We start from the raw sequence: 137,226 nt of genomic DNA, 5'->3' as shown, positions 1-137,226 counted from the left end.
TAGAGGGGGCTTAGTCTGGGAAGGAAAGCAACGGTGGGAAGGCCCCTTTTATGGCCCCCCCGCTGCGGGAAAGCATGGACCGTTATCCGGGGGGGAGAGGCCTCTCCTGGGTTTCATTCATTCATTCAATCGTATTTATTGAGCGCTTACTGTGTGCAGAGCACTGTACTAAGCGATTGGGAAGTACAAGCTGGCAACACCTAGAGACGATCCCTACACAACAGAGGGCTCACAATCTAGAAGGAGGTGACAGACAACAAAACAAAACATGTAAACCAAATAAATAGAATAAATATGTACTAGCAAAATAAATAATTTGAGTAATAAAGACGTACAAACATATATACAGGTGCTCTGGGGAGGGGAAGGAGGTAAGGCAGGGGGGATGGATGGGGGAAAATAGGAGGGGGCTTAGACTGGGAAGGAAAGCAATGGTGGGTGGGTCCCTTTTCTGGTCTCCCCCCGCGGGAAAGCATAGACCGTTGAACGGGGGGGGGGGGGGGGGGAGAGGCCTCTCCTGGGTTTCATTCATTCATTCAATCGTATTTATTGAGCGCTTACTGTGTGCAGAGCACTGTACTAAGCGCTTGGGAAGTACAAGTTGGCAACATACAAAGACGGTCCCTCCCCAACAGAGGGCTCACAATCTAGAAGGAGGTGACAGACAACAAAACAAAACATATAAACCAAATAAAATAAATAGAATAAATATGTACTAGTAAAATAAATAAATAAATAGAGTAATAAATACGTACAAACATATATACAGGTGCTCTGGGGAGGGGAAGGAGGTAAGGCAAGGGGGATGGATGGGGGAAATAGGAGGGGGCTTAGTCTGGGAAGGAAAGCAACGGTGGGTGGGTCCCTTTTCTGGTCTCCCCCCGCGGGAAAGCATAGACCGTTGAACGGGGGGGGGGGAGAGGCCTCTCCTGGGTTTCATTCATTCATTCAATCGTATTTATTGAGCGCTTACTGTGTGCAGAGCACTGTACTAAGCGCTTGGGAAGTACAAGTTGGCAACATACAAAGACGGTCCCTCCCCAACAGAGGGCTCACAATCTATTAGGAGGTGACAGACAACAAAACAAAACATATAAACCAAATAAAATAAATAGTATAAATATGTACTAGTAAAATAAATATGTACAAACATATGCAGGTGCTCTGGGGAGGGGAAAGAGGTAAGGCAGGGGGGATGGATGGGGGGAAAATAGGAGGGGGCTCAGTCTGGGAAGGAAAGCAACGGTGGGAGGGCCCCTTTTCTGGGTTCCCCCCCGCGGGAAAGCATGGACCGTTGTCCTTGGGGGAGAGGCCTCTCCTGGGTTTCATTTATTCATTCAATCGTATTTATTGAGCGCTTACTGTGTGCAGAGCACTGTACTAAGCGCTTGGGAAGTACAAGCTGGCAACATCTAGAGACGGTCCCTCCCCAACAGCGGGCTCCCAGTCTAGAAGGCCCGGCGCTTAGGCCAGTGCTTGGCACACAGTGAGCGCTTAACACGTTATTCAGTACGGCTATTATTCTGTCTTTCGGGGGGCAGGAGGGCAGCCGGGGTGGGGAGGCGGCTCGGGGGTCCGGGAAGCCCCTACCTCTGCCACTCGTCAGCCGTGTGGCTTTGGGCGGGTCACTTCACTTCTCTGTGTCTCAGTTCCCTCATCCGGAAAATGGGGATGGAGACTGTGAGCCCCCGTGGGCCAACCTGATCACCTTGCAACCTCCCCGGCGGTTAGAACAGTGCTTGGCACAGAGTAAGCGCTTGATAAATGCCATCATCATCATCATCATCATTATTATTATTATTATTATTATTATAATTACCTCCAACAGGAGCAGCAGCAGGAGCAGGGGCAGCGTTGGCAGGGGCGACGAGGAGGAGGAGGAGGAGGAAGAGGAGGGCATCAGCAGCATCAGCAGCATCAGCATCAGCAGGGGGATGAAGGGAGATGCAGGCCGCGGCGGGAGCATCATCTGGGGGCTGGGCAGCCGAGGAGGAGCCCCCTGCCACCCTCCTCCTCCTCCTCCTCCTCTCCTCCTCCTCTTCCTCCTCCTCTTCCTCCTCCTCCTCTCCTCCTCCTCTTCCTCCTCCTCCTCCCCGCCCCGCCCCCGCAACCGCGCGCGCACACAACCACACGCAGACACACAACCCCAGACACACACCCACCAGCGCGGCTCCGGGGCAATCAACCAATCAATCGTATTTATTGAGCGCTTACTATGTGCAGAGCACTGGACTAAGCGCTTGGGAGGTACAAGTCGGCAACACAGACCCCGGGCTTTGGGGTCAGAGGGCAGGGGGGCGAATCCTGCCTCTGACAGTGAGCCCACTGTTGGGTAGGGACTGGCTCTCTATGTTGCCGACTTGTACTTCCCAAGCGCTTAGTACAGTGCTCTGCACACAGTAAGCGCTCAATAAATGCGATTGATTGATTGACAGTGGTCAGCTGCGTGACTTGGGGCAAGTCACTTCACTTCTCTGGGCCTCCGTTCCCTCATCTGGAAAATGGGGATAACAATCAGAAGAAGAAGAATGATGGCATTTAACAAGCGCTTGCTATGTGCAAAACACTGTTCCAAGCGCTGGGGAGGTTACAAGGTGATCAGGTTGTCCCCCGTGGGGCTCACAGTTTTCACCCCTATTTTAATAATAATAATAGTAATGAAGGCATCTATTAAGCACTTGCTATGTGCAAAGCACTGTTCTAAGCACTGGGGAGGTTACAAGGTGATCAGGTTGTCCCCCGTGGGGCTCACAGTCTTCACCCCTATAATAATAATAATAATAATAATAATGGCATTTATTAAGCGCTAACTATGTGCAAAGCACTGTTCTAAGCACTGGGGAGGTTACAAGGTGATCAGGTTGTCCCCCGTAGGGCTCACAGTCTTCACCCCCATTTTAATAATAATAACAATAATGATGATGGCATTTAATAAGCGCTTACTACGTGCAAAGCACTGTTCTAAGCACTGGGGAGGTTACAAGGTGATCAGGTTGTCCCCAGTGGGGCTCACAGTCTTAATCCCCATTTTACAGATGAGGTAACTGGGGCACAGAGAAGTTAAGTGACTTGCCCAAAGTCACACAGCTGACAATTGGCAGAGCTGGGATTTGAACCCATGACTTCTGACTCCAAAGCCCGGGCTCCTTCCACTGAGCCACGCTGCTTCTCTATGAAAACTGTGAGCCCCCCATGGGACAACCTGATCACCTTGTAACCTCCCCGGTGCTTAGAACAGTGCTTTGCACATAGTAAGCGCTTAACAAATACCATTATTATTATTATTATTCTCTGGGCCACAGTTTTACCTCATCTGTAAAATGGGGATGAAGACTGTGAGCCCCCATGTAACCTTCCCGGCACTTAGACCAGTGCTTTGCACATAATAAGCGCTTAATAAATGCCATCATTATTCTTATTAGGGAAGCAGCATGGCTCAATGGAAACAGTACGGGCTTTGAAGTCAGAGGTCATGGGTTCACATCCCAACTCCACCACATGTCTGCTGTGCGACCTTGGGCAAGTCACTTAACTTCTCTGAGCCTCAGTTACCTCATCTGTAAAATGGGGATGAAAAAGACTGTGAGCCCCACATGGGACAACTTGATCACCTTGTATCTCCCCCCGTGGGCTTTCCCGCCTTCACACCTTTGGGCCTTCAGGCCTGGGCCACTCCTCACTCATCCACAAATCCTCCCGCTCCTCCACAGTTACCTCCCCTAATGGACAAATGCCTCCTGAAAAACTCTTCCTGCTGCTGGACAAGATGAGGGAAAATTCCCAGTGCCAACCCTGTGCCCTCCCTGGGCCCTGCCAACCATCACACCCTCATTCGTCTCGTCCCGCCCCCCCCTACATTTGTAGGACTTTCTCAAGGAGGCTCAAATTTATTTTAATGACCTGGGTTCCCACTGTGAGCAGGGATTGTCTCTCTTTACTGTTGTAATGTACTTCCCAAGCGCTTAGTACACTGCTCTGCACACAGAAAGTGCTCAATAAATATGATTGAGTGAATGAAGAAATCCCATTCCGCCACTTGTCTGCTGTGCCACCTTGGGCAAGTCACTTCTCTGGGCCCCGGGTACCTTGTCTGTAAAATAGGGATTGAGACTATGAGCCTCACGTGGGACAGGGACGGTGTCCAATACAATTTGCTTATATCCACTCCAGTGCTTAGTACAGTGCTTGGCACCTAGTAAGTTCTTAGTACAGTGCCTGACACAAAGTAAGCCCTTAGTATAGTGCCTGCCACATAGTAAGTGCTTAGTATAGTATCTGGCACATAGCAAGTGCTTAGTCCAGTGTCTGGCACATAGCAAGTGCTTAGTACAGTGCCTGCCACATAGTAAGCACTTAGTACAGTGCCTGCCATATAGTAAGTGCTGAACAAATACCACAGTTATCATGACTTGCATTTGTTGGCACTTCCTTGGGTTCTTGATTTAGATGTTCTGGCCTTCTTTTACTAATTCATTTGGCTGTGAAGTATCCTCATGCGGAAGTTAAAACGAGTTATATATTGGGCCCATTTTCCCCGCTGCTCCATTTCATCCTCTTCCAGGGGAGTTAGCTACCTCATATCACATGGCAGTTTAAAGCGCTGCAACCAAAATATTCTTCTTCAGCCATCAACTTGAGCTAGTTTATTCCCCTTACCAAATCCCTCCCCTATCTCCCTAGCCTGCCTCCAAAGATTTTGTCTTCCCTTCTTATTAGTCCCGATGTTTGAGACCACTTCACTCTCCTGGGTTTCCCATTGGGAATTGAGGAAATGTAGCATTTTGCCTGTGATCTGTGCAGCTTTTGGTCTGGGGGTGACCAAAGTCATTGGAAGATGGGACTTGTACCTTTCCCAGGTGGCTCAGATTATCCCAGCATAGCGTCCCTTGGAGGTTTTGACAGAGGACTCCTTAAGAATAAAGAAGTTGGGGGGAGATAGGGGTGGAGGAATACCATGAGCCGCAAATCTTCTAAACTGTTTCCCTCCCCACCTTCAAAATCCTTACTAAATGATAGTTTTTAAAAAGTCACTTGTTCAGTGCATACTCGGTGTTTGACACTGTGCAGGCCCTGGAGTGGATAATCAATCATATTTAGTACTGTTGTCTAAGTACACTATTCTGAGCTCTTGGGAGAGTCCAAAAGAACAGAGTTGGTAGACACGTTTCCTGCTCACAACGAGCTTTGGACTAGACGTAGTCCCTGTCCCGCATGGGTCTCAGAGTTTGGGTGGGAGGGAGGGAGATTTAGTCCCTATTTTGCAGATGGAGTGACTGAGGCCCAGAGAAGTTCGGGGCTTGCCCAGGGGTGTGCAGCGGATGGGTGGCAGGGCCGGAATTGGCGTCTGAATCCACTGACACCTGGGCCTGTGCTCTTTCCATTAGGCCATACTGCTTCCTCCAAGAGGTGTTCTTTAATTTACCTCCCCCTTTCTAAGCATTTAGGAGCCTACCTGATTACTATGTGTGTACTTTTCCGTTTAGCATGTGTAGCTCTACTCCTTTTTTTAAGCTCTCCTTTTTCCCACACTCCATGACTTTTATTATCATCAATGGTATTTACTGAGCACTTCCTATGTGCAGAACACTGTTCTAAGTACTTGAGAGAGTACAATACAAGAGAGTTGGTAGGTGTGTTCCCTGCCCACAACAAATTTACAGTCTAGAGAAAGAGGTAGTAGAGGGAGAACAGAACTGCAGCTTGTACTCTCAGTATCCCTAGGGATTTTTTTGTTTGTTTGTTTTGTTTTGGGGGGGTTGTTTTTGGTGAAAGCCCATGTGGTGATCAGAAGACAAGCAGCTCTTCATGTTTCATGAAGCATTGTAGACACAGCTGTCTGTGAGATTGGTTGGGGAAAAATCCAAAGTGGCTAAGCAGATTTGTGTCATTCATGATAACTAAAGCCATGACAGTAAATTACCTAGACATTGAACAGGTTTAAAAGGAGAAAGGCGAAAGAACACCAAGGGCAAAGCCCATCAGAAGGAGGCAGAGGAGAAGGCTGGAAAGGATTTTCCAGACAGGTTTTGGAAAATTAGAATGCAAACCCAGCAAGAAGGGTGCTTCGGAAGGTCAGGCATGCTGTAGAGCAGAAGACACTGATCCACATTGCCGGAAACTGAAAACAGGCCGGCGCTTTGGCTGTGAAGAAATTAACTGGCTGCTGGGCAAGAAGTGTGTGTGTGTGTGTGTGTGTGTGTTTGCTTTTTGTTTTTTCCTGGAGGAAAGGGAATGGAAGGTAGATATGAAAGCACCTGCTAGAGAGTTGGTAGTGACCCTGTCTTGACTTGGGCAAGCTGTTCAGTCATCTTCGACCCATAGCGGAGCCATGGACACATCCCTCCCACAACGCCCTGCCTCCATCTGCAATCATTCTAGTAGCATATCCATAGAGTTTTCTTGGTAAAAATATGGAAGTGGTTGACCGTTGCCTCCTTCTGTGAAGTAAACTTGAGTCTCCGCCCTCGACTCTCTCCCATACCGCTGCTGCCCAGCACAGGTGGTTGGTTAATTGTAATAAAGTAGAATTTCAAATCCAACTGAAATTACATGGATCAGGGATGGGAGGGGGTTGCGAAGAGGAGAAAGGCATCTTGTGAAGCCTGACTCTTGACAAACATGCTTAGTAAAGGATTAAGCCTGACCTTGTCATTATCACTTCTAAAGGAACCAGTTAGATCGAGATCTAAGTTTTTAGTTTTACACGGTCATCAGCAAACTTGGTTTTGCAATGTCTCAGTAGAGTCAGCTTTTTGAATTCTTTGTAAGCAGTATAAAACCCCTTTAAAGGATCAAAAAGAGGAATAAGTGAATATTGCTTTATCCTGAGGCTTAAATGGTTTATGGACAGTAGCTCATTAATACTCATAGTTCTCACCGAGACACATATCCAGAAGTTACCACCAAGTTTTTATTATAGCGCTATAAATACATCTCTCCATTTAAGGGGCAAAGCCCATGGTGAATATAGTTCTTCTTGATAGAGTATCCATAAATTGTTCTGTTTTTCCAACACATGCATTTTTCAAGTTTAAAACTCTGACTTTTTAAAATGAGCACAAGATAAAGGGATTGTACCTGTTGTATGGCATCAATTTTGCAAATAAACACTTGTTTTTCCAGCGACAGGTCATTTTGCAATGCCTAGGAACAGACTGGCTCGCACATTACTGTGGATCATATTACCTGCTCGGCTATATAAACCTAATCTTGCTAATCCAAGCTCCCTCAAGGCCTTTTGAAAATCAATCTGGATGATCACAGTGTTTTTCATAACTGCTGCCTAGCTGCATTTTCCATAATTACTTTGATTTTAATCTGAAATTGTCATCATCAACCAGTCACTCCTCTGTATTTATGACTCATCAAACCCTACCCATTCTTTCGGGGGCTTGGTAAAGAACCAGATCCTCAAAATGACACCAATTTTCCCCTCCATCCCTCCTCCTGAAGGGAGCCAGCATGACATAGTGGAAAGCTCAAGGAACTGGATCGAGAAACTGGATTCTAGTCCCAGCTCTGCCACTGGCCTGCTGTGTAACCTTAAGTAAGTTGCAACCTCTCTGAGCCTCAGTTTCTTCACCTATAAAATGAGGGTTACATTTGAGCCCCACGTGGGATAAATTCCAGCTCTAATCTGATTATCTTGTATCTTTGCCAGTCCTTGTTGCATAATAAGCACTTAATAATAATAACCATCATTATTAACTATGAGGGAGTGGGTTGATGGCTCTGTTGTCCCTTATAATAACAATAATAATAATTGTGGTATTTGTTAAGCACTTACTATGTGCCAAGCACTGTTCTAAACACTGGGGAAATTACAAGGTAATCTGGTTGTCCCACATGGGGCTCACAGTCTTAATCTCCATTTAACAAATGAGGTAACCACAGCGCAGAGAAGTTAAGTGGCTTGCCCAAGGTCACATAGTAGGCAAGTGGGGGAGTCAGGATTAGAACCCATGTCCTCTGACTCCCAAGCCCGAGCTCTTTCCACTAAGCCACGCTATTAACTTGGCTTTGTGAACCTTGATAAAGGTTGATCCCCTTTATGAAATCATTTGATACCACCAGTAGATCTGGGCTCTGGGAATTACTTTGCAAATCTGGTTGCCCTTTGAAAAGTTCAGTAATGTTCTAAAACTACTTCACGTTGGATCACTGTTTGATCCATTCCCCATTGCCAGCGGAGTTGGCCCAGACCTGTTGGATTCAGGGAGAGTAAACCAAAAAATATGACAGTGGTATCACAAAGATAAGTACTGTCACATAATTGTTACCTAGGCAGCACACTGACCAACGACAGACAAGGAAGGAGAAAACCAAATCAAGAAGGCCAGCAGAGCGTAGTGGCAGACACTATTGCTAGTGAACTTACAGCACATGACAGGTCCTCGTGATGTCAGATTTGCCACTCTGCTCTTCAGTCTTACGAGGACAAACACATGGTCATAGCGAAGGAGAACAGAACTAAGCGAGAAACCGTTTTAAGTGCCGCAACAGAACAACGAGTACTGATTTATGTGTCCATCTGCATCCTGCTTTGGCCTTTTCGCTCACCTCACATCACACCAGGAGTGATGAACTGAGGCAAGTCCATCATCTTCAGTGAAGGACTCTATCTTCGTTTTGCCCTTTGGTTAAAGGCAAACTCATTCTGAGCGAACCGTTTCATCATTCTGAGAGTCGACTGGTCCAACCTGCTATACGGTCCGTTGTAAAAACTGTAGAACACTTTGTGAATATAAAATACACTACAAGTGCCTGGTAATGCCACATTACAGATTTTCCACTGCAATAAAGAGAACCTGCTAAGGTCTATTACAGAAGTACTTTGTTCATGTTTTAAGGACCGGCACAATGTCAGTTCCCTTACAGTACATCTTCCAGTGCTTTGCCCCATCTAGATTTCATTTATTCAAATACAGCTTCCCTTGAACAATACCCCAGCACAATTGACTTTACTGGGAGGAACTGATGCTGAAGTTTGGCCAGCAGTGATGAATATCTTCAAACTAGCATTTAAGAAAACAATCGACTGAAAAGCTCTCTGTTTTAAGTGTTACTAGAGGATATATAATCAACTCAAACAGATGGAGCTTGGTTGGTCACTCTGGAGAGAAAATGTGGCACAGAAGATTATGTCTCTGTGATTTGAACTGCCACAAAATCATTATTCGTTTGCATTCTTCAACCCAGTTTTGTGTTAGCAGTTGTTCTTCAGTCTCTTGTGTGGCAATGTATAGCACTTCAGATACTGTTCTGAAATGTCCTAATGAGGATTTCCTCATTCTTTATTAGGCACAGGGTTTCTTGGTAAACATTTTCTATAAGATTAGGCCACGGGGCATTAGCCATTATCTAAGCCACACAAGTATAGGTCACCACCCTATATTCTATTACCTACGGCATTCAAAAATGTAGAATATGGACTCTATATAATAACGATGGTATTAGTTAAGCATTCACTAGGTGCCAGACACTGTTCTAAGTGCTGGGAGAGTTACAAGCTGGACACAGTCCCTATCCCACATGGGGCTCACAGTCTTAATCCCCATTTTACAGATGAGGTAACTGAGGCCCAGAGAAGTGAAGTGACTTACCCAAGGTCAAACAGCAGCCAAGTGGCAGAGCCAGGATTAGAACCCAGGTCTTTCTGACTCCCAGGGCCATGCTCTATCCCCTGGGCCACACTGCTTCCCCAGAAAGTAATACGCAGGATTGCCTTGGCCTGTCCACATACATCTTGCCATCATTTTGCTCAAAGGACGAATGGAGGCAGCCAGCTGCAGGGAAAGTGGATTGCACGTATGCTTGTCAACATCTGACTGGTGAAAATAACAAGCAACAGGAAAAAAGCCCCCAAATGAGATAATTTTAGAGGGAGTGTGTTGGCAAAAAAAACTTTACTAAAATAATAATAATAATAATGGTATTTGTTAAGCACTTACTATGTGCAAAGCACTGTTCTAGGCGCTGGGGAGGTTACAAGGTGATCAGGTTGTCCCATGGGGGGCTCACAGTTTTAATCTCCATTTTACAGATGAGGTAACTGAGGCCCAGAGAAGTGAAGTGACACAAAGTCACACAGCTGACAGTTGGCGGAGCCGGGTTTTGAACCCATAAGCTCTGCAAGACGTCTTCGCCAACTAAGAGTCTCCATCCTGCCTCACCTGTGCACTTGGATCTGTACCCGAGAAGCATTTGATATTCAGCCCATCCACATGCACTTAGATCTGGCCTAGTGGATACAGCACAGGCCTGGAGTCAGAATCAATCAACCAATCAGTCAATCAATTGTATTTATTGAGTGCTTATTGTGTGCAGAGCACTGTACTAAGCGCTTGGGAAGTACAAGTTGGCAACATATAGAGACAGTCCCTACCTAACAGTGGGCTCACAGTCTAGAAGGGGGAGACAGAGAACAAAACCAAACATACTAACAAAATAAAATAAATAGAAGGACCTGTGTTCTAATCATGGCTCTGTCACTTGCCTGCAGTGTGATCTTGGGCAAGTCACTTCTCTGGGCCTCAGTTCCCTCATCTGTGAAATGGGGATTAAGACTGTGAACCCCATGTGGGACATGGAATGCATCCAGCCTGACTATTTTGTATCTAGCCCAGTGCTTAGTACAGTGCCTAGCACACAGTGCGTGCTTAACCAATACCATTATTATTATTAAGCACTTGATATTCACTACACCCACCGCATCTGTCTCCCCCTCTAGATTGCAAACTCCTTGAGGGTAGGGAATGTGTCTACCAATTCCACAGTAAGCACCCAGTAAATACCATTGACTGATCGACTGAAAAGAGGTGTGGCTGCTGGGATAATGGTAAGACATAGTCAGAAAGTTTCCTCTACAACCACATCTACCTTGGACACATCCTGCAATCTTGGCAGAGTGACGGACTTTGCTGAGGTGAAACAAGAATTAACGGGGTGCAACGTCGACTCCAAAGACACGGAAACAATGCTGTAGGAATTGCCATACTAGCAATGCAGTGAAAATGTTTCCTTACTGAAAGCCCAGAATTTCAGGAGCTGCCTTATCTCGTTTCCTTAGAGAAGCAGCGTGGCTTAGTGGAAAAAGCACGGGCTTGGGAGTCGGAAGTGATGGTTTCTAATCCCAACTCTGCCACATGTCTGCTGTGTGACCTTGGGCAAGTCACTTAACTTCTCTGAGCCTCAGTTACTTAGAACAGCACTTAGAACAGTGCTTTGCACATAGTAAGTGCTTAACAAATGCCACTATTACTATTATTATTATTACTGTACTTTCCAGGACACAGGTCAAACTGGCTACATTTCTCTATTTTTTCACCTGCTTATACAAAGAAATCAATCCGGTGAGTCAAAGGAGTCTAGACACCAGTACTTTCCTTTCAAGCTTCATTTCATGTTAACTAAAATAAATGGAAACTATAATTGGCTTTAATAAGTATAATCTACTTTAATCCAGTAAAAGTTAAATCGAATTCATTTTAGCAATGAATTTCATTATTGATGTGCAATAAGATACTAGTTTGCTAATTGATTTTAGCCTGATAAAAACTAAGAACAATTCATTCTCATAATATGTGCTTTATCATTTGCATGTTTAAAAAATAATAGTTGGATTCTCCACATCAAAGCACCGAATTACTCATCATAAGGGCCCCAGTGGAGGACAGCCATGAATTTGATAGAAAGACCAGGTGTAGTCGTCTCCTTGACCTCCACCATCTCTACTTCATTCCTGCTGAGTCCACTGGTAATCCCAGGCTTAATAATGATCATGTCTCTGATCACAATATCCCAAGCATCCTTAATCCACAGGAAACACATCACCAACTCTCTCAAATTGGTGAAACATCCATGTTTCCCTTCACTTCCCAGCTCTGACCTGAAAAAGCAACAGACAGAAAAGGCTAAAGTTTACAATCATTTTTCCTTGTCTCCAGGTGTGATGCATAGAAAGTCTTCCTTTCCTCCTCTTATTTTGATCTTGTCACTATGTACATTAATAGAATCCATAATTGGCGGGACTTCCCTTGAAAAGTCAATATTAGTAGCAGTTATCAGTCCATTTAATCATCGCCTCTCCAGCCATCTTTTTGCATTTTCCTCTCTCAAAACACAGCTCACAAACTTCATCTTTCACATCTTTCTTTTGAATATCATAAAGGGATAACTTCTTATCATCCCAGCAAACACCAACACCACTATAAGGCTTGACTTCTCTTGATTTGACTTCTGCTGTTTCAGGATCACTGCCATTTTCCCTATTCTATGTTCTGTGCATCAGTTGCGGCATTTGCCAAGCACTGTGCTAGATACTGGGTTAGGCACACTACGATCGGACACAGTCTCTTTCTCAATTGGGGCTCACAGTCTTAGTGGGAGGGAAAGCAGATATTTCATCCCCATTTTACAGATGAGAAAACGGAGGCACAGAGAAGTTAAGCAACTTGCCCAAGGCCATCTAGTAAGCAAGTGGCAGACCTGGGATGAGAATCCCACCCTGTGTTCTTTCCACTAGGTCACGATGCTTCTCGACAGTCCAGTTTGAATGATATCTAATCCGAGTTGCTTTGGCAGGCTGACTCTAGATTCTCCTCTTTGTTTTCACAAAACCGTGCAGTCATTTTCAAATATTCATCCAATGTTTTTTCGAATATTTTCAGGCAGTTTCTAATCAGGGCACTGTGCTGTTTGGTGCGGAGTTTTCCTTTGCATGAATCAGCAACAGTCTATGGACCACTTCTAAAATTCTCCATTCCTAACTTAGCAGCAATCTGTTCATCCATTATTCTCGGCTCTACAGCATCAAATTCACCATCATGCAGCTAGTTGTGCTACCACACATGCCCTCGGATGGCTCTTCCATCTATGACCATCTAGCTTTGCCTTTTGGATTTTCTTTGTCAAGCACAGAGCACCCTTCACTTGGCATCAGTCCCAGACACATTGGGCCCTGACCTCCTGCCTCCATTAAGCAGCCACATTCCCTCCATTAGCCTTGGCAACTTTCATGACTTCAAAGCTTAAACGCTGATGTGTATGGTTTACATGACTTGTGGGGTGGCATTTGATACACTGGAGTTGAAGGGCATGGGGTTTCAACACCTGTTATCCCTCCTCCTGAGGCTGTGAGCCCCATATGGGGCAGGGACAGCGTCCATCCTGATGAACTTGCATCTACCGCAGCTCTTAGAACAGTGCTTGACACACAGAAACTGCCTAACAAATGCATAATAGGATAGCAATAATGGCATTGACTGTATGTATGAATATATTACCAGAACGATTGCAGATGGAAGTGGGGCATTCTGGGAGAGATGTGTTTATGGTGTCGCTTTATAATAATAATGACATTTATTAAGCGCTTACTAGGTGCAAAGCACATATGTGCTTTGCAGTCAGTCAGCTATGTGCTAAGCGCTGGGGAGGTTACAAAGTGATCAAGTTGTCCCATGGGGGCTCACAGTCTTAATCCCCATTTGACAGATGAGGGAACTGAGGCCCAGAGAAGTGAAGTGACCTGCCCAAAGTCACACAGCTGACAAGTGGTGAAGCTGGGATTAGAACCCACGCTTTGGGTTGGACATGACTCGTCAGCATTAAGACAACAACAACAAGTAGCAGGAATAGTAGGAGTAATAGAAGTAGGTATTCAGAACTGATGGATGACTAGTCCATGCTATAGGCTCAGTCTCTTTTTTACACTTCTACCCCAGTGCATCAATAATAGAGTTTAAAAAATTCAAAAAAGAGATAGTCGAGCTCCCTAAGAGTTTCATTTTTTTCTTCCATTCGTGTTATATCCATCTTGGTGGGACTTTGCTAAAACCTCTGTACTCTCACTGGCTGAAAACGCTTGCATCCCAAAACGTCAGCTTATCTCTCTGGAGAATGCTGGCTCAAATCTAAAGAAAGTATTTTCTTTCCTTCTCATCTATCTTGAAACCCAAAACTGCCATCAAGCTGTTCAGGTAATGGTGACAAATCCCCTCTACTATTAACCTTTTGTAAATAAGACACAGCAGGGGCAGAGATTTTACAATGCATTTTGACTTCTTGTCAGAGTGTCATCATGAGCTTTTCCTCATCTAGCTTTGCTGTCGCCAAAATCACGTGAAAGCACCATACTGTGCTTTTGAAATCTAGAAATGACTGGTAGTTCTGGGCAAGATCAAAATAGCCTCCCTTTAAATGTGTTTTTTTTTTTTAAATTTCATCTTGCTTGGGCGCAGCTCAATTCTCCCCGGTTTTGAAGGGTAAGCACTTTCAGATCTATAGCCTTTCATATTGCACAAAGTCAAATTTTTGTAAACATAACAGTACACTTAGTATAGATGCCTCGCACAATTCCATGTACCCAAACTTGCCCATCCTTCCAAACCGGCCAGATCTAATAGGCTGAATGTGGAGCGTAGAATATTTTGGATAGCAGTAGAGAGCAAACTCTGGTTTTAATTTGATTAAAATGAGAAAAAAAAACAATTACATCTTAGTTTTAGATCATCTGATGGCATTTTACAGCATCACCAATTAATCCTCTCAAAATGACAGCAACAACATAAAGTGCCACGGGTGGCATTCCCCTTAGGCAGTTGGGGAAAGCGAGGAAGTGAGAAAGGCTGAATTTCCCCAAGGGAAAAAAAAGCCAGGAAGAGAAGAACCAAGGGTGGGCCCTTCTGCCCAACCATCTGATTTGTTGCAGCGTCTGATGTCTCTCCTTCCACTTACCTTCCAGATCACCCCAGCAACCAGGCCCTGATGCCAAGCCATCCATGCCCCTGGTGAAAGCATTTCTCTCTCTGCCCAATTAAATTGAGTGTAGAAACACCAGCTCTGGGGACCGATCTATCAGCCAGTGAATCATGTTTATTGAGCACTTACTGTGTGCAGAGCACTGCACTAAGTGCATGGGAGAGTACAATATAACAGAGAGGAAGTGTAGCCTAGCGGGTACAGCACCGGCTTGGGAGTCGGAAGGACCCGGGTTCTAATCCCAAACTCTTGGCTGCTGTGTGTGACCTTGGGCAAATCATTTCACTTCTCTGTGCCTCAGTTACCTCATCTATAACAGAGGGATTAAGGCTGTGAGCCCCCATGTGGGGCGTGGACTTTGTCTAACCAGATCAGTTTGTACCTATCCCAGTGTTTGGTGCAGTGCCGGGCACATAGTAAGTGCTTAACGAACGCCATAAAAAAAGAGTTGGTAGACACATTCCCGGCCCACAAGGAGCTTACAGTCTAGAGGAGAGGGGCAAAAAAGATCATAAGGAACAGAATCACTATAGGAACACCTTGTATTAAACTAGTCAGCCTAAAAAATTGCAAAAGCAGCAGCAGAGGCAACTACAACCTGCACATAATCTGATTTTCACCAGGTGACTCTCTAGCTCTCTGATCTCTCCCCCTCCTCCCCCTCTCCATCCCCCCCACCTTACCTCCTTCCCTTCCCCACAGCAACTGTATATATGTATATATGTTTATACGTATTTATTACTCTATTTATTTATTTTACTTGTAATAATAATAATAATGATGGCATTTATTAAGTGCTTACTATGTGCAAAGCACTGTTCTAAGCACTTGTACATATTCTATTTATGTTATTCTGTTAATATGTTTTGTTTTGTTCTCTGTCTCCCCCTTCTAGACTGTGAGCCCACTGTTGGGTAGGCTCAACAGTGTTGCCAACTTGTACTTCCCAAGCACATAATACAGTGCTCTGCACACAGTAAGTGCTCAATAAATACGATTGAATGAATGAATGAATAACTCAGACATTGGCTAGATCTGCATAGAGCAAAACAATCAATCAATCAATCGTATTTATTGAGCGCTTACTGTGTGCAAAGCACTGTACTAAGCGCTTGGGAAGTACAAGTTGGCAACATCTAGAGACAGTCCCTACCCAACAGTGGGCTCACAGTCTAAAAGGAGGAGACAGAGAACAAAACCAAACATACTAACAAAATAAAATAAATAGAATAGATACGAACAAGTAAAATAAATAAATAAGTAGAGTAATAAATATGTATAAACATATATACATGTATACAGGTGCTGTGGGGAAGAGAAGGAGGTAAGATGGGGGGATGAAGAACTTCAGACTCCACATGCTTTGGAAAGGTGGAAATATTGGCAGCTTCTTTCCAACACAGAATGAATTCACGATTTGTTTAATGGTTTCTGTCATGGTTCTTACGGCTCAGCTGGTATACATCTTGTTGGAATTGTGCAGACAGGACTTTGTTCTCTGGAAATCTGCATCCTCCGCAAGGTCATCTGACTGTCTGGGAATTGGCTTGATGGGCAGCTGCTTTCCAGAAATGTCAGGAGCTCAGTGCTGCTTCCTCCCTCGCAGACAGTGTTCTATGACGCTAAGGCCTGCTCTCAGGCTTCCTACACGGCAATTGGAGTAGGAATTTGGCCGTAGGAGGAAAATCCTAAGTAATAATAATAATTAAGCACTTGCTAGGTGCCAAACAATCAATTGTATTTATTGAGCACTTACTATCTGCCAGTCTACTGATAATCATGTACTGTACTAAATGCTGGGTAGAGACAAAATAACCGGGTCCTACATGGCACTCACAGTCTATGAAGAAGGAAGGACAGGTATTGAATCACCATTTTGCAAGTGAGGGAACTAAGGCACAGAGAAGTTAAATGAGTTGCCCATAGTCACACAGCAGATGCATGGGGGAGCTGGGATTTAAACCCAGGACCTCTGACTCTCAAGCCCATGCGCTTTTCACCAGGCCACGCTGCTTCCTTGCTTCACCTTAATAATAATGATAGCATTTCTTAAGTGCTTACTATATGCCAAACACTGTTCTAAGCGCTGGGCGGATACAGTGTAATCAGGTTGCCCCACATGGGGCTCACAGTCTTAATCCCCATTTGACAGATGAGGTAACTGAGGCACAGAGAAGTGACTTGCCCAAAGTCACACAGCTGACAAGTGGCAGAACCGGGATTAGAACCCATGACCTCTGACTCCCAAGCCCAGCTCTTTCCACTGAACCACACCGCTTCTCAATACTAACCACTTGGGAAAGTACATTGTTTTGGGCAGGGAAAGTGTCTACCAGCTCTATTTTGTTGTACTCTCCCAAATGCTTAGCCCAGTGCTCTGCACACAGAAAGCACTTAATAAATACTATTTTGATTGATTGACATGTTTCCTGCCCATGAGGAACTTACAGCATTGTATAAGCACTGGAGTAGATACACTACAAGCAGATCAAACACAGTCCCAATCCCACATGGGGCTCTTCATCTAAGAGGGAGTGAGAGCAAATATTTTACCTCCATTTTTACAGAGGCAGATACCGAGGCACAGAGAAGTTAAGTGACTTTCTCAAGGTCTCACAGCAGGCAAGGGGCTAACTGCCAGTCATGCAGGTAGGCTGACCTCACAGTTCCCAGGAAGGGCTCTATCGCTTGATTAATGAAACACGATTCCCCTTACATTACCCTTTCCTGTGCATTGTTCTCCTTGAAAAAGTTGGCTTGGAATGAGTTTTTGATTTATCTCAAGCAGGTTTCCGGTAGAAATGGAAATGTACACTGGGGAAAAAAAACCCTCTAAAAATGCTCTAACCCCAAGCAGATTTGATGTTAGAAACACAGAGACGTAAGGGATTTTGAGGGACATCATATCCATTCATTCATTCAGTTGTATTTATTGAGCACTTACTGTGTGCTGAGCACTATACTAAGTGCTTATCCAGGCTTCTGCCTTCAGGCAGGTGAATTCTGGGGTGAATTAACTGGCAGTTGGTATTGGTGGAAGGGCAGCCAGGGCATGAGTGACCTTTCAGTGAGAGCAAATCCACCCCCCTCCTCTAGTGATGGTCAGGAAGCAGAGGGAAGACACAGGGAGACACTTGGAGTGTCAAAAGAAAGGCATAACTTGGTTCATTTCAGCACTGGCTATAGTCCATCTGCCTTATTTTAATCAACAGCAAAGGGATGAGAACAAGTGCCATTTTGACTGTCAGATGTTGGATGTACGTTGTGTGCCTTCTCAAGCACACCCCTTCTTTGGCAGGCTAGAATGATTTACTGTATTCCTGGACTCTGAGTGACTCTCCTGCCTTTTCTTTTTTTTCATATGGTCAATTCTCAATCCTTCTTATTAGATACCTCTTTCCTTCTTTTCTCCCATTCTTTTCTCTCAAGCTCTTTCTTCAATGCAAGGTCATCCGTAATTCAGTCCTCCCCGCCCCACCCCCAACCTAATTCAGATATTCATTGCAAGACTAGAGATAACACCACCAGAATTCTCATTTCATTCCTTGGGAGGTTAACCCCATTCCTCACCTACAGTTTTTGACAGCTACTGTTCTTAGTGAATTACACATACCAGGAAACATTCTTAATCACCCTGTCTGGAAGAAAGAGCCTGAGAGGGAAGAACGGGAGTAAAGAAGGAAAGAGGTTTCTAATAAGAAGGATTGAGAATTGATCATATAAAAAAAAAAGAAAGGCAAGACAGTCACTCAGAGAGTCCAGGCATACAATAAATCATTCTAGTCTGCCAAAGAAAGGGTGTGCTTGAGAAGGCACACAATGTACATCCGACATCTGACAGCCAAGATGAAATGCTGCCATGTCAGTGAACGGCTATCCCCAAGAGATCCAATAAGTCAAAATCACACGCCACAGCAGCCGATTTTCACAAGATCGCAACACTTTGTCATTCTGTTTCCCTTGGAAATTCATGCTGAACATACATTAGAGATCGTTATCATTAGAATGGAATTATGTGTTTAAGAAAAAAACCACGCAATGAGACAGTGTGGTGTAAATCAATTTGCCAACTCCTGTAATTTAAAGGTAGAGACAAATCTCATCAGTTTGAATTGAAGGAGCTGGGGTGGGGGGGAGGCAGGGGAATCCATTTTGAATGAACCAGGTTTTGCTCATCTGACATTTATAGGAAAAAAAAGAATAGGACATTCAGTCTGCTAGAGAATAGCAACTGTTCAAATTACACAATGTTCTGAATAAACCAATATCCTATTAATGAGGTTTTACCACATTTACTTCCTGGTATTTTCACTCTCACCATCTGTTTCTTTTTACCTGTCTATTGCATAATTCATAGGGAGTTACAAGTACACAAGCAGGGCAGGCGAATTTACAGTGCTGGAATCAGGGCTAGTGTCTATCTTTGAATGCTCCCAATAGACTCCATTTTCTCTGCTTTTCTTGAGCTAGGCTGGGAGGTCACCTCATCTTTCCCCTTCTTCCACCCAGAGGAATAACTAAACCACTGGGGTTAAATGAGTATCTATTAATTTCTTAAAGACCTTTGCTTCCAGTTTTCCTTTTTTTTTAACTCGTTTTCAACTGGCTTTGGAAAAAGATTACGAAAGACTCATTTGAAATAATATAAGCACTGGGAGTGGTCTGAAAATTAAGGGGGAAAAGAAAATTCAGTATCCACACAGAGGGCTGAAAACGGAGGGCAAGTTACAGGACTGATAATGTAAAAACTGTGCAAAATGGTTTTTGTGAAGAGCAAAGGGATTTCAGAGTTTCAAAAGCTGTGGGGTGCTCTTGGCAATTATAAATGCTTTATTAAAGTCTTTCAGACATTTTAGAGAAACAGCCATTTTGAGGTCTTTTTTCAAATGGGCATTTAGTTTCATAATAAGCCATGAGGGCTCATTGCACAACCTCAGAGATAATTTGTGGCCTTTTTCCAAAATGGGTAGTCTGTTTCCAGTCTAGTGTGCAAATTCCACATGAGAGGAGGGAGCCAGCCAGTCCTTCCCTACCTACAAACAAGTCCAGATTACTTCCATGACACATACATTCTTCCTCCGCTCCTGATGAAAGTGAAGTGTACAGTAGGCTGCTTCACAGCAGTAGCTCCCTCGGGTTAGAATATATTTATTTCATAATCCTGGAAACAATTTCCATGCTGTCCAGGTAGCCTCCCTGGATGCAGAATTCCATTTCTGGAATTTTATAAACATGAACCATTGTTTAGCATGAGTAAAACCACAAGATTTTTTTCACTGCTGTGCCTGCATTCCTAGTCTGTGTAATTGAAACCCATATGAAATTTATATTCCAAAATATGAGAACTATGGGGTTTTTTTTCAGCCCTAACTGTAAAGTAGGATGTACCACAGTATTACCAGAGACTCATTTATTAAATCAGCCTAAACTGAACTGTTCTAAGTATCAGCTCACGCAACCTTCCTCCTGCAAAGGGGGACTCAAAAGTATCCTTTGGCCTCAAGTATTTGGCTATTTCAGACAGGTCAGGGCTTGGGACTAAAAAATCTGTATCATTTATGCAGAAGTATTTTTTTAAGCCTCAGCTTTTTCTGCTAACGTGTGTGTGTGTGTGGAGGTGTGTGGACCCATGTGTAATCATTGTCACAATGAATTACAGTTCACCAGAACAGTCTAACTAATTTCAGAACCCAATCTTTCATTTTTACAGGGTCAGTTCACGTTTATGAAACCCTAGCCAAGTCTACCCTGACCAATAAAGCCAGCTGATGGATTGCAAAAGCGCAAACCAAATATTGCAAATGCATGGAATCTCTCTGGTGAAGCCTGGAAGGCTGATTCAGGAGAACGACATTACTACAGGAAGAGAACTAAATCATTTGATAAGACCTTTATCTACTTGTTTCTCGATGTCCTTGGTCAGTTTTCATTTAACCGATTTTGTTATATTGTACTTTCCCAAGCACGTAGTATATAGTGCTCTGCACATAGTAAGCGCTCAATAAATATGATTGATTGATTTGAGTTTTAGGGAGGGAAAGCAAGGATACAGCTAACACTGTGCATGTGGAAAATAGGACAGAGTACTTTGGGTCTGCTTTCCATCTCACATATTCAGTGTTGTCAGAGGAAGAACTGACTGTGGAAAACATTCCTTGTCATTTTTCACCAGTGCTTCAAATCTATCTGGGAAGTTTTTACCCTTTAATGTATCCTTTCTCCTGCCTGGAGATCCCTCCTTCTTCATATCCAACAGGCTACCACTCTCATCTTCAAATCCCTACTAAAATTGTACCTCCTCCAGGAAGTCTTCCCAAACTAATCTGTTCTCTCCTCACCTACTCCTAAGCACTCAGCATAACTCTACCCCTAAAACATTTGTGTAGGTAACCTACATGTAGTTCCTTTTTCTAACTGTGATCTGCGTTAATGTCTGTCACTCCCAATGGACTGTAAACTCCTCAAGGGCAGGGGTTGCACCATCCAACTCTACTGGAGTCTCCCAAATGCAAAGTACAGTGCTCTGAGCAGGATAAGCGCACAATAAATATTGATCAGAGAAACATCATGACTTAGTGGAAAGAGCATGGGCCCGGAAATCAAAAGACCTGGGTTCCAATCCCCACTCTTCCTTTTAGCCTGCTGGGTGTCTTGGGTACTTCTCTGGGCCTCAGTTCCATCACCTGTAAAATGGGGATAAAGACTGTGAGCCCACGTGGAACAGGGACTGTTTCCAACCTGATTAACTTGTCGCTACCTTAGGGCTTAGTGCAGTGCATTTAGTGCATTTAGTAAGTGCTTAACAAATGCCATAAAAAAAGAAAAGACTAGTGATTGTGCATAACTAGAGGGTTTATTTTTTTTTTTTTTTACTTCAGATGAAACTCTGTCCCCCGGGAATATCTTCCTTGTTCTGTTTTAGAAATAGCAGGAAGAAGCTGCTTTACCACTGGCCATGAAGGCTGCTAATACTGGTATGAAGAGAGGATTCAGGAAATGTCAGGGAGGGAAACTGAGAGTTTCTCGCTTCATTCAGACATACTGCTAATTCTTCTCTGGATGCCAGGGGGAGAATCAGGACTGATTAAAGAAAAATGCTAAATGTATTGTATAAACTTTCTGCATTTTCCTTTATGTCTGTGTTTAAGGATTTTTGAGTCCTATTCTTTAGTTGGGATTGGGCTCAAATAATATAAAATCTACACCATCAGGCAGGTGGCATTTTGTGTGCAGTCTCATAAAATATTATCCTTCAGACAGTCAGGACAGTCGCATCAGTAAACGGCTTTCTCTTTTGGAATCCGATGGATTCATTCCACTAATTGGAGAGCCAGCTGGAGAAAGAACTGGAAATTCTGCATCTTTCAAGAGGATAGGATTTCAGCCTGTTTCAAAGTGTTCAGAAACGTCACCCAAGACATTCCTAGGACCAAAAGCCTTTTTCAGTGTTGAAATTCTGAACAAAGAGCCAAACTCAAGGGCAAAATACCACTCATCACCTGCTTCAGCCAGTGAAAATGGAAAGGCATCAGTTCAGGAGACTTTGCCTGACACTCCTGATAAACCCACATGGTGTATCTCGGGGGCCAGAAATGAATAAGCATTTTTGAGGGGTTTTATCAGGATATCTAGCCAGAAATGACACTCAGCCAGAAATGATGGATAACACCCACAATGTGGCAGTGATGACTGCAATTAGGCCCAAAGGTTTTTAATGTCGGAGGTATTTCACAAAATATGGACCAAGAGGGATTAATTATAATCATTTGATCAATCCATCAATGGTTTTTATTGGGTGCTTGTGTGCAGAGCACTAAACTAAGTGATGATGATAGTATTTGTTAAGTGCTTACTATGTGCCAAGCTCTGTTCTAAGCACTGGATAATGCAGGTATTTGTTAAGTGCTAACTATGTGTCAAGCACTGTTCTAAGCGCTGAGGGAGATACAAGGTAACCAGGTTGACCCATGTAGGGCTCACAGTCTTTAATCCTCATTTTACAGATGAGGTAACTGAGGCACAAAGAAGTTAAGTGACTTGCCCAAAGTCACACAGCTGACAAGCTGCGGAGCTGGGATTAGAACCCATGACCTCTGACTCTTAAGCCCGTGCTTTTTCCACTGAGCCATGCTGCTTCTGGGTGGAACCTCACTGTGGGCAGAGAACTGTCTGCTAACTCTGTTGTACTGTCCCAGTCCTAGGCTGTTTGACCTTGGGTAAGTCACTTAAGTTTTCTGTGTCTCAGTTCCCTCATCTATAAAATGGAGATGAAAAATGTGATCCTCATGTGGGATAAGGACTGTGTCCAACTTGATTGGCTTGTATCTACCCCAGCACTTAGAACAGTGCCTGGTGCATAGTAAGCACTTAACAAATACCATTAAAAAAAATGAAAAAGGTCCCACTGACTGATTTTTGATCACTAGAATTGCTATTATTATTATTAATAATAGCAATAATAATAATAACACTTAAGCACTTACTATGTGCCAACCACTGTTCTAAGTACTAGAAGACGAGACAAGTTAATCGGGTTGGATACAGCCCCTCTTCTGCATGGGGCTCACAAAGTAGGATGGAGTTGGATTCAATCTCCATTTTATGGATGAGATAACTGAGGCACAGAGAAGTTAAGTGACTTGCCCAAGGTCACACATTAGGCATGCAGCAGAGATGGGTTTAAAACCCAGGTCATATGACTCCCAGAACTCTGCTCTTCCCACTTGGCCACGCTGATTCTCAATATGCAATATAGTGGGGTGGGTAGATATGATCCCTGATCACAAGGAGCTTACAGTCTATGGCGGGAGGAAGGCATTAAAATCAATTAAAGATAGAAGAAATAGTAGAGTATAAGGATATGTACAGAAGCCCTGGGGGGCTGGGGTGTATATCACAGGGCCAAGTGCAGAAGTGACACAGAGCTCACTGTGGGCAGGTAATGTGTCTATTTTCTTGTTATATTCTACTCTCCCAAATGCTTAGTATAGTGCTCTGCACACAGTAAGCACTCAATAAATATGATTGACTGATTTACTGACAGAGGATATTTGCTGTGGGGCCCACAGAGAGATAGAGAAAACTGTCAGAAATCCTCTGGGAGTTGGGCCAGGTGTGGTTGGAAATCAGACAACCTGAAATTTGTCTGGTCTGTGAGCCCATAGAAATACTTTGATGGCAGGAAGAAGGCTTGGAGGCATCACTGTCACCCTCCCTCCCACCCACATTTAAATTAACCGGATGTGACACTTGTCGGGCACCTGGCCAATTGCTGTCACGTGATCATCTCCCACCTGTTCTCTCCCATGTCCCCCTCGGAGCACCTGCTCCTTTTCGCTTACGATCTGTCAGGAAAAAGTTTTGAAAGTCGGTGGTTTTTGTCCAGACTATCTGTAAAAAGTTTTCTCAGCATCTGGCAACCTGACTCCAGGGCTGGGAAGAAGAGCAGGAAGAGGAGGAGGAGGAGGAAGAAGAGGAAAAGTGCAGAATTAGTAAGCCAGTCTCTGGAGCATCGTGGCCTAGTGGAAAGAGCATGGGCCTGGGAGTAAGACGACTTGGATTCTAATCCTGACTCTACCCTCTGCCTGTTGGGTGACTCCCTGTAGACTGTGAGCCTCATAAGGGACAGGAACTGTGTCCTATATGATTCTGTTGTATCTAACCTAGGGCTTGGTACAGCGTTTGATTCATAGTAAGCATTTAAAAATGCTATTTTTTAATTGTTATTATTATTACTACTGCTATTATTACCTGACTGTTCAGCTCCTATCTTCTCCCTGAGTGGATTGCTGGCCTTGTACTCTTCCACACGTCACAGAGGAGAGCACCAGGCTGAAAATCTCATGATCCATGTGTATAAAAGAAAAATTGAGGAGGGGTCTCTGAGGGAGTTGCTCTTGCTCCAGGTTGGAGGTGTCACTGTTGCTGGGGTTGCTCTTCAGGGCTTCCAGAGGGACTTCCCCACGTCCAGGATCACCCCCGGGAAGTGGTGATGGTAGTAGTCTCTTCTGGCTCTGAGCAGGAGGTGGCTTGTGGACCCCGTGATTGACTTAGAGGATGCACAATCCGCCTCTTCAACCAGGCTTCTACGCCACAGTTTTGCACTGACACAGCCCAGTGGGCATCTGAATTTCACCAGACCGGTGTTCATCCCAGCTCTTCCCATCCCTGCCCTCAAAGAACTTATAGTCCATTTGGTTCTGCCTCTTCTGGGTCATGGAGAAGGACTCTCAGCACTGAGATATGGCTGGTTTAATAGTCCCACACAAATGCCACCCTCCTTCTCTAGCGCAACAGGGTGGGTAGAAAATCAAAATTAGCAACAAGCTAATTCTCACAAATATCTAGATCTGGCAAATAGCCAAGAATCATGATTAGGAAGTTTTTAAAGTCCATAGACTGTAAGCTCCTCAAGAGCAGAGATTGTATCTAAGAACTCTATTGTAATCAATCAATCAATCGTATTTATTGAGCGCTTACTGTGTGCAGAGCACTGTACTAAGCGCTTGGGAAGTACAAGTTGGCAGCATATAGAGACGGTCCTTACCCAACAGTGGGCTCACAGTCTAGTGGGCTCACCTGTACTGCTGCAGGTGCATAGTACACTGCTCTACACATAGTAAATGATCAATAAATATCACTGATTGATTGAAAACAATATTCACTTACTACTTGCGAGTGCCTCATTTAGACCAGTAAACAGTGAGCCAGAATTGTGGCTAATCATTATGAATCTAAACTCCACATTAAAAGCACTATCTGTTTACGTCTGCTTCAATATTTATTATTATTAATAATAGTGATAATAATATTTGTAAACTGCTTACTATATGCCAAGCACTATATTAAGCACTGGTGTAAATAAAAGGTAATCAGGTTGGACACAGTCCCAGACCCACCTAGGGCTCATAGTCTAAGTAGGAGGGAGAATAGGTATTGAATCCCCATTTTACAGGTGAGGAAATTGAGGCACAGAGACGTTAAGTGATTTGCCCAAGATCACACAACAGACAAGTGGTGGAGTTGAAATTAGAACCCAGGTTTTCGGACTTTCAAGTCCCTGTTCTCTTCACTAGGCCACTCTCATGGTTATGTGCACTCTAGGGGCTTCATTTGGGCAAGTAACAGTTGCTTGGTTGTCTTTGTGACGGTTTCTTCTTTTGACAGTTTGCAAACTGTCAGCCAGGGAGGAAGCCATTAAAAAAAATAAAATGAAAATACTATTAAAAGAATAAACAAGATTATCAGATTTTCTTGGGAAACCCCTCTTCAATGAGGCAAGGAAAATAGTATATGGCATTTATGAGCATTTATTGAGCACTTACCGTGTGCAGAGCGCTGTTCTAAATGCTTTGGAGAATACAATATCATCATCATCATCATCAATCGTATTTATTGAGCGTTTACTATGTGCAGAGCACTGTACTAAGCGCTTGGGAAGTACAAATTGGCAACATATAGAGACAGTCCCTACCCAACAGTGGGCTCACAGTCTAAAAGGGGGAGACAGAGAACAAAACCAAACATACTAACAAAATAAAATACAATAGATATGTACAAATAAATTAGAGTAAAAAAAATGTACAAACATATATACATATATACAATATAACAATATAACAGACACATTCCCTGTACACAACAAGCCTGTAGTCAGCTGGGGAAGGGGACAGTAGCTTTGGGGACCCTTGGTCTGATCATGTGGAGCTCATCCTTGGTATCTTTCAGGGTAAAGAGTTTTGAGCCTTCTCTAGCCCGGATACGAGTGACCCTGTCAGAACACTGTGTCCTAAACAAGCACTGTAGACCATTCAAAGCAAGTACCTCCAAATGATCATTCATCAGCGTTGCCACAGTCGACGCACTTAGGCTTCTTGGTTCATTATTGTTAGGTAATTATGTAATCAGGGCATAGCTTCTTTGCAACCTGGGGAAACAACTCCACTGACTTGAGACGCTGAAGCCTTGGAGACACAGAACATTCCGGCCCCGCGGTGTTGTTCGGAGCTGCGAATCGGAGAATGAGCCGGGAAATGACATGACAAAAATGCGTGCTGCTCTTGGGGATCCTGGGAAAAAAGCCAATAAATAAAACTGCAGCTGATCCCTTACCTTAGAGCTTAGTTCGCGAGAGCAAAAGGCACAGAGAGGTTCTCTTCAACACCACCAAATCTCATCATCATCATCATGAAAATATTTGTGAAGTGCTTACTATAATAATAATAATAATAATGGCTTTTGTTAAGCGCTTACTATGTGCAAAACACTGTTCTAAGCGCTGGGCAGGATACAATGTGATCATGTTGTCCCACGTGGGGCTCACAGTCTTAATCCCCATTTTTACAGATGAGGGAACTGAGGCTCAGAGAAGTTAAGTGACTTGCCCAAGGTCACACAGCAGACTTGTGGTGGAGCCGGAATTCGAACCCCTGACCTCTGACTCCAAAGCCCGTGCTCTTTCCACTGAGCCACGCTGCTTCTATGTGAGAAGTGAGATGCTTCTATGCTTCTATGTGAGATTACTATGTGAGAAGTGAGAAGCAGCGTGGCTCTGTGGAAAGAGCACGGACTTTGGAGTCAGAGGTCATGGGTTCAAATCCCGGCTCCGGCAATTGTCAGCTGTGTGACTTTGGGCAAGTCACTTAACTTCTCTGTGCCTCAGTTACCTCATCTGTAAAATGGGGATTAAGACTGTGAGCCCCCCGTGGGACAACCTGATCACCTTGTAACCTCCCCAGTGCTTAGAACAGTGCTTTGCACATAGTAAGCGCTTAATAAATGCCATTATTATTATTATTATTATTATTATGTGTCCAGCACTGCACTCAGCTTGGCATATAATCAGCTCAGACACAGTCTCTGTCCCATGTGGGACTCACAGTCAAAGGGGGAGGGAGAACAAGTATTTAATCCCCATTTTACAGATGAGGAAATTGAGGCAAAGAGAAATTGAGGTCAAACAAAGGTGGACCTGAGATTCTCCTGTCTCCTATTTCCCTTCTGTTACTCCTTGAGAGGAGCGTGTAAAAGAGTTTTTGACAGCCAGTCAGCATTCTTGGTATATTAATAAACTAATGGGCTCTACTGTACAATGACAGGGATCTTTTCCCCCCCCCTACTTTTTTTTAATGCATTTTTTAAGCACTTACTTTATACCAGGCACTGTACTAAGCACTGGGGTAGATACAAGCTAATCAGGTTGGACGCAGTCCTTGTTTCATGTAAGCTTCACTGTTTTAATCCCTATTTTACAGATGAGATAATTGAGGCACAGAGAAGTTAGTGACTTGCCTAAGGTCAGAAGACCTGGGTTCTAATACTGGCTCCGCCGCTGGTCTTCTGGGCGAACTCGGGCAATTCACTTAGTTTCTCTATGCCTCAGTTTCATCATCTGTAAAATGGGTATTAAATCTTACTCCCTCCTACTTGGACTCTGAGCCTCATATGGGGCAGGAACTGTGCCCAACCTGATTATCTTGTAAGGAGCCCAGTGCTTAGAACAGTGCTTGACACACAGTAAGTACTTAACAACTATCATTATTATTATTATGGGGGGCACCCCCCTGGGAGGAAACAGTAGGAAACTTCAATTGTGAGCCCTATGTGGTGCAGGGATTGTGTCCAACCTGATTGTTTTGTATCCACCCCAGTGCTTACAACAGTGGTTGGCACATAATAAATGCTACGGAACCATCAATCAATCAATCGTATTTATTGAGCACTTACTGTGTGCAGAGCACTGTACTAAGCACTTGGGAAGTACAAGTTGGCAACATATAGAGACAGTCCCTACCCAACAGTGGGCTCACAGTCTAGCTTAATTAATGAATCATTAATTCATTTCTCTATTTCTAATTATTTTATGTCTACCTCCCCCTTTAGAGTAAAAGCTCCTTGTGGGGAGGGGACAAGATACATCTTCTTGTACTTTCCAAGACCTAGTTCAGTGGGTGCTCAATAAACTCTATTATAACTACTACTGGTATTATTGCGACTACTACTGCTGCTACTACTACTGCGACTACTATTACTACAACTTCTACTATTGCTATTTTTAGATAGAGAGCTTCCCGAGGGGCCAGAACTGTGTCTAATTCCCATCTGTTCATTCTTTCCCAGTGCTTAGCTTAGTGTTCTGCACATAGAAAATGCATAGTAAAGATTATTACTACTATTGCTACTACAACCCAAAGCAGGCCATATACTTCGGCAAATTCTTCGACTCTGGAAGGGATTGATTTTTTTTTTCTGGGACAATTCCTAAATCTTCACTTTACTTGGCTCTCTTTTACCTGTTTTTTACCCCATTACAGGGTGAAGATTGTTGGTTTGGGGGAGTTTGCTTTCCCTTAATGCTGCATCTTTTAAAATGTAAATGAGAGACACATTTAAAATCATCCATCATCATCCATTTTTGAATAGATTACGCTTGTTAATGAAAGGGGGGAAAAGTCTTTGTCAGTTGCTTTTTTGAAAAATCACAAACTGAAGCCTTAGAAGTGGACTATTTGAAATTTACATCAAAATGCACAGCTCATCCCTTAATCCTTCAAATGTGATGTTTCTTTCATCCAGATTTTCTTTTGTCCTGATTTTCTGGCTACTTCGTATTTAATTCTGCATTCCTAACACCAATAATTATAGAATGTATAATATTGTATCGCAGCTGCTGATGATCTTTAGTTTCCATTTGCAAAAAATGTCTCTTTCTGCACTGAAACTGAATACTGTGAACCTCAAAATCCCAAATATGCACCCCTGTGATAAGTATAGAAGAAAAACATAGGTGAATAATTTTGTCCTTCATTGTTATCTTATTAGTTCAACTCTGAAACTGGGAAACTGTAGTTAGGACTAATAGCTGTGTATTGTACAATACCTTTCATCCGAGGAGTTCAAAATACTTCAGAGACAGTGATCTTGTTAATTCTCCCCACAAGCCTAGGAGCTGCATTAGAAGAGGGAAATGTAGACTAGAATGGGGTAGCTCAGGAAAGCAGGCCACACAAGGATCCACATCAGGGAAACCGAGGCTGAGAGAAGGCAGTGACTTGTCCAAATCACATAGTCACCAGTCCATGTCCCACATGGGACTCACAGTCTTAATCCCCGTTTTACAGAGGAGGGAACTGAGGCCCAGAGAAGTGAAGTGACTTGCCCAAAGTCACGCAGCAGATAGGTGGCAAGACTGGGATTAGAACCCAGGTCAGTCAATCAATTAATCAGTGGTATTTCTTGAGGAATTTGATCTAGTCCTTGCACAAGTAATAATTATAATTATATAATTATAATAACTGTGGTATTTGTTAAGGATTTACCACATGCCACTGGGGTAGCTACTATGGAATCAGATACAATACCCGTCCCATATGGGGCTCTCAGACTACAAGAGAGAAGAGCTATTTAATCCCCATTTTACAAGCAAGGAAACAGAGGCAGTAAATGGCTTGCCCAAGGTCACACAGCAGGCGGGTGGCAGAGACGGGATTAGAACTCAGATCCTCCGACTCCCACGCCTGGGCTCTTGCCAAAGCACCACGCTGCTGCTCGTGTAATCTGTTTGGTTCCCAAAAGAATAGCTTTCTTGTTTACAGACCTTGACAGAGATTAGAGCTCCAACCAAAGCATGACTAAGAGAATTGTCATTTCTAGACAATTCCCACAAGTGCAAACAACCGGGCTCCCTCTGAGGGCTGAGAACTCTTTTTTTCCCATTCCTTCCTCCCTCACCCATTCCCACTATCCTCTGTATTTCTCCGTAAACACACAGGAAAGAGTGTTGAGGGAGACTTCACTTCTCTGTGCCCCAGTTGCCCCATCTGTAAAATGGGGATTAAGACCATGAACCCCTAAGTGGGACAGGAACTAGGTCCAAGCTGATTCCCCCTCGTCCCCTTCTCCATCCCCCCCCATCTTACCTCCTTCCCTTCCCCACAGCACCTGTATATATGTATATATTTTTGTACATATTTATTACTCTATTTATTTATTTTACTTGTACATATCTATTCTATTTATTTTATTTTGTTAGTATGTTAGTATGTATATATTTTTGTACATATTTATTACTCTACTTATTTATTTATTTATTTTACTTGTACATATCTATTCTATTTATTTTACTTTGTTAGTATGTTTGGTTTTGTTCTCTGTCTCCCCTTTTTAGACTGTGAGCCCACTGTTGGGCAGGGACTGTCTCTATATGTTGCCAATTTGTACTTCCCAAGCGCTTAGTACAGTGCTCTGCACACAGTAAGCGCTCAATAAATACGATTGATGATGATGATGATTACCTTGTATCTGCCCAGTGTTTAGTGCAGTGCCTGGCCCATAGTAAGCACTTAACAAATACCATAATAAAAATACTGCTTTGAAGGTGGGGAGAGTGATGGTCTGGTGTATTTGGAAGAGGATTTTCCATATCCTCGGGGAAGCCTCCCCTGACTAGGCCCCCTCATCCCCCCACCCACCATTCTCCCTCCTTTCTGCTTCACCTATGCCCTTGGGGCCATACCCTTCAAGCACTTTGATACTCACCCCCCTTCACCCCACAGATTTATGTACCCATCTTTATGCTCGGTTGCTTCCCCTTCCTGTAATTTTTTGACAATTTGCCATAAGCCCCCAAAACGTAACCAAAGGTACATTAAATCCTCCTAATGTTCAGATGGGATAGTTCCAATAATGAAGAAGCCTGGGGATCCAGGAAAAAAAAAAATTCAACTGTTACTATGGGCAAGAGCAGCTGTTGTGTATTGAAGGAAAAGACTTTTGCATAAGGATGTCTTGGGTTTGCAAAGCCTGTTCAACCTCCTCAGCCCATTCTGTTAACAGAATACCCTCGATTCAAACCTGGTGGAAAAAGCAAAACATTTGTGGCGTTCCCAAGGAGACATTTTAATGATAATGATTAAAGAGGCCATATTCCAGAAAGTCATTCTGTGGCAGCAGAGAACAGCAATCCTTGATTCATGACATCTCCCCTTCCCCCGTTTCCCCAGCCTTGTACTCCTATTTCTTGGGCTGTGAGCATTGCTTTTGGATTTCAGCTGCAATCTCCAGGCAGTGCAGAATGCGCCTCTTCTCCGCAGCCAGATCATCTTCGGACACCTGGCCCAAAACTTTCTGGGCAAATAGGTTTTGATCTTTCATGAAAATGCCCACGTTGCCTCCTGGGGCAGCTGGCAGATTCTCCAGGCAACCAGATGTGAAACTGAATTTGATGCGTTTCTCACGCTTCAGGTCGGGCCCTTTCTCTTCGATCCAAGTCAGTGGCCTGTTCAAAGGAGAGGATCTTGAGGTATTAGTAATTGTTGAGCACCCATTATGTGCTGAGCACTGTCCAAATAATAATAACTATTACAATTGTGGCATTTGTTAAGTGCTTACAATGTGCTAGGCACTGGGGAAGAAACAAGCAAATAAGGTTGGACAGAGTCTCTGTCCCACATAATAATAATGATGGCATTTATTAAGCACTTACTATGTACAAAGCATTCATTCATTCATTCAATCGTATTTATTGAGCGCTTACTGTGTGCAGAGCACTGTACTAAGCACTTGGGAAGTACAAGTTGGCAACATATAGAGACAGTCCCTACCCAACAGCAGGCTCACAGTCTAGAAGCACTGTTCTAAGCGCTGGGGAGGTTACAAGGTGATCAGGTTGTCCCACGGGGGGCTCACAGTCTTAATCCCTATTTTACAGATGAGGTACTGAGGCACAGAGAAGTGAAGTGACTTGCCCAAAGTCACACAGCTGACAATTGGCAGAGCTGGGGTTTGAACCCATGACCTCTGACTCCAAAGCCCGGGGCTCACAGTCTTAAATCCCATTTTTCAGATGAGCTAACTAAGGCACAGAGAAGTGATGTGACTTGCCCACATCACAGAGCGGACAAGTGACGGAACTGGGATTAGAACCCAGGTCCTTCTGACTTTTAGGCCTGTACTTTATCCACTAGACCATGCTGCTTCTATGCACAACAATCAGATCCGACAAAGTTCTTGTCCAACATGGGGCTCACAGTGTAAACTAGAGGGAGAACGGGTACTTAAACCCCATTTTACAGGCAGCTGAGGCCCAGAGAAGTTAGGAGACTTACCCAAGGTCACACAGCAGGCAAGTGACAGAGTTGTAATTAGAACCCAGGTCCTCTGAGGCCCAAGCCTGTGCTCTTTCCCCTAGGCCACGCTGTCTCTCTGTGTGTCTCGTGGTCCTGGTATATCTCACATGTTAAGTAGCAAAATCTCATTCATTCATTCAATCGTATTTCAGTTAGCTAACATACATCCAGTTGTTTCAAATGGGAATCAAAAGCCCAAGGTTGAGTTTATTGAGACAGCATATTTTGTCCACGAGTCTGAGTTATCATCATCATCATCAATGCCATCTATTGAGTGCTTACGGGGTGCAGAGCACTATACTAAGTGCTTGGGAGAGTACATACATTCCCTGTCTACAACGAGCTTGGTTTGGCATTACTTCTGACTGATTCTGACTCTTCCCATTCCCCAACACCTGCTGTTTTAAGATTCTTGGTGGGGACATCATGAGCTTAAGATGTTCATCTCACACCTTCATTGATGACTCTTTTGAGAGGCCCTTCATGGCTTTGACTGCCTCCTCAGTTGAAAGTTACAAAGACATCAATCAATTGTGGAAAGACCCATCCCCCCAAAAATCCTAGTGGGATCTGAATAAGAGGGGCCAGCCCTCAGAAGAAGTTCCACAAGAGCATGCGTGGCCTAGTGGAAAGAGCCCAGTCCTGGGACCCAGAGGACTTGGGTTCTAATCCTGGCTCTGCCACTTGCTTGCTGTGTGATCTTGGCTAAGTCACTTAACCTCTACGTGCTTCAGTTTCCTCATCTATAAAATGGGGGTTAAATCCTGCTCCCTCTATTTAGACCATGAGCCCCATGAGGAACAGATACTCTATCCAATCAGATAATCTTGTATCTACCCAGTGCTTAAAATTGTGCTGGGCACATAGAAAGTGCTTAATAAACAACATAACTATTAATAAAAGGATCATTAACCATTAATTATTATATTAATAATATCCATAGTTAGTGATGATTCTTGATAAAATTATTGCTATTAATAACAACAATGGCAAATAGGTTGCAGTGTAAGATTAGTGGTGAGTTTAGGGTTCTGGGCATTTTCATCTCCCCTTCACCTCCTCTCAACTCCACCTCCACCACTGGCCCAAGTTTTGATAAGCACTGATAAGAATGACCTTCCTATACATAACAACCAATGTGCCATATTTAAAGAGTGAATAAACTCAGCAGAGATCCTAGGGTCTGAAGAATGAACTGGAGTTTTCTATTTGCGATAAATCGCTTCTTTGTGGCCGTCTATTTGCATGGGTGATCTTCCAGAATCTCTAGAGGGTCACAGAACTGAGAGCTCAGGAAACAGCACCCATTGAGGACACATTCACCAAGTTCCAAAAGTTCCTCTCATTAGCACAATTAACAATCTTGGTGATTTATTCTGTTTTAGTATTCTGTTCTTTTAATAGAGTGAGAAATAAGCAATGAAGGCAGTTCTCTGATAGTCATCACTTGCTATTGTGCACACGATTCAATGTCATGAAAATATAAATTGGTTCCAAACTGCAGTTAGTTTTCACAGTTTCAGCTCCATTGGTATGCATAAGAAAAATAAGTTGAATTCTACTCATCCATCTTTATCAGCTCAGGGGATATCTGCTCAACTTTGGCAATATTTGAGTAACCGGGTCAGGTTTCAGGTTTAACAACCTTTTCATGATCCAGCTCACAGCTTTCTTCAGACATTAGTTGAAAATACACTTGAGGAAGCCCATGTGATTGGAAAAACGTACATGGAGAAATCCCACAGGATTGAAGCAAAAGGTAAGAGATATCCTGGTCTTCTTCTAAAGGTCCTAAATGACAGGATGAAAATGGTAGGATTTGGGGTGTCAGGGCAGGGAAGAGTTTATTAAATATAGGCATCAGCATGGCCTAGTGGAAAGAGCACAGGACTGGGAATCAGAGGACCTGGATTCTAATCCTGTCTCTGCCACTTGCCTGCTGAGTGCCCTGAGCAAGTCACTTAACTTCTCTGTGCCTCAGATTCCTTATTGGTAAAATGGGGATTCAATACCTGTACTCCCTCTTACTTAGTTCATCAGCCCTCTGTGGGACAGAGACTGTTTCTGACCTGATTATCTTAGATTTACCCCAGTGCTTAGTACAGTCCTTGACAAATTGTAGTGTTTAAAAAATAACACAATTACTATTACTCATATTAGTCAAAAATAAAAGGGATAAGATAGAATGATCTGAAGATTTCAAAATAAGAAACAAAAAACGCCTTTACAGCCGAACAAAGAAACAAATCCTTGATCTATATACTCCATTGCTCACAAACCCAGCCCAGCTGGTGAAAGCCTGCACTCAGAGAAGCAGCGTGGTCTAGTGGGTAGAGCACGGGCCTGGAGTCAGAAGGAGCCGGGTTCTAATCCTGACTCTGCTACTTGGCTGCTGTGTGACTATGGGCAAGCCGCTTTACTTTTCTGTGCCTCAGTTATCTCATCTGTAAAATGAGGATTAAGACTGTAAGCCCCAGGTGGGACAGGGACTGTATCCAACCTGCTTGGCTTATATCTATGAGAAGCAGCGTGGCTCAGTGGAAAGAGCACGGGCTTTGGAGTCAGAAGTCATGGGTTCAAATTCCGACTCTGCCAATTGTCAGCTATGTGACTTTGGGCAAGGCACTTAACTTCTCTGTGCCTCAGTTCCCTCATCTGTAAAATGGGGATGAAGACTGTGAGCCTCCCGTGGGACAACCTGAACACCTTGTAACCTCCCCAGTGCTTCGAACAGTGCTTTGCACATAGCAAGTGCTTAATAAATGCCATTATTATTATTATCTATCCCAGCGCTTAGTACAGTGCCTGGCACAAAGTAAGTGATTAACAAATACCACAATTATTATAATTCCTCATGCCTAGGAATGGGTGCTTATGCTCTTTTAGGAAAAAGCAGACTGTGGGTGTTTAATGCCTGAAAAATACTCACGTCATTCACACTGATGACAAATGCTCTTAAGGGGCTTTGGGTTCCTCTTGGAATAGCTGAGCGCAATATATCAGTGCGTGAAGGGACTGGTTTACCAATCATTTAAAAATGTGTATTCTGTTTTTGTTCAGACTACTCATCTTACCTGTTTGGGGCAAAGTTCTTAGAAGCTTAAGATTTTCCATCCCCCAAATTTATATCCGCTAGCACATCCCACTTTGCACCCACACACACTTAGATTCTTGGGTGAACAGTTAGGTACCCACAGAATTGGTTTGAATGTAATGTAAAGCATGTAATGTATGTAATTGGGATGAATAGACTATGTGAATTCTAATCCCATCTCTTCCACTTGCCTGCTACGTGACTTTGGGCAAGTCACTTAAATTATCTGTGGCTCAGTCTCCTCCGCTGTGATCTGGGAATTAAATACCTATTCTCCTTCCCCCTCAGACTGTGATTCCCATGTTGGACAGTGAGTGTGACCCATTTAATGATCTTGTTGTATCTATGTCAGCACTCAGCACATAGTAAGCACTTAATAAATATCACAATTATTATGGGTAGCTGGCTATAAGAAAAGATCCACAGCTTTGTCTTGCACAATTTGGAACTTTTGAAGTAGATGATCCCCGTGCATCATACACACTCCGTTTTCCTGTAATGTGTGCCAAGTGGACGTGTGAAAATGAGCATAATAGAACCAGAGACCCTCCCTACAAATCAATCAATGGTATTTACTTAGCTCCTATGTTGTACAAGGCACTGTACTAAGCATTTCGGAGAGTACAAAAGGATTAGTGGACAAGATCCCGATCTCTCAAGAGAAATTATAAAATCTCTCAATGAGCTTATAATTTAGTGTGGAGATGCACTAAAATAAATTACAGTTAGGAAGAAGTAATAGAGTACAAAGATAAATATAGAAATGTGAGCAACACAGGCTTAGGAGATGTATTAGTGGAGAAGTGAGAGTTGGTGGGAATAAAGGGTAGGGGGATGGGAGATTATCAGACGAGGGTGGAAATGGGAAGTGGTTATACAATTCTGGGGATCCCTATGCCTCTCGGCCAAATTCTAACATTACCTCTGGTCTGCAGTCTTCAAGTCGGCCGTCATTTTCAAATATTTCTTTTCCTTCTGCTCCTCCATGGTGGCTGAGACAAGAGAGAGCTCCCCAAAGAGGTTGACCAGCCAGGAGAGGCGGGAGATACCACTGAAGGCAGGGAAGCCAAATTGCTCTTCTTCCAAGGGGCCTCCTGAGGAGGAAAAAAAAATCAAAACATTGTGAATGAGGAGAGGTCAGAGAGGACAAAAAGAACCAAATTCCCTTGGAAGAAACAGACCACTGACAGACCAAAACTCTGGTCATTTTCAAAGACTTATTAATATCACATCTCCCCTTGTTTCTTCAATCACCTTGTTGCTAGTATTGGAGACGGAATATTGACCTGACTCTATGTTCTTAAAAGGACCACCAACATGGCCCAGGTAAACAACAGTCTGAATGTCAGTCAATCAATCATATTTATTGGGCCTTTATTGTGTACAGAGCACTTTACTAAGTGCTTGGGAGAGTACAGTATAACAGAGTTGGTAGACACGACCCCCGCCCATAATGAGCACTTAGAACAGTGCTCAGCACTTAGTACAGTGCTTGGCACATAGTAAGCGCTTAACAAAACCATTACTATTATTATTATTATTATTATAAGGAGTGGTGAGAAAGAGAATCAAGGGAACAGGCAGAATGTGAATGCTATCTTCACAGTCCAAAGGTTGCTGCAGAAATGTCATTTTAAAAAGGGGAAAGTATAAACTGGGGGGATTTTTCAATCGTAGTTATGGAGACTTTCAAGTCTTAAATGGCAGGATTTCCAGGAAGACCAATGTAGGAATAACCGTTAATTTAATGTCGCTCTGAATAGGCATTTCTTCCTACTTTTTAATCTAAGGATCTCAAAGATAAGAGCTTCGCACTCAGGAGTAGGGGACGAAGTGTCCCCTTCTCTTTCCAGGTGGTGAAACGGAACTCCAGGGAGATGAAGAAACTAGTTGAAACAGCCTGGAGTTATGGAGAACAAAACCGATATCCAGGCAGCTTAACTGCCATGAACATCATGTCTCTTAACAAACAATCTGAAACATCACCAGACGTTGAGCTGAGCAGACACCTGGACGATCACATACTTGGACTCTTTGCAAACTGACCTGTGAAGTGAAGAGTTCCCTTCACCAGTTCTTTCCCAGACACTTCTTTTTTCAGGAATATGTACTCCTCTGTCAAAAGTTCAATGTGCTCCTCGTGTAAGATTTTACCTGTCAAGAAAAATTATGGTCATATTAGAGTAACAGAAGCTGTCTGTTCCCAATTATCAAGAGACGACGATACCATTCAACTCAAGGCGGAATGGTTTTATAAGTAGGTGGCAGGAAGAGAATACCATCAATCATCTGAAAGACGCCGTAACTGCTACAAGCCAACGTTTTTGCTGCTGGTTAAAGCATGGGGAAAGAAAAGAAAAGGGAGCCAGGTGTGTTTGTAGGGGGTGGGTGGCCATTGTGAAGGAGCAAGCTAGAGTACAGTTAAACAGAGACAGGGTGATAGGCTCTATAATAATAATAATAATGGCATTTATTAAGCGCTTACTATGTGCAAAGCACTGTTCTAAGCACTGGGGAGGTTACAAGGTGATCAGGTTGCCCCGCGGGGGCTCACAGTCTTCACCCCCATTTTACGGATGAGGGAACTGAGGCACAGAGAAGTGACTTGCCCAAAGTCACACAGCTGACAATTGGTGGAGCTGGGATCCATCAGGAATTTAGCAAGGTGTGAGGGGATCCGGAAGTTCTCTCGGCAGTGGAAATAGGAGAAGGATGAGTTGGGGAACTGTTGTAGAAAGACAAGTCTGGAGAAGCAGCATGGTGTAGTGGATAGAGCAAGGACCTGGGTCTCAGAAGGTCGTGGGTTCTAATCCCGGCTCCGCCACTTCTCTGCTGTGTGACCTTGGAGAAGTCACTTCACTCCTCTGTGCCTCAGTGCATCTCTAAAATGGGGATTGAGACTGTGAGCCCCGACATGGGAAAGGGACTGTGTCCAACTTGATTTGCTTCTATCTACCCCAGCTCTTCGTTCAGTGCCTGACACAAAGTAAGTGCAGAACGAATACCATCATTATTATTAAAGGTAGGGTGCTGGAGGTGGCAGGAGGGAATGTCAAGGTTAGGCTGTGCAGTATGAAGGAATTAGCCACGAGGCTCAAAAAAGGTGGGAGAGCAGATATACCTCAAAAACCTTCAAAGGAGAAGGGGAACCGAGTTCTGAACACGCTGACCAATGACTCTGACCCATGGTTCTTGGTGATGCCAAATAGTGGTCCAGGCCTTCTGACGGACAGTGGGTAATTTTTGGTTCACCTACCATGCTGGATCTTGAACTGCAAAAGGAGCCAGGGGGATCTGGGCCCCCTTTTTCACTTCAGGATGGGCTTCAGGAGACCCTCTTTCTGTCTCACTGTCACTTTCTGCCACTTATCTGCTGTGTGATCCTGGGCAAGTCCCTTCACTTCTTTGGGCTTCAGTTTCCTCGTCTATAAAATGGGGATTGAGACCGTGAGCCCCATGTGGGACAGGGACTGTGTCCAACCTGATTTGCTCATACCCACCCCAGCACTTACTACAGTGCTTGGCATATAACAAGTACCGCAATTATTATAATTGGTAAAGTTATTAATTACAATTAGCAATTGTAATTAATAACAATTCCTTCTTCCCTGCAAGCCTAGGCTGAGGACAGCAGAGGAATTATTAATATCAGCTCCTTGCTGCACTGGGGGAAGAGAGGGGAAGCCTGTGTCTTATTTCTGGGGTGGCACTGATTCTAATGTTGGAAAGGAAAATCCTGACATCCTCTCACCCCCTGTAACCCCGAAATCCAAGCAAGAGAAGCAGCGTAACCAAGTGGAAAGAGCCCCATGCCGGGGAGTCAAACTACTTCAGTTCTAATCCTGGTTTCGCCACTTGCCTGCTGGACAACTTTGAGCAAGTCACTTAACTCCTCTGTGCCTAAGTTTGCTTATCTGTAAAATGGGGATTCAATACCTGTTTTCTCTCCTACTTAGACTGTGAACGAAAGTGTCCGACCTGATTAGTGACTTGGACTGTGTCCGATCTGATTATAGTAATAATAATAATAATGGTATTTGTTAAGCACTTACTATGTGCCAAGCACTGTTCTAAGTGCTGGGGTAGATACAAGGTAATCAGGTTGTCCCAAGGGGGGCTTATACACACTTAATCCCCATTTAACAGATGAGGAAACTGAGGCACTGAGAAGTGAAGTGACTTGTCCAAAGTCACACAGCTGATAAGTGGCGGAGCCGGGATTAGAACCCACGTCCTCTGACTCCCAAGCCCGGGCTCTTTTCACACTGCTTTTCTGTCCCAAACCCTTCTTGAATGTGGTAATACTTTAGTTATGCACAACTTCCTGTGGTGACAAATTCCAGGTTAATAATAATAATAATAGTATTTGTTAAGCGCTTATTATGTGACCAGCACTGTTGTAAGCGCTGGGCTAATCAGGTTGGACACATTCCCTGTCCCACATGGAGCTCAAAGTCTTAATCCCCATTTTACAGATGAGGGACCTGAGGCGCAGAGAAAAAAAGGGACTTGCCCAAGATCACACAGTAGACAAATGTTGGAGCTGGGATTAGAACCCAGGCCCTTCTGACCCCCAGGCTTCTGTTCTATCCACTAGGCCATGCTGAGGGAAGAAGAGTTGCCTTTTAGTTGGTTTGTACCTATCAGTCCATGCTATTTATTGCATGAGAACACAGTAGAGTTGGTAGACTATATTACCCTCAAAGACCTCACAATCTGGTTTACCATCTACCTCCCAGCTTCAAGCCTCACTGAGCGCCACCCTACCTGTTCTAAGATTTGGTGAACAATAATTTTGTGCTGACCCTGTCCACACCCTTGATTATTTCGGTAACTTCAATCATGTCTTTTGTCAGTCTTCATCTTTCTAGGCTAGAGTCCAAATCTTGGCAGTCTTCTCTCATATGGGATCAGCTCCATCTGCCTGTTTAGCTTGACTGCTCACTTTGGGAAGATGGGCGGTTGGCCAGGATGCCGTCTGTTCTGCCCCTTGTACACGTGGATAGCGGACTTCGGCGCTATCAGAACTTCATCTAAAAGTTGAAAGGACACAGCTATTTCTCTTTCTTACCTTGTCACCCTCTGAAAGAACCGCCCCAAGCCTTCCCTCTCCCCAAAGCTGGCTTCGTATATGACTTTTTCTCCTGGTGAACTTCCAGGCGCATTTCTGGTCTACCCAAGTTCAAAGCCTCACCTCCTGCCATTGGAAAGCAGAGTCCCTCAGGGACTCGCCTCCTCTTCCTGCTCAAATGTCAACGTCAGAAAATCCACAGTGAGCAGTAGGAGATTTGACCTCAGGAGACCCAAGGGTCTCTCCTCCTCCACAGTCCTGTTGGAGAGGCCTCAAGGAAACTGAGGCCTAGTTTCCACTTGCCTGAGACACTTGAGGGTACCAATGGGAAAGGACTAGCAGGGCCAAGGGAAAAGAGAGGATGATGGAGACATTTCCAGGAAGACAGTTAGAAAGAGATAAGGAAAGTGAAGGAGGAAAAGTAAAGCCTCTGTTTGCGCTGTTGGAGATGGTTGTGTGTGCGCTAGTATCTAGTCTCTAGTTCACCTGGAACGCCCTTCTTCTTCACTCCTGACAGATGATCATTTTCCCCACCTTTAAAGCATGTCTCCTCCCGGAGGCCTTCCCTGACTAAGCCCTCATTCTGCATCCTTTATTTACTCCTCCCCCAGCCCCACGGCACTTAGATACATATCTGTAATTTGTTTATATATATTAATGACTGTCTCCACCTCTAGGCTGTAAGCTCGTTGGAGAAAGGGGACATGTCTACCAACTCTGTTATACTATACTCTCCCAAGCATTTAGTACAGTGTTCAGCACACAGTAAGCACTCAATAAATACGATTGATTGAGTGATTGCTCTACATATCCGCCACGAGGCCAAATCAAGAATTAGGTTTCAAAGGGAAGAAGCTCACTTGGTTTCTCTGGAACCCTTGCAACACTGCGAAGACCAAGATTCCTATAAAGAAAGTTGCGTAGGACACCAAGGAAGCAAGAGCCTCACCTTTTTGTTCAGCTAACTTCCAAAGGTCCTGGGCTGCAGCCAGAGACAGTGCCATAGGGTATTCCACAAGAACATGCTTCCCAGCCTCCAGAAATTGCCTTTAGAAAACAGAAGCATGTAAAGAAACAAAGCTTCAAGTAAGTTTGATAATACAACTGGCCCGGACTTCCCCCCGCCCCCCTGCTTTTTTAATGGCATTTCATTCATTCATTCAATCGTATTTATTGAGCGCTTATTGTGTGCAGAGCACTGGACTAAGCACTTGGGAAGTACAAGTTGGCAACATATAGAGACGGTCCCTACCCAACAGCGGGCTCACAGTCTAGAAGTATTTGTTAAGTGCTTACTATGTGCCAGCCATTCATTCATTCAATTGTATTTATTGAGCGCTTACTGTGTGCAGAGCACTGGACTAAGCACTTGGGAAGTACAAGTCAGCAACATATACAGTCCCTACCCAACGCTCTGGGGTAGAAACAAGCTAATCAGGTTGGATACAGTCCATGGTCCCCATGGGGCTCAGAGTCGTAATCTCCATTTTATAGATGAGGTAACAGGTCCAGAGAAGTCTGGATCTGTCTCAGGGAGCCACCAGGAGGAAGGATAGCTGCGGATGATTCCCTGGTCCGGCTGAGCCCGAGCCTGGATGCGCTATGGGATTTGGTAGGTAGGAAAGAGGGGGAAAGGAGAGAGCTTTTCTTTTCCCTGAGCCGTCGAGGCTGGGTGAGTCGTGTCTTCTTTTTTTTAAAAAAAGGTATTTGTTAAGCACTTATTATGTGCCAGGCACTGTTCTAAGCCCTGGGGGAGATACAAGGTAATCAGGTTGGACACGTGTCCCACATGGGGCTCACAGTCTTCATCCCCATTTTACAGATGTGGTAACTGGGACACGGAGAAGTGACAGGACTTGCCCAAGGTCACACAGTAGAAAAGCGGCAGAGCGGGATTAGAACCCATGACCTTCTGACTCCCATGCCCGTGCTCTATCCACCACACCACGCTGCTTCTCATTCAATCCACCTCGGAGTCCAAAGGGCTCTAGCCTCATGGCTAATAAAGGGGAGTCTTTCCTGCTGTAAAACTTTTGGAAAGTCCCTTAACTTCCCTCTGCCTCAGTTTTCTAATCCATAAAATGGGGATTAATTACTTGTTCTCCCTCCTACTTAGACTATGACTACGAGACAGGAACTGTGTCCAACCTGATTATTTTGTAACTTCCTTAGAATTCAGTATAATGCTGGGCACACAGAAAATGCTTAATAAGTACCACTGTTTTTACTACTGCTATTATTATTATTATTATTATCTGCTAGACTGTAAGCTCCTTGAGGGCAGAGATCAGGTGTAGTAACTCTATTGTACTCTCCCACATGCTTAGTACAGTGTAAAGGTGAGTGTTCAATAAATACTGTTGCGTGATTGATTCCACTGCTGAAATGGGTCTGTGCTGCAGGAAACAAGAGCTGAAAAGGACAGGCGTCAAAGGGTCAAGGACAAAAACAAGAACGTGAACCTGATGTATTCTTCATGGCTGCTGTTCTCGCTGCAGATGAAGGCAATATCCACCTTTTCGTTCTCAAGAGCCTCTTTCAGAGCAATCTGCTTGACTCCATTAACACTTCCGAGCTCTCTCCTGGCCATTCACCCCAAAGGAGACAAAAACAACCGAGGTAACACGTGAGATCTTGTGAAGTGAAAACATTCAAGAAGCATCCCCATTTCCTCCCCCAATAAACAAGCGCCCGGAATGTCAGTATTCTCTCCCACTCCTGTTTTTCCCATCTCACCCTCTCCCTCAGGAGCAGGGGATGGAGGGGCAGTGAAGAGTGGCCAACACACAATTTGGGATGTTGGGGATTGTTTCCAGGATAGGGCAGGGAAGGAGAGGCCAGTTACCAGAATGTTCTAGGCAATCTTGCCAAGCTGCATTTATTTCCACATTCAATGTGCCATTGTTCAATGTTTCTGTGTTTGCCTTTCCTCTTAGACTGTGGGCAGGAACTGCTTTTGTTTTTTTCAATTTGCTAAATTTCCCAGGGCTAATGGAGTATTCCCATATTGGTGGGGCTCAGTAAATGTTAGTCATGAGATGAAGAGAGGCAGGTAAAGGAGGAATATCAACCCCCCAGATAAGAAAAATCTACGGTAAATGAACTTGTGTATTTACGTGGATCTGTAGGGCTTCACCTCTGCTGTTTGACCGGAAGGTATTAGAAAATCCACCCACACCTCAGTCCAACCCTGAAGTTTCAGAAAACCAATGAAGGAGACCGAGTATATTCCAGAATAAAATTATTCGACTCCATTCATTTCTAAAAAGAACCTCGTTCACCCATACTCTCTACAATGTATCTCTACTATATAATAAATAATCAATCTTATTTACTGAGCGCAAATCGGAGTTCGAAAGCTACTGGTGCCCCTCTCAGTGTGGGGCATTCATTCCTTCATTCAATCATATTTATTAAGCGCTTACTGTGTGCAGAGCACTGTACTAAGCACTTGGGCAAGTACAATACAACAATAAACAGTGACCATTCCTGCCCCCAGTGAGCTCACAGTCTAGAGTCGGGGAGACAGACATTGATACGAATCAACAGACGTGATTTTAAATAAGTGACAGATATGGACATAAGTGGTGTGGGGCTGAGCAGGGGGAGAGCAAAGGGAGCACGTCAGCGTGATGCAGAAGGGAGTGGGAGATGAGGAAAAGTGGGGCTTAGCCTGGGAAGGCCTCTTGGAGATGTGCCTTCAATAAGGCTGTGAAGGTGCGGAGAGTAATTGTCCGGTGGAAAAATAGGGAACGCTTCACAAACTTGTGGGTAACAGAAAGTCTGCTGGCTTTTCCCATCTCATTGGCAGAAAGCAGTGGCCCTTCCCCTCCTCCCCTGTCCTTGCTAGCCACTCGCCACTGCCCTGGGGAACACCTGCTCTCTGCCCCTCTTCATCGCCTCTTCATCGCTTGCCATTCCAGTTAAAGGATTTGTTTTAGATCTACGGCTCTCTGCCACGTGACGTCTTTGGTTTGCCGCTCTCCGACTCACAGGGCTTCTCCACCCCTAGCCTGGCTTCCCTTATGGCAGCTCCAGGAAACCTGGAAGGAAAGCAGAGGGAGGGTCGAGGCCTTTCTGCTGCCTGAGGGGCAGAGCATGGACGCTTTCCTACAACTAAAGGGAAAATAAAGTCCAGGGACCCTTCCCTCCAGACTCCAAGACTCCCAGGCACTATTTGTTTAGTCTGGGGGCTCCCAGGCACTAAAGGGAATGTGTGTGATTATTGTTCTAGTGTACTCTCCCAAGCACTTAGTACAGTGCTCTGCTCACAGTAAGCACTCATTCACTCAATCGTATTTATTGAGCGCTTACTGTGTGCAGAGCACTGTACTAAGCACTTGGCAAGTACAATTAAGAAACAGAGAGAGGCAATCCCTGCCCACAACGGGCTCACGGTCTAGACGGGGGGAGACAGACATCAAAACAAGTAAACAGGCATCGATATAAACAAACAGAATTACAGATATATGTTCACATCAAAACGAGTACACAGGCATTAATATAAATAAATAGAATTCACCCAATCGTATTTATTGAGCGCTTACTGTGTGCAGAGCACTGTACCAAGCGCTTGGCAAGTACAATTCGGAAACAGAGAGAGGCAATCCCTGCCCACAATGGCCTCACGGTCCAGAAGGGGGGAGACAGACATCAAAACATGTAAACAGGCATCAGTATAAACAAACAGAATTACAGATATACGTACACGCTTCAGCGCAGTGTTCAGCATTTAGAACAGTGCTTTGCACATAGTAAGTGCGTAATAAAAATGCCATTATTATGTACACATCAAAATAAGTAAACAGGCATTTATATAAATAAACAGAATTCACTCAACCGTATGTATTGAGCGCTTACTGTGTGCAGAGCACTGTACTAAGCGCTTTGTAGATTTATACACAAGTGCTGTGAGGCAGGGAGAGGAGTAGAGCAAAGGGAGCGAGTTGGGGCGATGGGGAGGGGGAGCCGAGGAAAGGGGGTGCTTAGTCTGGGAAGGCCTCTTAGAGGAGGTGTGCCGCCAGTAGGGCTTTGAAGGGGGGACTCAACAAATACAATCGAATGAATGAATGAATTCTCGGGCTGACGGACAAATCCACCTGGGGCACGAAAACACATTCCAAATGTGATTCACCTAAGGGGTGGAAACAGGAATCCCCAAGGAGTGGGGCAGGAGGGACACCAAGGAGAGAGAGACGTCCTTTCACTCATTCATTTAATCATATTCATTGAGCGCTTACTGTGTGCAGAGCACTGTACTAATCAATTCTTCAGACCTCTTCATTGAAAACACAGCTTGATCATCACCCACCTGGAAACAAAGCCCAGCAGCTTCAGGTGTCCCGAAGGAGTTCCAGGCTGTGAGTTCTGCAAATCTCTGATCCGCACAGAGCCAGCCCTGCCGACGCCCACCACCACCACCCCGGACATTCTTGAAGCCTGCGACAAAGGTGAGAGGATTGAAAAGAAAATGCAGTTACTGCTCCCTGGCTCCATTTTTCCTTCTTCAGTACTGTTGGGGGACTAGCAATAATAATCGGAATAATCCTGAATACGGTATTTGTTAAGCACTTACTCTGGACCAGGCAGCGTGGCTCAGTGGAAAGAGCACGGGCTTTGGGGTCAGAGGTCATGAGTTCAAATCCCTGCTCTGCCAATTGTCAGCTGTGTGACTTTGGGCAAGTCACTTCACTTCTCTGGGCCTCAGTTCCCTCATCTGTAAAATGGGGATTAAGACTGTGAGCCCCACATGGGACAACCTGATCACCTTGTATCCCCCCAGCGCATAGAACAGTGCTTTGCATATAGTAAGTGCTTAACAAATACCATTATTATTATTATTATTACTACTAAGTGCTGGGGTGGATACAATCGAGTCAGATTGGACACAGTCCCTGTCCCACATAGGGCTCACAGTCTCAATCCTCCCCTTCCTTCCTCTCCCCCTTGTCCCCCTCTCCATCCCCCCCATCTTACCTCCTTCCCTTCCCCACAGCACCTGTATATATGTATATATGTTTGTACATATTTGTTACTCTATTTATTTATTTTACTTGTACATATCTATTCTATATATTTTATTTTGTTAGTATGTTTGGTTTTGTTCTCTGGTCTCCCCCTTTTAGACTGTGAGCCCACTGTTGGGTAGGGACTGTCTCTATATGTTGCCAACTTGTCCTTCCCAAGTGCTTAGTACAGTGCTCTGCACACAGTAAGCACTCAATAAATACGATTGATGATGACGATGATGATATTACAGATGAGGTAACTGAGGCCCAGAGGCGTGAAGTGACTTGCCCAAGGTCACACAGAAGACAGGTAGCAGAGCAGGGATTCGAATCCATGACCTTCTGATTTCCAGGCCCATGCTCTATCCAATCAATCAATCAATCAATCGTATTTATTGAGCGCTTACTGTGTGCAGAGCACTGTACTAAGTGCTTGGGAAGTACAAGTTGGCAACACATAGAGACAGTCATCATCATCATCATCAATCGTATTTATTGAGCGCTTACTATGTGCAGAGCACTGTACTAAGCACTTGGGAAGTACAAATTGGCAACATATGGAGACAGTCCCTACCCAACAGTGGGCTCACAGTTTAGAAGGGGGAGACACAGAACAAAACCAAACATATTAACAAAATAAAATAAATAGAATAGATACGTACAAGTAAAATAAATAGAGTAATAAATATGTACATATACATATATGCAGGTGCTGTGGGGAAGGGAAGGAGGTAAGACGGGGGGACGGAGAGGGGGACGAGGGGGAGAGGAAGGAGGGGGCTGAGTGTGGGAAGGCCTCCTGGAGGAGGTGAGCTCTCAGTAGGGCCTTGAAGGGAGGAAGAGAGCTAGCTTGGCGGATGGGCAGAGGGATTGGGGGCATTCCGGGCCCGGGGGAGGACGTGGGCCGGGGGTCGATGGCGGGACAGGCGAGAACGAGGCCTAACGGTGAGGAGATTAGCGGCAGAGGAGCGGAGGGTGCGGGCTGGGCATCTTCTGCCATGTGAGTTTGAGGCTTTTCCCCTTGAAGCTCAGCTGTCCTCCGCCCACCTGGGTTTGGGCGAGCATCTCCGCGAGCTTGGAGCTGTCCTCTGAGGCCATGGTCATCGTCTCAGCGGGCTCAAATATACACAAAGCACTGTTGTAAACGCTGGGGCAGATAGATGAGGAGGAGGATATTGGCCACCTCGGCCCTTCCCCGCGGCTCGGCGATGCTGCTGCTGCTTCTGATGCAATAACAGGATGGGCTCATACCCAGAGAAGCAGTGTGGCTCAGTGGAAAGAGCCCGGGTTTGGGAGGCAGAGGTCATGGGTTCAAATCCCGACTCCGCCGCTTGTCAGCTGTGTGACTTTGGGCAAGTCACTTCACTTCTCTGTACCTCAGTTACCTCATCTGAAAAATGGGGATTAAGATTGTGAGCCCCACATGGGACAACCGGATCACCTTGTATCCTCCCCAGCGCTTACTACAGTGCTTTGCACATAGTAAGCGCTTAAATACCAAAATTATCATTACTACTTAGCCAGCTGCTCATTCTGGAAGCACATCTTTGTGCTTTTCTCCTTCCATTTTACAAATCAGATATCTCTTAGCCTGGGCTTTAATGAGATCCGGTCTCCAGCTCTCCCAATACAATAATAGGATGGGCTCATACCTAGAGAAGCAGCGTGGCTCAGTGGAAAGAGCCCGGGCTTGGGAGTCAGAGGTCATGGGTTTGAATCCCGGCTCTGCCAATTGTCAGCTGTGTAACTTTGGGCAAGTCACTTCACCTCTCTGGGCCTCAATTCCCTCATCTGTAAAATGGGGATGAAGACTGTGAGCCCCTCGTGGGACAATCTGATTACCTTGTACCTACCCCAGCGCTTAGAACAGTGCTTTGCACCTGGTAAGGGCTTAACAAATACCAACATTATTATTATTATTATTATCATTATTATTATTATTAAAATGGGGATTAAGATTGTGAGCCCCATGTGAGACAACTTGATTGCCTTGTATCCCCCCCAGCGCTTAGAAAAGTGCTTTGTACATACTAAGCGCTTAACAAATACCATTATTATTATTATTATTATCATTATTATCTGGGCCTCAGATACCTCATCTGTAAAATGGGGATAAAGACTGTCCATGTGGGACAATCTGATCACCTTATATCCTCCCCAGTGCTTAGAACAGTGCTTTGCAAATAGTAAGCGCTTAACAAATACCAACATTATTATTATTATTAAAATGGGGATTAAGATTGTGAGCCCCATGTGGGACAACCTGATCGCCTTGTATCCCCCCCAGCGCTTAGAACAGTGCTTTGCACATACTAAGCGCTTAACAAATACCATTATTATTATTATTATTATTATTATTATTATTATTATCTGGGCCTCAGTAACCTCATCTGTAAAATGGGGATAAAGACTGTCCATGTGGGACAATCTGATCACCTTGTATCCTCCCCAGCGTTTAGAACAGTGCTTTGCACATAGTAAGCGCTTAACAAATGTCATTATTATTATTATTAATAATAATAATAACAGTATTTGTTGGGCAATTACTGTGCACACAGCACTGTACTAAGCGCTTAGGAGAGTACAACAGCGTGGCTCAGTGGAAAGAGCCTGGGCTTTGGAGTCAGAGGTCATAGGTTCAAATCCCGGCTCCGCCACTTGTCTGCTGTGTGACTTTGGGCAAGTCACTTAATCAATCAATTAATCAATCAATCAATCGTATTTATTGAGCGTTTACTGTGTGCAGAGCACTGTACTAAGCGCTTGGGAAGTACAAGTCGGCAGCACATAGAGACAGTCCCTACTCAACAGCGGGCTCAGTCTAGAAGGTGAAGACGGAGAACAAAACCAAACATACTAACAAAATAAAATAAACAGAATAGATATGTACAAGTAAGATAAATAAATAAGTAAATGGAGTAATAAATATGTACAAGCATATATACATATATACAGGTGCTGTGGGGAAGGGAAGGAGGTAAGATGGGGGGATGGAGGGGGGGACGAGGGGGAGAGGAAGGACCTTCTCTGTGTCAATTGTACTTCCCAAGCGTTTAGTACAGTGCTCTGCACATAGTAAGCGCTCAATAAATACGATTGATTGATTGATTGCCTCAGTTCCCTCATCTGGAAAATGGGGATTAAGACTGTGAACCCCACTAAGGACAACCCGATCACCTGGTTACCTCCCCAGCGCTTAGAACAGTGCTTTGCACGTAGTAAGCGCTTAATAAATGCCATCATTATTATTATCATAGAGTTGGCGGACGCGTTCCCCACCCACATCGAGCTTACGGACTAGAGCCTCCTTCCTCTCAGGAAGCAATCCTGATTCCTGTTTCTCCAAGATGGGGAAAGTCTTCCAGGCTATTGCCAGTTTTCTTTCCCGACTTCTCCATGTGAATCTGAATTGGCCCTCTTCGAGGCTCAAGTGCCACCTGCTGACATCGAATCACCACTGTATCTCTTTTCATTCATTCAATCAATCCTATTTATTGAGCGCTTCCTGTGTGCACAGCACTGTACTAAGCGCCTGGGAAGTACAAGTCAGCAACACAGAGAGACCCAAACAACGGGCTGTCCTTTCCCTGCCCTATAATGCCCCCAATCCCTCCACACATCCGCCAAGCTAGCTCTCTTCCTCCCTTCAAATCCCTACTGAGAGCTCACCTCCTCCAGGAGGCCTTCCCACACTGAGCCCCCTTTTCCCTCTCCTCCTTCCCCTCCCCGCAGCACCTGTATATATGTTTGTACAGATTGATTACTCGATCTTACTTGTACATATTTACTATTCTATTTATTTTGTTAATCAATCAATCAATCCTATTTATTGAGCGCTTACTGTGTGCAGAGCACTGTACTAAGCGCTTGGGAAGTCCAAGTTGGCAACATATAGAGACAGTCCCGACCCAACAGTGGGCTCACAGTCTAAAAGGGGGAGACGGAGAACAAAACCAAACATACAACAAAATAAAACAAATAGAATAGATATGTACAAGTTAATGACATGAGAATAGCTATAATTCTATTTTCTTCTGACGATTTTGACACCTGTCTCCGTGCTTTGTTTTGTTGTCTGTCTCCCCCTTCATTTTGCCTCACATTTCTGCTTTACCTTTCTGGGAATCAGAAGGACCTGGGTTCTAATCCCTGCTTCACCCCTGGTCTGCTCTGTGACCTTGGGTAATTCACTTCCTTCTCTGCGCCTCTGTTTCCTCATCTGTAAAATGGGGATTACAACTGGGAACCCAATGTGGGACATGGATTGCGCCCCACCTGATTTGGTTGAATCCACCCCAGAGCTTAGTACAGTGGCTGGCACATAGTAAGCGCTTAACAAATACCACAATTATTATTATTAAAAATATTATCAGGCACATGCCTGACTATGCGACCTCTCCTCCTCCCCATTGCTCCCCCCCGGCCCTACCTCCTTCCCCTCCCCACGGCACTTGTATATATTTGTACATATTTATTACTCTATTTATTTTACTTGTACATATTTGCTCTATTTATTTTATTAAGGATGTGCCTATAGCTATAATTTGATTTATTCTGATGGTTTTGACACCTGTCTACATGTTTTGTTTTGTTGTCTGTCTCCCCTTTCTAGACTGTGAGCCCGTTGTTGGGGCTCAACATCTCTATATGTTGCCAACTTGTACTTCCCAAATGCTTAGTACAGTGCTCTGCACACAGTAAGCGCTCAATAAATACGACAACGAATGAATGAATGAATGTATATGAGACAGCGAGGAACATCAAAACACGTTGCCCTTTCAGGTTCGGTGCTCATTCTGTTTATTAATAATAATAACAATGGCATTTGTTAAGTGCTTACTATGTGCGACTCACTATATAATAAGTGTTATTATATAATAATAACACATATAATACTTATAACACTTATACTATACTATACTAACACTTATAGCACCTTATATAATAAGGTGGATGCAAGCAAATCGGGTTGTACATAGTCCCTGTTCCAGGTGGAGCTCACATTCAAATGTTGCCTGTCCATTGTTTTCTGTTTTTTCAAGTCTGTTTCCGGTTATAGTTCTTGGGCACCAGATGGAAACACTAAACACTGGAGGAATCATTAAGCCCCCAATAAATAACGATGCTAATCATAGGTATAATCTTGTATAATTAAAATAAATGTTGGATTTTGAACATCTACTTAGACGTTCGTGGCTGTCACGTGTGGATTGCCCAGTGCGGGGAGTAAGCCGGAATCTGCTCCAGTTGCAGAAGAAGTCTCACCTCCTCCAGGAGGCCTTCCCAGACTGAGCCCCTTCCTTCCTCTCCCCCTCATCCCCATCTCCATCATCATCATCATCATCATCATCAATCGCATTTATTGAGCGCTTACTGTGTGCAGAGCACTGTACTAAGCGCTTGGGAAGTACAAGTTGGCAACATATATCCATCCCCCTCATCTTACCTCCTTCCCTTCCCCACAGCACCTGTATATATGTTTGTACATATTAATTACTCTATTTATTTATTTTACTTGTACATATCTATTCTATTTATTTTATTTTGCTAGTATGTTTGGTTTTGTTCTCTGTCTCCCCCTTTTAGACTGGGAGCCCACTGTTGGGTAGGGACTGTCTCTAGATGTTGCCAACTTGTACTTCCCAAGCGCTTAGTAAAGTGCTCTGCACACAGTAAGCGCTCAATAAATACGATTGATTGATTGATTGATAAGGTTGTCCCATGGGGGGCTCACAGTCTTAATCCCCATTTTGCAGATGAGGTAACTGAGGCCCAGAAAAGTGAAGTGACTTGCCCGAAGTCACATAGCTGACAATTGGCGGAGCCGGAATTTGAACCCATGACCTCTGACTCCAAAACCCGTGCTTTTTCCGCTGAGCCACGCTGCTTCTCTATAGCAATGAATTACAGATATGTGCAAGAAGTTCTGTGGGTTTGAGGGCGGGGTGAATAAAGGAAGCAAATCCAAATGCAAGGAAGCTGCAGAAGGGAGTGGGAGAAGAGGAAATGAGGGTTTAAAATAACTATTACCCTAATAACTAGAATCTTAGATGTAGATTGTAAGCTCCTTATGGGCAGGGAATAACATGTATGGCAACTCTGTTGTACCGCATTCTCCCAAACGCTGGTATAGTGGATAAAATACGGGCCAAGGAGTCAGAAGGTTGTGGGTTCTAATCCCGGCTCCGCCACTTGTCTGCTACGTGACCTTGGATAAATCACTTCACTTCTCAGTGCCTCAGTCACCTCATCTGTAAAATGGGGATTAAGACCGTGAGCCCCATGCGGAACAGGGACTCTGTCCAACCCGATTTGCTTGTATCCACCCCAGCGCTTAGTATAGTCCCAGGCACATAGTAAGCGCTTAACAAATACCATTATTATTATTACTGTTATTATTACAACGCTCTGCACATAGTAAGCACTCAACATGTTATATGTTAAATCTTGATGTGTCATCTGAATCCCAAATTGACCCGTTGACCGACGTTTTCCAAGCTGGACAAATTGAATTATAGACTCAAAAGGCCTGTATTTTATCAGTCAATGAAGCAGTGGTATTTATTGAGGGCTTACTGTGTGCAGAGCACTGAACTAAGCACTTGGGAGAGTACAATAATAATAATAATAATAATAATGGCATTTATTAAGCACTTACTATGTGCAAAGCACTGTTCTAAGTGCTGGGGAGGTTACAAGGTGATCAGGTTGTCCCATGGGGGGCTCACAGTCTTCATCCCCATTTTACAGATGGGGTAACTGAGGCACAGAGCAGTGAAGTGACTTGCCCCAAGTCACACAGCTGACAATTGGCGGAGCCGGGATTTGAACCCATGACCTCTGACTCCAAAGCCCGGGCTCTTTCCACCGAGCCACGCTGCTAGAGTTGGTAGCACATTTCCTGCCCACAACAAGCTTGTAGTCTAGAGGGGAAGGCAGACATTAATATACATAAATCATTTATAATATACAATTTAAAGACATGTATATTAGTGTTGTGGGGCAACAGAGTTAATAGATATTCATTCAATCGTACTTGAGTGCTTACTGTGTGCAGGGCACTGTACTAAGCGCTTGACCGCCCAGTATACGCAGATTCTTCAGCAGTCTAGAGATGGTTGAGGATGGGGGGGTCGAAGTTGAGTACCAGATAAACCAATCCACTTATTTATCCCCTGAATATTATATTCATTCCATCTACCACCTTCTTCTCCTTTCAAATTCTCAGGTCTCTTGAAATGTTAGGAATCCCAGAGCCAAAGCATTCTCAAATTAATTTTCTGACAAATAATTTCCAAAAGCAAATAATCGTAACAACAATACCTTGTACATATCTATTACTCTATTTCTTTATTTATGTGTTTTACTTGTACATATCTAGTCTATTTTATTTTGTTAGTATGTTTGGTTTTGTTCCCTGTCTCCCCCTTTCAGACTGTGAGCCCACTGTTGGTTAGGGACTGTCTCTATATGTTGCCAGCTTGTTTGTTTGTACATATGTTTGTACATATTTATTACTCTATTTATTTATTTATTTATTTTACTTGTACATATGTTTGTACATATTTATTACTCTATTTATTTTACTTGTACATATCTATTCTATTTATTTTATTTTGTTAGTATGTTTGGTTTTGTTCTCTGTCTCCCCCTTTTAGACTGTGAGCCCACTGTTGGTTAGGGACTGTCTCTATATGTTGCCAGCTGGTTTGTTTGTACATATGTTTGTACATATTTATTACTCTATTTATTTATTTATTTATTTTACTTGTGCATATGTTTGTACATATTTATTACTCTATTTATTTATTTATTTTACTTGTACATATCTAGTCTATTTTATTTTGTTAGTATGTTTGGTTTTGTTCTCTGTCTCCCCCTTTTAGACTGTGAGCCCACTGTTGGTTAGGGACTGTCTCTATATGTTGCCAGCTTGTTTGTTTGCACATATGTTTGTACATATTTATTACTCTATTTATTTATTTATTTATTTTGCTTGTACATATGTTTGTACATATTTATTACTCTATTTATTTATTTATTTTACTTGTACATATCTATTCTATTTATTTTATTTTGTTCATATGTTTGGTTTTGTTCTCTGTCTCCCCCTTTTAGACTGTGAGCCCACTGTTGGCTAGGGACTGTCTCTAGATGTTGCCAGCTTGTACTTCCCAAGCGCTTAGTACAGTGCTCTGCACACAGTAAGCGCTCAATAAATACGATTGATTGATTGATTGATTGGTCCTCAAAGTCTGAATTTCAGGGTTTGCTGCCTTGAAGCCCTGGACCACTGAACCACCTCTGCTGTTCTTCAAGATTCTGCCTTTAACCAAAAATGCAACTCAATTACGGTAGCTCACTCGTCTTTCTCCCGTCCTGTATTACGGTGTAGAATCTTTCATCCGGGCATCTTAATAATAATAAATGATAATGGTATTTGTTAAATGCTTACTACGGGCCAGGCGGTGTACTAAGCGCTGGAATGGATACAAGCAAATGGGGTCGTTGGACACAGCCCCTGTCCCACTTGAGGTTCACATTCTTAATCCCCATTTTGCAGATGAGGGAACTGAGGCACAGAGAAGTGAAGCGACTTGCCCAGGGTCACAGAGCGGACAGGTGACAGGGGTAGGATTAGAACCCACGTCCTTCTGACACCCAGGACTTTATCTCTACACCACGCTGCTTCAGCTAGATCCGGCTGACTGTCTTCCGGAGCTTTCCAGATGGGATTTTCACATCATCATCATCATCATCAATCGTATTTATTGAGCGCTTACTATGTGCAGAGCACTGTACTAAGCGCTTGGGAAGTACAAATTGGCAACATGTACAGACAGTCCCTACCCAACATTGGGCTTACAGTCTAAAATGGGGAGACAGAGAACAAAACCAAACACACTAACAAAATAAAATAAATAGAATAGATATGTACAAGTAAAATAAATAAACAAATAGAGTAATAAATATGTACAAACATATATACATATATACAGGTGCTGTGGGGAAGGGAAGGAGGTAACATGCACATCTCTGTGCATGTTTGGAATCCAGAACTGTTCTGGCTACTCCAAGTTCAGAGGAAAATAAGGAATAATGCAGCTTCTCTCCCGATACCACACCAAGGGCACTGCCAATCTGCTTAAAGCAGACAACAGAGAGAGACTTTATCCCCTTATAAATTAACTGAGTCCCAGAGCAGAGAAATGAAGATAACATCTAAAAATAATTAACACATTGTATCTAGTGTCCCAGAAAGTGCTCGCTTCCTTTAAATTTTGAAAAAAAAAAAAAGCAGATGCAATAACTCCAGTTCCAAGAGTGACAAACAAAAAGAGTTTTATAGCACTCTGTGCTCCTATTACCCAGACCTAAAAATAAATCGTTCCCCCAGGACAGCTTTTAAAACTGCAGTACGTACAACTTCAGACAGTGAACAACAGCAGTGCCAGGAACTCCCCTTTAAATCATCAATCGTATTTATTGAGCGCTTACTGTGTGCAGAGCACTGGACTAAGCGCTTGGGAAGTACAAGTTGGCAACATATAGAGACGGTCCCTACCCAATAGTGGGCTCACAGAACAAAACCAAACGTATTTACCAAATCTTTAAATCTGATTTTACATCAATGTTGGACTAGAGACTTTTTCCCTTTTAAACTGACTCGACAGGATTTTTGACGGGAGTTAAAACTAAACACACATATACATATTCTCTACTTTTCAATTTGAAGATATTGTTCATACCCACACGGGGAGGGAAATTACCAAGTGTTAGAAAATCAAAAGGGTTTCCTCTAACATGGCTCCAAACCCCCCAAACTTATGGGAAACTTACAGGCTCAAGAATTTTCCAGAGGAAATGAAGAATCCAGGAGGAAGTGAGACAGATTTGCTGGAAGAGATCAGCCCCAGAATTCGTTCCAGTTTCTTTCCTGATCCGAAGAGCCACAGAAGTCTCCTTCAAATGCAGTCTACAAACCGAAAACCAGAATTATTTGGGCAAGTTAAATCTACTTCCCCAGTTGTCGCTCTTCAAACTGGGCCAAAGGCCAGAACTGATGTCAGTTAACACAGTCACGCAAAGGATTAGACAGCAGAAAAGGAGGCAAGCGGAACTGCCTTTCCCAAAATACCAAATTTCCCTTGTTGACTTTGTGTCAGCTCCTGAATTATTCATTCATTCATTCAATCATATTTATTGAGTGCTTCCTGTGGGCAGAGCACTGTACTAAGTGCTTGGGAAGTCCAAGTTGGCAACATATCGAGATGGTCCCTACCCGACAACAGGCTCACAGTCTAGAAGGGGGAGGCAGACAACAAAACCAAACATATTTACAAAATAAAATAAATAGAATAAATAAATAAATTATTGAACAATGACCCCCCAATGCGCCCTCAACTGCAGTTTCTCAGCTGGAAGGCTGTTTATTTTATTTTGTTAGTATGTTTGGATTTGTTCTCTGTCTCCCCCTTTTAGATTGGGAGCCCACTGTAGGGTAGGGACTGTCTATATGTTGCCAACTTGTACTTCCCAAGTGCTTAGTACAGTGCTCTGCACACAGTAAGCGCTCAATAAATATGAATGAATGAATGATTGGAATGGCCATGTAATAACCGACTGATAACATAATGCTTTTTTTGTTTTGTTTTGTTTTCCTTCCAGACAAGCTACTGCTTGTCATTGCTGTTAATGATTGATTTAAAGTCTACTGCCCTTGTTTCTCACATGCTGCAAAATATTTTTGCCATTTCATTCGAAACAAAACACCACTTTTACCAGGGTTTTCTAGCTCACTGATGTTCCTTTCTCTTCTGCTTTAGCTCTGAGGACTTTGGGTCTTAGAAAATTATACACAACATTCAGGTAAAAAAAAAAAATCACTTAGTGCAGTGCTTGGTACATAGCGAGCGCAATACAAACACCATTAACTGCCTGCTTATTTTAGCCTAAAAAGTGTTTTTTCACAAAATATCCAGGCAAGGCAGAGGGTATTTTTCATTCCAAAATTATTTCTCGTGTAGATAGCGAGCGCATTACAAACACCATTAACTGCCTGCTTATTTTAGCCTAAAAAGTGTTTTTTCAGAAAATATCCAGGCAAGGCAGAGGGTATTTTTCATTCCAAAATTATTTCTCGTGTAGATACCGAGTGCATTACAAACACCATTAACTGCCTGCTTATTTTAGCCTAAAAAGTGTTTTTTCACAAAATATCCAGGCAAGGCAGAGGGTATTTTTCATTCCAAAATTATTTCTCGTGTAGATCACTCTCTTTTCCTTGTTGAAAATATTATGATAAATTATTACCCTTCTCCTTCTGGCTCAGGCTAAATCATTTATTGTATGGTTTGATTTTTTTTTTTAGTCACCCAGCAGAGCGTTGAAGCTGAGAGTTGAAAAATTTAATTTAGAAATAAAAAGTAACTCTGCAACCTACATTTTCATATTTCAAATGACATTTATTTTGAGATTTAAGATCTTAAATGGAATTTAGACTAAAAGAGGGAAGAAAATAAGACAGGGAATTTCACTGCATCAGTGTGTTCTGATATTACTACATAGTGAGAACAGAAAGTTCTGAGACGGTCAAAAGAAAAAAATGCTGTTTTAGCAGAACAAAAATCTGATTTTATATATATGTTCGTACGTATTGATTACTCTATTTTATTTGTACATATTTATTCTGTTTATCTTATTTTGTTAATATGTTTTGTTGTCTGTCTCCCCCTTCTAGACTGTGAGCCCGTTGTTGGGTAGGGACCGTCTCTATATGTTGCCAACTTGGACTCCCCAAGCGCTTAGTACAGCGCTCTGCACAAGGAAGCGCTCAAAAAATACGATTGAATGAATGAATAAATACCATTGAATGAATGAATAACATCAATCATAATAACAGTAATAATAATGATGATTATTAACAGTAATAATCTTCTAGACTGTGAACCCATTGTTGGGTAGGGCCTGTCTCTATCTGTTGCCAACTTGTACTTCCCAAGCGCTTAGTACAGCGCTCTGCACACAAAAAGCGCTCAATAAATAAGATTGAATGAATGAATGAATGAATGGATAATACAGTTGAAACCCACACGCGCATGCGCGCCTCCCCCCAATCCGGAGGCTCGTAGGGGGGAGGAGGCGGGCACAAGCGGGAAACGTGAATCTGATTGGTCAGGAGAGAATGAATGAATAATATAGCGGAAACACACGCGCGCATGCGCGTGAACCTATCCGGGGGCTCGTTGGGGGGGGAGGAGGCGGGCACAAGTGGGAGAGATGAATCTGATTGGTCAGGAGCGAATGAATGAATAATGGCGTTGAAACACATGCGCGCATGCGCGTGTCCCTATCCGGGGGCTCGTTGGGGGGGAGGAGGCGGGCACAAGTGGGAGAGATGAATCTGATTGGTCAGGAGAGAATGAATAATGTGGTTAAACCCACACACATGCGCGCGCGCGCATGCGCTCCCACCAATCCGGGGGCTCGTTGGGGGGAGGAGGCGGGCACAAGCGGGAGAGATGAATCTGATTGGTCACAAGCGAATGAATAATACGGTTAAACACACACGCGCGCGCGCGCATGCGCTCCCACCAATCCGGGGGCTCGTTGGGAGGGGAGGAAGCGGGCACAAACGGGAGAGATGAATCTGATTGGTCAGGAGAGAATGAATAATGTGGTTAAACCACACACACAAACACGCGCGCATGCGCGCCCACCAATCCGGCTTGTACATATTTACTATTTATTTTGTTAACGATGTGCATATAGCTTTAATTCTGTTCTGACAATTTTGACACCTGTCCAACATGTTTTGTTTTGTTGTCTGTCTCCCCCTTCTAAACTGTGAGCCCATTGTTGGGTAGGGACCGTCTCTATATCAATCATTCGTATTTATTGAGCGCTTACTGTGTGCAGAGCACTGTACTAAGCGCTTGGGAAGTACAAGTTGGCAACACATAGAGACAGTCCCTACCCAACAGTGGGCTCACAGTCTAAAAGGGGGAGACAGAGAACAAAACCAAACGTACGAACAAAATAAAATAAATAGAATAGATATGTACAAGTAAAATAAATAAATAAATAGAGTAATAAATATGTACAAACATATATACAGGTCTATATGTTGCCGACTTGGACTTCCCAAGCGCTTAGTACAGTGCTCTGCACACAGTAAGCACTCAATAAATCATCATCAATCGTATTTATTGAGCGCTTACTGTGTGCAGAGCACTGTACTAAGCGCTTGGGAAGTACAAGTTGGCAACATATAGAAACGGTCCCTACCCAACAGTGGGCTCACAGTCTAAAAGGGGGAGACAGAGAACAAAACCAAACATACTAACAAAATAAAATAAATACGATTGAATGAATGTGGGGGAGGAGGCGGGCACAAGCGGGAGAGGTGAATCTGATGGGTCAGAAGCGAATGAATAATGTAGTTGAAACACACACACACACACACACACACGCGAGCGCGCGCATGCGCGCCCACCAATCCGGGGGCTCGTTAGGGGGGAGGAGGCGGGCACAAGAGGGAGAGATGAATCTGATTGGTCAGGAGCGAATGAATGAGTAATATAGTTGAAACACAAAGGCGCTCAAGCGCGCCCACCAATCCGGGGGCTCGATGGGGGGGAGGAGGCGGGCACAAGCGGGAGAGATGAATCTGATTGGTCAGAAGCGAATGAATAAATAATATAGTTGAACACAAGCGCACCCACCAATCCGGGGGCTCGTTGGGGGGGAGGGGGCGGGCACAAGCGGGAGAGGTGAATCTGATTGGTCAGTATGGTGGCCGGTGACCAATGGGAGCGCGTCTTTCCGGTGAGTGACAGCAGGAGGCTCCCCCTGCTGGTTGGGGGCGCGACGAGCGCGGCCGGTCCTGTCCCGTCGTGCGTGCAGGTGAGACACGGGGGGGCTCCGGACACGTGCAACCCGGGAATGCAACAATAATGATGATGGCATTTATTAAGCGCTTACTATGTGCAAAGCACTGTTCTAAGCGCTGGGCGGGGGGGGGTTACAGGGTGATCACCAGCTACATAACAATGATAATAAGCGTTTACTATGTGCAAAGCACTGTTCTAAGCGCTGGGGGGGGTTTTACAGGGTGATCACCAGCTACATAACAATGATAATGGCATTTATTAAGCGCTTACTGTGTGCAAAGCACTTTTCTAAGCGCTGGGGGGTTACAGGGTGATTAGCAGCTACATAACAAAGATAATGGCATTTATTAAGTGCTTACTATATACAAAGCACTGTTCTAAGCGCTGGGGGGTTACAGGGTGATCACCAGCTACATAACAATAATGATGGCATTTTATTAAGCGCTTACTATGTGCAAAGCACTGTTCTAAGCGCTGGGGGGGATTACAGGGTGATCACCAGCTACATAACAATGATAATGGCATTTATTAAGCGCTTACTATGTGCAAAGCACTGTCCTAAGCGCTGGGGGGGGGTTACAGGGTGATCACCAGCTACATAACAATGATAATAAGCGTTTACTATGTGCAAAGCACTGTTCTAAGCGCTGGGGGGGCTACAGGGTGATCACCAGCTACATAACAATGATAATAAGCGCTTACTATGTGCAAAGCACTGTTCTAAGCGCCGGGGGGTTACAGGGTGATTACCAGCTACATAACAAAGATAATGGCATTTATTAAGTGCTTACTATATACAAAGCACTGTTCTAAGCGCTGGGGGGTTACAGGGTGATCACCAGCTACATAACAATAATGATGGCATTTATTAAGCGCTTACCATGTGCAAAGCACTGTTCTAAGCGCTGGGGGGGGGGGGGCTACAGGGTGATCTCCAGCTACATAACAATAATGATGGCATTTATTAAGCACTTACTATGTGCAAAGCACTGTTCTCAGCGCCGGGGGGTTACAGGGTGATCACCAGCTACATAACAAAGCTAGTGGCATTTATTAAGCGCTTACTATATACAAAGCACTGTTCTAAGCGCTGGGGGGCGGGGGTTACAAGGTGATCACCAGCTACATAATAATAATAATAATGGCATTTATTAAGCTCACTGTGCAAGGTGATCACCAGTTTCATAATAATAATGATGGCATTTATTAAGTGCTTAGTATGTGCAAAGCATTGTTCTAAGCGCTGGGGGGGTTACAAGGTGATCACCAGCTCCATAATAATAATAATGGCATTTATTAAGCACTTACTATGTGCAAAGCACTGTTCTAAGCGCTGGGGGTGTTACAAGGTGATCACCAGCTACATAATAATAATAATAATGGTGGCATTTATTAAGCGCTTACTACTACTACTACTAATAATGATGGCATTTGTTAAGCGCTTACTATGTGCAGAAAACTGTTCTAAGCGCTGTGGGGGGAATACAAGGTGATCAGGTTGTCTCACGTGGGGCTCCCAGTCTTAATCCCCATTTTATAGATGAGGTCACTGGGCCTCAGTGAAGTGACTTGCCCAAGGTCACACAGCAGACATGTTGCAGAGTCGGGATTCGAACCCATGACCTCTGACTCCAAAGCCCGGACTCTTCCCATTGAGCCACGCTGCTCTTCTATGTGCAAAGCACTGTTCTAAGCGCTGGGGGGGCGGGTTAGAAGGTGATCACCAGCTCCATAATAATAATAATAATAATGATGGCATTTATTAAGCGCTTACCATGTGCAAAGCACTGCTCTAAGCGCTGGGCGGGTTACAAGGTGATCAGGTTGTCCCACGGGGGGCTCCCAGTCTTAATCCCCATTTTTTACAGATGAGGGAACTGAGGCCCAGAGAAGTGAAGTGACTGGCCCAAAGTCACACAGCTGACAATTGGCAGAGCCGGGATTTGAACCCATGACCTCTGACTCCAAAGCCCGGGCTTTTTCCATTGAGCCACGCTACACCAGCTTGGGGTGGGTGGGACTCAGCAGGCTCTGATGGTGCCGGGGGTCTAGGGACCCCCCCAAACCCTCTCTGCAAGATAGGACGGTGGACAGGGAACAATAATACTAATGATGGTATTTGTTAATAATAATAATAATAATTTTGACATTTGTTAAGCGCTTACTATGTGCCATAAACGCTGGGTAGATTCAAGGTAATCACTCTTAATCCCCATTTTCCTGATGAGGTAACTGAGGCCCAGTGAAGTGACTTGCCCAAAGTCACACAGCTGATGTGGCGGAGTCGGGATTAGAACCCACAACCTCTGACTCCTAAAGCCGGGCTCCTTCCACTGAGCCACAGTGCTTGTGCTTACTATGTGCCAAGCACTGTTCTAAACACTGGGGGAGATACAAGGGCACCAGGTGGGGTGCCCATGTGGGGCTCACAGTCTTCACCCCCATTTTACAGATGAAGGAACTGAGGCACAGAGAAGCGAAGTGACTTGCCCAAACACAGCTGACAAGTGGCGGAGGCAGGATTGGAACTCACAGCTTCTGACTCAAAATCCGGGCTCTTTCCACGCGCTGCTTCTCTGTGTCTCCCTATGCTGCCGTGTTATACTCTCCCAAGCGCTTAGCATGTATTCTGTGCACGCAGTAAGCGCTCAATAAGTACAATGGAAGAAATGTTTGCAGGCCAATTTCGAAGCCACGTGGCCTAGGGGAGAAAGCACGGGGCTGGAAGCGAGAGGACCCACGTTTTAATCGTGATTTATTCATTCAGTCATATTTATTGAGCGCTGACCATCTGCAGGACACTGTACTAAGCGCTTGGGAAAGGTTCCGCTACTTGTCTGCTGTGTGACCTTAGGTAAGTCACTTCGGATCTGTGGGCTCAATTTCTTCTTCTGAAAAATGGGGATTCAGTACATGTGTTGCCAATTTGTACTTCCCAAGCGCTTAGTACAGTGCTCTGCACATAGTAAGCGCTCAATAAATACGATTGATGATGATGTCCTCTCTCCTACTTAGACTGTCCCTCATGTGAGGTAGGGACAGTGTCCAACCAGAGTATCTTGTTGGTATTTGTTAAGCGCCTACTACGTGCAAAGCACTGTTCTAAGCGCTTTGGGGGATACAGGGTGATCAGGTTGTCCCGTGTGAGGCTCACAGTCTTAATCCCCATTTTCCAGGTGAGGTAACTGAGGCACAGAGAAGTTAAGTGACTTGCCCAAAGTCACACAGCTGACGAGTAATGGAGTTAGAATTAATAATAATAATAATGGTGGCATTTAAGCACTTACTATGTGCAAAACCCTGTTCTAAGCGCTTTGGGGGATACAGGGTGATCAAGTTGCCCCGTGTGAGGCTCACAGTCTTAATCCCCATTTTCCAGATGAGGTAACTGAGGCACAGAGAAGTTAAGTGACTGACAAGTAGTGGAGTTAGAATTAATAATAATAATGATGGTGGCATTTAAGCACTTACTGTGTGCAAAGCACTGTTCTAAGTGCTTGGGGGATACAGGGTGATCAGGTTGTCCCGTGTGAGGCTCACAGTCTTAATCCACATTTTCCAGATGAGGTAACTGAGGCACAGAGAAGTTAAGTGACTTGCCCAAGGTCACACAGCTGACAAGTAGTGGAGTTAGAATTAATAATAATAATAATGGTGGCATTTAAGCACTTACTATGTGCAAAGCACTGTTTTAAGCGCTTGGGGGATACAGGGTGATCAGGTTGTCCCATGTGAGGCTCATAGTCTTAATCCACATTTCCCAGGTGAGGTAACTGAGGCACAGAGAAGTTAAGTTGAGAAGCAGCATGGCTCAGTGGAAAGAGCCCGGGCTTTGGAGTCAGAGGTCATGGGTTCGAATCCCAGCTCTGCCACCTGTCTGCTGTGTGGCCTTGGGCAAGTCACTTAACTTCTCTGAGCCTCAGTGACCTCATCTGTAAAATGAGGATTAAGACTGTGAGCCCCATGTGGGACAACCTGATCACCTTGTATCCCTCTAGCGCTTAGAACAGTGCTTTGCACATAGTAAGCGCATAACAGATACCATTATTATTATTATTATTATTAAGTGACTTGCCCAAAATCATACAGCTGACAAGTAGCAGAGTTAGAATTGATAACTTATTATTATTATTATTATTATTATTAAGTGGCTTGCCCAAAATCACACAGTTGACAAGTGGTGGAGCCGGGATTTGAACCCATGACCTCTGACTCCAAAGCACGGGCTCTTTTCCACCGAGCCACACTGCTGCTTCTCTAAATTTGAGTTGTTTGAGGGGGAAGAATTAATAGTTTTTGCTTCTCTCCATTCATATCCTTCTCCTCCTCCTCCTCCCCCCAAGTCCAGGAGAAGGAAAAATAACGTTTTGCAGTAAATTTTTGAAAGTAATTTTCTGCCGAAAGAAGGCTGTGACGTGTAAAAGAAGTGAAAACTTGACCCTTTATCTAATTGAATCGGTAAACAGTGCGTTGAGAATACATTGCTAATGGCCCGCGGTTAAAAGAGACACACACATTGTTAAAAGCAAACAAACAAATGGGATTGTTCAGGATGTTTACAAGTCGTTAGAATAATTGCCCACTTCACTTACCTTTCATCTGAGGAGCTCATTAGGCAGGCTCAGTGGAAAGAGCCCGGGTTTGGGAGTCAGAGGTCATGGGTTCTAATCCCGGCTCCGCCACTTGTCAGCTGTGTGACTTTGGATAAGTCACTTCACTTCTCTGGGCCTCAGTTACCTCATCTGTAAAATGGGGATTAAGACTGTGAGCCCCACGTGGGACAGCCTTAATTACCTTGTATCTCCGCAGTGCTTAGCACATAGTATGTGCATAAATACCAACATTTTATGGGCCCTTAAGAAGTGTCTGTCACCTTTCCAGGGCATACGCTCTTAGTACAGTGCACCTCACACAGTAAGTTCTCAATGAAAACCACGGATTGGCCGATTAGACTAAAGAATCAATCAATCAATCAATCAATCAATCAGTCGTATTTATTGAGCGCTTACTGTGTGCCGAGCACTGTACTAAGCGCTTGGGAAGTACAAGTCGGCAACACATAGAGACAGTCCCTACCCAACAGCGGGCTCACAGTCTAGAAGGGGGAGATGGAGAACAAAACAAAACATACTAACAAAATAAAATAAATAGAATAGATATGTACAAGTAAGATAAATAAATAGAGTAATAAATATGTACAAACATAATCACAAACTTATGTTTTCAAATTTAAAAAAATACTGTGTCATTTTGTCCTTTAGGGCCTTGCCTGTGTGAGTCTACATGGTGTAAAGTCACTCACAGGAAATAGAGCAGTTTGAATTCTGGTAGCAGGGGCAGAGATGGGAGCAAAGGTGGAAATTCTGATTTGAAACCCTTTTGTATTCCAGCCCCATAACAGGTTTTTCTCCCTGCACTATTTTTGATTTTTATTTAGAATTTGTCAGGTCCACCTTGGGCCCCCACCATCATTCGGTCATTAGTACTTACTGAGCACTTTACCGTGTGCAGAACGCTGAGCCCACTGTTGGGTAGGGACTGTCTCTATATGTTGCCAATTTGTACTTCCCAAGCGCTTAGTACAGTGCTCTGCACATAGTAAGCACTCAATAAATACGATTGATGATGATGCGCTAAAGTCTTGGGAGAGTACAGAATAGCAGCTGGTAGACATGTTCCGGGCCCACAAGGAGCTTACAGTCCTAAAAGCGGAAACAGACATTCAGATAAACTACGGAGGTGTATGTTGGAGGTGTACTTTCCAAGCACTTAGTACAGTGCTCTGCACACAGTAAGCGCTCAATAAATACGATTGAATGAATGAATGAAAGTGTATAAAAATGCCGTGGGCACCTCCTGAATGGCAGGGCTCTGAATAATAATAATAATGGCATTTATTAAGCGCTTAGTATGTGCAAAGCACTGTTCTAAGCGCTGGGGCAGTTACAAGGTGATCAGGTTGTCCCTCATGGGGCTCACAGTCTTCATCCCCATTTTACAGATGAGGGAACTGAGGCCCAGAGAAGGTGACTTGCCCAAAGTTACACAGCTGATAAGTGGTGGAGCTGAGATTTGAACCCATGACCTCTGACTCCAAAGCCCGTGCTCTTTCCACTGTGCCACACTGCTTCCCTGCCCTTACGTGGTCAGCCCCTCACTATCCTGCACCCAGCCAGCATACTGGACACCTCGTTGGACTGGGCGTGGAGGTGATTTATTAAGTGCTTACTAGGTGCAGAGCACTGTACTAAGTGCTTGGGAGCGTCTTCATTCAGTTATATTTATGGAGCACTTACTGTGTAGCAGCGTGGCTCAGTGGAAGGAGCCCGGGCTTTGGAGTCAGAGGTCATGGGTTCAAATCCCGGCTCCGCCACTTGTCAGCTGTGTGATTTTGGACAAGTCACTTCACTTCTCTGGGCCTCAGTTATCTCATCTGTAAAATGGGGATTAAGAGTGTGAGCCCCCCGTGGGACAACCTGATCACCTTGTAACCTCCCCTGCGCTTAGAACACTGCTTTGCACATAGTAAGCGCTTAATAAATGCCATTATTAAAGGAGTGTACTAAGAGCTTGGGAGAGTACAATGTAACAACAAGCAGATAGATTCCTGCCCACAATGAGCTCACAGTCTAGAGGGGGACACAGACATTAATATAAATAGATAAATAAATTACAGATATGTACACAGATATATACCTATGTGCTGTGGGGTTGGGAGGGAGGATGAATGAAGGAGCAAGTAAGAGCGGCGCAGAAAGGAGTGGGAAGGCTTCCGGGAGGAGATGTGCCTTCAGTAAGGTTTTGCAGTGGGGGAGACATGTCTGATATGATATGTCTGATATGTCTGATATGATCTGTCTGATATGAGGGGGGAGGGCATTTCAATGCCAGAGGTAGGATCTGGACGAGAGGTCGGCGGCGAGAGGAACGAGAGCCAGATACAGTGAGAATAATAATGATGGCATTTGTTAAGCGCTTACTATGTGCAATAATAATAATAATGGCATTTGTTAAGCGCTTACTATGTGCAAATCACTATTCTAAGCGCTGGGGAGGTTACAAAGTGATCAGGTTGTCCCACGGGGGGGCTCCCAGTCTTCATCCCCATTTTACAAATGAGGGAACTGAGGCCTGGAGAAGTGAAGTAACTTGCCCAAAGTCACACAGCTGACAATCGGCAGAGCAGGGATTTGAACCCATGACCTCTGACTCCAAAGCCCGGGCTCTTTCCACTGAGCCACGCCGCTTCTCAAAGCACTGCTGTTCTAAGCGCTGAGAAGGTTAGCATTAGGGGAACAACGCGTGCGGGCTGGGTTGTAGTAGGAGAGTAGCAAGGTACAGTGTAACAGAGTTGGTAGACAATCAATCAATCGTATTTATTGAGCGCTTACTGTGTGCAGAGCACTGTACTAAGCGCTTGGGAAGTACAAATTGGCAACATCTAGAGACAGTCCCTACCCAACAGTGGGCTCACAGTCTAAAAGGGGGAGACAGAGAACAAAACCAAACATACTAACAAAATAAAATAAATAGAATAGATATGTACAAGCAAAATAAATAGAGTAATAAATATGTACAAACATATATACATATATACAGGTGCTGTGGGGAAGGGAAGGAGGTAAAATGGGGGGGATGGAGAGGGGAACGAAGGGGAAAGACACATTTCTTGCCCACAAGGAGCTCACATTCTAGAGGGGGAGACAGACATTGATAGAAATAAATCACAGATATGTGCAGAAGTGAGGTGAGACGGAGGTGGAGGGGATGAATGAAGGGTGCAAATCGAGTGTAAGGGCAACACAGAAGGGAGTGGGAGAAGACGAAATTAGGGGCTAGTCGGAAAGTCAGGGGAAGAGAGAGCTTAAGGAAAAAAGCTATTGTGCTTTAGATCCCCGTTTCTCCCAAGGAGAAATGAGAAATGGGTAGGGACTGTCTCTATATGTTGCCAACTTGTACTTCCCAAGCGCTTAGTCCAGTGCTCTGCACACAGTAAGCACTCAGTAAATACGATTGATTGAGACTCCAGATATCCCTAAAGAGCCCCTTCCTAATTAGGCCCGTGCCACCATGTGGTGTTCCTCGGGGGAATTAGAGCACCTTGTTGTGAGGTTTTCTCAGCAGGTGGCACTCCTATCCTGCACTTTGCCATTCCATGCATGGTGGAAATGACTTCAGGTGGCTTTAAGGAGCAACTGAACCAACTAAAAGTGGAAATTTTGTTTTTTGGGGTTTAGGTTTTGAGGTTGTAGAACTTCAAATCCCAGATCGAGACGCAATTCTGGGCAGAAGGAAGGCAGCAAGCAGAGTAAGTCAACCCCCTGTGTGGTTCTTTTCTTCCGTCCCTGGGTACTTTCACTGGCTTGGCCAAGGGAAGGGAGGTTTCTGAGGGAGTGTGGTTTTCCTGCCCCTTGCCCCCTAGCTAGTTATCCATATGTGGAATGCCTAACTCAACAACATTTTGTAAACTGCTCTGCACACAGTAAGCGCTCAATAAATACGATTGAATGAATGAATGAATGACTGTGTCCAACCTGATCAGCTTGGATCTATCTCAGTGCTTAATACAGTGCCTGTCACATAGAAAGCACTTAACAAATACCATGAAAAAGTACTGATCAATCAGTATCAACCAATAGTATTTATTGAGTGCTTACTGAGTGCAGAGCACTGTACTAAGCATTTGGTAGAGTCCAATACAGTGGAGTTGGTAACTGTTTCCTGTCCACAATGAACTTACAGTCTGGGGGGCGGGGGACAGACATTAATAGAAATAATTTATAATTTATAGTTCAATCAATTGTACTTATTGAGCACTTAATTTGTGCACGAGTACTATATTAAGCTCTTGGGAGAGTACAGTGTAACAGTTGGTAGCTATGCTTCATCTTCTCTCCCCCACCCATCATCACCCCTACAAGAAACAAGCAGTCTAGAGCTGGGAGGCAGATATTAATATAAATAAATTACGATTTATGTACTTACATACTCTGGGATTGAGGGTGGGGTGAACAAAGCCGCCTCTCCCCGCTTCTAGGCTGTGACTCTGTTGTTGGGTAGGGATTGTCTCTATTTGTTGCTAAATTGTACTTTCCAAGCGCTTAGTACAGTGCTGTGCACCCAGTAAGCGCTCAGTGAATATGATTGAATGAATGAATGAAGGGGTGCAATTCCAAGGTCAAGGATGACACAGAAGGGAGTGAGAGAAGACGAAATGAGGGGATACTAAGCACTAGGGAGAGGAACTTCTGGACTGTTGTCTAGAGTTTTTAGCTGGGAGTGGAGGGGGGCGGGAGTGATGCAGTTTTTAAAAGCCTGCAGATGTTGAAAGCATTCAGAAATGTAATCTTTTGTCTTTGAAGGCAGTTGTAGCTTTAAGACAGGAATATTGACTTGAAAGTTCCTATGTTCATGCCACATGTAATAACAGTGCAGCGCTGACAGCTGTTTGGCTGTTATTTTTAGTTTCTTTTGTGTATTCCCGATGGCAAAACTAGTCTTCTGTTCATGAAACCGACATATCAAATGAAAATTAGCATTTGGAAGAGAAGAATTGACCTCTGTAAACAATTTTTGTATACGTCAAATCTCTTGTTGAGAATATTTTGTTAGGTAATCATAAAAATGGATTCGCTTCCAAAGAATGAATAATTCATGTTCTGCGCAGGATTGGAGGCATCTGCAGATAGATTCCTAATGAGAGGTTTTGCATAAGAACACAGTTCTGATGATTAGCTAGAGATGAGAAATTAGTAGAGCGTCAGCAATTCTTACCACAATGCCTAATTTTACGGTCATCAGGCAGTTTGAGGTTTGCTACCCTCTACTGAGAGAATCACAATGTTGGTGCTTACCCACAGCGCTTGGGTCAATATCTGTACTTTGTTTTAATGTCTGTTTCTCCATTTAGACTGTAAGCTTATTGTGGGCAGGGAACATGTCTTCCAACTCTGTTGTAAGGTTCTCACCCAAATGCTTAGTATAGTGCTCTGCAGACCCAATAAATACCGTTGTTTGGTTGATTGATGCCCTGAAGTGATTATCTGGCCCAGTCCCTTCTTCAGGAGTGAGAATGGCAATGCTTAAGGTAAAAGGGAAGCAACATGGCATAGTGGATAGAGCACCGGTCTGGGAATCAGAAGGTCATGGGTTTTAATCCTGGCGCTTAGTACAGTGTGACCTTGGGCAAGTCATTCACTTCCCTTGTGCATTAGTCTCCTCTTCTGTAAAATGGGGATTAAGTCTGTGAGCCCCATGTGGGTTGGACATAGTCCAATTTACTTGTATCCTTCCCAGCACTTAGTACAGTGCCTGGCGCACAGTAAATGCTTAACCAACACCACAATTATTAGATGACTGTGTGTATTCTTTCCTTCAAAGTTTTCAGAGTTTCAGAAACCTTTTTATATCCAAGTGAAATCTCTCCCCCTTTAATTTCAACCTATTCCGCTTGGTCATTCTTCAGTGGGTGTAGAAAACAATTAGTCAGTGGCCTCCCCACAGCATGTGCATTTAAAAAGCACCTCTCTGTGGCATTTTTCCTTGTCTTTGTAATATTGATTTGGGGTTTTTACCATTTCATTCTTACGCATCTGCTGCCTATAATAATAATAATTATGGTATTTCTTAAGCGCTTACTATATGCCAGTCACTGTTCCAAATGCTGGGGTAGATTCAAGGTAATTGTGTTGGACACAGTCCCTGTCCCACATGGGAGAGTAAAATACAACGGAATTAGCAGGCAGGTTCCCAACCTTTCTTGCAGTGCACAAATAAGTTTGTAATAAATTAACCCCTCTTAGCAAGCCTTGTTACAATCTGATAAGAGGGTCTCTACTAGATCCCCTCTTTTCCCCCCTTCCCCTGTCTGTGTTTTTTATTGTTTGTTTTCCTGAATAGAATGATCTTGGTGTTGCAAGGCAGTTTCCATTTTAAGAAAACTTGGTGGTAGTAGTAGTAGCAATTGAATTTAGCACTTGTATTACAAGTACTGTGCTAAGTGCTGAGGAAATGACACAGGAGACAGACAGAATCCCTGACTCTCCAGATGCTGACAATCTTCCTTTTTCCTGTTTTTTTAGAAGGTATACCATTTCTAATCCTCTGGGACTTTTCCATCCTCCATGAGGCCTCAACAATAGCTCAGTGGCTCTGCAATAATATAAGCAAATTCCTCAAATACTTTAGTGTGCACGTCATCCTACCCTGCTGATTTTAATAATTCATTTTTTAAAATTCCATGTAGTTTCCACCCCTCTTGTAAGGTTCATTTTCTACCTTTTTATTCCAAGGGTGACTTGCCTTGGACAATAGCTCATTTTTGATTTTTGTTTTTACTGGTAAAGAGAAAAGTGAAATGACCCTTTAGACATTCATCTGGTACTAGCTTTCCCTTCCTGTTTACCAGGGAAAGGGGTGGGTGACATTTTCCCTAGGTTCTCCTGTTTTTCATAATATATTGAATACGTTTTATGTTGTTGCTGTTACACTTTTGGTCTCGTGCTAATTGCAGTTTCTTTCCATCTTTAACTTTTCTAATCGGGCACTACACAATTCAGTCAACCAATAGAATTTACTGAGCACAATTTTTGTGCAGAGCACTGTACCAAGTGCTTGGGAGAGTTCAGTCCAGTCATTCAGTTGTATTTATTAAGCTCTTACTGCATGCAGAGCTAAACTAAGCACTTGGGAGAGTGTAACAGAGTCGGTAGACACTTTTAGTTGGGAAATAATAATAATAATAATTTTGGTATTTGTTAAGTGCTTACTATGTCCAAAGCACTGTTCTAAGCCCTGGGGGGATACAAGGTAATCAGATTGTCTCACGTGGGGCTCATAGTCTTAATCCCCATTTTTCAGATGAGGGAACTGAGGCACAGAGAAGTGAAGTGACTTGCCCAAAGTCACACAGCTGACAATTGGCAGAGCCGGAATTCGAACCTCTGACTCCAAAGCCCGGGCTCTTTCCATTGAGCCACGCTGCTTCTCAAGAGACATGGTCTGTGCCCCCAAGGAGATTGCATATTTGTTCATTCAATCGTATTTATTGAGCGCTTAATGTGTGCAGAGCACTGTACTGACTGCTTGGGAGAGTGCAATACAATAAACATTCACATTCCTTGCCCACAAGGAGCTTTATAGTCTAGGGAGGGGAGGCAGACATCAATACAAATAAATAAGATTACACGTATGTACGTAAGTGCTGTGGGGCTGTGAAGGGGAATAGCAGAGGGAGCAAGTCAGGGTGACACAGAAAAGAGTGGGAGATCAATCAATCAATCAGTCATATTTATTGAGCGCTTACTGTGTGCAGAGCACTGTACTAAGCGCTTGGGAAGTACAAGTTGGCAACATATAGAGACGGTCCCTACCCAACAGTGGGCTCACAGTCTAGAAGGGGGAGACAGAGAACAAAACCAAACATATTAAGAAAATAAAATAAATAGAATAGATATGTACAAGTAAAATAAATAAATAGAGTAATAAATATGTACAAACATATATACATATGTACAGGTGCTGTGGGAAAGGGAAGGAGGTAGGGCGGGGGGATGGAGAGGGGGAGGAGGGGAAGAGGAAGGAGGGGGCTTAGTCTGAGTCTCACAGCCTTAATCTCCATTTTTTACAGCTGAGGGAACTGAGGCACAGAGAAGTGAAATGATTTGCCCAGGGTCACCCAGTAGAAAAGTGGTAGAGCTGGGATTAGAACCTAGGCCCTTCTGCTCTGCACACAGTAAGAGCTCAATAAATACGATCGATTGATTGACTCCCAGACTCAGCTGTATCCACTAGACTACATTGCTTTTCATTTGCAATTCAGTTCCCCCTGGGTTTAACATGAGTTGGTATTGTTTGTTCCTGGGCCTGCATACTATTTTGTTGTGAATTTCTTCTTGATTGGCAACCAGTAGGTTGGCCATTATACATAGTTATGGTATTTATTAAGCACTTAATATGTGCCAAGTACTGGGCTAAGGAATGGAGTGTATACACGATAAGCAGTTCAGACAAGATCCCCTTCCTTCATTGGGCAAATCATGGAAGGGGAAGAACAAACAGAAGAGAAAATTTACAGATCAGGGAAGCCTCTAAAAATACAGGAATAGAAGATGACAAAATGGATAGTCAGTTAAATGTATTTATTGAGCACTTACTGGGTGCAAAGCACCATACTAAGCATTTGGGAGAGTATAATACAACAGACACATTCCCTGCCCTCAGCGAGCTTACATGGTGAACCATACTAGGAAAGAGGAGTACTGATCTTTAGTTTCTGCGTCCAAACAGCTCTCAAGCAGTTGAATAGGGCAGCTATTTTTGGCTCCTGGTGGGTTGGGGGAGGAGGGTTGAAGGAGGAGATGGTGATGACTGGGCTGGGGGAAGGGAGGCAGGACTCCCCAGGTGATGACAAGAAGCTGGAGGGTGCTGTGAGCAAGAATAGTGTATTTTTTAAGTAGGATTTCTTTTTAAAAGAAAGCTTTAGCAGAGGAGAGAACTGGGTGGCTTTTGTTTGTGAAGCGGAAAAAAGACCTGAAGGAATAAATGGTTTTTCTCCGTTGGAAAATTTCAAAGACAAGGTCCCCCTCACCCCTAGAGGAGAGTAACTGATTGTTTTGTGCTTAAAAAAAGTCAATCAGGCATGTTTTTACTTGCTACTAAATACTGATGGCATTTGAGTAAACACAATTAGACTCTTTTAATGTTCAAGATTACTTTTATCCTGGACTTTTTTTTCCCCTGTAGGGACTCATGGAAAAGAAATCTGCTACCTCAGTTAACAGTGGAGGTGGAAAACACAGGGGTTTAATAAATGTCAACAGTTGAAACAGAAGGGGGTTTTTGTTAAAATGCTGCCCTGCTGATATTGAACAGGCTGTTCAAGGTCACCAAGATTTGGACTGTGGGATCAATGTTATTAAGAAATCTTATCAATCCCCACCCTTTCACCCCCTTACATTCTCCCTCTCCCTCTATTCTCCTAGTCCAGGATCTGAAAGTGACATGATGATGATGATGGCATTTGTTAAGCGCTTACTATGTGCAAAGCACTGTTCTAAGCGCTGGGGGATACAAGGTGATCAGGTTGTCCCACGCGGGGCTCACAGTCTTAATCCTCATTTTACAGATGAGGTAAGTGAGGCTCAGAGAAGTTAAGTGACTTGCCCAAGGTCACACAACAGACATATGGCAGAGCTGAGATTCGAACCCATGACCTCTGACTCCAAAGCCCGGGCTCTTTCCACAGAGCCACGCTGCTTCTCATGATCAGGTTGTCCCATGCGGGGCTCACAGTCTTAATCCTCATTTTACAGATGAGGTAACTGAGGCTCAGAGAAGTTAAGTGACTTTCCCAAGGTCACACAGCAGACAAGTGGCAGAGCCAGGATTAGAACCATCTTCTTCTGACTCCCAAGCCCATCCTTTAGTGGGCCGTGTTATGGTCAGAGTCCAGCTGTATTTTGAATTCATTTTTGCTTAGGGAAAGTGAAAATAACGGGAAATCAATCATTTATTGAGTGCTTACCGTGTGTAGAACACTGCTCTAAGCGTTTGGGACCGTCCAACATAACAACATAACAGAGTTGGTTCACACCTTCCCTGCCCACAGTGAGCTTTAACATGTGCTGTTTTACGCATCCAGGACAGTGTTTACTGACTGCCTACCGTGGAAAAGAGTATTGTTGATTTTCTTCATATTTTCACCTTTCAGAAATTAAGATCCAGTGGCGTGTCACAGAACCTTTGGGAAACATAGGGCAGCTTTTCAGATAGACGGCAAAAATTGATCAGCATCATTTTTTCCTTCCCAATTAGTCCACCCTCTCAGGCAATACACAATCTCCAGCAACACAGAGCTAATTCGGATTAGCATGCCTTTAAGTACTGATACCCAGGGCACTTTGTATATTGCTCAATGCCCCCGTGACCTGTTAAATTGACTGTGAATACAGTATGCCATTCACGAAGTGAATTTACTTCTAAGGTTATGCTAGGAAAGACGAAAGCTATTCATGTTCATTACTGTAGGAAATTCCTGGTTCAGCTTCTGAATAAAATGCTGAAATAAATGTTCAACTCCTTAAGTCTGTTAGACTTTAAGTAAGCCCTATTGTAATTCAGTGTGTTTTTTTTTTGCTAATTTTACACCTTTTATTATAGTACTTTAATCGTTTTTGTATTCACAATCAACAATATGCCTTTCACAGTGAGCATTAACTTCTATGGGTATGCCACTGGTACACTTAATGCTTGCTTTATTTTCAGAGCCAATTAACAGAGTTAAGTGAGGACTGCCTTTAATTATGCAAACCTTTGGTTTGATGTGTTTCCCGTGTCCAAAGACAGAAAAAGAGGAGACAGAGTGAGGAAGAATGAGTTTAGTTGGAGAGTTCCTCTCCTGGTGGGCCATCTTATCCTTTTTCCTTTCCAGCAGCTTCATGCTGCCTCTTCACTCCTTTCCCCCCGCCTTCTCTTGAACCCCGTGCCCTCCCTTCATTCCTTCAATCGTATTTATTGAACGCTTATTGTGTGCAGAGCACTGTACTAAGCGCTTGGGAAGTACAAGTCGGCAACATATTAGAGACGGTCCCTACCCAACAACCGGCTCCCTTGTGACATGAATGACTGTGAGCTTATTGTGGGTAGGGAATCGTGACTGTTATGTTGTTATATTGTACTCTCCCCAGCGCTTAGTACAGTGTTCTGCACACAGTAAGCACTCAGTAAATGCAATCGACTTAGAGCCTGATCTTCCCCCATTCCCCTATGATGAAGGGAGGAGAGTGCCAATGAGAAGGGGTCCTGAGAATGCCCTCCCTCTGCCCATCCGCCAAGCTAGCTCTCTTCCTCCCTTCAAGGCCCTGCTGAGAGCTCACCTCCTCCAAGAGGCCTTCCCAGACTGAGCCCCTTCTTTCCTCTTCCCCTCGTCCCCCTCTCCATCCCCCCGTCTTACCTCCTTCCCTTCCCCACAGCACCTGTATATATGTATATATGGTTGTACATATTTATTACTCTATTTATTTATTTTACTTGTACATTTCTATCCTACTTATTTTATTTTGTTGGTATGCTTGGTTCTGTTCTCTGTCTCCCCCTTTTAGACTGTGAGCCCACTGTTGGGTAGGGACTGTCTCTATGTGATGCCAATTTGTACTTCCCAAGCGCTTAGTACAGTGCTCTGCACATAGTAAGCGCTCAATAAATACGATTGATTGATTGATTGATTGAGACAGTAGAGTTGGTTGAAACCACTGGAAAGAGGAAAGGAGGTAGATATCAGGGATAGTTTGCTCAGGTGGGGAAGGTTGAATGAAGTCAATCAATCGTATTTATTGAGTGCTTACTATATGCGGAACATCCTAACGAAATTCTTACTATTCAGGCACAAGGACCTGGGCAAGTCTGGTATAGTTTTGGGCTTCCCTAGTCTTGTGCAGGGGAATATTGTGCCACTCCACTGCTGAGGGAGTGAGGGCAAGCCATTGGGCAACCTGACTCCAAAACTCTGGCTCTGCTCGGGGGGCACTCTCCGAGGGTAATGCCCTTTGTCAGAACTGATGGAAATAATAATATAATAATGGGGGTATTTGTTAGGCAAAGAAGCAGTGTGACCTAATGGATAGAGCATGGGCCTGGAGGCAGGAGGATCCTTGCTCTTTCACTTGCCTGCTCTATGACCTTAAGTAAGTCACTTCACTGTGTCTCAGTTACCTCTTCCCTAAAATGGGGATTAAGACTGTGAGCCCCATGTGGGACAGGGACTATGTCCAACCTGATTACCTTGTATCTACCCTGCACTTAGTACAGTGCCTGGTACACAGTAAGTGCCTAAGTACCGGGAAAAAAAAACCATACTAAGCATTGCGGTTGATACACTGTAAGCAGGTTGGACAAACATAGTTCCTGTCCCACAGGGCACAGGAGGTTCACAGTCTAAGGAAGGGATTGCAGCCATTATAGCACCATTTTACAGTTGAGGTAACTGAAGCAAAGAGAAGCTAATATGACTCGTCCAAGGTTATAAAGCAGTTGAACTGGAATTAGAACCTAGTCCTCTGTTTCCCAGGCTTCTGTCCTTTCCATTAGGCCACACTGCTACTCAAAAAAAAAGTCATATTAATATGTGCCAAATATTGTACTAAGCTCTGGGGTAGAGGTGATGCAGGTCAGGTACAGTCTCCATTCCAAGTGGGGTTCACAGTCTAAGGGAAATGGAGAGATATTTATTTCCCAATTTGTGGATGAGGAGACAGAGGAAGAAGGAACCAAAATTCAGGCACGAGAGGTCATTTTTGGTTGAGAGTTGGACTAAGCAAACCTGATTGGTTTGGAAAAGGATTCTCAATCAGTTCCTTCAGTCACAGGTGGACATTTTGCATATTTGTCAGTTGTATTGAGTGCTTACTGTGTGTAGAGCACTGTACTGAGTGCTTGGGAGAGTACACTATAACAATAAAACAGATTCCCTGCCCACAACAAGTTTATAGTCCAGAGGACTATGTATATTTGTAAAATGTAGTGTAGGTAGCTGATTGTTATTCTCCTAGCATAATCTTTATTCATACCTGGCTTTTTCCTAGGGTTGTGTGATATTCTAAAAACAATAATTAAAATCATAATTTCCTTTCTTTCTTCCTCACCCTTCCTCTCTAACTAGTTGACCCAAACCAAAATCTGGCTTAGGCTGGGGGGATTATGGCTTTTAGCATTGTAGAACTGTTCCGATGACTTTTATGTGGGGCTGAGAAGCTGGGTGTTCTGGGTAATATACACCGGGAGGATCTGAGGAAAATAACTAATGAATACTCCAGCTCCCAAGAACCAAATCTTCAGTCATATGGTGTGAGATAACTAATCGTTTCTGAATTTTAATTAAGTGGTACGGCTGACTTGAAATGTTTTGATAAAGTAACACAGAAGGGTTGTTTTGAATGCTAAGAGATCAGCTCTAGTATAGAATGCATTTTAATGTTCTTTTTTCATCTTTGAGCAAAGGAGAATACAGTGGGTTATTCCGCCGGACGTGCACACAAGTCCTGTTGCTGTCTGTGTCGCTCTGCATATGCATTAAACAAAGGGGAAAGGATAACCTGCCCAGAGACATCATTCCGCTTGCACAAATCCCAGTGCAATAAAAAAGAAATCTCTGATGGTGAACCCATGGGCCATGGTGTGAATCATAGAGCACTGTTTATTTTCCCTTCTGCTACTGCTCTGAATGTTCAGTGTTTGGCTTATAATGGGAATACCCCTAGTCTGCTGATTACCACCTGGACTGCCCTTAGAAACCAAATGAAAGACGTTACCACACTATAATGTAGAAAACATGGGCTTCCTCCATGTATCCAATCTACCAACCTAATGACTGTGCTATCTTCTGCTCCCTTGATTTTTGGACAGAATCGTAATGGTTCCACTTCCAGTTTCTTCAGACTGCAATACAGTCATCATTTTAAAAATACTCTGGCATGATTTTCCTTTGTTACAGAAATTCCCAAGTCTTTCCCTATGTATCATTTCAAAAATAAATTACTACCAGAAGGACTTTTAAAGTGGATTTTACTAGAACCAGCCTGCAGGTTAAATAAAGTTTCCCACTCTTCATCCCACCACTCTACCTCTCCCCTGAGCCTAAATTTGCAGATTAATTCCATGGGTCGTGGGAGTGTAAATGCTGAATTATTGGGGGGGTGGAACTAGGTTTTATTGGAGAGGTGCTTATTTTTGTCCTAATGGTGTAGTCCATTTTAGCAAACAATCCCTGGGAATAACTGTCAGTTGGTTTCAGAACTGCAGTACTTCAAGTTGGCATTGACTGCTTCAGTAGTAAATTGTAAGGCTCCTGGGCACCAGATTGCTTGTAGCATTGACTGCTACTCTTTCACATTGCCTGTGGACCCCTTGATCAGATCTTTGTGGAGATGCCTTATCTCATTTAAAGATTTCATTTAACAGGAATGGTGAACTTAAGCTTTTTCTCTCCCCCTGCTCCCCTAACCTGTAAACCCAACAATTTAAGGAAGGTATTTGGCAGATTAAGGGTTTGGATTAAGAAGTAAAGCCAATATGGTACTGGAAATTTTAATACTAATGCTATCTGCTTTAGCTTAAAATGCCAAACAGGTGTCTAATGAAAGTTGCTCTTTCTACAAGCAGCAGGGTTTTAAAAACTAGCCATTAAAAAGTCTTCACTCTCTATGGCCTTTTCTCCCAACCCAGGTTTTAGATGTTCAGCCCCAGTTTTGCTTTCTTAGAGGTGCCCTTGAAAATACTGTACAGAAAAGCTCCTGGAAGCATGTCTCATTTTATTACCATATATTTTGGGGCTTCTATTCCATGAGACGGCAAAGGGGTTGTACACTACAGGGAAGCAGAGAATGAAGCTGAATGCTGCTTTGCTCAGATAAGAGTAATTGTCATCCTCCCTACAAAGCCCTACTGAGAGTTCACCTCCTCCAGGAGGCCTTCCCAGATTGAGCCCCCTTTTTCCTCTCCTCCTCCCCATCCCTCCGCCCTACCTCCTTCCCCTCCCCACAGCACCTGTATATCTGTACAGATTTATTACTGTATTTTACTTGTACATATTTACTATTCTATTTATTTTGTCAATGATATGCATCTAGCTTTACTTCTATTTATTCTGACAACTTGACACCTGACCATATGTTTTGTTGTCTGTCTCACCCTTCTAGACTGTGAGCCCGTTGTAGGTAGGGACCTTCTCTCTATGTTGCCAACTTGTACTTCCCAAGTGCTTAGTACAGTGCTCTGAACACAGTAAGTGCTCAATACATATGATTGAATAAGGGCGTTCGTTCACTGGGGTTTTCATCCTGCCTTGACTGCTAAGTCTGCTTCTTTTCCGATATCCTTACCTCCTGTCTCTCCCCACTCCAGTCCGTACTTCACTCTGCTTCCTGGATCATTTTTCTACAAAAATATTCTGTCCATGTCTCACCACGCCTCAGGAACCTCCTATGGTTGCCCACCCACCTCCACATCAAACAGAAGCTCCTCACCATAGGCTTTAAACCAATCTATCACCTTGCCCCCTCACCTTGCTACTCGCCTATTGCAACCCAACCTGCACACTTTACTCCTCTACTGCTAAGCTTCTTACTGTGCCTCCATCTTGCCGCCAACCCCATCCCACATCCTGCCACTGGCCTGGAATTCCCTCCCTCCTCATATCCGACAATTACCCTCCCCACCTTCAAGGCCTTAATGAAGTCACATCTCCTCCAAGAGGCCTTCCCTAACAAAGCCCTCTTTTCCTCTTCCACTCCCTTATGTGACACCCTGACTTGCTTCCTTTATTCATTCCCTGCCCCCCCCCACCGCATTTATGTACATATCTATAATAATAATAATGATGGCATTTATTAAGCACTTAATTTATATTCATGGCTGTATCCCCCTCTAAACTGTAAGCTGATTGTGGGCAGGGAACATGTTGTAATATACCCACCCCAGCCCCCAACGGCGTTTATGGTACTTAGCTTAATGCCTGTCTCCTCCTGTTGACTATAACCTCCTTGTGGGCAGGAATCCAGTGTGCCAGCTCTGTTGTGTTGTACTTTCCCAAGTGCTTAGAACAGTGCTCTGCACTCAGTGTTCAGTCAATATCACTTATTTAATTTTGACAGGACTTGTGAAGCATCAGCTAAAATTGTTTTGTATTGAGGTGGCTTGAGGACTGCTCTATTGGCTTTAAGTACACTGTAGCATTTTTTCCCTCTTGAACAAATAGAGAAACTGGTCATTCCAGTTATATTTGGGTATATACTTAGGAAGTCAGTCTCAGAGGATTGAACAGCTATAACATGTTTAATTGCAGCATATATTTCACTTAAGGAGGGGATGACTGACCAGCTGTAAAACTCTACTTTAAGACATCACCTCGCAAAGGGAAATTAATGCCCAGTAGTGTGGCCTAGTGAGTAGAGCACAGGACTGGAGTCAGAAGGACCTGGGTTCTAATCTCAGCTCCGCCACTTGGCTACTGTGTGACCTTGGGCAAGCAGCGTGGCTTAGTAGAAAGAGCACGAGCTTGAGAGTCAGAGGTCTTGGCTTCTAATTCTGGCTCCACCACTTACCAGCTGTGTGATTTTGGGTTAGTCACTTACCTTCCCTTTTCCTCAGTTACCTCATCTGTAAAATGGAGATTAAGACTGTGAGCCCACAAGGGACAACCCAATTACCTTGTATCTACCACAGCGCTTAGAACAGTGCTTGGCGCATAGTAGGCGCTTAACAAACACCATTATTATTATTATTCTCTGTGCCTCAGTTCCCTTATTTGTAAAATGGGGATAAGACTGTGAACCCTATGTGGGACAGGGACTTAGTACAGTGCCCAGCACGTAGTAAACACTTAAAAAATACCACAATTATTATTGGCAATATCCAGGACACACACTTAATCATTGATTGAATCTTGCAGGCCTACATTATTCATACAAAAACTTCACAAATTGAACAGATCTTGAGAGCGTAAGTGAACTCTTTACTGGCGATATTGAAGAAACATACTGAAGAATATGGGTAGGAGGGAGAAAAATGGGTGACGTAAGAACATTAACCAGAAAGGTGAGTATGCAAAAGAGGCTTCAAAGCTGTTTCTCACTGTCCCAGCTGACTTTCATTCCTTCATTCAATCCTATTTATTGAACGCTTACTGTGTGCGAAGCACTGTACTAAGTGCTTGGGAGAGTACAGTATAACAACAAACAGAAACATTCCTGCCCACAACAATCTCACAGTCTAGAGGGGGGAGACAAACATTAATATAAAGAAACGAATAGATAAATTACAGATATAAATGATATGAATTACACCCATTCAAGGGTGGGTGCCAGAGCTGGAAATGGTCTTCCATTTCAGTTCCCCCTTTTAGACTGTGAGCCCACTGTTGGGTAGGGACTGTCTCTATATGTTACCAACTTGTACTTCCCAAGCGCTTAGTACAGTTCTCTGCACAAAGTAAGCGCTCAATAAATACGATTGATTGATTGATTCCTCCCCATCTTTTTTGGGTACAATGTTTGGCCCATAGTAAGCACTATGTATTACCACTGATTGATTAATTGCCCCCAAGATGGGAGGGTTGGGGGGAAGGCTCTCTCAGCCCCTCCATTCTCAGGCAGTTTCTTGTATCCGATTATCAGGAATCCCTGGGCTAGGCCACCTTTTCACTCTTATTGTTGTGGAGGAAATTGGCTCCAGGTAGGCTGGTGGCCTGTGGGGTTGAGTGAGGAATGCTTTGTTATTCGTTCAGTTGAGTGGCATTTCTGTGTATAGGTCCGGGGCCTGGGCACTTGGGAGAGTACAATGGAGGCATTCAGGGATTTTCCAGTCCAGTGAGGTGGGCAGACCCAAACTGTAAACAGCCAGTCGAAACAGGAAAGAAGACAGAGATGTAATTAATGTCTACATTATATAATATTCCCCCTTTTAGACTGTGAGCCCACTGTTGGGTAGGGACTGTCTCTATATGTTGCCAATTTGTACTTCCCAAGCGCTTAGTACAATGCTCTGCACACAGTAAGCGCTCAATAAATACAATTGATTGATTATATAATCTCAGTGTGTGTGTGTGTATGCGTGTGCACACTGTGGGTGACTGCTGGATGATTTATTTACCTGTCTTTGTAGAGAAGCAGCTTGGCCTAGTGGATAGACCCTGGGGCTGGGAGTCAGGAGGACCTGGATTCTAATTCTGGCTCTGCCACTTGTCTTCTGTGTGACCTTCGGCAAGTCACTTCACTTCTCTGAGCCTCAGTTATCTCATCTGTAAAATGGGGATGAAGACTGTGAGCCCCATAAAGGACAGGGGCTGTGCAACCCATTTGTTTGCATCCACCCCGGCGCTTAGTACAGTGCCGGGCGCATAGTAAGTGCTTAACAAACATGACCGTCATCATCATCAATGTAATTTTATTTATTTATATTAATGTCTGTCTCGCCCTCTAGACTATAAGCTTGTTGTGAAGAGAAGCAGCGTGGCTCAATGAAAGAGCCCGGGCTTGGGAGTCAGAGATCTTGGGTTCAAATACCGGCTCTGCCAATTGTCAGCTGTGTGACTTTGGGCAAGTCACTTAACTTCTCTGGGCCTGTTACCTCAACTGTAAAATGGGGATGAAGACTGTGAGCCCCACGTGGGACAGTCTGATTACCTTGTATCCTCCCCAGCGCTTAGATCAGTGCTTTGCACATAGTAAGTGCCTAACAAATGCCATTATTATTATTATTGTGGGCAGGGAGTGTGTCTGTTGTATTGTTAGAGCGTACTCTCCCAAGCGCTTATTACAGTGCTCTGCACACAGTAAGCATTCAAAAAATACGATTGACTGACTAACATGGCCCAGGGAGGTGGTAACTAGTCGGAGAATGCCTCTAGCAGGGCTTCGAAAAAGGAGAGATAAACAGTGTCACCCTTGGACTCTTCTCTGGTGTAAGGATTTTATTTTCTTGGACGTTAAGCACTCTGTCAAATATTAAAACTACAGAAGGATGGAAAAACAATCTGTCTTTGCTCGTGTAGGGATGTGCTCATGCTCCCACCAAGTGGCGCCCAAGGCCTTGATACTGTTGAACAGCCCTACTTTAAATTGCCTGCTTAAAATAATAGTGATGGCATTTATTAAGCGCTTACTACGTGCAAAGCACTGTTCTAAGCGCTGGGGAGGTTACAAGGTGATCAGGTTGTCCCACAGGGGGCTCACGGTCTTCCTCCCCATTTTACAGATGCGTGAACTGAGGCCCAGAGAAGTGAAGTGACTCGCCCAAAGTCACACAGCTGACGCTTGGCGGAGGGGGGATTTGAACCCATGACCTCTGGGGCAGCACAGCCCTATTATCCCGAGAGGTGCATTCCTTGCTTATGCCTTCCGAAATAGTCACGTTTGTGGTACCGGGTCAGCGCACCAGGCCGAGATTCAGTCTGTACAAAGGGTTTCTCAGCTTCCCAGAGTTGGAAACTAGGTAATTTTGAAAAAGACATAGATAAGCCAGTGCACTTCACAGAGGTTTGTTCCACGGAGGAACCTTTATCAAAAAGGTTTCCTCTGGTTCTTTGAACATGAATTTTAAGTTATGGATTGTTAGTTTATCCTTTACGTAGGTACATTGTTCTCTTTCCTAAAATAAATATAATTGAGTAATAATTGTGATATTTTTAGGTGATTATTACATGCCAAACACTGTAATAATAATAATAATGATGATGGCATTTATTAAATGCTTACTATGTGCAAAGCACTGTTCCAAGCTCTGGGAAGGTTACAGGGTGATCAAGTTGTCCCACAGGGGTCTCACAGCCTTACTCCCCATTTTACAGATAAGGGAACTGAGGCACAGAGAAGTTAAGTGACCTGCCCAAAGTTACACAGCCGACAATTGGCGGAGCGGGGATTTGAACCCATGACCTCTGACTCCAAAGCCCGTGTTCTTTCCACTGAGCCACGCTGCTTCTCTGCTTAGCTCTGGGGACATTTGAGATAATCAGGTCAGTCTCATCCCTGTCTCATGTACAGCTCACAGCCTAAGGGGGAGAGAGAACAGGTTTTTAATTCCCACTTGACAGATGAAGAAACTAAGGCACAGAAAAGTTGAATGACGTGTCCAAGGTCACACAGCAGGCAAGTGGCAGAGTCAGGCGTAGAGCACAGGGCTTTCCGACTCTCAGACCAGTGTGCTTTTGACTAGGCTTCGCACTCTGCCATTTTCCCTATTTTTAATTTATTTTATTGTCTGCGTGCCCCTCTAAACTGTAAGCTCCTTGTGGGCAGGAATCACATCGACCAACTCTATTGTATTGTACTTTCCAAGCGTGGTTTAGTGGAAAGAGCACACGGGCTTTGGAGTCAGAGGTCGGGGGCTTAAATCCCGGCTCTGCCAATTGTCAGCTGTGTGACTTGGGGCAAGTCACTTCACTTCTCTGCCTCAGTTACATCATCTGTAAAATGGGGATTAACACTGTGTGCCCCCGTGGGACAACCTGATGGCCTTGTAACCTTCCCAGCGCTTTGCACATAGTAAGCGCTTAATAAAAGCCATTATTATTATTATTATTATTATCTCTGCACACAGTAGGCATTCAACAAGTGCCATTGATTAATCAGGCCACACTGCTTCTCTTGCCTGGGAGACATGAGATGACGAATTCTTCCGTTCTTGTTCCCAGAGTTTGTTTGTTTTTTATAACTCTCCTTGCTTCAAGTCGCCCCTGTATCTGTTCAGGCAGAGTTGAACTGCTATGGCTTCTCTTTTTCAAAGTGTTTTTCTTGGCCCTATTAGGAAGAAATCTCCCTTTATCTTTTCTAATACAGTAGTCTGCCCTTTCTGGTGTAAGGAAAACAGCAGTAAAATTCCCTCTTTGTGGCCGTCGAGCCGAGCGGCCTGTGTAAGCCAGGAATAAAGTGGTGTTCCCGAGCAACTTTTTACAGGCTAGCTGTGGATACCCACAGAGCAAGCTAATTAGTACTTAGAGGAAAAGACGTCACCTTTGGCAGGCCTGAGAAGATTGGCTGTGCAGATCCCACGCGTTGTCCTTAAACCACCATAATTAACAGCTCTGTAATTAATAAAGAGAATCAGCACTTTTAATTAAATCTTAATAAGCGCCTTAATTACAGCCCCAGAAAAATGCCTTAGAAATGGTATTTCTGAGCTATTTCAGAGGTTTTGAGCGTTCGGACTGTTTGGGGCGACTTGCCGTCGGCCTAACGTGGCCTGTAAAATATGTTCTTCTTGTCGGAATGTGCTCCCGGTAGAGCAGAGGGTAGAATTCACCTCCGAGGGGTGTGCTCTTTTAGGAATGCTTCTGTTTTTGTCTCTGCCACCCACTGTTGCTATTTGAGGGTGGCAGTCAGACGTAATTGCGGTTTTCCCGCCTTACCCTGTTCTGCCACTCCTCAGCCTCCATCTGGCCCTTTTGCACCAAAATAAAGCCGACATTCGGGGGGATGATGCTCTAGCTCAAGATCTGAAAATTTGGGGGCTAACCCCCTTTGCCATCATTGCACTCATTGAAGTCTGGGACATCGGGATTGTTGACTGTAAGCTCATTGTGGGCAGGGAATGTGTCTGTTTATTATTATATCGTACTCTCCCAGGTGCTTAGTACAGTGCTCTGCAGACAGTAAGCACCCAATAAATATGATTGAATGAATGAGTGGACATAGTACTTAATAATAATTATGGTACTTAAGTGCTCTGAGCACCGGGGTAAATACAAGCTAATTGCGAGGGGGGACAGTCCCCATCCCACATGGGGCTCACAATCTCAATCCCCATTTTACAGGTGTGGTAACTGAGAGCCAGAGAAGTGAAATGACTGGACCAAGTTCACACAGCAGACATGGGGCAGAGCCAGGACTAGAACCCAGGTTCTTCTGGCACCGAGACCCGTGCTGTATCCATGAAGCCACACTGCTTCCAGTGTGCCGGCTATTTGTGTTTGACAGGAAGGTGTGGGCTGGCTGTCGTCCTGGCAGCCCTCTGGTATGAATTTTGCTCTGCTAATCAGCAATAGCCACCAGTGGGCCTGCAGAACTGACCAGCGTGGATCAGTGACCTCGGAAACAGGTGCCCGTGCAGCCCGCACACTGAGGCACGAGCGGTGATGGGATGGGAAATTTAGCCTTCACACTTACCACTCGATGACCCACGCCGTCACCAGTTAAAATCGGTAATGCCGGTTTGACCCGTCCTCCTTGTGTACAGAAATCGTCATCAGCCGCAGCAACCAGGTGCTAACCTGTTGAATCGTTGGCCCCGCTGGCTAGCTCCCATTCCGGCCCGCGATGAGCTCGCCCGGCCAGAGTGCCTGATTCAATAAATCAATCAATCAATCGTATTTATTGAGCGCTTACTGTGTGCAGAGCACTGCACTAAGCGCTTGGGAAGTACAAGTTGGCACCATAGAGAGACGGTCCCTACCCAACAGTGGGCTCACAGTCTAGAAGATCTGTAAAACGTACCAAGCCTGATCATTTTACGCCTGATCATGGCGGGGCCTTTTACTTCTGGTTCCTTCCATTTTTACGTTCGTAGCTATCCAGGGTTCTTCCGTACTTTCAGAGGTCGGATGAGAAACTGGGACGGAGAGAATAAAGCCATCCTATCTCAGGTGGGTGCAGGGTGCCAGGCACAGTGAATAGAGCCCGGGCCTGGGAGTGAAAAGACCTGGTTGGAAGTAGCGTGGCTCAGTGGAAAAAGCCCGGGCTTTGGAGTCAGAGGTCGTGGGTTCGAATCCGTGCTCCGCCACATGTCTGCTGTGTGACCTTGGGCAAGTCACTTAACTTCTCCGAGCCTCAGTGACCTCATCTGTAAAATGGGGATTAAGACTGTGAGCCCCTGCCCTGGGACAACCTGATCACCTTGTAACCTCCCCAGCGCTTAGAACAGTGCTTTGCACATAGTAAGCACTTAAATGCCATCATTATTATTATTATTCTTATTATTCTTATCCTGGCTCTGCCACATGTCTGCTGTGGGACCATGGGCAAGTCACTTCACTTCTCTGGGCCTCAGTTACCTTATCTGTAAACTGGGGATTAAGACTGTGATCTTCGTGTGGGATGGGGACTGTGTCCAAACTGATGATCTTGTATCTACCCCAGTGTTTAGAACAGTGCTTGACACATAGTAAGTGCTTTACAAGTACCACAATTATTACTATTGTTAGAGTTGGCCTTGGATTAGAAAAAGACCCTACTACTTGATTCCCAGACTGTCATCGGTACATCTTACCTCGCTCTCCTCCACCCCTTCCACTACACAATCGATGGCATGAAAATACGTGATTCTTCCCAATAAACTCTCAAAAAATCATCCCAGAGAAGATCTACTTAGTAACCTATTGTAGTCATGGGGTTTACACTCGATGCTTAATGTGAAAAGAGCTTTTCCTAGTCTCTTTTCCTTGAGAAAAGGAAGACCGAGACCCTACAGATCCCCGAGATACCTCCTGTAACCTTGGGCTTTCACCTTTCTATGCGGTTATGCATCCAAGCGCTATCCAAATTAGTTGGATTACTCTCCAATTCTCTTAATGGAAATGTTTTCATCAAATGGAGACCACAGGTGCTTTCTGATCTTGTTGACAAAAGAGGTAAAAAAAGAACAGTCCTTACGTGTCTGCACTTTCCATCCAGAAACAAAAGGTTTCTAAATGGAAAAGTAATCATCCTGCTTTCCCATTAGTCAATTGAACTCACCAGTGATTAAAAATAAAAGTTCATGAGGCTTGGTACTCATTTTCAAGTAGGCCTGAAATTGTGTTTTCCATTTCACCGGTCCTGGCCTGTGGCAGTGGATTTGTGTGGCAGATGTTGATGACTGAATAGCTTATTAATATTTAAATGGAAAAGTTGCACCTTTGCAGAGCAATGCTGAATAAATATATAAATGAAATATCAAACCATGAAGCTCAGAAGTGGCTCAGGTGGGATCCTCTTTCCTATCTGTAGTTCTCATCCAACCCCTGGCAATGTGGCCACATTTGTGAGAGAGGCGATGGAGTTAAGACTCCATCCATGCTGCTGAGTTTGCTAAATAGAGCACAGTATCTTTTTTAGTGGTATTTAAGGCACTGTACTAAGTGCTGGGGTAGATACAAGATAATCAGGTTGGACACAGTCCGTGTCCCACCTAATCTTAACCCCCATTTTACAGATGAGGCAAGTGAGGCAGGGAGAAGTGAAATGAGTTGCCCAAGGTCACAGCAGACACATGCCGGAGCTGGGATTAGAACCCAAGTCTTCTGATTCCCGGACCACTGATCTTTCCACTAGGCCATGGTATCTTTCTTATTTTTGATGAAGTTTTACAAGGTCTTGATTACCTTTAAACATTTTTTTCCTGTCTGCTCATGAACTCCAAAGGTGTCGGGCTGAACTGCTTATCATTGAGGGTCAGCTGTAAACATGAAGGTTTACTAACACTGACTCAGTGCACTGTTTCCTATATGACATTTCCATTGTATATCAGGACTCACAAAAACAGAGAGGTGGGGTATTGTGTGGCATTCATAGATGTAACGTATAAATATTTAAATGGGTGGAGGCCTTGAGGGTACAGTGATCCTTCATAGTCAAAATTGATGGGGTTGAACACACAAAGATTGTCTTTTGTCCTGTTGTCATGTTTAGTTTTCCAGTGCCCAGCACTGTTCTGGCTTTTGTGTCATTATCTCTTGAAGCTTCTATTAGAAAACAGCTGGGAAGCAAATCAACGTGATCTTGTGAATAGAGCACAGGCTTGGGAGTCAGAAGGACCAGGGCCTAATCCTGGCTCTGCCCCTGGTGACCTTGAGCAAGTCACTTCACTTCCCCCTGCCTCAGTTCCCTCATCTGTAAAATGGGGATTAAGACTGTGAGCCCAGTATGGGACAGGGACTGTGTCCAACCCAATTACCTTGTACCCACCCCAGCACTTAGTACAGTGCCTGGCACACAGTAAGCGCTTAACAAATGGCATTGTTATGATTATTATTATATTAATAATGATATAATAATTACTGTTCCTTTCTTCATTGCAAAGTGCCTGGCCGGTTTGTCTGTTGCAGCTGTCTCTGGTCTGCCAGCTACGATGCCATATTTTATGCGGTCTGATTTCCTGCATCGTTCAAATGTTTCCTCGGTCCCTTTTGCATTTGGCTATCCCTCTTCAGTTCACCGCACAGCAGCTGCTTGTGCTATTCTCATCCGTACTCTTTCACAACCTACCAGCCAAGTCAAATGTGAGTGAGCGTGGCTTCCATATTAGCAGTGATAGAGTTCCACCGACGGTACCGCTTCCTTGCCACTTGAAATAGAACGGAACCTATAAGTGATACTGATGGAACTGCTCAATTAATTGGCTGTGGATTTTGATGATGGTGGCATTGGTTACACACTTACTGCGTGCCAAGCACTGTACTAAGCGCTAGGATAAGTTCAAGATAATCAATTTGGATACGGCCCCTGTCCAATGTGGGGCTCACTGTCTAATGGGGAAGGAGACTAGGTATTGAATCCCCATTTAACAGATGAAGAAACAAAGGCACAGCGAAGTGATGTGCCCAAGCTTAAACAGCAGACTGCTGGCAGAGCCAGGATTGTAGTAATAATAATAATAATGGCATTTATTAAGTGCTTACTATGTGCAAAGCCCTGTTCTAAGTGCTGGGGAGGTAACAGGGTGATCAGGTTGTCCCACGGGGGGCTCACAGTCTTCATCCCCATTTTACAGATGAGGTAACTGAGGCCCAGAGAAGTGAAGTGACTTGCCTAAAGTCACACAGCTGACAGTTGGCGGAGCCAGGATTTGAACCCGTGCCCTCTGACTCCAAAGCCCGGGCTCTTTCTACTGAGCCACGCTGCTCAGTGGATTAGAACTGAGGTCCTCTGCTTCCTAGGTTTGTGCTAGGCCACACTGCTTCTTGTGTTGATCTAGGTCTCACAATCAGATGAAAGATGCCACATTTCAGCTCTGAGGAATTTTGTTTGGTCTGGAGGAGCCTGATGCCCTGTTGTCACCTGCTCTGTCATCAATCATCAATCGTATTTATTGAGCGCTTACTGTGTGCAGAGCACTGTACTAAGCGCTTGGGAAGTACAAGTTGGCAACACATAGAGACAGTCCCTACCCAACAGTGGGCTCACGCTCTACCTTACAGTCTTCCAGAAGATAGTCTGGCCTTTATGATTCACTTTTCCTTATCTACTGTTGCGGTGTTGGACAGTGGGCGAAGTTGGTAACCCAGTTGTGACACGACATTCAGCTTTGGGTCGCCAACAAAAGTTTTTGGTTGTGTGTAGGACTTCCGTGGTGCGGGCTGACAGCATAACTGCTCAACAACAACTGCTCCCTTCTAGACTGTGAGCCCGTTGTTGGGTCGGGACCGTCTCTATATGTTGCTGACTTGTACTTGTAATAATAATAATAATAATGGTGGTATTTGTTAAGCGCTTATTATGTGTGAAGCACTGTTCTAAGCGCTGGGGGGAATACAAGGTGATCAGGTTGTCCCATGTGGGGCTCACAGTCTTAATCCCCATTTTACAGATGAGGGAACTGAGGCCCAGATAAGTGAAGTGACTTGCCCAAAGTCACACAGCTGACACTTGGCGGAGCCGGGATTTGAACCCATGGCCTCTGACTGCAATGGCCGGGCTCTTTCCACTGAGTCACGCTGCTTCTCAGACCTGAAGCAGGAACTGAACCTGTCCAGAATGGTAAAGCACATGCTGGAAGATGGCAGGGCTTCAACTCTTTGACTCTTGCCCCTTGCTTAGCATGTGTTTCCTTGCTCCAGTTTAGCTACTGTCATTCATTCATTCAATCAATCGTATTTATTGAGCGCTGACTGTGTGCAGAGCACTGTACTAAGCGCTTGGGAAGTACAAGTTGGCAACATATAGAGACGGTCCCTACCCAACAGTGGGCTCACAGTCTAGAAGGGGGAGACAGAGAACAAAACATATTAACAAAATAAAATAAGTAGAATAAATATGTACAAATAAAATAAATAAATAAATAGAGTAATCAATACATACAAACATACAGGTGCGTGGGGAGGGGAAGGAGGTAAGGCGGGGGGATGAGGAGGGGGGAGACTCAGTAGGGCTGCCAGACTGGAAGGGCACCAAATCAGTCAGCGGTAATTATTGAGTACCTACGTCAGTGAAGGGCTGAGAGAGTACACTAAAAGTAGTAATAATAATTATGATAATCATCATAATGCTGGTGTTTGGTAGGCACTTACTATGTGTCAAGCAGTATTCTAAGCACTGGGGTAAAAGCATGTTAATCAGAATAGACCCAGCCCCTGTCCCCCATGGGGCTCACAGTCTTAATCCCCATTTTGCAGGTGAGGTAACTGAGGCACAGAGAAGTGAAATGACTTTCCCAAGGTCACACAGCAGACAAGCAGCAGTGCCGGGATTAGAACCCAGGTCCTTCTGACTTTCAGGCCCGTGCTCTAGCCATTCGGCCACGCTGCCTCTCTAAGGATAATAAGTCTAGGATTAGCCTGGTGGCAGTTTGGATGGAGAGGAAAGGGCATCATCATCATCAATCGTATTTATTGAGCTCTTACTATGTGCAGAGCACTGTACTAAGCGCTTGGGAAGTACAAATTGGCAACATATAGAGACAGTCCCTACCCAACAGTGGGCTCACAGTCTAAAAGGGGGAGACAGAACAAAACCAAACATACCAACAAAGTAAAATAAATAGAATAGATATGCACAAATAAATAGAGTAATAAATATGTACAAACATACATATGTACAGGTGCTGTGGGGAAGGGAAGGAGGTAAGATGGGGGGGATGGAGAGAGGGACGAGGGGGAGAGGAAGGAAGGGCAGTTGTTGAAGCTGTTATGGAGGAAGAGCCATGCTGAGAAGCAGCATGGCCTTGTAGAAAGTGCACCGGCCTGGGTGTCAGAGGACCTGGATTCCAATCCTGGCTCTGCCAGATGCTTGCTGTGTGACGATGGGCAGGTCACTTAACTTCTCTGTGCTTCCATTCTCCTGTTCACTTAGATTTTGAGCACTGTGTGGGACAGGGACTGTATCCAACTTAATTAGCTCGTATCTACTCCAGTGATTAGAGCAGTGTTTGACACCTAGTAAGTGCTTAACAAATACCATTTAAAAAAAAAGAACCGACAGAATTTGGTGACAAATTGAATGTGGGGGTTAAAAGAGAGAAGGGAGTTAAGGACAATGACATGATTATGGACTTGAGACTGGGAGGATGCTAGTGTTGTCTGGTTGGGAAATTTAGGTTGATGAGAAAATTTGAGAGGAATATGAGGAGTTTAGACCCTAGCCAGCCTCCAGGATTGAGAAGGAAGCGTCTCCCTGTCCCCGCCTCCAAGGAAAAGCAGTTTTTAGGCCTGGGCTTTGTAACTATGTGTTCCCTCAATGAAATCGGTATTTCTTGATTTCATTGAATCAGTACCCAAGGAAGCATTACTACCACTTTTGGGTTGCTCTCAGGAAGCACTGTTGTCCTCTTGACTGTAACTTTGTTGTGGGCAGGGATTGAATCTACCAATTCTGTTGTACTCTCCCAAGTGCTGAGAAGGGTACTCTACAAACATGAGCTCAGTAAATAGGATTAATTGATGGATGTAAGGGTCAGCAGTGCAAGGAGATTGAGGAAAAGAAAACCAGTTTGGAGTCAGCAGCTGCCAATCACTGGACTGGTGCTGTACCTTGTAACTTCATGGAAGGAGAAATAGGACTAGAGACTAACACAAAACAAATCTAGAGATTCTAAGAGTGGGGAGTAGTGCTATGGAACACTCAGAAAGCAAACCAGAAATTAGAGATCAAGGGCTTCCAGTTTTCTGCTTTTGCTGCCTTCTTTTCTCCCCTCATGTTTGTTTCTTCCCATGTCATAAAACTTTTCAGATAGTATTGCCCAGATCTGAACATTCACAATGAATGAGGCCTTCTTTTCCAATTTTGTAATGAACTTAGATACCTAATTCTTGCACTGTAGTTTTTATTACTCCATTTTAGTGTGAAAATTCTGTTTTTCATCCGCTTTCTCTTGTCTTAATCACGTGTATCTACACTTACTGTACCTAAAGCAATTGGTGCCTGTCTGCCTGTCTCCCCTGAGAGAGAGCTTCTCAAGTCAGTCAGTGGTATTTATTGAACACTTACTGAGCACAGAGCACTGTACTAAGCACTTGGGAGAGTACAGTATCACAATATAACACATTTCCTGCTTACAATGAACTCACAAGCTAGAGTGGAGACCATGTCTTTTATTTTCTATCCCCAAGTGTCTAGGTGGTGCTCCAGACAAAGTGCTTGCTCAGTAAATACGATTGTTGAAGAAAAGGGTTATTGAATGTTCATTCAGGACAAATTAGATTGGAAATTGGGAAACAAAATGTGTTCCCTTTTTCCGCGAGCACAAGGAAGGAGATTCCCAGACCTCCTTTGAGAACCTATTCCAGCCCATCCCTAAATAACCTTTAACTTAAGCCTCCCAAGTCCATTTCTTCTTGTTCTATCCTCAGGGACTCTGAAGAATAGCTCAAGGTGAAAGCCAACATATACTAGGTTATCATTATCCATTTACCCTCAGGACGAAGATAGAGCTTTCTCTAAATAGTGAAAGAGCCCAGGTGGAAAGTTGCCAAGGGAAGAGATGCTTAGGTGTAAAAGGGAATTCATTCAATCGTATTTATTGAGCACTTACTGTGTGCAGAGCACTGTACTAAGCGCTTGGGAAGTACAGGTCGGCAACATATAGAGACAGTCCCTACCCAACAACGGGCTCTGGAAGTCAGATTGCTGGAAACCGTAGCAGCTCTATTGAAGGAAGTTGACATTAGGGTGATTTATGCCACCCTGTTGATATATAAAGAGCCTCATTTCTCATAAATTCTGCCTGAGATTAAACTCTCCACTTTCTAGGCAGTGAGCCCTCCAGAAAAACAAGCCGGGTAACCTCCCAGCTTTACATTCTTCCTTCTTGTTTTATATTGACATTTTGGCTATTTTAACCTTGATATGCCACTGCCTGCCTTCTGTTCTTTTTAGGTTAGTGGATTAGATTGAGAATGTTGGGAGTGGTATTGCCCAATGCTAGGAAAGGGGGGCTTTGGCACCCACTGCGAAATATGTCCAAATCCTCAACCTGCTCAAATATTGTTTCTCACCCCCTTTGGGGAAATCTACTCAAGATAAACCTAAAAAGAGGGCCTGAAGTACAAGTTTTGAGCTTCGGAAAGGAAAACTACAGGAATCTTTTATTGGCTATTTTTCTTTGACCACAATTAAATAATCCATTTGCCTTCTTTATATAAGAAGCAGCTTTGGAAAGAGCACGGGCCTGTGAGTTAGAGGACCTGGGTTATAATCCTGGATTTCTAATCCTGGATCTGCCACTTGTCTGCTGACTGACCTTGGGCAAACCACTTCATTTCTCTGTGTGTCAGTTACTGCATCTGTAAAATGGGAATTAGGAGTGTGAGCCCTATGTGGGACAGGAGCTGTATCCAACCCGATTATGTTGTATTTTCCCCAGTGCTTAGTATAATGCCTGGCGTATAGTAAACACTTAACAAAAAATTCACCCAGAAGTCTTTGTAGAACACAATTATTTGTGTGGACTCCTATTTTTTTTTTTTTTTGTGAACTGATGCCACCCGATTGCTACTTTTTGAGAAAAACGTTTTGAAAATGTTATAAATTGACATGGGTGGCTTTATAGACTATAAGTTCCTTGTGGGCAGGGAATGTGTCTTCCAACTCTGCCGTATTGTATTCTCCCAACATCTTGGTACAGTGCTTTTTACAGTAAGCCCTCAGTAAATGCAACTGACTGATTGATTGAAGAATGAGAATCTGGTAGAAGCAGCCAGTAGTTTCTCAAAAAGTGAATAGTCAACAGCACAGACCATGGCTTGCTCGAGCTGTGTCTCAGCCTGAACTCTGGATCTCTTCCAACCTCTCGGCTGGCTGGAGACAATGAAACAGGACTTTATTATTATTATTACTACTACTGCTAATAAAATTTATTCTGTGTAGATAGACGACTTCTCCTCTCAGACAGGCACTACTCGGGGCCAAACCAATCTCAGTTCCCCACCCCCTTCACTCTTTTTTTGTTGTGAAAGAAAAATCCCCCTCATCTTTTCCCTCATCCCTTCTTTCCTGAATCAGGTTAGTTTGTTCTCCCTCCCTTCCTATCCCCAGATATCTCAGTGGTCTCATGTTCCCAATCTGGCCACACCTAAATCTTCCCTGCTCCCAAAGATCTCTCCTAAGGGACAGAGCATAGGGTCTCCTGTCAGACCATTCATTTGGAGCTCCATGAAGAAACTCTTCTACATGATAGACCCTGTCACGAGAGCATCAAGGGGGTGAGGGAGAGAATGTTGCCCAGGCCCCTTCACTTCTTCTTTCAGAGGCTCCTCTGAGTGTCAGGATGTTCTGAGTTGCGGGGTCTCCTACTCTGAGCCTGTGCCCTGCTGGGCCATCATCATCAATCGTATTTATTGAGCACTTGCTATGTGCAGAGCACTGTACTAAGCGCTTCAGAATTTGAAGAATTTGAAGAATTTGAATTTGAAGAATCAGAATTTGAAGAATTCCAGAATTTGGGCCAGAATTTGATGGTGACACTGTCAGGCTGAGGAACCACTGCCCACTTCATGGTTCTGGACTTTGCCGGGACCAAGGCCTACCAGAATCGTTCGAGGGACTCGGTTGCCACGTTGCCACCTATTTTGGGGAGGGGGCCAGAATTGCTAGTATCCATTCAAGATTAATCAATCAATGGTGTTTATCGGGCACTTACTGTGTGCAGAGGACTGTACTAAGCACTTGTGAGAGTACAACAGAGTTAGCAGACATGTTCCCTGCCCATAAGCTTACAGTCTAGAAGGGGAGACAGACAATATAAATAAATAATTTATAATATATAATTTAAAGATGCATACGTAAGTGCTGTGGGGTGATTATCATATGCCCAGAGGACACAAATCCAAGTGCATAGATGATGCAGAAGGGAGAGCAAGCCGGGGAAAAGAGAGCTTAATCGGGGAAGACCTCTTTGAGGAGACGTGACCTTAAGACGAGCTCTTTACACTGAGTCTAGGTGATCTGTTGGTCTGCTCACCCCTACCCACCCCTTTCACACTCAGACCTATTTGGTATTTCTCATTGCTTGCTGGTTCTTCCTTTCTCTCCCAGTGTCCTCTCCTCGGGTCCATTTCTCTTTACCGGTTCATAGTTATGTTTTCTCCTAGCCTGATCCCCACTAGCATAATATTGACACTAGATTAGATTAGTCCTAAACAGGTTCTGAATAAAAATTCCTTTCCTAGGGTAAAAGTCTGGACCTTGTGCTGACTTGCCCCATACCCTGCCTTTCTTCCCCGCCCCCTAGAACGAGCAGCATGAGTTTACCAGTAACTTCCAAGCATGCTTCTGTCCTAGCACCAACAAGGGGCGATTACATTCTTAGACATGTCTTTTGGCCTGTTTTGGCCTTCAAGTGGAAATGATCTCACTGTCTCTCTGTTGGTATTTTAAGGAAGGCTATTCATGAACAAACTAAATGTAGGCATTGAAGGAGTAATGAGAAGGACCCAGGAAAAGCTTAAAGTCCCCCGGGCTTCTCCAGTGTGGTAATGTCAGGCGGTGGGATTTCGACCTCTCTGGCAAGTCAGTCACTGGCGGAATTTGCTGATGAGAATAAATTATAGGAAATTGTAAGCTATCGACAGGGTTGTAGAAGATTGGTAAAGAACACTGAAGTTTTATGCTTCTGAAGCTCTTGGTGCTGTTCAGAGGCAAGAGTCAGTAATTCATTCAGTTATATTTATTGAATGCTTACTGCGTACAGAGCACTGTAGTAAGTGCTTAGGAGAGCACAATATGACATTAAACAGACATATTCCCAGCCCACCACTGTACATCTCATCCTACCCTCTCATTTAATCGAGGAGCAGCAGGGTCCAGGAGCACAGGCGTTTGAAGCAGAACACGCGGATTCTGGTCTAGTTCTGCCACTAGCCTAATGTGTGACCTTGGGCAATTTACATAACCTTTCTTTTGCTTCAGTTTCCTCCTCTGTAAAATGGGGATAAAATACCTACTTTCCCTACCTCTTTAGATAAGTGAGACAGACAATAGTGCAATCTGAGAATCTTGTCTCTACCCCAGTGTTTAGCAATGTGAAGCCTGGCACCTAATAAGCCCTTAAATCCCATAATCATTATTATTAAGACAGAACAGATTCTGATTTCTGCTCCCCTCCCCTTTGATGTTATAAAATCTCTTTTTAAATGCCTACTAGGTCAGTTTCAATCTGCAGATTGCCCCAGATGACGGGTCAAACGTTGATGAATCACGGTCCGGTATCGTTTTCCTTAGGCTTGCCGCCATAACCGCGAATGGAGATTATACCTTAACATCTGCTCTTGTTAGAAACAAAGCAGGGCTCATACACCAGATGGATGGCTGGTTGCTGTCACTGGGAAATAAAGGGAGCAATTATCAGGGAGTTCATTCATGGATAATCAATAGCCTGGCGAACTGCAGGCCGTCGCTGATTCACTGTTCTTGTCTCTCTTCCTGCCCCACCTCTTTTCCTCCCAACTCATCGTCCACCCACACCAGGAGTCACCTGGTCAGAGCTCTTCCTCTGAGAACCGGCCAGCCAGTTTGGTCCACCTACTCGTTCTCTGCTGTGGGAGCGTTCCAATTCAGGACATTGTTTTAATAAAAATAATGAAAATCTGATTTGACTTGGTTAATGGACCTAATTAAGGCTGATATGCATTTTTTCAAAATCATCCTTCTAGTTCCAGTTTTCCTTAAACGCCCATCCAAACTAGGACAGCGGGGGAGAAGAGCAAGGTTTAGCTCCGTTCCAGTTATGGAGTTAAAATTTCCTTCTCTCTCCTTGATGAGTCAATTCTCCCTTTGACCAAGCACCGAATGGGGAGCGTGGTGAACTCACAGGCATGAGAAACGTGTGGGTATGTGGGGTTTGGGGAGCCAGAAGATCTTGAGAACGGAGGCTTTTATGACATCCTCCCGCCTGCCTTAACTTGTGGTGATATGAAAAGCAGGAGAGAGGAGATGCAGTCTTTGGTGCTAGCATGTCATCTTTTATTACCCTACTTTTGTCCCCAGTATCTGAATCGGGAACAAAGAACATTGAGCAGCATTTCTTAATCCAGTACTTTTAGGTGCATGCATATTGCTGACTGTCAGGATCATTCTTAAGTCAGGTCTCTCCTCCAAATAGTCTCTCATTTAGCATTTGCACATACATTTATTGAGCTCCTCCTGAATGGCAGGCATTGAACTTAGCACTTGAGAGAGTATCACAGTAGCAGATGTTAATTCCTAGCTGTCGAGGAAAGTGGAATTTAATGTGGAGGGCAAAACAGGTGAATATTATTTACAGATAATGAAATTGGAGGTGGGAGAGACTAAGGATAAAGCAGGAAGCTACACAACATAGGATGAAACAGCTGAACAGATGAGTGATCAGAAATATTAGAAAGCATGGGTGTTGAATTGATGGGATGTTGAGAATTAATTGGGGAAGGCTACCCTGGAGGAGCAGGAGCAGAGCTTTGAGTAGTGGGAGAGCTGTGGTTTAAAGGATTTGTGCTGGGGACGGGGGAAGCAGGAGAGTTGAGAGCCAAGTGCATTTAGAACGTGAGCTTGGGAGAAGCCAAGAGTGTGAACTGAGGCAGAGCGAGTGAAAGGAGCCAATGAAAATGGCTGGCGGAGAGCTTTGAAATCAAAGATGAGCAGTTTCTATTTCTACTTGATGGAAACAGGTAACCATTGGAGGTTTTCCAAGAGTGGAGAAATGCGTGCTGAGCGATGCTTCGAGAAGGTGATCTATGCGGTAGCGTGAAGTATTGCCTTAAGGGGGAGAAGATGGAGTCCGAGGAGCTAGCGGGAAACACAGAAGCTTGGCAGGGGCATTATTGCTGCCAGGATGGAGTTTAATATGGAGGGGTTTTCTTGGGATTTTAAAGAATGATATTCTGGGAGCATTTGAGAACTTCACAGTGCTGGCCTGGGATGGGAAGACACAGCACTCAAAGTCAGTCAATCAGGCCCAATAAACAGTTTTAACAAGCTGGACTCAGGTGAACTCTGAAAACATGGCTTTGGATCAGCCATGGGTTCAAATTTAGAACACTAAAGTGCATCGGACAGCCTCTCCAGAGCGTCACTTTTGTGTTCAAAATTCAAATATGCAGCTGATTCAAAGTCCTCTTCTAAGTGTTCTTGCTAGTCCAGATACAATTTTTCCAGCTTGTTTAAACTCTGTATTTGTAACCCACGGTTAGTGAAAGAGAAGCTGAGTTTTCTCTCAAATCTCTGGGGCGAATTAAAATACTGCCTCCCTTTTTTAATAAGCAAGTTATTTTGTGCAGTAGCAAACCAGGTCAAAAAATGATGTTTTAATGTGATGATGATGATGATATTTAAGTGCTTACTATGTGCCAAGCACTGTTCTAAGGGTAGATACAAGATAATTAGGTTGTCCCACATGGGGCTCACAGTCTTAATCCCCATTTTACAGATGAGGTAACTGAGGCACAGATAATTTAAATGACTTGCCCAAAGTCACATAGCTGATAAGTGGCAGAGCCGGGATTAGAACCCACGACCTCTGACTCCTAAGACCGGGCTCTTTCCACTAAGCCACGCTGCTTCTCATGTGAAAACGGTGCCCATTTTATCGTGTTCAATGAACTGATTGGAAACAACTCACCCCCCAGCCCCCACCCCAAGAACCCCAAGAAACAAACAGTTCTGTAAGCCCAGGCTTCCGTCCATGCCAAGGAACGTGCGTTCCCTAACCAGGAACATGGGAATGTCCATTCTTCACCTTTGCCCAGGTTGTCTGCCAAAGCTGACCTGGTTCAAAGGGAGAATCATCTCCCAAGAGCCATGACCCCTAAAGTCACAAACAATTCAGGATGTCCGAGTTTGAACGACAGACTCACTGGGAGTGGAGCAACTGCGGATGCAGATGGGCATCCACAAGTATACCGAGCCCAAGGGCGGCCGTCGTGGCTCTAATCCTTCCTCAGCTTGGCGCTTTACAACAGCTAGCTGTATCCCCAGGAAACAGCAGGAAGAGGAGGGGGAGTTGGACTCTGCATTTTCTGAAATGAGGAGTTCCTACCGTATAGTTTCATTCCCTCTAGGAATATCTTCTTCGACCACTAATGACCACTTTCTGCATGAACGAACAAGGACAGGGCACCCAGAATTGAGATCTATAAGCAATCAGGACTGCCTGCTGATGTCTTCTAGGGTCCTACCAAGTGTGCCTTAAAATTACCATGAGGGGGTCAAACATGACTGGAATAATTATATTGTGAAATCTTCATGACAGTGGAATCGCCTGGCTCGGTCCAAATTCAGTACGATATCCGTGATTCAGTATTTTTTCATCCGATTCCTACGATCTAAACACATCACTGAAACTGCTTTCCCCTATAGCATATTCCTGTTACTCTAACCTCTCTATTTCTATAATCAAGATTGATGAACATTTTTTAAAAAAGACTAGGAAACTTGGTGTTCTAGTATTGAAAGTATTTTAGCTCTGTATTGCAATTGTGCATAATTAAGATGAGGGGGAGGGGGAGGTCAGGGAGAAGGGTGCCTATGGAGACGAAGAGGGCAAGTTTTGACCCTGAATAATGCTTCCTTTTCCCTCCCATATCCCTTTTTATGACTAACCTAATAAAGGCAATATTCATCACCGAAGTCTTGTGGTATATTCAGCTGCATTAGTCATAACCCACACCCTTCAACATTCCTCAAATCAGACTGAGAGTATGAAAGAAAATCTCATACTGTACACGACAGAAATGTCTTTTCCTTTGTAGGATGAAATGTGGCTATAATATCTATATAAAGATGAGACCCGGGGGTGATTAAGACTATAAATCAAGGAAGTCTGCAGATGGGCTAATTTTTAAAAGTTGTTTTATTTGGAGCAACTTAAGCTAGTTATTCTTAGGAAAGATTAATGGCCTTTCTCTAGAAGCGCCGACAGGCACAGGGCTCCAACTATCGTCTTTATTTCTCTCAGAAGAGATGCAGTGCCAGTTCCTTGAGAGGGAGTTTAATAATGTTTCCTTCAGAAGCTCAACTCTCCTGGTGTAACTTAAAGGACATTCTATCCCGTTTGGGTCTTCCATCTATTCCCGTTAAACCCTAGAGAACCATAGATTTGTGTTTGTTAATCCTAAAATGCATTGCAAGAAGCCAGTTCATCTTAGGAACATGATTTAAAGTGATCTTGAAAACCAAAAGTTTGTTGCTGATGGGTTTCAAAAGATGAGAGTTCACTGGAAGGAATTCCCAACAGGAGCTGTTCTGTGGATGGGAGATTTCCGGCACAATCACAAGCTGCCCTGAGCCAAAAGGGTTTGGTGGTGGGTCTCCTCATTGATTCTGGTGTTAATTTACAGAACTCAGTCCAGTCTTTGAGGAGAGGGGATTTCATTGCCTTCCACTTTGGAGGGATTGGATTGGTGAATTGGAGTGAAGGTGTGGGCTGAAAGTTTTCCAGAATGGCTAACTCAGAATTTGGCTAGCAGTGGCCAAATCAAAATCTGGAGTGAAAGCCTCAACAGAACCGGAGGACCCAAGATTGGAAACGGGACAGTGCTCGGTGACTTAAAGTGATAATGTGATTAGTATAAAGAGTTGAGAAAATTTTCAGTGCAGATTTTATGTTAACAAGAGTTTGGTGGCAGGAACATGTTGGTAGCCAAGTTATTTCTTTTTCCATACCTCTTCCCCCAAATCCTGCAGCATATTGAGTCTTTGCCTGTGAATGAATTTTCATTTTGTAATATTCTGACGTTCTTACAGTGTGCCACATGGTTGCCTTGCATGGATAACATTTTCCAACCCGTCTAATTCACAGTGTGGAGACTGTCACTTTTCTCCCCTGTAATGTTTCTTCCAAGCGCTTTTGCCAGGGTGACTTTGCTTAGGTTTGAAGATCTGTTCCCTAGTTGAAGCCATGTCCTGGCAGGCTATGCTGGGCTAATCCCATAACAGAGTAAAGCAAAAAGGCAAGAAAGGTGTTGTTGGTTACTAGATGGAGAGATGGTGGCAACTCCTCCAAATAACCTTGTTCTTTGGGCTCTTGGGAGAGTACGATATAAGAGATCTTGGATAATCCCCCTACCCACTCTTTTTGGCCAGGGCTGCCGAATTCTCAAAGAATCCTAGAGCCCTGGGGAATTCTGTGAAGGACAAAAACTCCATTAATTCTATTTATTGAGTGCTTACTGTGTACAAAGCACTCACTATACTAAGCACTTGGGAGAATAGGGTATAACAGAGTTGTTAGAAACGTTCTCTGCCCACAATGAACTTACGGTCTAGAGGCGGAGACAGACATTAATATAAGTAAATTACGGATATGAACATAAATGCTGTGGGGCTGGGGGAGGGGTCAATAAAGGAAGCAGATCAAGGTGACGCAGAAGGGTGTGGGAAAAGAGGAAATGAGGGCTCCTCTTGGAGGAGATGCGCCTTCAATAAGGCTTTGAAGCGGGGAAGAGTAATTGTCTGTCGGATATGAAGTGGGGGGCTGTTCCAAGCCAGAGGCAGGATGTAGGCGAGAGGTTGGCGATGAGATAGATGAGATTGAGGTATAGAGAGTAGGTTGGTACAGAGGAGCAAAATGTGCAGGCCGAATTGTAGTAGGAGAGTAGCGAGATGAGGTAGGAGGGGCAAGGTGATTGTTATTCTGAGAGGAAATGGAAGCTCTCCTTGAGCAGAGATTCCTCAGTCTGTTTCTGTACCTCATGGAGCCTCTCCGGAACAGGATTGGTGTGGAAAGTACGGTTCTCTCTAGGATATTCCAACAGATTCTCTGTGGGGCCAGTGGGCTAGGGCAGACCCCCGGCCAACCCTCTGGATCAGAGGGTCTGTTGGGACCACAGACCCTGAATCTGATAGACACTTAGGGGCCCAGTTGGAACTGGTGTTTGTAGGGTTATGTCCACACAGGATGGACTATCCCCTGAATAAAATAAGTGAACACAGCAATGTACAACATCAATTGGTCCTCATTGCTGCTAGTATGGTACATAGGAAGTCGTCTTTTCAAGGAATTGAAAATATATACTATTGTGCCTTGTGAGGAAGTTACTGTTTCCGTGCCTTGAGGAAAACTCGATTTGTAACGCTCACTGTGTCCTCTACGCACTTGTACACAAGTGCTTCCTTCCGACACTGTCACACTGTATCCACGCAGCCTTATGTTATCAGACAAATGTTCCTTAATTCAGCAACAGCATTCTAGATAAAACATGCACCAAAAGCATGTGTTCTGGCAGTACTGAACATCTTTATATTTTTGAGTTCTTTGAAAATCTCAGTCTTGTGGTGAGTAATAGTTGTCTGTGTGTTTCCCAGTGGTGGATTTTGTAAAGAAAGGGGAAAAAGGTTTTAGTCAAATTTGTATTTAGTGAAGTGTCCCTCTTCATAGGGAATGTGCCTCAGGTATATTAAAATGGACATTCACGGATAGGACATCATTTTCAAGTCGGACTGTTTTCACCTGGGGATTATTTTTCATCCTTCACCTATAGTCGCTGATTTGTCCAGTTTTTATAATAATAATAATAATAATAGATGGTATTTGTTAAGCGCTTACTATGTGCAAAGCACCATTCTAAGTGCTGGGGAGGTTACAAGGTGATCAGGTTGTCCCACGGGGGGCTCACAGTTTTAATCCCTGTTTTAAAGATGAGGTAACTGAGGCCCAGAGAAGTTGTGACTTGCCCAAAGTCACACAGCTGACACTTGGCAAAGCCGGACCCATGACCTCTGACTCCAAAACCCATAATTTTTCCACAGAGCCACGCTGGTTCTCTTCTCTTTTATCTCTGTAATGTTTGTTCCTTGAGCCAGGCCAGAGCAAAAGTGGAGGGAGGAGAAATTGGCCGGTCACGTTATGTCCCGTGCCAAGTGGGGTCTGAATCATCAGTAGCAACAGCCCAAGCACTGCCTCTTCCCCACCCCCGACGGGAGAGTGGCTTTGTCAGAGGGAAGCCGTATTGGGGGTGGGGTGGGCCATCACTTGGAGAAGAAGTTGAAGCAGTCAATTCCTATCCCTAGGTCAGTGGCAATCACAGAGCCTCCCATTTAGAAACCCCAGACACCACTATTTTTTTTTCAGTGGTGTTTGTCAAATGCTTACTGTGTGGTAAAGAACATTCTTAAGTGGCTGGGATAGATACAGGTTAGTGTCCCTGTCCCCCATGGGACTCATGGTCAAGTAGGAGGGAGAACAGGTGTCGAATTCCCATTTTACAGGTGAGGGAACTGAGGCACAGAAAAGTTAAGTGACTCACCCAATCATCATCATCATCATCAATCATATTTACTGAGCGCTTACTATGTGCAGAGCACTGTACTAAGCGCTTGGGAAGTACAAATTGGCAACATATAGAGACAGTCCCTACCCAACAGTGGGCTCACAGTCTAAAAGGGGGAGACAGAGAACAGAACCAAACATACTAACAAAATAAAATAGAATAGATATGTACAAATAAAATAAATAAATAAATAAATAGAGTAAAAAAATATGTACAAACATATTTACATATATACAGGTGCTGTGGGGAAGGGAAGGAGGTAAGATGGGGGGACGGAGAGGGGGACGAGGGGGAGAGGAAGGAAGGGGCTCAGTCTGGGAAGGCCTCCTGGAGGAGGTGAGCACAGTCACACAGCAAAGTGGGCAGAGACAGGATTAGAACCCAGGTATTCTGGCTCGCGGGCCCATGCTTTGTTCACTAGGCCGTGCTGCACCACTTCCCCCTGGCTTGACAACTCTGTCTTGCCTTCACCCCTCCCCAGCTGCTGAAGCAACAAGGCCTACGCGCCACCTCTTGTTCCTCGGTTGGTAAACCTAGGTCCACCGGCTCAATGTGATCCCTGGAACAGAGCGTGGCTGTGGGAATCTGGAGACCCAGACTGTAAGCCCATTGTTGGGTAGGGACTGTCTCTATATGTTGCTGATTTGTACTTCCCAAGCGCTTAGTTCAATGCTCTGCACACAGTAAGCGCTCAATAATGAATGAATGGATAGTCTTGGCGGGACAGGTAAGCAAACGCCTTTTGCGGGGTCTCTGCCATCGGCGGAGAAGGTTGCTGCCCAAAGAACCACCCAGGGCATTTATGGGGTGGAAAAGCCCAGGAGAAATCTCAAAAGATGGCTCACAAATGTGGGCGGCGAAGACGGCAGGCGCTACCAAGACAACCCCTTGCTGATTCATGGCTTCACAGCCCAGCATTGGCACTGCGCCATGGTCTTTCTAGCTCTCCTGCCCGGCATCACCCTGAACTCCAGCCTGCCTACTTGCTAGCTGAATTCTGTATCCTCTGGCTTCCCGGCTGGCCAGGATGAGAGACTTCTCCTCATGGCCCCGCGTAAACCACTAGCTCTCTAATCGATGGTATTTAATTCCTCTGCGGGTTCTCAGCCCTGAATTCTCAGGACATTAGCTCTTCTGTTGTTTTTGACTCTTTGTCTTGGGAAGGTAGGAAGGTACTGCTTTTTAGGGGATGGGGTGAGGAGAGTCTCCAGGGGACCCCATAGGGGTTAAGTGGGCTCACGGGAACAATCACATTCAAGCCAGTTTTGATTTGACCACAGATATCCCAATGGAAAAAGGGCAAGACTTGTCAGGCAGGGCTGGGCAACGTCCTTCTTTGCCACCCATGATTCTAGCGCCAATAGCTGATCAGATCGTACCATTTCATTCCACTTAGAGTGCAGTGTCCAAGGACAAGCTGCCTGGTTTTAATGATTTAAAAAACCTGAGCCATGGGAAAAAAATCCCATAAATGCTCAATGCTGTCTTAAATATAGGCGTTTGCCCTTGCCGTGTGCTTTTATCCTAAATATAGAAGACACCCTTTACAAACCGTTTTCATAGAAGCAAAAAAATCCTATTTGGAGCAGCAAAAAGAAGGGAGCCACTGATATTTTTTTTTTCTCCTCCTGTTAAGTGGAATACAAAGCATTTCCTGTTGCCATGGCTGCCCAATCTTTGGAGTAATTATTGATTTTTTTTGTTATTACCTTTAGCTCTTTCTGCTGACCATACACTTTTTGGCTGTTTGTGATATATGCAGCAAGCCTCCTGATTGAGTTAATATTATCCAGAGACCTGAAATTGTAGTGGAGCCTGAGATCTATGTGAGAAAAGTGGCTCAGTTGGCTTTTTCCTTTGAAGCAATTTAGCCCTGAAAAAACCTTGCTTTGGGATGGTGGGGTTAGGCGAGGGTGGTGGTGAGGATAAGACTGTATCTGAAGGTTTGAGGGGGATGCGTTTTTAAAGAAAGTCCCAAAGAAGGTTTCTAGAATGAGCATTCCCCCCCCACCCCAAGCAACAGATCTTCCTCAAAACAGTGACAGTTGGTGGGGGGTTGAATAACATAATTTAAAAATGAAAATAAAATGGAAACGAAGTGCTGTTAGAGAGAGGTGGGAGGGTGGTAAGTGCATGTATTTAAATCAGCAGGAGGCCTAGCCAGTTGTAGGGCATTTCTCTCAGGCAGAGCTGAGCACAGCTGACGCTTGCCTCTGGAGGCTGTCATTTTGAAGAAATCACATGCAGTATTCATAAAAGGAGAACAATACTTGCTGTCAAGTCAGTTACAAGGCAAGAGTTCGCTCAGGGAGACCTGACAGTGTCAGAAACCATTAAAGCAAAGCCAAAATGTCTTGGACATTTCAGCAGAACTCTGAGATGAATTAATGCCCTTGACTCGATTTTTAAACACCTATTTGTTTTATGCAGTGTGCACTACTTAGAGAAGTAGGCTAGTAGCAAAAGGGGAACAATTCCACCATAATTTTTACCATCTGCAGTTGTTTCTGTATTATACTGCACCAAAATCTAATGAGAAGCAGTAACGGAAGAAGGAAAAAAAGGTTTTTTTTTCTGGTCTTTGAAACACCAAATGGTATAAGAAAATAAATTTGATTCTGAAGCAGTGAAAACTAGAACCTAATCCTCCCTCCAAAATGGCTTAAACCAAAAAAAGGTGTGCCAATTTTTCCCATAGTGTCTACTGAAGGCAAAACAAAATTAGTTACAGTAGTCACCGGTTTATTAGCTCAGTATTAGCACATTCTGCAAACCTCTAACAGCAAACACTACTTAAAGGGCAGCGATAATTGGCTGCCTCTGTTGTAAAACTTGCCCCAGACTAGACTTTTTTCAAGGTGTTCCCATGTTTTTATTTATAGATGGCTGACTCTCTGCAGGGACATGTCCATGAGATAGTTTACTAGATGGGGATAATTGCATTACCTCAAAAACACTTCATCCGAGGTTCTCAAAGAGCTTCACAGTCATTATTCAAGCTCTTCAACCTGCCTGAGACATGGGGAATCATTGGAGGCATTCTAAGTGTTGGGGGGAAACAGGCACATGGGTCAAATTCAGTTTGATAGTTACCTGAATGACTGGATGTCTAGAGGATCGTGGAAAATAACTCAGGATGCCCAGACTATGCCCTGTCTAGACTTCTCCAAAGTTAGCATTCTTTGCCTCGCAGCACAGATGTCATTTTCATTAATAGGAATTTGTTCTCTGCCTGATGTGAAAGCAGTATTATGCAATGCTGTGACATACTGCTAGGGACGGATAACTATAAAACTGGTAATGAAGGCTTACATCATACCTTATTAAGCACGCTAACCATCGTGGGACCTGGCAGCCTGAAGATCAAAGAGTGCGAAGACCATGTTGAGACTTCTAGCCGAAGTGGTCCCGCTTTGATACAGATTCAGCATCTGTTAGCTCCTTGGACAACTGTTTTTTTTTTGTGTTTTTTTTTTTTTGCCTCACCCTGACTGCTGTCCAAGTGGCTTGTGAGACATCCAGATCTCCCACTCTAGAAGCCTTTCTAGATTAAAGTAACACCGGGGTTCCACCGAAGCAATAGCCAGAACCCCATCCGTCAGGCTCCTTCTCGATCTCCATTCCTGGAACATTGGTTCACAGCCAGGCAACAGCTGCAGTAAGAGTGGTCATTGCCAGAGAGTTGATCGGGAGCGACCATGACATAATAGTGTCGATTGAGACAGGGCCGTCTGGTGAGGGAGGAAGTTGGTGCTGGAATTCAACAATCAGAGCACTGAACCAAGCGCTTGGGAGAGGTCAGCACACTAGAGTTGGTAGCCATAAACCTGCCCTTAGAGTACAGTAGATGTTTTATTGGATCAGCAAGAGTGGCAGTGATTGCTTGATGATGCTCCATCTGGCTTTAAGGATCACATCGTGCTTCGGTCAGTGCGTTATAGTAATAATAATTATAATGGTATTTGTTAAACGCTTACTTTGTACCAAGTTCTAAGCGCAGAGCCCAGGTTATCAGGCTGTCCCACGTGGGGCTCACAGTCTTAATCCCCGTTTTACAGGTGAAGTAACTGAGGCACAGAGAAGTTAAGTGACTTGCCCAAAGTCGCACAGCTGACAAGTGGTGGTGTCAGGATTAGAACCCATGACCTCTGACCCCCAAGCCCGGGCTCTTGCCTCTAAGCTAAGCTGCTGCGTATGTCCCCATTGTGATCCATTCTAGTGGATCACTTCTTTGAAGACCTAAACCATGCTATATTAAGGCTGCCCCACAAAAGAATCTGTATCGATATTCTAGAAACCTAGCAACAGTCTGACCTGTATATATGTATATACGTTTGTACATATTTATTACTCTATTTATTTTATTTATACATATTCTATTTATTTTATTTTGTTAATATGTTTTGTTTTGTTGTCTGTCTCCCCCTTCTAGACTGTGAGCCCACTGTTGGGTAGGGACCGTCTCTAGATGTTGCCAACCTGTACTTCCCAAGCGCTTAGTACAGTGCTCTGCACACAGTAAGCGCTCAATAAATACGATTGAATGAATGAATGACCTAGTGGAAGGAGCACGGGCTTGGGAGTCAGAAGACCCGAGTTCTAATCGCAACTCCCCCACTTGCCTGCTGTGTGACCTTGGGCAAGTCACTTGACGTCTCTGTGCTTCAGGATCTCCTTCTGCAAAATGGGGGACTCAATGCCTGTACTCCCTCGTACTTAGACTGTGATTCCTATGTGGGAGAGGGAAATTTTATTTTGTTAGTATGTTTGGTTTTGTTCTCTGTCTCCCCCTTTTAGACTGTGAGCCCACTGTTGGGTGGGGACTGTCTTTATATGTTGCCAACTTGTACTTCCCAAGCGCTTAGTACAGTGCTCTGCACACAGTAAGTGCTCAATAAATACGATTGAATGAATGATTGATTGATTGAGACCGATCTGCTGATCTGGTATTTAGCCCAGTGCTTTGTGCAGTGCTTGTTACTTAGTAAGCACTTAACAAATGCCACTATTATTAGTAGTAGTTGTGTTATTATTAATGATAAATATTATTGCCAGAGATGGTTGCCATTTTGAGACATAGCCCAAAGTCTCAGTTACCTAGGACAAACACAAATGACACTTTTCTTAATGTGCCTATGAGAACATTGTGTTTCATCGGGCAGCAAAACACAATACCTAGCGGATGCTGCTTTGCTCCCAAACAGTTCCGTCTAGTAGATGATATCACTCTATGTCACTATTTTAGACAGGATGTCTTGATCACATGTTCTAAAAGAGAAACGTCCATGCTGTTTGACCGTCATTTTGTGGCTAGTGAGTGAGATTTGAGCCGGCACTGCCAGGGCACCATTGTCATAAGCTACCCACAAATAAGCTCAAACATCGTGTGGTAGCCAGCAGAATGGATCGAGCCGTCGACTCACTCTCATTTTTTTTTAATGGCATTTGTGAAGTGCTAAGTGCCGAGATAGTTCACAAGCAGTCAGGTTGGTCACAGTCCATGTCCCAGTTGGGGCTCAGAGTCTTAATCTGATTTTACAGATGAGGGAACTGAGGCACAGAGAAGTGAAGTGACTTGCCCAGGTTCACAGAGCAGACAAGTGGAGGAGTCAGACTTAGAAAGCGGGTCCTTCTGACGCCTAGCCTCTGTCCACTAGGCCACTCTGCTTCCGATTGCCCAGCTCTTGAGCCTTCATGGAGAGTATTCAAGGGTGCTCTCTACCACATGGCTGCAGCTGTTCTTGTCCCTGCTAAGGGAAAACATCAGCAGTGATTCATACATGGTAGGGAGGGCAAATGACTGCTGGCAACCATGCGTAATCAACGTCGAATGGCGATGAACAACAGGAATTCCTCTGAGGGAGAGAAAACTAGCTCTCCAGTTCACCAAACCACTAGCCTAAGTCCGACAGGCCCATTTATAACTTCTCCCTCACCTAGCACAGTCACGTTTCCTCAGTGGGTAGACGGGCAGGGAAACAGCATATAGCCAAGGGCATGTAAGAATTTGTACGTAATAATAATAATTACGGTACTTGTTAAGCTCTTACTATGTGCCAAGCACTATTCTAAGCACGGCTGCATTGTAGTCCCATTGCCGGTCTGCAGTACATTTGAGGAAGTTTACTCACCTGTGGGTGATAGGAAAAGGGATGGGATTCTGTAGGATAACTTATCTGGTGGTGTTAGTAATAGTAGGAGCAGTGGAATGGTATTTCTTTTCGTTCTTGCTTTGTGCAGAACACTATACTAAATCCTGGGGAAGAATATATAGGTGGAAATTAGATACCGTCACTGGCCCTCAAGGGGCTTGTGAGTCATTACCCAGTTGCCAGGTCCATTCATTCAATCGTATTTATTGAGCTCTTAGTGTGTGCAGAGCACTGTACAAAGAGCTTGGAAAGTACAATTTGGCAACAGAGACAATCCCTACCCAACAATGGGCTCACAGTCTAGAGTCTACTTGGGTGATCCTTTGGGGCATTTAGAAGTGCACTTTCAATTACTTTGAGTTTTTGTTTATCTGGTCCCGGGGGCACTTTGGACCTCCATTCTGTGATGGTTTCTGTGGTATCTTCTCAGACTCCTCAAATGATATGCATGGCCCCCATTAGGTCCCAGAAAAAAACCTTTCCCATCTAGTGAGATGGAATTGTATTTCCTTTTTTCTAGAGTTCCCTGTTTCAAATAGAGCCTTTTTAATTGTAAATATGGGGAGTATATGATTAACAGGATTGTCTTAATCATGTTTTCTTGGAAATTATGAATCAGAATCTAGAATGTGACTGTGAGTAATTTCCCTCTGTGGTTTCAAAACCAGATATTAACGTTCTTAGTGAATTTAATTTTACTCAGATGAAGCAAGATCAGTCATTCACATTTTTAAGCTGTAGAGAACGATTAGATGATTTCCAAATTGAATGCACTAAACATGATTTTGTCAAGTCATGGTGAGTGAAGAGGTTTTATTGGGAAGAAACTCCCTCTCTGAAATTGCCCTGGAAAGGACCTAGGCTCAGAATTGAGAGAGGAGAGGACTCAGTTTGTCAGCCTAGAAGTCAGGACACCTGCTTTGAAGACAACAGAGAAATTGGGCTTTGGCCAGTTAGATTTAGATTTAGCCAGACTGAGTCAATAGCCACACAACGGGCTCCCAAAGGAGGCCTTCTGCACACTTATTTAGTCCGAATTGAGCTTTCCATTTAACTGCTGGTTGCCCTTTGACCTCAGATGGCCCTTGTGCCTCCAGACCCCACATTTTAGTGAACTCTCATTCTACCTGCCTCTCCTTTCTTCTTCTCTTCTGTTCCATTTTTGTGGCAATTTGTGTCTGTGGAGGGACTCAGTGTGTGTACTGCTTGGGTTCCATTAACTGATGGAAACAGCTAGGGGGGAAAGAAGAATTGGAAGCAGTGAGGCCCAGTGAAAAGAATGTGAGAGTGGAAATCAGGAAACCTGGATTTTAATTCTGGTTCCACCACTTACTTGCTCTGTTTGACGTGGGCCAGTCAATCAAACTACCCTCTGCCTCACTTTCCTCAGATGTCAATTAAATACTTGTTCTCCCTCTCACAAGGAGTTTACAGTCTAGAGGAAGAGACAGGTGTTAAAATAAATTACAGATAGAGGAAATGACAAAGTGTAAGGATTTGTACCTAAGTGCTGTGGGGTGAATATCAAGTGCTTAAGGGGTAGACTCCCGTAGACCATGAGCCCTACGTGGGACAAGCAGTGTGTCCGATCTAATATCTTGTTTCTCCCCTTTGCTTAGCACAGTGCTTGACACATAAGAAGCACTTAACAAATACTACGGTTATCATTATTATCATTATTAAGCAGTGAACTGGTGGTTGTTTAGTTGCTGTTTTCAATCCCAGTGGCCCAAACAGTCTGGGTCTTCTCTAGGAGGATGAGGAGGAAGAAAGGTTTTGGGCTTTCCTTTGGCGGGGGGCTGGACTTGGTGACAGTGGGATCCAGGGGTCTGGGCTGGGACAGGACATTCCTTGTCAATCAGCCAATCAATATTTACTGGGTGCTTTTGGGCAGAGCACTGTACTAAGCACATAAAGCGTGATAGAGTTAGTAGACTTGAGTACAGCAGTGAGTGTTTTCCTCATGTGGAATTTTGCAAGAACGTAACACTCACGTTACAGAGGACGTGGGTGTCTGTGGGATTCAGTTGCAATTTTGGTGACCCCAGTAGTTTTTGCACACTATCAGTAAGGCTGATACAAAGCTTCTGAAGTATTCTACTTAAAAAAAAAAATCATCCAGACCTAGTTAGAAGTATTTCAAAAGCCCTAACCTGGAAATCCTAACCTAATATTGAGAATGGAAATTAACCTATATAAACTTTTTTTTTTAGCTAATTGCATAACCCAAATCTGGGTCAGTAATAAAATCATGAGAGCCAGAACTTCTGTAAGACTCCCTCTTTCCTCCATCCTGAATTTACAAAGAATAGGGTCAGGCTTAGATTGTGGAGGTCAAGAATCAATCAGTGGCATTTACTGAATGTGTAAGTGTGTTTGGGAAGTCAAGTGCAATAGATTCGGTAGACACAATCCCTCAAGGGGTTTACAATATAGTTGGGGGAGACACATTAAAATAAATTACAGAAAAGGGAATCGGCAAAGTATAAAGATACGGACACAAGTGCTATGGGGCTGGGGCTGGAGTGAGTATCGAGTTGTTCAAAGGGATCAGACCCAAGTGTGTAGGTGATGCAGAAGGGAGGATGACTTGTTGGGGAAATGAGGGTTTAGTCAGGGAAGAAATTGAAGGATCTTGAGGAAACACGGAACAAAAGCAAGCCCAGGTAAATTACTAGGGGACCAGAAACAACTTCAACACCATGAATGTCAGACAGGACTGCTTTTATAATAGGGAGGAGCTGGATGCCTTAGTGGTTATCCTTTGTCACCTTGGCCTGCGCTTCAAGACTTTAAGTGTTTAAGGGTTTAGTGCTGACCTCAGAAGACACTTGCAGGAGGTGAAGTTTGCATGAGCAAATAAATACTTGATGTTTAACTACAAAGCCTGGCCAGAGCCGCACCCCTCGGCACGTGAGACCTGAGGGAAATGTTGCTCCCATTTGCCCAAAAAAGAAAGAAATCTGGGGGTAGACTTACCCACTCATTCTCTGAAACACCTCTTGCCCACCACGGCCTGTGAGGGGTAAAAAACTCCCAGAAGCCTTTTGTGCTTCCTATAACCTTCTCCACTTTTCTTTCTTTTGGGATTATTGGATTCCGGGTCAATCATTCTTGTGTTTAGATTAGTCAAAATCCCAGTTTCTGGAACTAAACTCTAAGAGTGAACCATACCTGAAGAAGTACATGGAGTTTTCTTGTCATTGCTGACTGTTTCAACTTTGCTTTGAAACCCAACACACTACCTCCGAATCAGTTGGAAACACCTTTCCATTGGCTTTAAAGCACTCAGTCAGTTCCTTCCCTCCTGTCGTGCCTTGCTGATTTTCTATCGCAACCTAGTCTGCATACTTCGCTCCTCTAACACCAACCTACTCATGGTCAGACCTTTGCCCACATCCTCCCTCTGGCCTAAAAATCTCTCCCCCTTCATAAAACATGGCCCTGGAAGTTAGAAGGACCCGTGTTCTAATCCCAGCTCTGCCACTCTTCTGCTATGTAACCCTGGGCAAGTCACTTCACTTCTCTGTGCCTCAGTTTCCTCTTCTGTAAAATGGGGATTAAGACTGTGAGCCCCATGTGGAACATTGGCTCTATCCAGCCTGATTACTTTGATCTATCCTAGTGTTTAGTACAGTGCCTGGCACCTAGTAAGTGCTTAACAAATATCATAAAAAGTATACCCCAGACCATCACTCTCTCCACCTTCAAATCTTCCTTAGGGCCTCATTTGCCCTACTTGCTTTCCCTTCTGTATCACGTATGCACTTGAATCTTCAGCCCCAGGGCACATATGCACATAGCCATAATTTATTTCAGTGTCTGTTTCCTCTTCTAAAATATAAGATACACTACATTTGATCTTACTAAGTGCTTAGTACAGTGCTCTGCACACAGTAAGCGCTCAATAAATATGATTGAATGAATGATCTTAGCCAAAAGGCCAAGAAGTGTCTAGTGTTTTGTACACAGTAAGTGCTCAATAAATATGATTGAATGAATGAATGAATAAGCTTTTTGCAGGTAGGGCATGTGTCTTCCACTCTGTTGTGTTGTACTCTCCCAAATGCTTAAATAGTTCTCAGCATACAGTAAGTGTGCTTGGCACATAGTAAGCGCTTAACAAATACCATCATTATTATAATAAATGCTCTTCAGCTAGCCTTGATGAGAAAATATGGTTAAAGGAGCTTCAGAGATAGATTTTGAGTTGGGGTCTGCAAACTTTCTTGCTCTGGGTCCTTCCCGTAATGGGATGCTGCGGGCTGGGAATCAGAGGACCTGGGTTCTAATCCCGGCTCCTGCATGTCTGCTGTGTGACCTTGGGCAAGTCACTTCGCTTCTCTGTTCCCCCATCTGTAAAATGGGGACTAAGTCCTACTTGGGTCTGTCTAGACTGTGATCCCTGTGTGGAACAGGGACTGTGCCCAACCTGATTATTCATTCATTCATTCATTCAATCGTATTTATTGAGCACTTACTGTGTAGAGAGCACTGTACTAAACCCTTGGGAAATACAAGTTGGCAACTTGATTATCTTAGAGAAGCAGCGTGGCTCAGTGGAAAGAGCACAGGCTTGGGAGTCAGAGGTCATGGGTTCAAATCCCAGCTCCACCGCTTGTCAGCTGTGTGTGTGACTTTAGGCAAGTCACTTAACTTCTCTGTGCCTCAGTTATCTCATCTGTAAAACGGGGATTAAGATTATGAGCCCCACATGGGACGACCTGATCACCTTGTTTCCTCCCCAGTGCTTAGAACAGTGCTCTGTACGTAGTAAGTGCTTAACAAATACCAAAATAATTATTATTGTATCCATCCCAGTGCTTAGAGCAGTGCTTGGCACATAGCAACCACTTAGCAAATACTGCAATTATTATTATTAATAACAATAATAAAATAAGGTAATAGCATCAGTAAGCCAAAGAAATATACATTTATGTGGTTGCTGACATTCTGGAATGTTGTTAATATGCTCAATTAACCCATGACCTGGATTCTTTAAGGCTGTCTGATTTCTTCTAGGCCTTGGATCCAGGGGTATTTTAATTTCATTGCTAGAGGGTAAGAGTTTAAAGTGAGCATTACCATCATGTCCTGAGCAGAGAGAAGCCTGACCCATTAGAATAGAAGATGCTTCCCCATATGGGAATTTTGCTCCAGGAGGGAACATTTCCTGTAACAGGTTCACAGGAAACTAATCAACAACTTCTGCAGTTGTATTCCTCTCAATTGGTAAGTGTTCTCATGGATTTTATTGAAGAATTGAAGGGCAGAGGAGCTGAAATGTGGGGCATCTTGGAATCAACTCTTAGCTTTACCTCGAACCTCTATGTGGCTGATTCTCAAATCTACATGTCTAGCCTGACTGCTCTCCAGTCTTGAATTTCCTCCCAGCTCCAGGACTTTTTTTATTAATGACATTTGCTAATAAAAATGTAGTAAGCACTGGGGTAGATGCAAAATTGGGGCCCACAGTCTTAATCCCCGTTGAACAGATGAGGGAGCTGAAACGTAGAGAAGTGAAGTGACTTGCCCAGTATCACACAGCAAATGGTGGAGTCAGGAATAGAACCCAGGTCCTTCTGGCCCCCAGACCCATGCTCTTTCCACTAGTCCTAACTACATGGGAAGCAGCGTGGCTCAGTGGAAAGAGCACGGGCTTTGGAGTCAGAGGTCATGGGTTCGAATCCCCGACTCCGCCACATGTCTGCTGTGTGATCTTGGGCAAGTCACTTCACTTCTCTGGGCCTCAGTTCCCTCATCTGTAATGGGGATTAAGACTGTGAGCCCCACGTGGGACAACCTGATTACCCTGTATCCTCCCCAGCGCTTAAAACAGTGCTTTGCACATAGTAAGCGCTTAACAAATGCCTATTATTATTATTATCTCCAACTAGATATGCAGCTGCCCCCCCCCCCCCACCCAACTTAGTATGGGTAAAACTAAATGCCTTAATAGTACCTCCTCAACATGCCCCTCTTCTGAACTTCCCCTACCCTTGTCGACAACATCACAACTTCCAAACCAGTGTGACTTCTTTCATTCACTCCCATTCTGTCACCTCAGACATTTCCCGCATCTTACCCGCAATCTGTATCCCAAGACATATGCCAGGTTTCAGGCACCCTCAAATGTATGGAATATGGGGATTTTCTCTGCCCATTTTCTGATTTATCCCAGTGGAGGAAATGCCCTCTTCCAGTATTACGTTCAGCTTCTGCAGGTAGATCAGTTACCTTCTTCTCTAGCCATGCTTCCTCTCTGCCCTCCCCTTTTTCCAGCAATTTTCCAGAAATGCCCTCTTCCAGTATTATGTTCTACTTCTGCAGGTAGATCAGTTACCTTTTCCTCTTGCCATGCTTCCTTTCTGCCCTCCCCTTTTTCCAGCAATTTTCTGAACTGCTATCCCGACATCATTCCTATGCATGCCACTATTTTTTCCTCAACATGTCCTAATGACTCCAGAGGCTTTTTCTCAACAGCTGGGTTTGGGGCAGGGAGGTGAGGCTGTGAACTGGGAAAGAGAAAGGGAAGGGGAGGGATTTGAGTTTGCAAGTGCTTCCTCAGCAACAGCTGTTGCTATGATTGAAATTCAAACAAAGGGAAAAACAATTCCGGAATGCAGGGAGCCAAGTTCCGGGTGCTAGTGGTGGGAAAGCCACTAGGCATGGCCGGGTGAGGGGGAAAGAGGAAGAGGGAAGTGAGAAGAGATTGGCAGGGTAATTTTACAGCCCTGTCACTCTGGATAGTTCTGGAACAGAACCTCATTGCAGGTGAATCTTTGCAGAATGAACTCCATGATACAACCGTTCATGAATTTTTGATGAACCTAAGTTGGCTGTATTGTGAGTCGCAACGCATGTCCATACTCTACATTCAGCCACGCAAATTGTCTTTTTGCAGCACCATTTGGCGTGCAACACTTTCATTCATTCAGTCATATATATTGAGCGCTTCAGCACTTAGAACAGTGCTTTGCACATAGTAAGCACTTAACAAATACCATTATTAGTATTATTACTGTTGCAGAGCACTGTCCTAAACGCTTGGAGAGAACAAAATAACAGTAACAATAAAACACTTCCTTCCACCAGCTGATGCTAGCGTCCCAAATTTCACTTACAGAACGAAAGCACTTAACAAATACCATTATTAGTATTATTACTGTTGCAGAGCACTGTCCTAAGCGCTTGGAGAGAACAAAATAACAGTAACAATAAAACACTTCCACAAGCTGATGCTAGCGTCCCAAATTTCACTTATAGAAGGAAAGATCCATTAGCAGGCTCCCTCATACAGAGCAGATCTCTTTTCCAGCAACCCCCTCAATGCCCTTGCATTCCTTCCTCCCACCCCCAACTCTGCCATTTTCATGTCCCACCTCTGACTCACTGCTCTTGCCATATGCTGAGTAGGATTATCTCTCCAAGCTTCAAACCTTTCCTCCTTCCAGGAGCTACAAAAAACTCACCTCATGCAGGAAGCCTCCCCTAATTAACACTTCCACTGTCTTGGTTACACTCTCCACTACAGTTATCTTGGCATTTGTGCTTGTACATGTAATCTTTCAGTTATATGTTCCTGTTCTTAGGCTTGCTCACATTGCATTTTGGACCATCAGGTCCTTTAGGGCAGGGACCTAAATTTGTAATGCTTCAATCAGTCAGTCATATCTGTGTGCAGAGCACTGTACTAAGCACTTGGGAGAGTACAGTATATGCTGGTTTCATACACACCCAAAAGAGAAGCAGCATGGCCTGGTAGATAGAGCTTGGACCAGACAGAGAAGAACCCCCGTCTTACCTCCTTCCCTTCCCCACAGCACCTGTATATATGTTTGTACATATTTATTACTCTATTGATTTTACTTGTACATATCTATTCTATTTTATTTTGTTAATATGTTTGGTTTTGTTCTCTGTCTCCCCCTTCTAGACTGTGAGCCCACTGTTGGGTAGGGACTGTCTCTATACGTTGCCAACTTGTACTTCCCAAGCGCTTAGTACAGTGCTCTGCATGCAGTGAGCACTCAATAAATACAATTGATTGATTGATTGACCTGAGTTCTAATACTGGCTCTGACACTTGTCTGCCGGGTGACCTTGGCTAAGTCTCTTCACTTTTTCTGTGCCTCAATTACCTCATCTGTAAAATGGTGATTAAGACTGTGAACCCTAATGCCATTATGTCAGGGTTCTGCAGAAACCAGTCTCTGCAAAGTGATCCCCTGTGGCGTCACCTAGTTTTCTGCCACTCCCGGAATGCCCTGGATCTGTGAAGATTGGCATCTGCTCTAGTTTGAGACGTGCCTGTACTCTGGAAATATCCTCTTCAGTTTCTCCTCCCCCTCCACCACTCTTCCCTTCTCTACCCTGTTAGTATAAGTATCCAGACGGTCGGCTTCTGCGGAGTCTTGGTCAGCAGTGGGGATAGTGAATCCACAGTTTAAAAGCGTTTTGCAGTGCCTTTTTTCACCATGCTGTATGACGAATAAAGAGACACCTCAGAACGCTTTTAAAATGGCTTTCAAACTAAATGGGAGAGTCCACTGCGTGGCTTCACTCATTCTCTAAAGATAATTCATCCAGGAGATAATCTGTCCCCTGCCCCCCAGACTGTAAACTCCTTGTGGGGAGGAAAATGGGTCTGTTATATCATCATCATCATCATCAATCATATTTATTGAGTGCTTACTGTGTGCAGAGCACTGTACTAAGCGCTTGGGAAGTAGAAGTTGGCAACATATAGAGACAGTCCCTACCCAACAGTGGGCTCACAGTCTAAAAGGGGGAGACAGAGAACAAAACCAAACATACTAACAAAATAAAATAAATATTGTTATATTGTACTCTCCCAAGTGCTTAATACAGTGCTCTGCACACAGTAAGGGCTCCATAAATACGGCTGATTGACTGATTAAAAATCAGTGATAGTGATACAAATATTCAGGAAGCATTCACGTTGCAGACACGGCAGAAACATGAAAGCGTGGATTAAGTTCCAGGCTCTGGCAGCCTGGCAGAATGGTATGCATATTTAAATGAATATATTCTCTAGCAGACCAGCTACTTTACTATGTGACAGCTTCCCAGGCAGAAAATCTGAAATGGAAAGCCTTTTTTTTAAAAAAAATAGTCGTTTCTAAGGGGAGAAGATAAAATGCTTCTTTTAGTTCAGTTTTGATGTAGGTGAATTTAGTTGGGTCTCCAGCATCTGGTTGATTAAGACTTTTCATTCAGAAGATGTGCAAAACACAAGTGCACAAAACTGACCCTGGGGCTAATGTTTAATTCTGCTCTGATTTCAGGAGAGCTTCTCTCTGATGAATCTCAAAATCAAGAGATTTCTGCAGCGAAGATTTATCAGGTAAAATCCCATTTAAGATGTACCCAGTTAAACCTAATACCACGGTGAGGGGAGAGGGTCTCCCCTTTCCTAGGACCTGCCTGAATTTCAGGGCTGTTTTCTGTTGTCTGTCAAATGGCTTTCGGGATCCCCCGCTCAAAGTCTGCTTCTGCCTGACTGGGGTATTCAGTCAGAAAGAAGCAGTCATGGCAGCGACAGGGAGCTCAGTGCCGGACAGCTGGCTGTTGCAAACATCTAAGCGGGGGAGAAGATGCCAAAATCCCACCCCTCACCTGCTGCTTGAAAGCAGACCAGCCTCTGCTTTATCTCTGTGCCCTCCGTACTGCCCTGGTCACCTCCTGTCCTGCCTGGAAATGCTCCCCAACGTTTTTGGTGTCATCCGACCCGCCCTGAATCCCTCAGAACCAAAAATGCCTGGGGACCAGATCCTGTAGCAGCAGATGCAGTGTCTATGCTTTGGAGTAAGAGCAGAAGCAAGGCTGCCACACAGGGCTGTAGTAGTGGGAGGAAAGGAGGGGCCTCAAAGAAGGGAGGGAGGAAGGAAGGGAAGGAGGTAGGGAAGGGAAGACTCCTCGCCTCTCTTTGTGTTTCTCCGTCTTTCAGTGCTAAGCCTGTTTCTTCTTCGTATCTATTCTTTGACCCTACCTGCCCTCTGTTTTGGTCTCTTGGTGTTTATGAATTTCTCTCCGACTCTCTGTGTCTCTCTCTCTCTCCCCCCACCCCTCTCTCTTTTTCTCTCTTTCTCCCTCCCTCCCCTAATTTTAGACCATTGGATTTCCAGAAGCTCCCTAGACACTTGCCTCCTGTACTACTTCAAAATGAAATCTCTCAGGTTCCTTTTCAGGTAGACAGACGATAGAAGAAAGTGCTTCCCTGACTGTTTCTATGGTTTTATAATGTTCTGGTCCTGTCTCTGGCTTGGGCACTCATTCGGCATTGAGTCCAGACGTATTGATGGCTCATGCTCATTTGTTGCAAGCCTTAGTATTCGGGGGAAATGTCCTTGACTCATATTTTTCTCTCCACCCTCGAAAGCTTTGCATCCCATGAAGCAAGACCTGACGAATGCATTCTTGGGTGATGTGTGAACCATTTTCATAATGAGAATGGAATGACTTTGCGCTGCCCACATTACTCTAATTGGCTTTCCCTCCACTTTAGTCAACACCCTTACTACTTCATCACCGTTCAAAATACAGTAGATGCAGGATATTCTGATTGGCATCTTAAAGCGTTAAAGAAACAATTATTATATAAATTGTTCATTGCGCTTACGGCATATAACATGTTTCCCTTCTCCCCTGAATAATCTGAGAGCATTGGAACGCATTTTGTTCAGCCTCAGAATGTTCTCAAGTGGTAGGATCAGTAGCCCGTGGCTCAGATTCGGGCCAGATGGTGACTGGAAAGCTGAATTGGGATGATGTCTGGTCTGAAAGGGTGGGGCTTGGAGGGCCCACAGTGCTACAAATTTCAGAAGTGCCCATAAGTATCGTCTAAATTCCTCCCTCCTCTCCCTCCCCACCATTGTCTCAGAGACAATCAGGCTGAGCCTAAAGAAAGTTGTGTTGGGCCTGGGAAGGGAATTTTGGCCCGTGCGGGGTGAGGAAAGAGAATACCGGGCCCCATTTAATAATAATAATTGTACTTGTGAAGCGCTTACTATATGCCAAGCTCTGTTCTAAGTGCTGGGGTAGATACAAGGTCATCAAATTGGATTCCTCTCCCCCTCTCCATCCCCCCCGCCTTACCTCCTTCCCTTCCCCACAGCACCTGTATATATGTTTTTACGTATTTATTACTCTATTTATTCATTTTACTTGTACATATTCTATTTATTTTGTTAATATGTTTTGTTTTGTTCTCTGTCTCCCCCTTCTAAACTGTCAGCCCACTGTTGGGTAGGGACCGCCTCTATATGTTGCCAACTTGTACTTCCCAAGAGCTTAGTACAGGGCTCTGCACACAGTAAGCGCTCAATAAATACAATTGAATGAATGAATGAATGAATGACTCAGCCCCCTTCGCACATGGGGCTCAACTCTTAATTCCCATTTTACAGATGAAGTAACTGGGGCCCAGAGAATCATAATAATAATGATGGCATTTGTGAAGCGCTTACTATGTGCCAAGTGCTGTTCTAAGCGCTGGGGTAGATACAAGGTAATCAGGTTGTCCCACGTGGGGCTCAGGGTCTTAACCCCCATTTTACAGATGAGGGAACTGAGGCACAGAGAAGTCAAGTGACTTGCCCAAAGTCACACAGCTGGTCAGTGGCAGAGCCAGGATTTGAACCCATGACCTCTGACTCCCAAGCCTGGGCTGTTTCCACTAGGCCAAGTGACTTACCCAAGGTCACACAACAGACATGTGGTGAACCCGGAATTAGAACCCTGGTCCTTCTGAGTCCCAGGCCTATGCTCTATTCACTAGGCCATGCTGCTTCTAGGAACACCAAAGCTAGGCAGGGATAAATGAATAAATACATCAGGATGGCATTTATTAAGCGCTTACTATGGGCAAAGCACTGTTCTAAACGCTGGGGAGGTTACAAGGTGATCAGGTTGTCCCACGGGGGGCTCACAGTCTTAATCCCCATTTTACAGATGAGGTCACTGAGGCCCAGAGAAGTGAAGTGACTTGCCCAAAGTCACACAGCTGACAAGTGGCAGAACCGGGATTCGAACCCTCGACCTCTGACTCCAAAGCCCGGGCTCTTTCCACTGAGCCACGCTGCTTCTCACAAACAAAGTCCGTCCAAGGTCAGAGCAGAGGAGTGGCGGAGCCAAGGCTATAACGGCATTCTAACTTCCCAAGCTTTGTCCAAGGGACTGGGCCTCCCATTCAGTCAGATAATAATAATAATAATAATGGCATTTGTTAAGCGCTTACCATGTGCAAAGCACTGTTCTAAGCACTGGGGGGATACAAGGTGATCAGGTTGCCCCACGTGAGGCTCACAGTCTTAATCCCTGTTTTACAGATGAGGGAACTGAGGCTCAGAGAAGTGAAGTGACTTGCCCAAGGCACACAGCAGACATGTGGCGGAGCTGGGATTAGAACCCATGACCTCTGACTCCCAAGCCTGTGCTCTTTCCACCGAGCCACGCTGCTTTTCATTCTCTAACATCTCCCCAAGACCGTTGGTGTCCAAAAAAACTCTCCCATTAGTTTTGATATCGGGACTGCTGGCAGTTGAAGTATCATCCGTTTCCCTACTGAAAGCTCACCTCCTCCAGGAGGCCTTCCCAGACTGAGCCCCCTCCTTTCTCTCCATCTTCCCCTCTCCATCCCCCCCGCCTTACCTCTTTCCCCTCCCCACAGCACCTGTATATATGTATATACGTTTGTACATATTTATTACTCTATTGATTTATTTTACTTGTACATCTCTATTCTATTTATTTTAGTTTGTTAATATGTTTGGTTTTGTCCTCCGTCTCCCCCTTCTAGACTGTGAGCCCACTGTTGGGTAGGGACCGTCTCTCTAGGTTGCCAACTTGTACTTCCCAAGCGCTTAGTACAGTGCTCTGCACACAGTAAGCGCTCAAGAAATACGATTGATTGATTGATTGATTAAACTGCTCCAGCCCTTCATGATCTTCTCCGTGAGCACTCCCTGTGCCCCTGGTACCCGGCTCTTCCGGATGCTGATCCCAGCTTCTGGTGGCGGAGCAGAGTGGGAAGGGGCAGGTAGGGACTGCCTATCTGTTGCCGAATTGTACTTTCCAAGCGCTTAGTACAGTGCTCTGCACACAGTAAGCGCTCAATAAATACGATTGAGTGAATGAATCCCCGCCCGGGCTGGTGGGTGTTTTGTGTGAAATGCCAGGCTGTGCCACTCTCTTCTCGGCCGGCGGTCGTAACTGAGACCCCTCCATGGACCAAAGAAGGCATTAGTGGCAAACTGGGGAAGAAAGCGGCCAGTAATAACCCCCGTCTGACAAGGCCGGCCTATTTCCAGTCAAATCCAGGCTTCCTGTTTACCAGCCAGTGTTAGACAAAGCTGCTGTATTTACTGGTAGTACACTAGTTTGGCTCACAGGCTTGGCCCTGTCTCCCAAGACGACGACGAGAAGCTGAATACTCGCACTGTGCTTTGTTTCGGCGTGGAAGGAGAGCAGCGGGGACAATGGGCAGAGTTTCTGGGCGGCAGCCATACCGCGGGCGGGCATTTTCTCGCCAACAGTGCCGAGAGGAGTGGCGTTCCCAGGGAAAGAGAAGAAGCACATTGGCTCCTCCAAGAGCCTTCTGTTCCCTCCCCGCTTTTCCTGCGGGGGCCAATTGCTGCTTGCTGGGCTGTGGCGGGGTCTTTGGGGGCATCTGCTAAGTCCTAAAGTGGATGTATGTGTCTTTTTTCTTTTTTTTTTAGCCTCAAGATCCCCAATGCCGGCTGTTTTAAGAAAACTAAGGCATCTGGCTCTGTACATGACACTGCTGAGTGGAGGGGGATGCACGCTCATGTATTACCTTATGCAGAGTAAGTTCATCCTTTAGTTACCATAATTCTGCAGATAATTTTTCTCTTCCCTGTCCAGAATCTCCCTTTGACTGTGGTGGTTGCAGCTAGCTTTAAAAGGAGAGAGGAGTTGAAGCAGGGGAATCAGCCCGATTCATTGTTCCTTACCCAACAATTGCCCACTTTGGGTCCAATAGCCTCCTCCCTATCTAATCTATATTACAGCTTTTGCTCGAGCCCAGCAGCCCTGGGAATCGAAAGAAAAGGCCCAGGCAGCCCATCTGCATAAGAAGCCCCTGCTCTGGCTTCTGGGGCCAGTGAAAGGCAAGTCTGTGGCTTTGATTTCAATGCATATTTCAGTTTTCTTCAGGAGAAAAGGACAGATAGAAGGAAGGGGAGATGCCAGATGGTTCCCCGGGTGGGGAGAAGGCTGGAGATTTCCAAAGTGCCTTTCAGGGTGTTTCAGAGCCCAGTGTCCGCCCTTGATTTAATGGTGGGGGTGGGGAGGTGGTGGGCGGGCAGAGAAGAAAATAAGTGAGATAGAACCCAGATTTCAAACTCTGTAGACTGAAGCTGCTCCTTGCAGTCAGACACCCCCTCTCCCCCCCCTGCGCAGACAGACAGCTTCTGAATTTCAATTGGCCAATTGGTCCTCATTGTTAAGAGCTAAGAATTTCCAGTGCCCTTTAAAAGGACTAGTCCCTAAGCAGCAGCAGGGCTTCCAGAATGACCTTTCTTTCTCGACACAGTCACTGCTTTGTGGCTCTGGTTTATGAATCCAGAGGGTTTGACCCGACCTTTGAAGTCCACCCCCTTCCTGCTGCCCGGCACTCTCTTTTCCCATCACATCCGGCAGGTCATCGATCTCCCCACTTTGAAGCCTTTCTGAAATCACATCACCTCCAGGACACCTTCCCCGGTTAATCTATTAACTACCTCACCCTGCCTCCTCTAGTCCCCCCACCACTGCCACTTCAGCAGTTCTGCATCACCTAATAATAATAATGATGGTATTTGTTATGCACTTACTATGTACCAGGCACTGTACTAAGTGCTGGAGTGGATACAAGCAACTCGGGTTGGACACAGAAGCATTTGGGTACCCATTTGCCCACTGTAAGCGCCTTACGGGCAGGGATTGCGTCTACCAACTCTATTGTAGCATACTTAATAATAATAATAATGATGGCATTTGTTAAGCGCTTACTATGTGCAGTGCACTGTTCTAAGTGCTGGGGGGATACAAGGTGATCAGGTTGTCCCATGTGGGGCTCACAGTCAATCCCCATTTTACAGATGAAGTAACTGAGGCACAGAGAAGTTGTGACCTGCCCAAAGTCACACAGCTGACAAGCGGCGGAGCCGAGATTAGAACCCATGACCTCTGACTCCCAAGCCTGGCCTCTTTCCACTGAGCCACGCTGCTTGTACTTTCCCAAGCGCTTAGTACAGTGCTCAGTAAATGTCATTAATTGATTACCCCAGTGAACACCCGATCCCCTCCATTAAAGTGGAACCTGTTGGGGGCAGGGGTGGTGTCCACTGATTCTACTGTTCTCTCCCAAGTGCTTATTATAGTGTTCTGCAAAGATTAAGAACTAAATAAATAAAACTGATGGATTGACATTGGTGGGATACCAGCTGGTAAAAAGGGAGTGGATGATTCTGGGCCCCCATCACGCCTAAGGCTGGTTTGGGCCCAAGCTATGGGGTGGTGGTTACTCGGCTCTGTGCGGGGCTTCCCAGAGACCAGTTTAGCTCCTAGGCCGCTTCAGGACGTCACGGGGCTGTCGGGTTGGTCTAGAAATTGGGTTCAGGCTAAGAATCCCCGAAGGTGGCCTCATCATCATGGTCATCGATAGTATTTACTGAGTGCTTACCATATACAGAGCACTGTACTGAGCGCTGGAGACAGTACAGTACAATGCATTAGGGTTGGAAAGCACGTTCCCTGCCCACAATGGGCTTGCAGTCTAGAGCCTCACCACTAACCCAGCCTCCTGGGGACTAAAGGGTCCTGCAGATGGCTCAGATTCCCGAGGGATGAAATAATTGAACATCCTGGCCTAGCTCTTCCCCTCAGGCTAGTCTGGTAGTAAAGAGGGCCCCCCACAAACCCCCCTCATCTGGTACCTCCCCACCCCTTTCTTAGGGGCCTCAGTTACAGTAGACCCCCCTTCTCTGGCCCTCTGACCCCACGGTTGGTTGGGAAACCTCTTTTTCCTGACCCACTGGGAACAAAACCAGAGCAAATGGGCTCCTCCGATTTCTGGTAATCCCCGAGTGAAGGATTATCCATCACTCTGTGGTTTGCCTTCTAGGTACTGAATGATGTATTGAAGTGGAAAAGTTTGATCTGAAGTGGTACATTTAGCCATTACTACTTGCACGAATGAGTTTTCCATCCTCTCAGCCCTCACTTCAAGTTGAATTTTTGGATGATTTCCATTTCTTCCTTGCCTTCCTATTCTTTGGTTCCTAAGGGTTAGCTCTTTGCTGGCGTAGGTCTTCCAGGGGGCTGGCTCTTTTGTCCCACGGACCTGGTCCAGAACCCTGGGCTGTACTGAATGTGAAATAATCAAAGTCACAGGAACGTCTTTCCTTTGAAGAAAACTTCGCCAAGTCTGAGTTCTACCAGTTGGCTCTCGAGGAGCTGAAGAGGCAGCCCGCTGTCCTCGAGGCCCTCGGCGCTCCTCCCCTTAAGGTCCATCACATCAGCCTAACTGACCGGCACAACCGAATCGATGTGTCGGGAGCCCAGGTAAGAAAGCCAGACCTCTCATCTTCTGCGTGGAAAGTTTGTGTTTTGAAAGAGGCGATAGATGGTGTCTTTGCTGTGAAATTTTTGAAAAGACTTCAGAGGAGTGTTAACACCTACCGCCCAGGAATAAATAACTCTAGTGTGATTAATGGTGCAGTTATCAATCAATCAATCGTATTGATTGAGCGCTTACTGTGTGCAGAGATCTATTTAGACTGTGAGCCCACTGTTGGGTAGGGACCGTCTCTATATGTTGCCAATTTGTACTTCCCAAGCGCTTAGTACAGTGCTCTGCACACAGTAAGCGCTCAATAAATATGATTGATGATGATGATCTATCTTTTAGACTGTGAGCCCACTGTTGGGTAGGGACTGTCTCTATATGTTGCCAACTTGTACTTCCCAAGCGCTTAATACAATGCTCTGCACACAGTAAGCGCTCAATAAATACGATTGATGACTATCTATCAGTGGTATTTCTCGAGCGTTTATTGTGTGCAGTACATGGTACAAAATGCTCACGTGGGAGAATAAAGTACAGTGGAGTTGGTAGTCACAATCCCCACCCTCAAGGAGTGTACAGTCTAGAGGGAGAGAATTCATTTCTCTCCTTCCAACTTGTACTTCCCAAGCACTTAGTACAGTGCTCTGCACACAGTAAGCGCTCAATGAATACGATTGAATGAATGAATGAATTTCTGTTCCTTCCAATGAGCCTGGGAAATCCAAGAACACTGCATCGCTTTCCCTTTCCACCCCTGCTTCACCTTCAGCTGGTTCAATGAAGCAGCTTTCGCACTCAGTCAAGAGCAATCTGGTCTCGATCTGAAAAGGATTTTTAACAGCCTCCTCTTTCCTCCCCACTTTCTCCTTTCCCAGTTTCAGGCTTGGATATGCCGCCACTCTGCTATGTATCACTACTGAGGACTCTGTGCCAGGTGTAATTAACTTCAGCACCTGTCTCTCCATGCTTGTAAGCTCCTTGAAGGCAGGAATGGTGTCTCCTAATTGTATTATACTTTCCAAAATGCTTGCTACAGTGCCCCGTACCCAGAAGGAACTCCATAAATAGTTCTGATTGAATGATCTCTTCATGGTGACTGGTCTCTGCCAGGGAGATTACTGTGCTGTTCGTGCCAGGGGGACCCAGCCCCTTCAGTTAAATTAGTGTAGACCATAAGCTCCTTGTGGGCAGGGATCACATGTACCTACCGTATTGCATTGAACTCTCCCACGCAGTTAGTACAGTGCTCTGCATGCAGTAAGCGCTCGATAAATGGCATTGTTTGATTGATTAGTGCTGTGAAACAGCAATTTTCTTACTGTCAGGGCCCAGTTTGGTAGTACTTAACCACCGACCGTGTGCAGAGCAGTAGTGAGAGCTAGGACAAAAATGTTTGGGTGAGAATGAGACATGGTTTCTGGCCCCCAAGAGGCTCCCGTTCAAGAATAAAGTGTCGGTTACGTAGGCATAAAGATGACACAACAAAATTACAAAAGCAGAAGAGACAAGGACAGTGATAAATACAATAAGAGCAGCGGGGCACTGTGGTCGGAAGAGCAGTGCTTTAGGTTCCTTTCAGCTCTGAGTCCCACGGTCACAGCCATGGCTACCGCCACAGACACGTCTGCAGCTGTGGCCCGTGTTCTCTCACCCTTCCCAGTTTGGAGCAGTTGTTCGTGGGAAATCCCGATTCACTCATTCATTTATTCAGTCGTATTTATTGAGCGCTTACTGTGTGCAGAGCACTGGACTAAGCGCTTGGGAAGTCCAAGTTGGCAACATATAGAGACGGTCCCTACCCAACAGCGGGCTCACAGTCTAGAAGGGGGAGACAGACAGCAAAACAACACATATTAACAAAATAAATAGAATAAATATGTACAAATAAAATAGTAATAAATCTGTACAAACATATATACATATACACAGGTGCTGTGGGGAGGGGAAAGAGGTAAGGCAGGGGGTGATGAGGAGGGGGAAAGAAAGGAGGGGGCTCAGTCTCCCCTCTTAGACCGTCAGCCCGTTGTGGGCAGGGGACAGGTCCGTCGGGACGGACTCTCCCAAGGGCTGAGTCCGGCGCTCCGCCCAGGGCGAGCGCCCAGTAAATAGGACCGAATGAACTTCCAGTTTGGAGCGTCCTCAGCCGCTCCGCCCGGGGGCCTGGGTTCTAATTCTGGCTTCGCCACTTGCCTGTTGTGTGACATGCCGTGAGGCACCAGAGCAGTCATTTTCGAAGTGATTCCCTAGTGACTGAGAGAATAAACGTCTTTCCCACAGGGGATAACCCGCATCTCGGGCCATCTTCCTTTGTCGCAAGTGATTTTTCTGTTAGATAACAAATACCAGTTCCGAACTCTATACCGTCCCTTATGGATGGGGTTTTGGGTAGTTTTGGGTGCCCTCTAGACTGTAAGCTCGTTGTGGGTAGGGAACATGTCTCCATCCCCCCCATCTTACCTCCTTCCCTTCCCCACAGCACCTGTATATATGTATATATGTTTGTACATATTTATTACTCTATTTTATTTGTACATATCTATTCTATTTATTTTATTTTGTTAGTATGTTTGGTTTTGTTCTCTGTCTCCCCCTTTTAGACTGTGAGCCCACTGTTGGGTAGGGACTGTCTCTATATGTTGCCAATTTGTACTTCCCAAGTGCTTAGTACAGTGCTCTGCACATAGTAAGCGCTCAATAAATACGATTGATGATGATGATGAACATGTCTATTATATTGTACTCTCCCAAGCACTTAGTACAGTGAGCTGCACCCGGCGCTCAATAAATACAATTGACAGAGTAACTGTGACTCCAGCACTTATCTGAGAATCCCCGGTGCTCTGCTTACACCACCTCACTTGGCACAGGTGTTGTACAGATGTATAAACTGAGAGCCTTCTCAAAACAATAATAATAATAATAATAATAATAATGATAGCATTTACTAAGCGCTTTCTCTGTGCAAAGCACTGTTCTAAGCATTGGGAAGGTTTAAAGGTGATCAGGTTGTCCCATGGGGGGCTCACAGTCTTAATCCCCATTTTACAGATGAGGTAACTGAGGCACAGAGAAGTGAAATGACCTGCCCAAAGTCACACAGCTGGCAATTGGCGGAGTCGGGATTTGAACCCATGGCCTCTGACTCCAAAGCCCGGGCTCTTTCCACTGAGCCACGCTGCTTCTCTGAAACAAGGAACAAGGGCTTTGGGTGAATCAACAGCCTTTCCTGTGGGTCAGGATTTTACGTTTGCTCAATACGTGCCCCAAATCCGAATGTGGCATTAAAGAGTCAGCTACTTCAGGAAAAGCGAGCTAAATATACTGTCTTTTAAATGATCTATTTTTTAAAAAAATCAAATAAATACAGTTTTGTAAGCTCTCGACATGGAGCTGTTTTTCTGCAGAGAACTTGAAAACTTCAGGCCTTGTTTGGCCCTGGGACCAGTGGGAGTGGATCGGAAAACTCCCCGCAACCCAGCGTTAAGGGAGAGAGCCTTGAGTTCACTGGTTAGAAGAGCAGGTTGATGGAGAGCCGTGGGGTGCACTTACTGGGAGGAGAGTGGTGTGATCTGGCCAGTGATTCATATGGTTCGTCTGTGTTCCTGCATTTAGGATGGAGTGGAGATGGGGAAAATTTGGAGAGGGGGAAAAGGGGAGGCTACTGCAGTAATTGAGGAGAAAGGGCTTAGGTGAGAAATAGATGGTGAAAGAATGATGAGGAAGGGGTGAATTCCTCAGATACTGCAGCGGGAACATCCTTGACTTTTGAATTTAATGGAGAAGACCAGGCTGACCGCAATTAAATATAAACCAACAACAAAGCTGGAGATGAGTGTATGGGTAGGCTGGGCCTTAGGAAGTTGTCTTTAAAAAATGGTATTTGTTAAGTGCTTACTTTGCTCTTCTTTCCGTCGTAGATGAAGGTGCCCGTCTCTGGATCCAAGACGGCTGGCGAGCTGTACATCCACGCCCTCAGAGATGTCCCCGGGAAGAGGTCTGTATGGGACGACAGGATTGAGGGTGGTGCTTGGCCACCCCGACTTGGGAATCTGGGCCAGTTTTTCATTTGAAGAGCCAAGAAGTGGTTATTCCTTTCCCCCTATGAGAAACTCACCCGAATCCCATTTTAACACCAAAATGGAAATCTGAAGCATAGGCATGGATGGCATTTAAAGGCCTGCCTGTGGACATTCCTGTGGCAGAAATTCCACTCGTTCAAGTCTGCCATACCACTCAAACCTCCCTCTTTCTCCAACTGCCCACCCACCCAGCTACTCCTCCCCCCTTTCCTTGTAAAGGTCATTAAACTCAGTTGCTTGTGGCAAAGTGTTAAACGTACTCTGTGCCGCATTATCAGCCTCTAGGCCCGGTGCCCGAGCCATTAACAAATGGATAAAGACGACAAGTTCCCGTGTTTAAGTTCTTCATTGGTTTCTGTGCACCGGCTCTCCCTCTTAATTGGCTCATTTGTCCTCTTGCCAACAGCTACATCCCTCCGTCCCCTGCAGCCTTTCCCGGCGGTGACCACTCTAGTCAGCCTGCATTCTCGTTCCCAAGGGTGGAGGAGAAGCCGGCATTTTCCGTGCCGCCGGGGCGGTGATCAGAGCAGCGGCCAAGAAGCCAGGGTCAGTCCTTAGAAGGAGCGAGGGATGGGGACTCTCCCCCGAGGAGACAGCACCTCTAAATTCCTTTACGATAGAAACACTGTTGCTAAACGGGCTCTGAAAACTCCTAAGCCCCCTATGATAGACTGATCATAGTGCACCCCCATTTCAAACTGCAGGAAAATGTCTTAAAGCTTGCCATGAACGGCCCTTAAATGATGTGCTTTTGATCGTGGATGTGTCTGCATTTTGCTTCCCTTCCGTGCTGACGGGCTTCTCGTGGCTTGCGCTCTCGATTCGTGTCAGGTGGAATCTGCAGGAGGTCATCCTCCACCTCAAGGACGGCCAGCGCGTTCCCGTGTACCAGGCGGGGGTGGAAAAGGAGGCCGGGGGGAAAAGCCTTTGAGCCCCCCGACGCGTGACGGACTCCGTGATGAGCGGCGTCCTCTTCAAAGAGCCAGCAGGCAAGGCTCACTTCAGTGGAGTGGATCCGTTTCCAGCCTTCTGGTCTCCCTTCCAGGGGAAGGCTTTGGAGGGATTTGGATTGGACTGAACCCTGAGCTTCCGGTATGCCTTTTTGATGCCATTGTTTAATCAGGAGTCTTCCCTGAAGTTATATTAAATTGTGAATATATAAAATCCCTTCCTGACTTCCCATGCCCCTCTGTTCGTTCATTCATCCAACCATATTTTTTGAGTTCTTACTGTGTGCAGAGCACTGTACTAAGCACTTGGGAGAGTTCAGTACAGCCGTAAACAGACACATTCCCTGTCCACCGTGAGCTTACATGATGATGATGATGATGATGGCATTTATTAAGCGCTTACTATGTGCAAAGCACTGTTCTAAGCGCTGGAGAGTTTACAAGGTGATCAGGTTGTCCCACGTGGGGCTCACACTCTTAATCCTCATTTTCCAGATGAGGGAACTGAGACACAGAGAAGTGAAGTGACTTGCCCGAAGTCACACAGCTGACAAGTGGCAGAGCGGAATTCGAACCCATGACCTCGGACTCCAAAGCCCGGGCTCTATCCACTGAGCCACACTGCTCCAACTCCCACCTCCCGGTTTGTCAATACGTGAGAAAGGAGCCGAGAGCGCTTACCTAGACCGAATGTGGGGTTTCTGTTTTCAAGTTACTGGCTTTGCCAGATGGAGGAAAAAAAACCAGCGGGCCCCCAGTACCAGTCCCTTAACTTTGGCCACATGATTCCTTCGTATATCTGCCTATTTCTATCAGCTCTACCGTTCCTTTAGGGTTCAATTTTGGCCCAAAATGTAGCTTAGTTATTGCATTTTTGAAACGTGTGGAGAAGGTGCAGGAACAGAAAATGTGGGAGGTGGTTCCAGAGGGCCTTCACAAAGCAGAACAGCTCTCTCTTCCTTGGGGCTGTTGATCATCATCATCATCATCAATCGTATTTATTGAGCGCTATGTGCAGAGCACTGTACTAAGCGCTTGGGAAGTACAAATTGGCAACATATAGAGACAGTCCCTACCCAACAGTGGGCTCACGGTCTAAAAGGGGGAGACAGAGAACAAAACCAAACATACTCACAAAATAAAATAAATAGAATAGATACGTACAAGTAAAATAAATAAATATTTATTGATCCACCTGATTGCTGCCGTGACAACCTTCCTGCCTTCTGAGCACACTGGGTCACAGTGGGGTTGGCTAGCCAGGGATTTTCAGTCTCGTCTGGAAACTGTGATTCTGGAGTCTCACTGCCTCACCTGAAATATCTTCCCTCCTCCTTCTGTGCTCCTCATTTGCCTCCTATGGGTATCTTCCCTCCCTGTGAGTCCTCTGTGGGACATGGACTGTGTGTCTTCCCTCCCTCTCTCCCTCCCTGTGAGCGCTCTGTGGGACGTGGACTGTGTCCGACCTAATTTGTATCTCCTCCGGTGGTTAAAGCAGTGCCTGGCCTACAGTAAGTACTGAACAAATACCATAAAAAAAGAGGTGGATCAAAGGAATCAATCAGTAGTGTCTATTGAGAGCACTGCACTTAGCAGTTGGGGAGAGTACAATGGATGCCCTTATCACTGCCTCCCAAACTGGGTCACCCTGTTCTGGGGGTGCCACACCTGAGACTCTGTTCCTCCAATTTCATACCCTCTCTTGAGAGCCCCAGGCAATCTGGTCTCAGGAGCTCCAAGCTAATTCTTTTGAGCCTGTCACCCGGTTGAAACCACCTGGCACCTCTGCTCTCGGTGTTTCCGGGGGTGTGGGACGTGGCCCCCGTTTTGGATGGAAAAATCAACTTTCCAAGCTCAAGCCTAAACTTGTCCCAGAACCTTGCTGGAACAACAGGAGGCTTTGTTCTAGGGTAAATCATACCTTAGACTGCAGGATTTCTTTAGGATGTATGTGGGCTACTTCGCCCCCCCCCCCCCCCCGGATTTCCTTGCCATCTTCGGGACAGTGGCAAAAATGAGTTGAGAGGAGGGGAGGGGAGAGGTGTGGACTAATAATAATGAGGATGGCGTTTGTTAAGTGCTTACTATGTGCAAAGCACTGTTCTAAGCGCTGGGGGGGATACAAGGTGGTCAGGTTGTCCCTCGTGGGGCTCACAGTCTTAAATCCCCATTTTACAGATGAGGTAACTGAGGCTCAGAGAAGTTAAGTGACTTACCCAAGGTCACACAGCTATGTGGTGGAGCTGGGATTCGAATCCATGACCTCTGGCTCCAAAGCCCGGGCTCTTTCCACTGAGCCACGCTGCTTCTCTATAGCCACGCTGCTAGAGACTTGAGATCAATCAGTTAGTGAATGCTTGTGTGCAGAGCACTGTACTAAACACTTGGGTGAGTACAGTGCTTGGCACATAGTAAGCGCTTAACAAATACCATCATCATCATTATTATTATTATTATTATTACAATACAACAAAGATGGTAGATATGTTCCCTGCCCATTAGGAGCACCCTTCCTTTCTTCTGAGCAACCCTAGGATCCCGTACACCGTATATCTACATCATGTGACTGTATATGTTGCCAATTTGTACTTCCCAAGTGCTTCGTACAGTGCTCTGCACATAGAAAGCGCTCAGTAAATACGATTGATGATGATGATGATGTGTCTCATGCAATGTTTTGTCTATCGAGGTAGAGGGGTTGGGGGTATCTGACCAATTGCTTCCCCGGCCCGTCCCACCACTGGGAAAGCAAGGCCTTGGTCCTTGCTTTCTTTCCCTTCAACTCGGAACGGCCGTCCTACTCAAATCCAAGGGGTACTTGAGTTTTTCTTTTTGTATCGCCAGTCAGAACTCTTCTTCCTGGCATGGCCTTAGTCTCAAGCCAAGTTCCTCCGCTGCTGAGGGGAAAGGAAGCCTCAAGAGATGAGAATGCCGCTGACGGGAAGTGAAACTCCGAGCTCGCTTGCTGTTTCTTCACTGCAGGAGTGTTCTCCGAGTGTAGAGGAGGAAGGAGTCCGTGAGTGCCAAAGCCACTTTTTCTCCAGAGTGTGTGGCCCCTGCTTAATAACCCCTTCACTGTGACGTCGGCATTGGTGCCCACTTGCCCATGTCGCATGACGCTCAGGAGCGAGGTGGGCGGCAAGCACCCCTCCTTTCCATGCCCCCCATGCCAGGGTGGCTTAGGATACTGACCCTGGGGGAGCCTTTGAAATTCTGGGGGAGCCCCAAACACGGGGAGAGGAAGGATTTGCTACCATCGCAAAGTTGAGCGCGTTTTCTTGCAGGTAACACATGCTATTAGAGGTGGCTGGGGAAAGGGCAGAGTTTAGCCTTCTCTTCCCCCTTTGGAAAAGCAGCATGGCCTCATCATCATCATCATAAATCGTATTTATTGAGCGCTTACTGTGTGCAGAGCACTGTACTAAGCGCTTGGGAAGTACAATTTGGCAACATATAGAGACAGTCCCTACCCAACAGTGGGCTCACAGTCTAAAAGACTCATGGAAAGCTTATAGGCCTGGGACTCAGGAGACATTGGTTCTAATCCTAATTTTACCACTCGCCTGATGCGTAACCTTGCGCAAGTCATG

The 137,226-nt window shown here is 44.6% G+C and overlaps 2 protein-coding genes across 4 annotated transcripts; one reads left to right on the top strand and one right to left on the bottom strand.

Annotated features, from left to right (window-relative positions):
- Positions 1-31,632: 31,632 nt before the first annotated feature.
- Positions 31,633-59,191, bottom strand: BLVRA (biliverdin reductase A). 2 transcript variants are annotated; one of them, XM_038760571.1, is made up of 8 exons: positions 59,148-59,191; positions 56,896-57,031; positions 46,359-46,486; positions 43,510-43,629; positions 41,997-42,094; positions 38,023-38,130; positions 36,899-37,070; positions 31,633-32,032 (listed from the first exon to the last, which is right to left on the bottom strand). In XM_038760571.1, the coding sequence occupies exons 1-8, from the start codon at positions 59,153-59,155 to the stop codon at positions 31,768-31,770; spliced, it is 1,035 nt and encodes a 344-aa protein (XP_038616499.1). In that variant the 5' UTR covers positions 59,156-59,191; the 3' UTR covers positions 31,633-31,767. The 2 variants fall into 2 exon arrangements, with proteins under 2 accessions (XP_038616499.1, XP_038616500.1); XM_038760572.1 differs by lacking the exons at positions 56,896-57,031; positions 59,148-59,191 and adding an exon at positions 50,350-50,444.
- A 1,727-nt stretch (positions 59,192-60,918) lies between these two features.
- On the top strand, positions 60,919-137,002 carry LOC119939941 (cytochrome c oxidase assembly factor 1 homolog). 2 transcript variants are annotated; one of them, XR_005454856.1, is made up of 8 exons: positions 60,919-60,960; positions 69,185-69,255; positions 121,325-121,383; positions 125,756-125,863; positions 128,452-128,603; positions 132,525-132,601; positions 133,518-133,778; positions 136,481-137,002. XR_005454856.1 is itself a non-coding variant. In XM_038759972.1 (7 exons), the coding sequence occupies exons 4-7, from the start codon at positions 125,770-125,772 to the stop codon at positions 133,615-133,617; spliced, it is 423 nt and encodes a 140-aa protein (XP_038615900.1). In that variant the 5' UTR covers positions 60,919-60,960; positions 69,185-69,255; positions 121,325-121,383; positions 125,756-125,769; the 3' UTR covers positions 133,618-133,845. The 2 variants fall into 2 exon arrangements, 1 of the variants encoding a protein (XP_038615900.1); XM_038759972.1 differs by lacking the exon at positions 136,481-137,002 and having other exon boundaries at positions 133,518-133,845.
- The last annotated feature ends 224 nt before the right edge of the window (positions 137,003-137,226 follow it).

This window comes from Tachyglossus aculeatus, chromosome 18 (assembly GCF_015852505.1).
Source record: "Tachyglossus aculeatus isolate mTacAcu1 chromosome 18, mTacAcu1.pri, whole genome shotgun sequence".
Classification (NCBI taxonomy): Eukaryota; Metazoa; Chordata; class Mammalia; order Monotremata; family Tachyglossidae; genus Tachyglossus; species Tachyglossus aculeatus.
This window is presented reverse-complemented; position numbering and strand designations above follow the sequence as displayed.

Excerpts from the sequence above, each read along its gene's own strand:
- LOC119939941 (XM_038759972.1), top strand. The coding sequence starts at position 125,770 with ATGCCGGCTGTTTTAAGAAAACTAAGGCATCTGGCTCTGTACATGACA. Across the intron at positions 125,864-128,451 it reads CATGTATTACCTTATGCAGA|AAAACTTCGCCAAGTCTGAG; the intron begins GTAAGTTCATCC and ends TTTCCTTTGAAG. Across the intron at positions 132,602-133,517 it reads AGAGATGTCCCCGGGAAGAG|GTGGAATCTGCAGGAGGTCA; the intron begins GTCTGTATGGGA and ends GATTCGTGTCAG.
- BLVRA (XM_038760571.1), bottom strand. Across the intron at positions 42,095-43,509 it reads AGCCATGAAGAATACATCAG|GCAATTTCTGGAGGCTGGGA; the intron begins GTTCACGTTCTT and ends TGTTTTCTAAAG. Across the intron at positions 38,131-41,996 it reads GAAGTTAGCTGAACAAAAAG|GTAAAATCTTACACGAGGAG; the intron begins GTGAGGCTCTTG and ends TTTTCTTGACAG.